Source organism: Blennius ocellaris (genome assembly GCF_963422515.1).
Source record: "Blennius ocellaris genome assembly, chromosome: 21".
NCBI classification, from domain to species: Eukaryota; Metazoa; Chordata; class Actinopteri; order Blenniiformes; family Blenniidae; genus Blennius; species Blennius ocellaris.
The window spans coordinates 5,481,407-5,606,456 of NC_137670.1; the positions used below are offsets into that span (position 1 = coordinate 5,481,407).

At 43.3% G+C, this 125,050-nt stretch overlaps 7 protein-coding genes across 11 annotated transcripts in view; 4 read left to right on the forward strand and 3 right to left on the reverse strand.

Moving 5' to 3' along the window:
• Window positions 1–7,139: 7,139 nt before the first annotated feature.
• Window positions 7,140–43,946, reverse strand: grin2cb (glutamate receptor, ionotropic, N-methyl D-aspartate 2Cb; the record flags this gene model as incomplete). Its single annotated transcript, XM_080517201.1, has 15 exons — window positions 7,140–8,684; window positions 9,768–10,000; window positions 11,113–11,300; window positions 12,510–12,670; window positions 15,359–15,588; window positions 16,618–16,743; window positions 18,038–18,191; window positions 20,475–20,643; window positions 26,188–26,399; window positions 29,852–29,966; window positions 31,620–31,960; window positions 32,679–32,867; window positions 33,957–34,022; window positions 42,628–42,726; window positions 43,593–43,946. The coding sequence occupies 15 exons, from the start codon at window positions 43,944–43,946 to the stop codon at window positions 7,140–7,142; spliced, it is 4,182 nt and encodes a 1,393-aa protein (XP_080373327.1).
• Window positions 43,947–65,436: 21,490 nt separating this feature from the next.
• On the reverse strand, window positions 65,437–77,080 carry rgs9b (regulator of G protein signaling 9b; the record flags this gene model as incomplete). The annotated part of the gene is made up of 19 exons (XM_080517427.1): window positions 65,437–65,596; window positions 66,371–66,762; window positions 68,611–68,734; window positions 69,304–69,386; window positions 69,474–69,612; window positions 69,804–69,891; window positions 70,166–70,281; window positions 70,368–70,481; window positions 70,625–70,686; window positions 70,782–70,811; window positions 71,617–71,679; window positions 72,938–73,019; window positions 73,142–73,218; window positions 73,301–73,359; window positions 73,437–73,488; window positions 73,999–74,105; window positions 74,271–74,321; window positions 75,349–75,445; window positions 77,012–77,080. The coding sequence occupies 19 exons, from the start codon at window positions 77,078–77,080 to the stop codon at window positions 65,437–65,439; spliced, it is 1,965 nt and encodes a 654-aa protein (XP_080373553.1).
• An 824-nt stretch (window positions 77,081–77,904) lies between these two features.
• On the forward strand, window positions 77,905–88,306 carry LOC308145979 (guanine nucleotide-binding protein subunit alpha-13-like). The gene is made up of 5 exons (XM_080517595.1): window positions 77,905–78,216; window positions 79,730–79,956; window positions 82,813–82,863; window positions 83,564–83,764; window positions 86,422–88,306. The coding sequence occupies exons 1-5, from the start codon at window positions 77,934–77,936 to the stop codon at window positions 86,791–86,793; spliced, it is 1,134 nt and encodes a 377-aa protein (XP_080373721.1). The 5' UTR covers window positions 77,905–77,933; the 3' UTR covers window positions 86,794–88,306.
• A 5,736-nt stretch (window positions 88,307–94,042) lies between these two features.
• bicral (BICRA like chromatin remodeling complex associated protein) lies at window positions 94,043–103,524 on the reverse strand. 2 transcript variants are annotated; one of them, XM_080517339.1, is made up of 12 exons: window positions 103,503–103,524; window positions 101,474–101,538; window positions 101,253–101,298; window positions 100,969–101,017; window positions 100,746–100,811; window positions 99,176–100,466; window positions 99,030–99,067; window positions 98,881–98,918; window positions 98,631–98,776; window positions 98,454–98,548; window positions 98,267–98,369; window positions 94,043–98,180 (listed from the first exon to the last, which is right to left on the reverse strand). In XM_080517339.1, exons 3-12 carry the CDS (start codon window positions 101,291–101,293, stop codon window positions 97,732–97,734), a joined length of 2,316 nt encoding a protein of 771 aa, XP_080373465.1. In that variant the 5' UTR covers window positions 101,294–101,298; window positions 101,474–101,538; window positions 103,503–103,524; the 3' UTR covers window positions 94,043–97,731. The 2 variants fall into 2 exon arrangements, with proteins under 2 accessions (XP_080373465.1, XP_080373466.1); XM_080517340.1 differs by lacking the exon at window positions 103,503–103,524 and adding an exon at window positions 102,966–103,243.
• A 2,224-nt stretch (window positions 103,525–105,748) lies between these two features.
• Window positions 105,749–106,861, forward strand: tbcc (tubulin folding cofactor C). The gene has a single exon (XM_080517626.1). It carries the CDS (start codon window positions 105,757–105,759, stop codon window positions 106,756–106,758), a length of 1,002 nt encoding a protein of 333 aa, XP_080373752.1. The 5' UTR covers window positions 105,749–105,756; the 3' UTR covers window positions 106,759–106,861.
• A 2,378-nt stretch (window positions 106,862–109,239) lies between these two features.
• Window positions 109,240–113,751, forward strand: prph2a (peripherin 2a (retinal degeneration, slow); the record flags this gene model as incomplete). Its single annotated transcript, XM_080516681.1, has 3 exons — window positions 109,240–109,820; window positions 111,097–111,343; window positions 113,548–113,751. The coding sequence occupies 3 exons, from the start codon at window positions 109,240–109,242 to the stop codon at window positions 113,749–113,751; spliced, it is 1,032 nt and encodes a 343-aa protein (XP_080372807.1).
• Window positions 113,752–123,040: 9,289 nt separating this feature from the next.
• The window catches only part of qki2 (QKI, KH domain containing, RNA binding 2), a 17,387-nt gene continuing 15,377 nt past the window's right edge, over window positions 123,041–125,050 (forward strand). For all 4 annotated transcript variants that reach the window (XM_080517335.1, XM_080517336.1, XM_080517338.1 and 1 more), the window contains exon 1: window positions 123,041–123,696. In XM_080517335.1, the coding sequence (XP_080373461.1) occupies window positions 123,555–123,696 (142 nt within the window). In that variant the 5' untranslated portion in view covers window positions 123,041–123,554. The remainder of the gene's footprint in view (window positions 123,697–125,050) is intronic.

The following is a 125,050-nucleotide window of genomic DNA, read 5'->3' on the forward strand; positions in this document are numbered from 1 at the left end:
GTCCAAAAATAAATATATTTTTTAAAAATTACAGTGCATTACAGTACATCAGAAGCTTTAAATAGTGGTCGTCGCTGCACATCTGACCTTCCAGTTTGGGGTGAAAGTCCATTCATCTCTGCCTCACCGTGAGTCTGAAAATGCAAACTGACTGGGGCCAAAGTGACCCGACACGTCACAGTCCTGAGGCAGAACTGGAGGACGCGAAAGTGTCACAAATCGTGTTGTCACACACACACACACACACACACACACACACACACACACACACACACACACACACACACACACACACACACACACACACACACACACACACACACACACACACACACACACACACACACACACACACAGTCATCCACTTTAAATTTTCTCCGGGCCTTCCCTGCAGTGGTCTCACGCCGGGCGATGGAGTATCAGTCCTGTTGGGCGGCTATGAACGGGGAACAGGTGCAGCAGTCAACAGATGAGGCCGACCGGCTCCCCTACCTTCTGAATAAAACACCGTCCATCTCAAACTTTCCCTGCACCCGCTCTCTCTCTCTCTCTCTGCCAGCTAAAGGAAAAAAAACACAAAAAAAACCAACTCTCAGGCTCTCCTTCTGCCTGAAGAATCTCTTGGTCATTGTTTTCAGTTCAAATTTACTGTGTGTTATCAGTTTTATAGCGTGGGATCTGACTTTACTGGAAAAAATACAAAAATGTTGAGTGGTGGTAATGTGAAAAGCAACTTTATAGTTTTCTTCAGAACTTGGCACGACAAAGAACCATTAAGGTTCATACTGATAGATTGATGTACAATGTGGATTGATGACAAGCTGCTGCTCGTCACTCCTCAACTTTGTCTTCTCATTTCTTTTCTTTCTATCTCTTAACCTCCAACCACAACAGCAGAAAGTCTCACACTAACTTGAATATCAACATCAAATGGTGGTAATGGGGCCTATTTCTTCTTCATCTCTGCTTGCTGAGTCATAATTTGAGTATGAATATAGTTGCACTTGTGGCTGTATGTGAGAGATTACTTGAAGGTGAGCGTGTTTTTGTGACCGCAGCCGTTAACGTGTCGATCTCGGTGCGGCCTGTCCCAGGTGCTCCACTGATGCTCTCACATCTCGCATCCCTCATCATTTACCGCCACGCGTTCTTCATCGGTCCTGACGTCGTCGCTGCACACAGAACGGAGATGCAGGAACACGCAACGTCACATCCTGAAGAGATGGATCTGAACCACTGTGAAGAACAACACTGAAATCATGCTGTATTTCATGTGACCGTGTCCGTTTTTGTTTTTTTTAGGTAATTTTGTCCCACTTTTCCTATTGTAAATGCCACACATAGCTGTTTGTAAAATGCTTGCAATGTCATTAATGTGTACTCATGGAAAAGGGAGCCTTTTACCGCCACTTAGTTATTCAGGATAGGATAGTTTTAAATATAGCTTTAGTACAGAAAACTGTACATTTGTGGGCGCATTGCCTGAATTGTCATTGTTAGCACTCTCGCCTCACACCAGTGAGGCTCACTTCCAGGCTAATCGCTTTCAGTATTGAAGGCAGCGTCAATTTATTTATAGAGCAATTTTCACACATTAAGATGCAGCACAAAGTGTTCGACATGATAACAGAGACGTGTCCTTCACCTGGACTTATGAGCCTGTACTCAAACCTAGGCTAAAGATGAGGGTTAACTCGGAACCTGGGGTTAAAGTGTTCAAGTTAACCCTCAACCTCACAACAGTGAAAGTCGATGCCACGTCTCAGGCGCGGCATGCATAAGTTAAAGAGCATGGGGCCCAACACTGAGCCTTGGGGAGCTGAACCAGTTGAAGTTGCAAGTCAGAAAGGCCTCAGTCTGTTTGAAAGAAGGTGGTGATCTACTGTATCGAGGGCATGTTCTCGATGTTTTCTATTGCTTCATACTCCAGCTACCTCTCTCTGTCAACGCTGCAATGGATTTCCCCAAAGTGGGCCCTTCTCACCACTTCAGACGTCTTTTTCATACGATGCGTCAGCCATTCGCACAAACGATCCCACGCCTTCTCACGTCGACGTTGACAGCTGCCGTGCAAGGTGCTGCGCCTCCACTGAGAGCGCCGTCAGGTTCAGTGTCTCCACAATTTGACTTGTGTGAGATGAGTTGGATTGGAACACGAACTGCCCGAAAGTCACACACACACAGAAACCAAACTGATTTGCTACCATAACTACAACAAAACATATTATCGAACTGCAAGTCATTTTGATTACGATCATAACCCGAGAAAGCAAATGTGGCTCCGATGGAAAACCGCAAGCAGAAACCGAAGAAACGATGTGTGGAGCCTCAGCTGGCCTGGAGGGATAGTGGAGAGTGTTTTCCAGTCTGATGGCTGTTGAAATGAAAGACTTCCTCTCCTCCAACAGGGGACGGAGATGATCACAGCGCAATGAAGAGGTGAAATGACCACTTCATGAAAGTCGGTCCTCTGCTATGTGCCATTTAGCACATATACTCATGGGAATAATACTGAAATATTCAGGATGAACATTTCAAATGTGGATGGCTGCTTTAAGTTAAAACAAAATCAAACTTCAATCCTCTCCAGTTGTGTTATCAGCCAATTAGCTACTCTGTCACAATGGATGTTGTTCTAATTATTTGACAAATATGCATGAAAAGTACTCAATATAGCCAACACTTAAAAAAAAACAAAAAAAAACTTCTATGAACTGATTTTTGCTGAAAGCCTTTGAATATGTTCTACAAACCAGATTGTGACACATGAGTGTGAGAGTGCAGTTATTTTGGAGAATATCTAGATCTAAAAATACAACGAGTGAATTTATTGTCAGGTTCATTTACACAACTTGGACTTTCGTCCTATTTGATTCTGTGATAAAAACGCAAGATTGAAAACATTTTAAAAGTTTCACTTCAGCCTGGATCGGTCGTTTGTTCCCTTCTCCTGGCAACTAAAAGAATCGATGACCCATTTACCTCCATAAAGAAACTGCTTTATAATTTCGGTGGCTTTATTCAAAAAATAAGATTAAATTCTCTTTAGCGGTGTAAATCCAGGCTTTGTGAGAGACCAACAATCAAATCTTAATAACACAATTACCAACGCACACCGAGCTCCTTCCTGCTCTTCAGAGATCAAAAGAAGTCAAATTACCTTGAACTTTAAAAAAATAAGGGATCAGTAGCTGAGCAGAGGATTAAATCAATATTCCGGTCCGATCTGCTGTAACAAAGCAGAGAGTAATGGAAAAATCAAAGTGCTCCACGTTTGGACTCTCCAGTATTACTCATCCAGCCTCCTGAATGGAAACTCGTCTCGTCATGTGGCGGCAGGCAACAGGTCACCTTGAGCTGGAAATATTTCCCAAGTGGGTGCAAATTTATTGAATAGAGAATGGCTCTGTAGACATAAAATTGAATTGAACTGAATTTCATGTTCTGCTGAGACTACAGTGGGCCAGAAGGGTCATCACGAAGGGGAAAAAAACAAATAAAAAAAGGAGGAATGGTACATTTAGTTTCATGCAAGTCGTCAGTACAAAGTTCCTGTGGCGGTTCTTGTACTGCAGCTGGAAGCAGTAAGCGAACGATTCACTGTTTCTCTGGACCACAATGGGTGTTAAAACTTTCTGGGGTTTAATTTGTACCTATGAATTGTGACCTACATGGATGTGAACATGTCAAATCAGCAGGTTCCTGTTCTGGGGCCGGGGTAATGCGAGGTTATGGTAATATATAGAAATATTTGTTTGCAGGAACTCTCAAAAATGAACGATTTGATTTGATAAAAGTTGACTTGTTGCTCTTCCTCTCACTTTCTAAGCTGCTGCCTGCAATCATTTTGGGTCCGATAAAAGATATTTATTTACAGCTATCTTGATCACCTCATATATTCCCTCTGCCACGTCCTCCAAAGTTTTGGTTTTGAGACGTCAACACTGCTCTTCTTCGTCTTTCGGCTGCTCCCTGGAGGTGAAGCCACGTTGGCTCATCTGCCTCCTCTTCTGTTACTCCAACCATCTCCATGAACCTTCCCTGAGGTCCTCTTCTCCTCCTTCAGCCTCAGTCATGAAATGTTTTTATCTGCTTCTAAAATTAAAAACAGTAACAGAAATCCATCTGCTGAATATCTCTTTTGGGTGGTGAAGTGCAGTTGTGAGGAGCTTCGTCCCCGCCTGGATTCTCCGCTTGGATCTTTATTGGTTTTAAATTGTTTTGCAGCATCATGTGTTGTATTGTTGCATGTTGTGATAAAATATGGAAAGAATCGATGGTTCAGGACGTAGACTGGCAACTTGCTTCATATGTCCATGTGGATTCAAATAAACCTTGAAAGCTTCTTTCCCTGCAGACAAAACAAAACAAACCAAATCAATTTTTGTTTTTTGTATGAGTGTTTTTCTTTATATATATATATAGTTAAGCGTGGCTGCCAACTGATGCATGAAGAGTGAAATTCACATGATTAACTCTGTCTCGCACCAAGTCTTACATTTTAATGACACAGCAAACTTTCTTATGACTTTAACATTATTGTAGTTTAGGAATTTATTCCTCTTAATCATTTTTTAAAGAAACATACTGGCCTGCAGTGAGATGATGCTCGATTCAAATCCAGGTTGAGCTAGCGGAGCGTTTGTTTGGATATTTCATGTTCTGTCTCTGTATGTGAAGGTACTCAAGTATTTTGGGAATATGCGGCCTGAGTTTACACGACAACGTTTCAAGTGAAAAATACAACGTTTTTGAGTTCAAAATATGTTTGGCATTCGCACTGTTACTTTTTGAAAACGATGTCTGTTCACAAGTAAACGGCAGCAAGGTTGAAAACGATGTCCATTAGCATGCCAGGCCATGATGTGGAGCTGTTGGGTTTTGTTTATAATGATATAATGCATACATGCACATAGAGAACAATTTGACAATAGAAATTAACAGTGGGAGTACACGGGCATTCGTATGGACATATGATCAAGGTGGACTGTTATTATGGTGACTGTCAAATATAAAACTACAAAGTCCCAGGAGAATATAAACTGGGAGTCATGACACTGGAGGCAAACATTGTTGTTATTGTCCATCAACTAGCATATGTGAAGAACTATTTAGTACATGCACAATAACAGCATTTCAGAAAAGTTGCATTCCCCTCCCCCCCATTTACACAAAGATGGAGTCAAAGTCTTTTCGAAAAGTTCCACCTTTGGACACGTTTCCAAAAAATTGCATTTCCAGTGGCTCCAAGCACTGTTGTCATGTAAGCAGACCCTCAGAACGCAACAGAGGTTTTCCGTTATCACCTGAAAACATTGTGTACACGAATGACTAACTCCTGACTATAATCATCATAAATGAGTAATTAACACATTTCAGCAGCTTAGATTATCTGAATCAAAATTCAAATGTCGAAAAACAGAGTTGGCGCATTTTTAAAAAAGTTGCGTTTTCAGTAACTTTGAGCTTCGCAATGAAGGTTTTGTGATTTCATTTGATAATGTCGCGTAAACGGGTGTTTGCCTGTGATGGACTGGTGACCTGCAAAAGGTTCAACTTGCCACTGACCATAGTCAGCTGAAATCATCTCATGCGCCCCAAACTTAAAATAATTCAGTATTTTTCAAAGGATGTATCATGTTCCTGCCGGATCGGGCTTCAAGAGTCGCATTTTAAAACCTCCAAACAGCTGCTCTTCTCTGAAGTGGTCCCACCCCCACTAACAGACCACCTCCCCTCAGCATTTATCACAAATCTACAAAGTCTGCACAGGAAAATCAATAATGACTACACAGAAGAGGCCCACATGCGCGTTCATTCAAAAAGGCTCTTTAATTGGTCTAAGTGATTAAGTACAGGGTGAGGGAGACAGGTAATATAGATACTAGAATAGCTTTCAATTACCCCATTTAAATTTGATCATTACACAGAGAAGATGTGTGGAAAAAGAGGGATGATGAGGGGAATATAAAAGACTGGAAAAAAAAAAGGAGCGATGAAAATCTTTATATAGGCCAACTGATAGTTAATACAGTAATAATGAATATTTCAGTAAATCAATGACGGTGTAACAAAAGCAAAAACTCTGACTGTGCCAGATGTGTGTTTAGAAAAAGAGTGACTATAAATTCCTATTATATGTAGAATACATGAATATGACACGAACCAACCTCAAATAACACATTTTTCTCTATATTGATATAGTACTTAGAATACAGAATTTATTGAACGTGAGGCCCTGTGTGATGTTGTGCTGTACTGTGGCCTCACAGCGAGGCCCATTGAGGAACAAGAGTCCACGATTTAAGACACCTAGTGCTGGTCAGTGCTGTCCCAAAACTCTAGTCATCCTGCAGTTTGTGTTCATATGGACTGCTTTCACAAAACCTCCGCTGACTCGTCACTAAATGAAGACATGAGCTCCAAAACATTATAAATATTTAAAGAAGATACCTGAAGTTCATTAACAGATGTCTAGAAATTATTGTTTCAATATAGAAAATTCCGGTCAAAATGTCTTTAATGTTGAACGTCTCTTGTTGGAGTTAAAGTCTCCGCATCTACAGGTGTCTTCGAATGTCTTGCTACAGTGGCTACTTGTTTTTGGTGGCTGTATTTAAAGAGGCAATCCGTTATTCTTCCATCGTTTCTTCCCAGTAAAATCTACTAGACGACGGCCAAAGACTTTTATCCCGGCCAGCCCATGATAAAATATACACAACATACACACACACTCACTCACACACACACACACATACACACTCACACACACACAGCATGAAAACTGGTTATAGTTTAACCATGTGCCAACACCAGGGACTTTTGTAGATCTTAGTGCACATTAAAGCACGGAGAACAGACGAGTATTGTTCGGGGGAGAGCGGCGAGTTTAACCGGCCAGCTCTCACGTCCCACAGTTTCCTCAACGGTGGAGTCCTCTCACTGTGGTCTGCGTCAAAATCGGTCACAAGCATCTGTCAAATTTGAAAACCCAAATCTTCACTCTGTCCTACACAAAACCTGCAGTTTCCTCAAACCGTAGCCTTAACCCTTTACATAATCCTACTTATTGAACTCTCTCCACAGTGGTAGATTTTAAGTGTCCAGATTCAACCATCTGGGGTCGTCACTGCCTCCCATCAGACTTCGGACTCCAGACTTGAGACCCGCCGCCAAGGCCGAAGTACACAGGGGCTCCCGATAGGCTGGCCCCCGGGTCCCTGACTAGCCTGAGGGTCAGATCCAGTCTGGGAGCCCTGATAGACCCCGTAGGCCCCGTACACGCTGTCCTGGTACAGCAGGGCCCGTTGTCCCCCGCACTGCACGCCACTGCACGCGAGCAGCTGGCACACGGGGCTCGGGTGCGTGCTGGAGGCCTGGCTGTGGTGCTGCAGGTCCAGCGGCCCGTGGTAGAGGGGCAGTCCGGGGTATGAATTCAGGTAGTGTGCGTATTGTCTGCTGAGCAGGCTGGTGGCTCTCCGCACCATGCCCCGACCCAGCCCGGTTCCGTGTCGCACTGCTTCTCCGTACGTGGGGAGGTGAGCGGAGTGAGAGTAGCGCAGCCTCTGGCCCTTCCGCCCGTTGGGCTTCCTCTGATCCTCCCTGATGTGGAGGTAGGACTGGTTCCTTGGGAGGCACAAGTTGTTTCGGAGGTGAGCGGGATTGTAGGGCTTGCCTGGTGTGGCGGGAGTTAGTAAGCAGGGGAAGAGGTCGGGCAAGGTGGAAGGTGACTGACTGGACAGGGAAGACTGGGACTCGTCCGCTTGCCTGATCTGGTCGCTGCCCCAAGTCGCTTTGAGAAAAGAGGGGCGGCGGTGCCGGCGTCTCCCTCGCAGCACAAGATCCTCCGGGGGCCAGGACCCGTAGTTTTCCACGCGGGGACACATCCCCTCCTCAGAGTAAATATTTTCGACGCTCGGGGCAGAAATGTGGTTGTTCTGGAGGTGGTTGGCTTTCAGCTCGCTCAGGCAGACTGGACTTATCTCGCTCTTTTCCACGTCCCCATGCTTTCTTCTTTCCACGTCTCCATCCTCACACTGGAAACTCTTAGACCTCCTTTTCCGCCGTGAGAACCCGGCCTGGACGTGCTGGCTCTGGGGCGAGGAGACCGGGTGTGAGGCGTAGACGTCCGGGAGCTGGAGGTCGGTGTAGGGGATGAAGGGCGAGTGAGGATGCGTGTCTACGTAGAGCCTCCCGGTGGTCTGGTAATGGTGCGGGTGCTGGTAAGGCAGTGGCTCTCCGATGGCCAGATGGGGGCTGCTGAGGCTGGACACAGGAAGAGGTCGGTCGTAAAGACATGGCGTGGAGCGAGTCGGGAGCGTGTAGCGGAGTGGCGTGGGCCTTGTCACGCTCCGCTGTTGTTTCAGGGAGGTCAGAGGCGGGGTGATGGAGCGCTGAGGAAGAGAGCAGTGATTCTCTGTAACGTAGGCAAACCCCCCCGGTATGGCCTCCGTGGCCACTTGTGGAACCCGGACAGGCAAGCTGCCGCCGTGTCGACTCAGGTGCTCGATAGTCTTGGTGGCATTATCCAGGGAGCTCTCAACATTGGCAGTGGAGACCAAGTCCTTGGCAGTGCGGAGCATTTTAAGCATGTTAGCTTGAGCGTAATTGGACGTCAGGTCAGGTTTGGCCAAACCAGAAGAGCGACCAGGATCTTCTACTCCATTGAAACAGCTATAAATACCCTGAGAGAGCAAAGACAAACAAGAAAAGGAGGAAATCATTAAAGAAGCACAGAGAAGCGAGTAAGCCAGCAGGTCATTTTCTTATTAAATCAATAGGTAGCCACAAACAGTTTAACCTCAAATTGCCCTAAAGGTCCTAAGGGGACAATTTTACAGACTTGATATCAGCCAATATGTGCTTCTCAAAGTTATGACCTTTCTTTTAACCATTAAAACCCCACTGATGGTCAAATAATAAACCTGCTTTCATTATTATACCGTTTTATCACCCAGGCAAGACTTAGTCACAAATTCATTATGCATTCTCCCAGGAGTCACAGAAAAACTGCTTAAGCTGAGAGATTTGCCCCCAAAAATGCACACACATGCACGCACACACACACTCACAGAGTCCTGTACAGAACAAACCGTCTCCGACTGCACGGACAAACAAAGAGCCAAATCCCATGACTGCTCTCTGCTCAGAGTTCGCTGAGAGATCCTGAAAGAGCCCAATTTAATTTGGTCCTTGGGGCCGCCCCGTACGGATTAATGATCAGATAGTCAGTTAGCCGTTAATCTGATAAAACCCAGATCTGGCCACAATGGTATAATTACACAGTAGAGGAGGCAGGAGTCCATAGACATTTCCCTGGCTGTAACTTCAGCCTGAGTGGGTTTTGTTTTTCCTTTTGTCTCAATAACCACATTCTCAAACAACAGCATCAACAAATCAGGTGCTGATTTAGTATAATTGCAAAGGAACATCAGGCAATCAGACGTAAATACTGAGTAAACACCAGAATTAGATCTGCCTGGCAGTCTTTGTCTCGCTCCACTTTGCCCCTTCCCCCTCGTTCTTAATGTGAATGCACTGCCATTTTAGCTAATATCACAGCAAGGTCCTCCAATAATGCCGCGTGATACACATCCATTTGCATTAATTAATCAATTCTTAAAAGCCACTTCATGTACTGCAGTCACTTAACTGGAAAATCAATGTAAAAACCAGTGAAGCAGCTTCACAATAAACCAATCAAAGATACTTAAACAGCCCAGCGTTTTCATAGAAACTGTGTAACGACCATCTGGTGCCAATCTCACCCTGCTGATGGCCAACAGGAAGTCCAGTTTGTTCGACTTGTGGATGGAGTGTCGCAGTTTCCAGTAGAGCAGGTGCTCCCAGGCAAAGACCAGCAGGCTGAGGCCCATCGCCACCAGGAGCATGTAGAAGACGCCCGCCATGTTGTCGATGTCCAGTTTGCTGCTCATCACCTCGTTCTTCTCGTTCTGGCAGATACCCGATAACCAGACCGTCTCCAGGCGCTGCGTGTCTCCTGACGGGACGGAGGTTTTAAGAAAGAGCGTAAGAGGACTTTCCAGGAGCAAGACAAGAAAACTATTAATCTTTGAGAACATGGATTTTATTTACCCATCTGAACGTCCGTGAACTCGCCATTGTTGACGTTCACAGCGTATTTCTGTCCACACAAATGTGTGTGTGGTTTCATTGCGAAAACATACAAAAGTACCAACTTGTGCTAACTACGTCATTTACAGCATTTCTTCCATTGTTGTGTAACCATGAATCGTAAAAAACGATGCTTTTTCTCTTGAAATGTGTCATGGAACCGGGGCCCCAGATCAATTAAGACATTTTAGAGGGAAAAAAAATTTAAGAAAGAAAATGTCAAACTTTTCATAGTAAAGCTTCCAAAGATAAACAATATCTGAAGCACCTGAAATTATTTTAATTTGAATCCACAATCCTAAATGCACTTCAGCCATGAGAAGTGGTATTTCTTTCCTGGTTGAGCTCAAGGGGAGTAAGTGGAATTAAAAAAGAAGACTCTCAAGTCAGGAAATTCTAATCGTTCACCATCCATCTTGTTCTTTAGCGCAATCTCCATCATCGTGACAGTTATGTCGTCTTGATTCTTCAAGCTTATTCTCTCTGCCAGTCAAGCACCGTTTGTACGAGGGGAATTTAGTGCTTAAGCAAATCCATTAGTGATCATCGCCACTCAAACTGCTCCTCCAGGCCTCCGAACAGGTGGCCACCTCATGAGCTGAACTCTCCCCGGCGGCCTCCAGAGAGCAGCGGCCATTTTTTATCCTTCGGTTTCCGTATGCTGACCAGAAACACACTATTTATAAAGTCATCAAGGAAAACTCAGCATGGGGCGTGAGTGTCAGCGAGGGGTAGTCTTAAGCTCTCATGGGGGGGGGGGGGGTCTGAACTCGGCACTGATGGGCCATCAAGGCGAGTGTGTTTATGTGTGTTTAGGTGAGTGTGTGTAACAGAGATAATCATATCCCTAACACTCCCTGCTGTTGTGCCGGATATTAACTCCTCCCCGTAAGCCCACTTCCCTGCTGATGCGGCACACGTTGAACTGGACTGACGCCAGGAACGCGGTTCGCGGAAATCCGATGGTTCTGTGCTCACCGTCTCCGAGGAACTGCAGTAGAGCCAGGTCGATGGGCCGCTTCCAGCGGGAGTCTTTCTCCAGAGCGATGCCGTACCCCGTGGTGGCGAAGACCTTACCGCTGCCGATGGTCACCAGCTTGCAGCCCTCGTCCTTCCCGGCCATGTAGTTCAGCACGGCGGCGTCGTAGATGAAAGCGTCCAGCTTTCTGTGAGCAACCAAAAGCGAATCTTAGTCAGAGTGAGATCCAATTATCCACTGTTTGCTCAGGAGGAGTGTACTTAAACAGTCGTTCTGCGCATTTCTTCTCATTGAATACAAATGTTTTGTGCTGCACATCAATGCTGATTACAACTCGACAGAATTCAGCTATTTTCTATTTCAATTTGCCAGCATTGTGACTTTCACTACTTACAGATATTCGCTAAAACAATTAGCCTGCAGAACCTTACGGCTGCATTGAGATTGATAATCTATTAAAAAGAATATTTACCCAGCTCTTTGTTTGGAAACTTTTTAATTGAGCACAGTGATCTGAATACACAATGACAATAATTATTTTTACGAATAATTTAAAAATAATATTGTTCACAAATATGAGCATTGTAAAAGTGAAGAAGACATGAAATATATTTTCCAAAAGAAAGACTGAAAGACTGAAATAAAACACACTGATATATATACGGATCATTTATTGGAAGATATTGCTGACATAACTCAGACAGAAAAAAAGAAATCTGCAGCTTAAGGCTCAGTAAGTCTCGATCAGATTAGATTTATGTACAATGATGATGAAGAACTAATGTCATCACTGTGGCTAAGAAAAGGATGCGAATAGTTGTGGGAATAGTATTTCAGTTATGTTAAATAAAAATGGGAGTCGGATAAGAGGAGGAAAAAAAGAATAAAACAAGTTTGAATAAAACAATTATGTCTCATTCAGACATGTCTCAAAAGAACCAAAACCTCAAACCTAATCCAGCTGGAATCATAAACTCATGATCCTAAATGTTAATATGGCTGAAATCAAAGGTGACAAAATGTTCACACTAATAGATTTAATCTCTAAACGTGTCAAGAGTCTGCAAGATCCTTTTCATTCCCCACTGACATCACAAAATCAATAAGAAATCTGAAGTGGATACACTCTCCCGGGACCTGTGTGAAGTGTGAGCTGGCTTCTGTGAGAACGCGACTTGTTTGACAGCACATTTTTTATTAGAGAGCAACTTGCACTCGACGTGATTTTGAATCTAAAAATACACACATCGCACTGGCCTAATTCCCAAATAGATGTAAAACACAAAGAGGCGTCAAATCTCTGCTGTATCATGGCTTCTAATACGGCAGTGACAGAAGAAGATGTAACTTCTTGTCAAAACCGAGCTGCATTGAGGGAATGAGTGAGAAACCGTACCCGGTTTTGAGGCTTTCTAGAGCTTCTTCCACCCCCTTCTGGTTGTACTTCATCATGTGTGTGTGCATGTCGGGGTAGTTGCTGCGGATGTTCCTCTCCGTGCTCCCGTTCGGGACCGTCCCGAAGCGGAACGGAGGATAATGCTCCTGAGGTTTCTGGAACTGGAGAGGAGGAGGAGGAGGAGGAGGAATGTGAGACGATCAAGGAAAAAATAAAGGGAGTCGGGTGAGAAAGGGACAAAGAGAGAGAGAGAAAGAATGAAGGAAGAGACTGAAGGAAGAGGGAGGAAGAGGGGGTGAGTAAGAGAGCATAAGCGGTATGAGGAATAGGAGGAAAAGCGATGACGGTAGCAGGAAGAGATTGAGGATAAGATGAGAGGAGCGATGAAGTAAAAGAAGTGAAAGGATGGATATAGAAATGATAGAAATAAAAAAAAGAAGAAATACAGTAAGTACAGAGAGCCATCGGCAAAGAAATGCAATAAAAACAGGCAAAGTAAAACAAAGTATGTTCAGGGATGAACAGAGGAAAAGTAAAGCCAGAGAAGAAATGAGAGCAGGGGAAGACATCAGAGGGAAAGAGAAGAGGCAGGAAGATATAGTGAACAAGAAACAAATGGCAAATGAGAAGAACGGGCCTCCGAGTGAAGGAACGGGGTAGAAAGGAGTAAAGAAAACCGTCGACTTTCTCAATTAAATGAAATCCATTTTCTTTTAAACCGAACTGATTCAATCAGCCGCCAAACCGAAATGCCCCATAAACGGACTGAAAGCCACTCGCTCCCTTCTTCATTCGATTAAATCTGACATCAGCCAACATGCATCTGCTTGAATCCTCTCGCTGGCAACACAGATGATCCCGATCCAGTCCCATCTGCGCACGATCGAAGTTCACATTTCACGAGGTGACGCAGAAATACGTCCGTTAAAGCTCAATTAGACCGCGAGCGGGGAGGATCTATTCATCTCGGCTGTAGCATTAACCTTTAGAGCTGAGCGCAAATGAATGGGCCAGTCGTGCGTGTGTGCGTTTTAATACAATCGCTCTTCGGCTGCAGCAGCTATGGTTGTAATTAGCACAATGCGATAATCACCCATTTTACAGACAGAAGATTTGAGATGATACCTCGAGTTTCTCTTCATGTATACCCAATAATAGAATTAGTATCCAGAGGGGCTGCTGAAACATTTTTACTGAAAGACGTTTCAAAACCTGTTCACATGGAAACAATTTCAAGTGAAAACGCAAAAACCTTTGTTGCGCTTTGTGTGTCCATTTATACGACAACGGTGCTCGGAGCCACTGAAAACAACTTTTTGAAAACAGCTCCTGAAGGTGGAAATTTTTGAAAACCTTCCAACTCGTGTAAACCAGATAGAACGCACATTTCTCCTTGTTGCCCATGCCCAATCACTGCCGTGGTAAGTAGTTCAGAAAAGTTTCATGTTGACACTTTTTTGAAAACAATGTCTGTTTACAGCAAAAACGCTGAAAATTCTGTTGGTACCATGTTGGAGAGTGAAGTCAATTAACTTCATATATCAAACTGAGTAGTTCATATGAAAGCATCGGAAAAACCATAGAACGTTCAAACACAAAAAAGTATTAAAAAGCATAAATCAGATAATAAATATCATTAATACCGATGTAGTTTGCTCTGTGGTGCGCTTATGTAGTAGCAGCATTTCCCCCATTGACACTTTCCGAAAAGCTGCTTTCCTCCGGTTTCCATGGAGATGAAGTTGGGCTGTTTTTAAAAGTTCCACTTTGGCAGGTGTTTTCAAAAAGTTCCATTTTCAGTGACTCCGCGCACCATTGTCGTTTAACAAACACCCAAAAACACTTTGAAAGTTTTCCTGTTTTCACTTAGACGTGAGGCCTGAGTAAACCACTAGAATTCCAATAGTTGCTTTTATAAAGTCCCTCAGAAATTATGTTGCGCGAATAGATTTTTTTCACTTCGCATTTATCTTCGTCTGCACTCAACCTTCAGATTCATCTTTCATCCCACAGTCCTCATTGTGGCTCTTTGTAGGTTGAATTTGAAGATGATGGACCTGAGAGAAGTGAACCAGCTTGCTCAACTAATCCTTTGTCGTGGGAGATTTCGTAATAAAAGGGCAGCCGGTGCGTCGTTGTCAATTCCTATCGAGGGTTAATGAAATCATAGATCAGCGAGGTGGATCTGCTGATCCCTGCCTGGGAGTCCCTGCGCCGCTCTGTGTGACGAATGAAAAGCTTTTCTGCAAAGCTCCTCTGAGGCTCCGTTTTCAGGATGAGCGACACACACACACACACCACACACACGCACGCACGCACGCACGCACGCACGCACGCACGCACGCACGCACGCACACACACACACACACACACACTTAAGTGATAAGGGAAGAGCGTGGGTGTTGTTTTGCTCTGTGGCTTTTTTCTTCTTTCACGTCCCTCAATCATTTGACATTTTGCGATCTCGTTTTAACGGTACGAGGGCGATGAGAGACGGACGCAGGGCGAGGGGGGGGGGGGGGTATTGATGGACAGAGCCAAACAGTGACGGGACAGGTTGAGCGTCAGACACCATCTGTATTGACAGAAGGCAGTAATTGATTTGTCATTCATGCCGCTAGGCTCCCCGATGATCGGAAAAGGACAGAGACATTCACCACCAAATCCTTTTACTTGACTTCCTGAGAGTCTTTCTTCCGTCCGCGATTTATCAGTCAATGCTGAGCGGTGAATAGAGGGAAGAGTGGACGGTGGGACACAAAGATGTGGATGGTCACGTATCTCACACAAAAAGACTCTCCGTCTGTTTAAACGCTCAATAACCAAGCAGGGGGCTTCGCGTCTCTTACCTTCTTGTCGGAGAGGCCCGACACCGTGTCGATATATTGTTCCTGGATCATGAAAGCAGCCAGGTTGGCAGTGTAGGAAGCCAGGAAGATGACGGCGAAGAAGGCCCACACCAGGACCATGATCTTACTCGTGGTTCCTTTGGGGTTCTCAATGGGGACCGAGTTGTTGAAGACGATGCCCCACAGCAGCCACACAGACTTCCCGATTGTGAACGTTGGACCACCAGGAGCTGAAAACAGAGGATTTAAGGTGGACATGTTACATTATGTTTGTAATTAGCTTGCCTTTACTTGCCCGCAAACTTGTATAGTTCACAGCTACGTCTTTCTATATTGTGACGTGTTCACGTTGCATATTGAGCTATGTTGTACAAGTCAAGTTAGGCAGAATCGTTTGTCTTTTTTCTCGGGTGGCAGTGTTTTATCAAACTTTCTGAAATGTTTAAAAGCTCAAACTCCGGTTTTGACAAACCTCATTTTAGAGCAGAATATTGTTCTACTGTTTCCAATATTTCTGTTTATGCATTTTAATAAACAGTTAACTCTCTTCCCGGCCAGTTGTTGCAGTCGTATCATCACTCTTCCACACACTTCCAATAAGCGGTAAAATGACGTTGTAGTTATTCGACTACTGACATTTGCATTGACATTTCTTGTTCATTGTTGGGCAAATTGCTGATGAAAAAAAACTAACATTTATTTATGCATTTATTTCCTCAAAAGACACATATCAATTTATTCAAGATAAAACTTTATGTAAAAAATTATGCAAATGAGTGACAAAGCTTTGGGTTCTATTGGTGAAGCGTCAACCGACAACATGTTGCTGTGGAAATACTGACTGTAAAGCAAAACGATTCAATCATTCTTCTTCAATCAAGAAAAAATCTATTATTCACTTCTCACGGCCGTCTGCCTCGGTGCGTTAACCCCCCCACCCCACCCCCCCGCACAGTCGTTGCTCATGAGCGGCCATGCAGGGTTCCACCGCCATCAATCACACTTCGATTAGCACGGCGATGACTGTTAATTAAAACGGGAAAATGACCTTTCGGACCCGGAGACGAGGCACGCCCCGTCAGCGCCGCATACTGGGATTGATTAGCCCTCGACCCAAAGTCTGGCTGAGAAACTGTAACCTGGCGGGACGGAGATGTAGTGGCACGTATTGCCCTCAAATGCACGCTGGGATTCAAAGCCAATGGCTTTTAAGCTGTTTTGTGGAAATAGCAACGACAGAAGGAAAGTGTGAAACTCACCTTTGGCGCTCACCAGACTGCGGTTGTATCCGACCGGGCTGAAGTATTCAAACACAAAGACGGTCACTGCCACCACGGTCAGGCACATCACAAACATCATGACCCAGACGGCCGGACTATAGGGCTCTGGAGCGAGAAGAGAAGTGGAAGGACAAACGGGAATTCAAGTGAGTCTCTTTTGTCCGCTCAACCTCAGCCGGTGATGGAGGTCACCGTGTGCGGTGCGGGGATAGCGGGAGAGAGAATGAAACAGTGACTGATGTGACAATGAAGGAGAGGGAAGCGCACTGTTGGGGATTTTGTGCTGAAATTTGTTGCTTGGAAAAGGGATTTAGGTGTGTGTGTGTGTGTGTGTGTGTGTGTGTGTGTGTGTGTGTGTGTGTGTGTGTGTGTGTGTGTGTGTGTGTGTGTGTGTGTGTGTGTGTGTGTGTGTGTGTGTGTGTGTGTGTGTGTGTGTGTGTGTGTGTGTGTGTGTGTGTGTGTGTGTGGTGGGTAAGGGGATTTAGTTGTAGGCTACAGTTATTGGCGGGATAAAAGCTTAATGGGAAGTTTCCTGAAGCGTCTGCAGAGACAGAACTCGTTTAACTAGGCCATCCTGGAAGAAAGTGAAGGGAAAAAATGGTGCAAACATGTTCTTCACACTGCTGGATAACAGATGCTGCTACCAAGTTTGAGCTAGAAAATCTAAATTGATATGAAGAGGCTCCTAATGGCTGTGACTTTAACAGCTTAGGGGATCCATTACAGTGAGAACTGTAACATGGATGGATAGATGGATGGATGGATGGCTGGAGGGATGGATGGATGGACCAAGAATCAGACCATGGCTCTACAAATAGTGTAATGGAGTCAAACATAATGCACCAGCGGTCGAAATTTCTGGGACATGTCATTGTATTTCACAACAGACGTTTTCATTCAAATTGGCTTCATGTAGGGATTGTAGTCATTTTCAGGCTTAGTTATTTTGTCTTTGGCAAAAATCTATACATTTTTCATCACCTCTACTCTGCCGCATCAAAGGAAATCTTTAAAGTATGAATTTAAAGGTTATTTTGGCACTATTTTACCGATCTGATTCACTCGAGATGAAAGTAGTCTGCATGTGGCCCCTGAACTAATGGAGTTTGACCCCCCTGGTCTAATTGCAAGTAAAAAATACAAAAAAAGCTTGTGAACCACCACCACCAGGAGAAGGACCGTTTTGAAGATGTTGTTTTGATTGCCATCAATATTGGTTGTTATCAGCAGTCACACTTTGTGGTGTTGTGAAATCTCTGAGAGCATAATCTCGATTGCAAAACAACCTGTGAGTCGTTTTCATGATTCTCTTAAGCCACGATCCCAGACATCGTCTTTCAAACCAAGTTCAAACAGCGTATACCGTACATACTGTAGCGTCTTCAATTGCGCTCCTTACCAAGAAAGGCCGACGGGGAAACCGTGCCGTTGCTGCGTGCCACCATCACACTGATGCCCGTCTCGACAAACGGCACGGAGAAGTCGATGATTTCGGAACGTTCTTCATTGATCGTGAGCGAGCCGATCGCCATGTCGGCTCGTTTGTACACCACCTGAAAAAGAGGAAGAAGAAAGAAACCCGTGAGGAAGTAAGAGTGAAGATTTGCTGCATTTGCTTTTTGCGCTTCGTGTAGAACCGAACACTTTAATCACAAAACCAACCATTTATTTATTTATTTTTAGCTTGAAAGAGAGAAAATGGAGAGTTTTAGGTTTTTAAGTAAAAAAGGCAAAACTTTTGTTTTGGGACCGTTTGAACGGTGGTTCACTGACAACGGAACTTTTTGAAAACACTCCATCTCCATGGAAACGGGGGGGGGGGGGGGGTACTGCTACTAAACATGAAAACGACATAGTTTTCAAAACTTTTCTGGGATATTGTGGTGTAAATGGGACCTTTGTTAGCAATGCCTTTTCAACAGAGAAGCAGAAAACATTTTGTGCACGGAGACTCCAGTCATCTGTGTCTGCAGATATAATCGAAAAGTATGTGTCACATCGTTTGAGAATGTCGGAAGAGAAAACGTTGCATCTTGAAGAGAACCATCACTGAGGTTTTTTTTTTTTTTTGTTGCAGAAGATTGTCTTTTTTTTTTTTTTTTATACAAATGCACACTAACACACACACGCACACACTTTTATACACCTCCAGATGTAAAGCAGAGTGCCTGCAGGCATGGAAACACAAGCGAGAAGGCTCTCCTGAGGAACACCTGTTTGGGCGTTTCACTTTCTGGTTGCAGCCGCGTGTTTGATGTGACTGTGGGTGGGGAAGCGTGTGTTCGCTCCCCATGCGAATGCATGACCTCACGCCACTGACCTACATTAAAATTTCAAGGAGAGCTGTCTGCTGCCGTCTCCGCTCACGTCGTGCGCCATTCGCGTTAAACTGTACGGAGCGCAGACGTGGAAATTCACTGTGTGGGAGTTCTCAAATACTTCAAGATGCGTTTTGACAAACTTTTGACAAGTAAGCTGCTGCGACGACTGAAAAGTTTAAGGTTTTAGTGTAAACTTAGAGCAAATATATGACTTTTAAAGCAATTTGTGTGTATATGTGTGTGTGTGTGTGTGTGTGTGTGTGTGTGTGTGTGTGTGTGTGTGTGTGTGTGTGTGTGTGTGTGTGTGTGTGTGTGTGTGTGTGTGTGTGTGTGTGTGTGTGTGTGTGTGTGTGTGTGTGTGTGTGTGTGTGTGTCAAGATTATCATCTTTTACTCCATTACACCAGAAAAATTTGACATATATTTTGTGACGGTTCAACCCTGATTTGAAACAACTCAAGGCGTATTTTAAGCATGTGAGCGCGCAGGTTTGTGTTATTAGCACAGTTCACAATTGCAGCAGACTGCCGCAGAGCATCAAAGTTATTTGATAATTCCCACTGTGTACCCACCGAACGCTGGATGTATTTATAGTTTCTCACAAACGCACGGCTGATGCACTTAACAAGGAAAAACAAGTTGTATTGAAGAGTATCAAACAAGGTTTGTACACATGGCGAAAGCCAGGAAATCAAAGAGAAAATAAAAAATAGAGAAGTTTGAATACTTTCTTTTTTTTTTTACCCAAATATTACCAATCACAAGTTTTAAAACAACCCAATTATTCCAGCTATTCAGTTAAATATCTGAAAAATCAATTTATAGACTGTTCTAATTTTGGGATTCATCAAAGTTTTGGCAAATGGTTTTAAGTTACAGTGAACAAATAAAGCAGTTGATGTTTCAATACTGAAATTTTGACAAAGTTGAAGGTGCAGAAATGGACAATTTTAAGAAGGATCACGTTTCAACACTAATTTACATGCTGACACTTCCTGTTCCGATTTTTAAAAAGAAAAAGTTCCTCTATAATGTCCAGTTTTGTTCTTATTACCTGTTTTTTTTTCTATTGAGAAAATAATTTCTGTTCAAAACTAACCGAAATTGAACTAAATTCCAAATATTAGGGTGACATACAGTATCTGCACTGACATCAGGCAACATCCCAACTAAAGAAGTTGAATATCACTTTTACTAAAGTCTTTTTTCACCAAAGCATCTCCACATGAAATATTGTGAGTATTTTTAGACACATATTCCAAAAATAAACATTGCTACATGGAGCACTGTTGACCCTCTTAGATTCCTGTCATTCTATGTTCTTTTTTTGCAATTTCCAACTAATGTATGGCGCAATAAATGTCGTAAGGACACAGTGTAGCCCAGCGTTTTGTTGATTGTCGTTAGATGAACACCCAGTTTGGATAATTGTCAGTAGGTAATGCAGCGCAGCATCACAGTGCGCCGCATTTAGGGATTTGTTGGGTCTTTAAATAACTCGGGACTTAAGTATTACCTCCCCAATCATGCCGTTCCAAATCCCGCGCACCAGCTTGCCGTGTTTCCCGTTAGTGACCAGGTAAAGGTCATAGGAGAATTTGATGGTTTTGGACAGCTTCTTGAGGATGTCTATGCAGAAGCCCTTACAGCACAGTTTGGTGTAGGACTCTGTGTGGCCGATGATGCTGCAAGAAAGAAAGCAAGACAAACGCACAGTCACAAGTACAGCAAATGCTCTTCAACATCTTGTCATCAAGCACTCGTCTCTGCCGGCTAGGAGCGCTGCTATCTTTAGTGTTGGACACCAAAGCTGTTGTTTTACAGCAGGCTCGCATGCTGGCAGTGGCCGTCGCGAAGTGAAGGGCAGGCGACGGCTGGTTCATTAGCGGGAATCGATGCTGGTTAACAAGGTGTCTCTCTGGGAGACGGACGAGACGCCAGAAAAAGAAGCAAAACGCGTACAAATACACTTTTGCGCCGTGTGACAGCGCCCAGGGTGAATGGCTGAGTGACTGTGATGGCCTCTAATCAAAGCCCATTAAGGTGTGCAGCGTTTTCAGGACATAAACACAGACACACACACACACACACACACACTTCCTGGCTGTGGCCTCGCTACTTAATGGGGTGTAGAAGAAGAGAACAGAAGAAATAATGGAATAAAAAAATATAATAATGACGAACCTTGAAAAGTGACAGCAGACAGTTGGAGGTAAAAGATGGAGGTTTAAAATCTACGAGGGCCGAGTCATGCCGTGTCGGTGCAGCTGATTGATAACCTCGGAATGTCAACAAAAGGCTAAATGAGGAAAGTCAAGCAGTTGGCTGTTTTCAAAATTGAACAACGTCGCGTTAGAAACATCTTCGGTGTATTTCGCCTCTTTCACCGTCGTCCACCGCCGGTAAACGGCACGTTAATTAACTGCTGCAGGAGCAGGCCACCTGTCGTCATTACACACTAATTCCACTAACAATTCATTAACGCGCACAAAAACACACCTAAACTGGGCCATCGCTCGCTGTCTCAAATCGCAAACAAGACACACACACAAATACTGTACAGTGTCCTCGGAGGATTGGCAGCAGTTGTGTTCGGCCATGTGGTTACCAGAAAATGTCCAGAAACTGGTGCAGCACGAAGGGGAGGATGAGGCCATTAGACCAGAGAAAGAGAGAGAGAGAGAGAGAGAGATTTTAAGCTGCACAGCAGACAGAAAAACGACATGAACGAGATGAGCAACTTCAGCTTTGAGGGAAAGAAGGGCGAGAGCAAACGAGGACAGATGGAAGAGGAGAGAGGAGAGGAAGGGGAAGGTAATATGAGAATTTACCGCCATTATGACATTAGGCTTCTGTAGTAATTGACGAGGAAAAGCCACTGTGCTTCATTGACTAACGGCGGACCGTGCAACCTGACCACTGCACAAAACTTATGTCCTTTAGAAATTTTCCCAAATCCTCTCGTTTGGCATCCATTTTTGGTCAAAGCCTGTATCTTAAAGAATTCAGCACTGCTGACCTGTGTGGAAGCACAGACCATTTAGAATGTTAAAAAAACAAACAAAAAAAACCAACTACTTCTTCTGTTCTGTTTAATTCTATCTCTATTCTGTCTGAATGGAATTCTACAGGTCCCCCCATACCTCGACAAATTGGGACCAAACGAGACCTAATATCACGCTGTCCCTCCCACCCCTCATCTGAGACCACCTCCAGATTGATCATAACATCCTACTACTAAACTGGTTTCAGTCATTGTATCTATCAAACAAGTTATTGATGACTCTTCAGCTCAACAGTTGACCATGGCGTTCCACAGGGTTCTGTGTTGGGACCTCTGCTCTTTTTTTCGCATTATACATGCTTCCTGGGAAGATTATTAGGAATTATTAGGAAGCACTCCATTAACTTCCTTATCAATTACTATGCAAATTACACACAAATCGAGTAATCTATAAAAGCAGATGAAAACGATGCAGTACTACATGTTTGACCCAGAGCCGAACTGGAAGAGGCGATGATAAACGACCGTACACAAAGTGGTGTGGAGGAAAATGTAAACATGAAGAAGCTGTTTCACCAGGCATAGCAGGCTGAAGCACAACATGCCGAGTGACAACACAGCTGCTTCGCCCCGAGCGAAACACTGAACCGCTTCTCTCACTCAGGTAAGAACAATTCAGGACATGCATGAGGACTTGGCAAGGATAAAAGCTGAAATCTGAAGTTACTTTTCTGGACATACGGTGGCTGAAGACAGTTTGTCAGTTTGTTCAGGTGGAACCAAACAACAGCCAATGGTTGTGTTTAGTTATTTTTGTCTAAATGGCCGAGGTTTACACACTATAACGCCCTCAAAAACCATTTTGCGACTCTGTACTTGATTGTATTTTCCTCCTCCGGTTTGGTTTGGTCTCCAAGCCAGACCGTGACACATGATTCCGTCCAAGAGCTCATCAAATGATCAACTACCGCTAAACTGTTTAACATCTGCAGCTGCACGTTGAATGCTGTGCTAAATCATACAATATCAGAGAGCCACATGTTTTTTTTTTTTGTTGTTGTTGTTTTTTTTTTGTAAAAAAAAAGCTGGATTTCAGTGTGTTACTTCTGCCCTAAATCAGTGCAGAGGCAGGCTCAGCCTTCTGGCAAAAGAAGTGCTCATCTGTCCAAAGAAAGCGTTTTTAATGAGCAAGACAAAAAAAAAGTTTTAATCACACTAAACATCTGCTCCACGGGGAAGCTGCTCAGACCACACAGAAAGATTAACTGATTTATATAGCAGTCGCCCTCGCTCGCTCGCTCGCTCTCTCGCTCCTGCTCCCTGGCTGTTGGTCACCTTCCAAATGGGACATGGCAGCCAAAGAGAAATGGAGAATGAAAACCAGAAAGAGGGTAGGGCGGGATAACAATGTCCCATGTTATGACAGATGTCTCCATGTTGGACAGATAAATCTTCTTTACTGGCAATCAATGCGCCATTGCACCCAACAACAGCCGCTACATATCTCTTTCCATAATTAATGTGCCGGCTACGGTCAGCTCTGCAATCTGCATAACCGATACACACCCACAGACACACACGCAACGCCAACATGTGGAGTCACCCGGCACGAACTGCATTTAGAGGCTCCATTGTTTGGTTTGTGTTCTGTACAGGCTGAGAAGTGTATTTCATGTTTACACTGCAATTTCTTTTTTTTAAGCGATGTCTGTTTACATGGCAGAATCGCTGAAAATGGTGCAGCTATAATGTTGGGCCACAAGTTGGCGCTGGAAAACAATATTTTTATTGTCCAGCTACTGAGCATGTGCAGAACAACTATTTACGGCAGCTGTGGTCCACATGCAGAGTAGCATTTCAGAAAAGTTGCGTTTAGTGATTTCTATGGAGAGGTACTGGAAACATTTTCCAAATGCTGTGTTTGTTGTGTTTTCCCTCCGTTTCCACAGAGACTGAGCTTTTTCAAAAAGTTCAGTTTCACGTCCGAGCGTTTACAAAAAAGCTCCACTTTTCAAAAAGTTCCCCAAAACACAGCAAATTTTCTGTTTCAAATATTTGAGGTGCTTCGACTGGAACACAAGCTGGAGCTTCTCTCTCATGAGCTCACGGTTAAAGATTTCACTTATTAGATTTCCTGCAGTGCACGGCAGATCCAGGGGAGCTTCAACACTCCGTGTTTTACTTCAATTTTAAGTTCACATTTTATAATCAAACATGCATCATCAATTTTTAAGAGGATGTCATCATGAGTCTTACTAATAGACTCCTAAAATTGAGGTGAATTATGCGATGATTTACCAATGAAAGTGTGATTTCAGGCCAGCCAGACGGATTTTAAATATTCGGTTTCCCAGCAGTGGCTGTAAAATAATTATGGATTTGTCAGAGCGCTTATGTTGTCAAACTGACTGTAAACCAGGATGACAAAGCGGGTGATCCTGTTTGAGATCGGCAATTAGATTTACGTCTGACTCGTATTGTTCTTGGTTGCTTGATCATAATGAAGACGTTGTGTATTTTTGATGAGCGCCAGTTGTTGGTAGTCGGAGGTAATAGCTGTTTTAATGGCACGCTGCGATCCGTGTTTGACACCGGAGGTGTGTTTTTAAAGTGCTTAGACACTCTGCACACATAATTACTCCGTGCTTAATGAAGTGTGGAGGTTTGCGGCGTCGAGTCAGAGCTAAACTAGGGCAGACGAACAGGCCGGGGGGGGTTGGGAGGGGCGCAGATGTGTTTGTGTGGGGCCGGGTGTTATTGGAAAAGTTTTGATACTCGTTCCAGACCGATCGTTACGTTTGGGTAAACATATCAAGACATTAATTTTTAGAACTTTCCAAGGTTTTTTTTTCTTTTCTTTTCTATTTCATAAAAGAGGTTAAAGCTCATAAATATTTTTCGGGTTATTCTTTTTTCGGAGGGAGTCGTAACAAAGCAGCAAAATGGTCAAACACATTTTGGTTCAGGGGACACAAACAACACAATTTCATTTTGAGAAGGCCGGAGTGAATAGACAACATTTAAATTGAATCTTTAAAGTTTTTTGTTGTTGTGGCGCAGAGTATACGTGATGAAAATGTCGATATCATCGCAAAAGCAAACAATTACTATGGAAAACGACTACGATCTCGGCATGAAGCCAGTTTTAATGCTGCAAAGTACAGTGAAATGTCAGAAAATAACTTTTACACCCAGCTTTGAAGTCAACAACAATGAGAAGCCCCTAAAGTGCTCGGCTATCCGTGCACAAAAACACAGTTCAAAGGAAACTTAAGATGACCAAATCTGCTGATGAAGAGAGTGTGATATCGTTAAACGCTACGGGATAAGTGAGTAAAAGCCCTTTGTGCAGTTTTAGGGTCTGCAAGCTGAAAACTGCTGGGCTGTGCAAATTGGGAGCTGCATTTTGGAGCTGGATCAAAACTCCTATAATATATCAATGTATCTGCTCCTGAGACACAATTGCTTGTTTTGTCTTTTTTTTTCACAAAGAAAACAGCACAGAGTGTCAAACATAAGGTTAACACAATGGTTCTATACAACAAGATCTGGTGTGCGACACCCTTTTCCAAATCTAATAGTGCCTCTTCACTGGCATGCATTGGATATCAGCTCAAATAAAAAAAATCTTTGTGTTTTTGTATATTTATTAATAATATTACAAAATATGAATAGTTACAATTGGGCTTCACTCTCCAGTGCTTCTATTTAACAGGTGCCCCTGTTAACTGATGACTGCTGCCACCAGCTGTTAACAGCAGCTGATGTTAAATTAAGACAAACAAGCGGTACTAAACTTTAATGTAAATGCAGTTGCTCGATGAGGCCGGTCACTAGTGAACTGGGAAACCAGTAAATCCAAAACACCGGTGGTATCCGTGGCTCGGAGGCCTCCAGATACTCGTAGTGGGTCGCTCAGGCAAACTCCCACCAAATCCTCTGGTCGGCCACCAGACCAAAAACAAATGTCTGCTGCTTCACAGGGTTTATTTCTGTGCATCTTTCTCTCTGAGCATCTTTGTTGTGATCTAGTTTTAAAAAAATGATGGGTTGAATGACCCGAACTGACTCATCCGTGTTGTGACACACCGGCCAATCAGCAGCCTGCCGTTTAAAGACGTCACAGCTGGTACCAACACGCGATGGAAAAGCATCAAAAGCGAGTAGCGTCACGTCGGGTAAGGCTGAGGGGGAACTAGTCGAAAAGCGCCATGCGTGCCCGTACCTCTCCGTGGTGTTGGACTGCCGCCTGCAGGGCACCGTGTTGCGGACGCAGGTTCCAGTTCCCGGGTCCACGTTCTCCACCATGACGAAGGGATGCTCCTCCAGCGTGGCCACGGTCAGGTGGCGGTCGTCGGACACCTGCTCCAGGAAGCTGCCGTATCGGGGCCATATGGGGTAGCGGACCTGGAGAATTCCCCGAGCGTAGGTGCCCACCTGCAGGGGGAGCAGTGGAGTCGGGAAGCGTATTGGAAGCATCGTCATCAAAATAAAACCTTTGAATTTGGGCCTCGACCTTCATGTCAACCTTTTTTTTTTTTTTTTACCTGTCTCATCAGCTCTTACTTCAGATTGTTCTAAAAAATTAGCATGTGCTGACCTGGAGAAAAGTGATTAGAAGATGAAAGAAGAGCAGAGTTCGTTCAGGCATACCGAGGAGACTTGAAGGTCTGTGCAAGACATTTTTGGGGTAAAAAAAAAAAAAAAAAACAGCTGCAGAAACTAAAACAAAGAGCGAAGTGACTGCATTACATTAATAATGCACCGCAGCATGTGTTGCCCCCAATCTGCGTTCATTTTGTTGACTGATGATTCAATTATTAATTTGCTTTTTTCAACTAATGAACAAATTGAAATGTCAGTATTTATAAATTGAAACAGTTGAAGTGGTTACAAATAGTTATTATGGAGTTTCGCTGACTTTTATATTCTAAATATCCTTTGTGAAGTTCATCAAACTGGAAAAGACAAGCTGAGATTTTGATTAACGCTGCAACAGACCGCCACTTGAAAAAGCAACAGATAGAGTTTTATAGTGCGAACCAGGACTGTTTGTCACATCAGCCGACCTAATGAGCCGCAGCGAAGGAGACCAGCGCTGGCTTAGTGCATGTGAAGCTCCACTCCGTCATAGGTTTAATGAGAGCTCTTCTTCAAACCAACTCGCTCTCCGGCTCACTCGTGCTTTCTCATCGTCATACAAGGACGACTTCAAGCATCATGCGAGAGGCCGACGTTTGTATCTCTGCAGCATCTTGAGTAACGGTGAATAAATTCACTTCATCCTTCACTGCTTTGTCAACTTGTGTCACGAAAATACGCAGATACTTCTTAGATGAGGGTGTCACACATATTTTAGTGCTGCGTGACAAACCACGAGTAATGGAATTTTATTTTATGTATGTATAATTACAAGTGAATTTTGAAAATCATCTAAATTTAAAAAAAAAATAATGTCCCGTTAACAGGATTAGACTCCTTAAGTTAGCCGCTAACAGAACAGACTCTGTATGACTAGAGAGGACGATAAATCCTCGGTATATAAGCACTTTCCCTGGTCCTGCAACAGGTTGCCGCAAGCAGAGAGAAGAGGATGTTTTTCAGCAGGTATCCCACATGATTCCTTCTTTCTCAGTCGACAGCAGTCACGTGACTTTGTGCATTGCTCCTATTGGTCATTGAGCTTTAAATCCATCCTGACTAGTCCTGGACCACCACAAACCCACACGATGAATACATTTTAGTCCGAGTCCACCCTGAAATCTACTTTTTTTTTTTTTTTTTATATGGCCAGGATCACTAAGGACTTGAGCCAATCTACTGATACTGCAAACAGAGCGGATCGGGAAAGATTTCTTGTTTGGTTGCTTGATTTCAGAGCAAATTCACTTATTTAAGAAAACGACTTGGAATCAGCAAAAGTGATGCTCAAACAAAAAAATCTTCATCGAGCTGAGAGGAACCACAAAATGACACAATGGGCAATATAAAAAAAAATAAAATCTTTCATGTAAAAATATTCATTGTTTCTGCTCTTGTTTTAATGCGAAGAAAACCTGGCAGAGAATCACAGTCGTATCCAGCCGATTGTAGTGAGGAACGGCGCCATGTTAAGATCGAAAGAGCCAGTACACTGTGTCGCGTTTTCATAATGGATGAAATACATGACACGACCAGGAGAGGAGGATCCAGCTGGGAGAGGTCGGGGTGTAATGAGATGGGACCGAGGAGGAGATACGCCGCTTGTCTGGCGTCTCGGTTTAATGCGACTCGTTATCTGTAACTTCTGCTAATATCAACGCCACGGTGGAGCACGAGCACGGAATGCTGGATCGAACGTGTGTGAGACTTTGAGCTCCGCGCACAAAACAAAGTCCACTTTAGTGCAATTACATGTCCGAGTTCATGCTCAGCCACATACACACACACACACACAAACACGCAAACACACACACACACACTCCAGCCCTGAGGTGACATTGATAAAGTAGGCTGGTCTTTCCAGGACAGAAATAAATGAGTTTAAGTGCAGCTGTGAGATTACGTTCAGGACTCTGTTTAGTTGCACTTTTTCAATATGCCCTCAGGCTTTGAACGTGCGTGTGCGCCCTTGTGTGTGCGTGCAAACGGGATGGGAAACAATTTGGTTCGGAAGCGTTGTTATGATGAAACTGAGACGAGGAGAATGTGAAAACAGGGTCTGATTATGAGTGGCTATATTTTACCTTTAAGTACTGCGTAGTGGAGATTCTGTAGGCAAATTGTGTAAATGTGAAGTTTTTACTCTGAATAACACCCTTCTTAAGAGCATTCAACATGACTGAAATCTGGACATGAGTCATGTTTTTAGGTTCAATCTTCATCGTTCTGTCAATCTTTACTTTTATTTCGTTCACCCAAGCACATAGCGTACACAAAGTGCATTCATTAAATAACTCCTTTCAAGAACAAATCTAAGGAGAGTGCTCTTCTGTTGCATTTATGGACAAATCATTGTGATCAACTGAGGCCATGTTTGCACGTACCCGGGTTTTTACAAAATATTTCCCCTCTAGGTTTACAAATAAAACCTGCATTGACACGGACCTGCATTTACACCTTCAGAACCTGTAGGGGGCAGTGTAATGAGAAGCATGAAGCCATGAAAGCCAATCAGAATTTTGGAACAAAAACACAACTTCATGAATTGTGGCGTAAATATCCACCTGCATTTTCCCTCATGGTTCATGTTTGTGCGCTGAGCTTTTTATGAAGTTCTAAAATCCCTGCATACTCCCATAAGAATCCATAAGAACAAGAAGAAAAGTTCGGCTGTTTGTATAAAATGGTAAATTACATTCCAATACTCTGCAGGTTTTGAAACCCCAAATTAGATTCTTGAATATTAAGTCCAGTTTCTTAAAGAAATGTCTTTGTGAGGAACATCGGAGGATTTATACAGCGATACAAGAATCTGGTCATGGCTTCGTAAAGCGATCGTCCCAGGAAGGAGGCGAGGTTTAATAACTAGTGTACCAAAGTGTGTTTGACTTCACAATATCACTCTAAACCAAGCAAACCAAGGACGGCATCTTTCTCTTTGTGGTGTTTATAGGCGGGGAGAACCTCCGAATGGAGGCAGATGGAGAATGTGGACGTGGTCCAGCATTTTACCTCTCTTGGAAACGGCTCACTGTTGCTGTGATGTGATCACCACATTGATTTCTCCTGCATTCATTGGTCGTAAGTGGAAGCAGATCGTGGTCAGGGGAACACGTGTGTCGACGGAAGTTATGAAATGTCTCACTCTGTCAGAAAATAATGTCCGGCTCTCTGTGGCCACGCAACCACATCAACACTTGCTGTGCCTGTTCTAATATGTCGTTCGACTCGGGCTTAATTCTTCATACCTTGTCCCAGAGTCGCTCCCGGTCCAAAGCAATGACGACCATGGAAGGGTTGGAGAGGAAGCCTTGGTTGTTGAAGGACAGGTCTCTTCTTTCCCACGTCACATTCAGCATGCTCCTGCAAGAAACGTTTATTATTGATTACGTACAAATACAAATCTCACAATCAAGAAGCTTTGACTCAAACGTTCTACACATAATTTGCATATTCATTTACACGGATAAACGCGCGCCCGGCGATCACCTCCTAATTAAATGTAAAGCTCCCCCAGGAAGCTTTAATCTAATGTGGGAGACTGGAAGTAGCTCATTAGGTGATGATAGCAGCAGGTGATTGGCCGGACAGCGTCGAGTTCCTGCACAGTGATTTTGCTGTCTCCTAAATCCATGATAGACTCGACTATGAATAATGAATCCACAGCGATTTGCATTTCAGACCACCACACTTTCAGTGCTGGTGAGATTAAAAGATAAAGTTCTCTCCTTGCACCAGTAACGATCACTGTGCGTGCTACAGGCAGTAAACCTAGAAGTTGACTCTATTTTAACACAACGTTAATGATCTTTAGATAAATCCTTCAATCTGGGGTGCGAATAACAAACAAAAGCAAAAGTTTGTAAGAATTTAAAAAAAAAAAGAAGCGTGTTATGAAATATTTTCAAATAATGAGAAAAGTTGCGAGAGACCTGAAAAAAGTGATTTTCTTAGTTTTCAGGGGGATAAAAAGAAGAAGCTTGGCCAGCAAAACTGAGTTTTTAACTCAGAGTAGGACATGAAGGAGAAGTTTGATTCTGAAAACCAACTGAAATGAGCAAATCGTTCATATATGGTCAATATATTCAGGAGGTAGTCAACTATGCCCCGTTTACCAATGTTTTGAAGTGGAAAGGAAGTTTTGGGTGTACGTTTACACGACAACGGTGCCAATGAAAACACAACCTTTTTGAAAAACACCCCCAAGGCGGAACCATTTGAAAATACTCCAACTCTGTCTCCATGGAAACGGAGGAAGACACATTTGTCAGATGCTGCGACATGTTCAGTAGATGGACAGTAACAAATAATCAACGGTAAAATAATTTGACTCATGACTGTGCTTTTCTACCACTGCAACAGTGGGACCAGAATAACAATCCGACTTTGTCGTCTGTCCCCACGAATGTTGGCGTGCTGCCATTGTTACTGTTTAAAGTGTGTCGTCCTCTGTGCCTGTGTGTGTGGTTTCACGACAAAAACAGCATCCTTTTCTGCTTCGCGTTCAAAACGTTGCCACGTACACACAAAGCTTTTCTGACATGAAAACGCCAAAAACAATGTTGTTTGTTCACTTGTCCTGTTTGTTCACAACCAACCTTTCATTGTCTAAGTGAAGCTTCTCGCCTCGTCTGTTGCCAGTTCATGTTATTTCGTCCTTGTGTGCACCTTGGTCACCGACTTGTCTCTAGTTCCAGCTTTCCTTGACATGTCATGTCTTTTCTCATTAAAAGTTTGACCCTTGCTCTTGTTATTCTGCTATGGTCTTTGTCTGATCCCTCTGTGTCTTTGCTCTATGGACGGCTTCATGCGGAGCCACCTCTGCATGCACAATGAGCCTCCGCAAACATCCTTCAAACCAAAATCCAAGGGGAAAAGTTTCATTACTGAAAGTAAACAAATAGAGGCTAATGTAACCAAATACATCAGTAGATGGGTTCGGCTGATCGTGGATTCAAAAGCAGGCGATTTTATATTTTGTTCGGTTCAAAACAATCCATGAAAAAGCTGGAATACCTGAACAGAGTGTTGTTGTCTGAGGGTTTGGGCAGTTTGTTGCAGTCTCCGTGTCCCTCGGGTATAAAGCCGTACTGCTTCTTGAAACTCTCCGCGCCTTTGGATACGATGGCGACGCCCTCCCTCACCCTCTGCCGCAAGCTTTTCCTCCACTGGTCGGTGATCACGCCAATCACGCCGATGGGGAAGCTGTCGGGCGGAGGGCTGTCGGGGTTGCCCACGGCCAGGCTGGGGATGATCCAGATGTAGCCCGGCCCCAGCAGGCCCACCTCGGCTGCCTGGCGAAACAGGTACTGGGCCTCCTCGTGGGAGCAGTACGCCAGCAGGACCTGGGAGTCCAGCTGCCGTGGGGGGAGAAAGAAACAGAAGCAGGGGAAGTTTGACTGCCAACTTCTTCTCTTTGGGAGGAAAACATCGGGTTTGTTAATCATGAATCATTTCCTGAAATTCATATTTAATAACTCTTTAAGATTTTGACTCGTTTATGTAAAGGAGGGCCCTCGTTTTTTTGTGTGTTTCTGTTTTTTAATAGATGCCACATTCGGGTGTATTTGACATTAGTAATGGAAATGTTGCAGTCTCAATTCCCCGAAGTGTCCTCGAGCAAGACACTGAGACCCAAACTGCTCCCAATGGATGATTGAGCACCTTGCATGGCAGCCATTGGTGTGTGGGTCAATGTGAGTAACAGTGTAAAAGAGCATTGAGGACTGCTCAAGCAGTAGAAAAGCATCATATAAGTGAAATTCTGGCTTAAATAAATAACTATAAATGTCTCCTACAATTCAATGTTATTTGCAGAAAATGAAATAGACCCAAAAGAACTTTGATGCTTCAATTAAACCTACTGCATGGGTTATAACATACAACATATAACAGGCTACAACTTCATAATACCGAAGGCTTTGTGTTGGGATAATCCAAATTGAACATTATGATAATTTCTGAAGGCAAAGCTTTGTACATTTGGAAAAAATGTGACAACGATGTGCCGCTTATGGCGTCTTCAAGTGAAAACCGAAAACTTTTGTGGCGTTTTATGCGTCTGTTTACACCTACCTGCTGTAGCACACGCTTGGTCTTGGCGTCGCTCGCCCCGACAGACATTTCCAGAGACAAGATATCTTGCAGGTTCCACAGGAAGTAGGACGTGTCTGTGTAGGTCTCAATTATATCCACAAAGGTGTCATAGCCTGGCAGCAAGCTGGTGATCACTGCAAAATCACCCCAGTCATACTCCTCCATCATCTGAAATCAAGAATTTGAGTTAAATATTACTCAATGTACTCCAGTTTCCTCCCAAGATGTCAATGTGTCTCTCTTAGTCATATAGAATCACTGCACTCATGACATAATGAAGGATTTCAACACACTAATTTGTTAAAAGATTGTGGTTATTCCTGATAATTAAGGCCCCGCTTAGGCAACATTTAGTAGAAAACGCGTGGCATTGCAAGCGTGATGTTTGTTTTGTTTTGGGGCTTTAACAGCAAACAATTTTTTCCCCAAAGGGAACTTAAAGTCCTTCTGCTGCACTCAAATAATGCTGACTAATGATGTTTGGACTGTCTATCTTTCACTAATAAACCAGCAGATCAAATAAAATAAAAAGTTAAAATGCTTTTCTACAAAAGTTACACAGTAAAACTGTTTTATAGACATAACAACAGAGACTACTCTCAAGGATGTGATTATTTAGGCCCAGTTTACATGACAACTTTTAAATTGAAATTGTATAGGGGGAATTTTAGTTAGCATGCCAGGCCAAGACGATACGATACAAACATTAACAATTTTCCCCCCCGTTTCCATGGAGACGGTGTTGGATCATTTTCAAAATGCTGCATTTTTGAAAGTTGCATTTTCAGCATTTTGCGTACTGTTGTCATGCAAACAGACCCCTCAAAGCAAAATTTCAGTTGTCAAGTTTTCACCTGAAAGCGTTTGTTGCGCAAACGGAGCGATAAAGAAGTAAATCAGGAGGATTAATAACTGTATGTTAAACATGTCGCTGGAGTTCAACACTCGCAACTTGACTACATTTATTTATATGATACATTTATACCAATTCTGATTAAAAAAACTTACCAAAAACTGAATTAGCATTTATTGTCCTTCAAATTCATCCCATCAAATTTAGTTAATCTGTAGTTCTGACTTGTTGAACAAGTTTAACACCATCAAGGTTTTCCTACAAATTTTTTTCCAAGGCTGCAACTTGGGTTGAAATGAAAGACTTGGCCTTGCAGATTTGCAGTTATTACCGACAGCCTGATTTGCATAAACAGCACCGGAGTTTAAGTGAGGTACCTTTGTTAACAAAGTCTATTTCTGTACCTTGAACATGCAGAGGACCTGCTGCTCTAAAGAAGCACCCATCTGCAAGAAGGACGATCCCTCCGCCTGCAAATCAAGAGAAAGGTCTGGTGAAATGATTCAGCTTGTCATGGGTGGAAAGGCAAATGGTGCAGAAGCAGCTCCAGAGCTCGATCCATCAGCAGGGTAGATGTTTGCCATCAAGACAAGGTTATGAAAAGGCTGTTAAACATGTACTTTCTGGAGATGAAGTGTAAGAGTTCTGAATGAGTTTCGCGGGCCCTCGGGTCATGACTTATTCTTCACCTGGGAAGACGAGAGCTCAGTAAGCCGGCAGAGGGAACTTGTAGACGCACAGCTTGTCACAACACAAGCAGATTAACTCGTCTGCTTCTTCTCTTTTCAGCGCCGTTACAGCGGCACAAATTTGGAGAAAACCTCAAGCTCTGTGAATAATTAGTCTTTTTTTTTTCCCCCCAAAAGTAAGCATATCATTGGTTGTAAAACCATCAGTGTTAAAAGTCTAGTGTCCAGCACAGTGGAACGGACTTACCAAACCAATTAAATAAATGTGACAAATTGAGGAAATAGTGTTTGATTTAGATAAGGGCACGCAGATTAACACATTGGAAAAAAATAAAATAAAGTCCTTTAAGGATGGCAAGTCGACAAAGATGCGAATCATAAGGTCAGGTGTGGTTATTTAGGCAAGGCAAACGTATTTATAGAGCACCATTCAAGCACAGGCCAAATCCCAAGGATTTACAAATAAATTAAAGAAATTTTATCCAACTTTGCCGTCTGTCTATACAAACGTTCTCTCCCTGCTTGTGTGTGTGGTGTCATTACAAATACAAACAGCAGCTCCCACTAGTGGTCAACAATGAAAATTACATCATTCCCTGCATTTCTGTCGTTTCCATGGACGCGGACCTCATATTAAAAACCCTACTGTGTGAACGCAAAACTTTTCTCAAACAAAAGCGCAAAAATGGCGCATTTTCACTTCAAACGTCATCTAATTGGAGCCCGAGCCTCCGAGCAGCTCCCGGGCCTGCTGTTCTCTTTCCGTCAAGACACGGTGATCCTATGTTGTTTGTGCTTGTCGGCGTTAGCATACATTTGCATACCTACGAACTGGAAAAAATTGAGGTTGCTTGATTGAAATGCATCAAACAGAATTCAAACAGTCTCCGAAGGAGAGGTGGATGGATATCAGAAAATGTAAGAAAAAAAATCAGAATACATACAAAGATCAACATCGGGAGACCCCCAAACGGCTTTTGTAGCGTATAAGAGGAACGTTTTTCCCACCTCGGGTGCGCGAGTTTATTTTCGGGGACGCTCTGCTTCACGCGGTCACATCTCACAGCTGTTGTCACACGTGTGTCTCTCATCAATTCCGAGCAGGAAACCTATCACTCAGTTTAATAGAATGTCAAACAACAAAGCAAATCTGCAACAACGACACCGGGTATGTGACGTAGCAATGGCAGACGGTGATTTGTAGATGAAATAAATAACAATATCAAAAAATAAATTAAAGGGGGTCAGATTTGGGCGTGGAAATGAATATTTGTCCATAAATGTAGGTCATGTGTAATTGTCCCCGAAACCTTTTCGGGTTGCTGGTGGCGACTGCAATTGAAATGATGAACTGAAAACCGAAATGAGTGTCAAAAATGTTCAACTATGACAGTAGACATGTATGAGCAGTCAGAGAGAGAGAGAGCGAGAGAGAGAGAGCGAGAGAGAGAGAGGCGATAGTGTTAAACTGTCAAAGTGCCATTTGGGAACAGGTCTCAGATCTTCTTCGTCTGTTCTCGTCTCAGAGGTGACTAACTGTCATCCCTCCTTCCTGTTGCTCTTCTCTCTCCCACAGCCCAGAGGCTCTGCGATGCCCCAGAGAGCGCCGCCGCCCGAGGAATACCGCAGGAATATCACAGCGAGACTCTCCTTCACTCAATTTTACCAGTTTTATCGCCGCCTGAGCTCGTTTGAAACTCACCTCCGGAGCTGAAATGTCACCAGACCACTGACTGGGCGACACACCAAAATAGCAATAAAAATAGCGGCAAACAAGCGCTTCGGGCTGTCGCTGAATAAATAAAGAAGTAGCTCGGGATTGGCAGGCCTGGTTAAGTATAGGGCCCCACTTCAGCTGACATGCCGGAGTGAGGTGAAGTGCATCATTTCGGAGAAGCGCCATTAAAATCCAATTAGCCGCGTCTAAGCTATTAAATAAACTATTAATGCAGCGACTCCTCTGGTCCAGTGAGTGTTTAATCACTATCCAATTAGCAGTATCAAATTACATATCAAACACAATGAGAAAACGCACACGTCTGTCCTCCTATGGTGGAATCAAACAGGAATTACAATAAAACTATCATGTGTTCCATGTACGACTCTCACAGTAACGCACACACATGAGGAGATGGAGTTGCCCCCCACCACCCCCCACCACCACCACCCCCCACCACCACCATTTCCCCCAGCCGTCTTGTTCTCGCCACCTTGGCGGTGCAGCTGTCACACACACGGGCGTAATTAGCAGTCCTACTGCAGGAGCGTATGGTAATGTGACAGGAAGATGGTGGACATGGTGGCTGCTCACACGCTTCTCTCCTCCCACGAGGAGAACTTTGTGCCGCGCCTCCTCTCGGCGGAGCGACTGATGTCGGTCAGATGCTCACATAAATGTGGACACAAGCACTTTGTACACACGAATGTCTTCTTTTTTCTTTTATTCTTTTTTTTTTTTTGCAGCTTATATAAAGTTTGGACACCAGCGAGTGACCCTCAGCACACTCTGAAATAAAATAGTCAAGGTCACCTAATTAACTGAGCGTCGGATATGAAGAGAACACAGAGCAAAGCAGCTGTATTTTACTGTATGGGTGAAAGAATCCCCACGCTCTAAAGTGGGATTTTGAAGGGACTGTTTCTTTGCTCCCAACACAGATGCCAGGAGACGGAGCTCAGACAAGCAAGGAAGACCATTAACTCCAATACCGGTTACAAAGGCTTATAATTCAAGCAACAGACTGATAACGTGGATGTTGGCCATTATGGAAAGAACAGGTTTATCAGACGACAAAGTAGCAGAAGCTCTTAGAAAGGTACACTGTGGTAAGTTCTGCTATGCATCACAAGCTGTGATTTCATTATGTGGAGCAAAAATCTGATTCAATGCTGATCATGTAAACACTTCAAACTGATTACATTTGCACCATCCGATTGAAATCACAATCAGGTCGTAGGAGGTGGTGCCGTCCAGTTTTTTTGCTTGCTGACATGAATTGAAATCAGGAAAGGATTTCTATCAGATTGACAATAAAGTGAGCATATAAAGTGTTTGTGGTCACATCTTCAATCTGATAAAAAACCTTTTCTACCGTCCCTGTCGTCTCAGCCCCGGTATTACTGAGTTCATTCACCGCCTCCTTGAAATCAGTGGGGCCTGCTGTCATAACTTAATGTACTTTTACTCCCAGTGATGAAGAAAGGGAAAAAAAAAAAAAGGCATCCAAAGGGAAACGCAGCGGCTCTGGGCTCGTCATGACCTGCTTATGGAGTTTTCTGGTTTCTGGATCACGAGGCCAAGAGAGAGCCAGAAGCGAGCTGAGAGGAGACGGGGGGACAGAAGGACGAACACGGGAACCGGGTCACGCTGGCGACAGAAACACTCACATCCCCAAAAAAAGAAATGTACACTGTGATCCAATAAGACTGGTCACATGACTTCAGTCCACTATCTCACCGCCTCAGACCACAGCAGCCGTCAGACTGGAACATAATCAACAGCTCCAAATCGGAATGAATGATCTTGTAGTCGAAGCTCAATCTCTTACGAGCTTCATCCAGACTTTGATGTCTCCTTGTTCACTGCCGTACACGAAAACCGGTCGGCTTCGTTCATCGTCGCCTCCAACCACGACCATCCGCTACCTGATGCCGGTAACTGTAACGAACAAACGCCAGTGTGTGGAAAGGATCAAATGCTCACGGGTGCAGTTCCTCAAAAACAGACGCCTCGTAGTCGTCTTTGATATCAGATGACTGCAGTCAATTAAGCTTTTTCCCCACATCAACCAGGGAAAGCAATATTCACTTTATCCTTGTTACGTGAGCCCGCCGGTGTTACATCAGCAGCAGTGCTTTTCAAAAAGCCTTCTTTCTGGGGAAACCTGGTGAAAATGTGGTATTGAGATTGATCCAGGAAACGAGTTTCATTTTTGAAACTCAGTTTCTGGTATATGATAAAGCAGAAAGCTCAAGATATATATATATATATATATATATAAAAAAAATATTTTTACTACTTGGATTTCTTCCTCTTCATCAGTTCAAATGGTTCAACAATCCCTAAAGTGTTTTACATTATTTGTCGTATTAACCCGTACTAATGGCACAGCTCGTAGATGAGAACTGATTAAAACACATTTAATGGGGTGTTATCTTTAAATAAGTGTTTTTCCAATGAGAGTAAATCCATATATCCACTTTCTGCACCACAAAGAGAGTAAACAGTTATGTGCACTCACATTCTTAGTCACAATTTACCAGACTTTCTACACTCTTAGAAATGTCCGTTTCGTACTTTAAAAACCTAAACATTTAATTTGGGTTTATTATGAATTGGTGTTTGACCTTTGTCACATTTTTGCAACAGAGGTGGAGAATGTTTCACTCTATTCATGTACTACAACCTTGAAAGGAACAGATCATGTAAAAGAGGTTCTGGTTCTGCAGAAAGTCTCCACCTCTGAGTCTGGTTCTGCAAGTTTCTTCTTGTTAAAAAATTGGATTTTCCTTTTCACCATCTCCTCTGCTTGCTCGTGTGAAATTGTTTTGAAATGGGTTTTTTTTTCTCTCTGTAAAAACAAACACAGCACTTCACTTTTTCCACATATTACATAAATTACAGTCACATTTCTCAATGGATTAAATTAATTTTCCCCTCAAAAGTCTACATACAATACCCAATACAATGATGACAGTCCTTACTGTAGCAATATTATTAATTATGTAAAAACCAATGAAAGCTTTGCTAAAGTTCCTTGCTGTGTTCACCCTCCCATTTAATCCCCTCACCCCCTTCTGTCAGTCGCCTCCTGCTCTTCTTCTCTCCTGACGCAGCATCTGGGAGCAGCACCCCCTATTGACCACCCGGCGCACTGCACCGACTCACCAAAAAGCCAAGAGCAGAGAAAGAGAAAACACACTCAACCTCTGATTTCCAACTCCTCAGAGAGAGTCGCAATGTTTTCCCCCTCCCCTCGCGGGCCTTATTGAACAGTCTTTATGCCATTTTTTTCCCCCAGCCATTCCTTACGCTTTCTCATTTCCTCCTCTTCGCTTTTTGCTTGATGTATGTGGCGTCTGACAAAAGACGCACTTCCTCTCCTCCCTTCAATCTTTTCATCTTTGTCTCCTTCCCTCCTTCCTCGTTTGCCATAGAAGGATCACTGAGACAGAAAACCATAAATAGGCGGCCCGGGCGGCTGCTGCTTCTTTTTAAATCCGCCATCAAAGATATTCATCATCATCATCAGGCGATTGATAATCAAGCACTATTGATGCTCTTTTATCCCATAAGAGAATTGTGCACTCTCACATATGTCTTTCTCTGTCCAATCCACCTGCCCCATTATGCCAGACACCTCTGACAAGCTTTTCTTTCTCCATGACGACAAAGGAGAGCAAAAAATAAAAGGAGCGATAAGAATTGTTAACAATGGTGGTTTTTATTGAACAATCCGCTATTTTTACAAATGAAAAGTTTAAAATTCATGGACCTCGTGGAGTTTAAAACTATTCAAATAATGTATAATGAATAACTTATTGCTGGGTTTTTCTGGGAATTTGTTCTGCAAAAGACAGAAAGGTCACGATTTAAGGGGAAAGTCACAGTTAAAGAAAGAAGTTTAAAAAAGAGCAATAAAGAGGTGATTCCTGCAAGGTGCAGGGTTCAGTGATGACAATGACGGTTCGTTTGTTTATGACATTGATGTTGAATTAGGAAAACCTCATTGTTTGACTTAAAAAATGAAGTTTATGACAAAGATGCACAGATGTACGATTAAATAAGTTTGCACTTCTTCCTACACCCTTTCAAACACGTCAACAACAGGTTGTTGTCTGTTCTACATTTGCTTAATTTTGGTCTTTGTGCTATGGAGACATAGAGAACTCAACATTGTGGGTCCTTTATCGCACAAAGAGGTTAAATAAGTGAAAGAACAAGGACTTTAATTCAATCCAAAGTTGCCCATCACTGCCTGAAACACTTTGGAGCATTGGAAAAACTGCTGGAGAAACTGAGCCGTTTGGCCAGTTGTTGAAACGTGTTGGAGTCTGTGGCACATTAAACAGTCGACCTGGGTTCAAATCGCAAGAGACAAGCTGCAGCCTTTCCCTCCTCCCTCTGCCTTTATGCTGGTGGCTTCATCATGAGAGTAACAAAACAAGTCTTTGTCCCGTCTTTTGGCAGCTCAACAGAAGCTTCCTGATGAGTTTTCAACACAGGTAACAGATTCCTTTGCAATGGCCGCGGTAGTATTGGCGTTTGCACATTTCAGTGATTGAAGCATCAAAAATACTTTTCACACAACTGCCGCTCAGATTCCAACTGACCCTGGAAGGGCGGTTCAGCTGTCCAGGGTTCTCCATGTCAACTAAACATCTCCGCTCTATCTGACAATTGAAGGTCAAAATCAGTCTCCCATTTACATGGCAACATTTTCAAGTGAAAATAAGAAAACTCTCATAACATTTTGAGTGTCCGTTTACACAACAACCGAGCTCTGAGCCACTGACAATACAACTTTTTGAAAACACTTGGATTCTACTACTGTGCATGTGCACCACTGCCATAGTAAATAGTTCTTCTGCACATGCTCAGTAGCCAGACAATAACAACAGTGTTTCCTCCAGAGTGTCATGACTCCCAGTCCATATTCTCCTGGGAGTTGCGAGTTTTATAGTTGACAGTTACCGTCACAACAATCTAAATTTGTCGTCTGTCCATACAAATGTCCGTCTTCTCCCATTGTTAATGTTTATAGTGTTTTGTTCTCTGCAGCCTGTGTGGGTGGTTTCATTCCAAAAACAGACAACAGCAGCTACTAGTGGCCCCACATGATATTTACATAGTTTTCAGAGTTTCTGCTGGCTCCATGTAAACAGACACTGTTTTCAAAACGTTGCTGTATAAAGGCGAAACTTTTCTGAAAGGAGAACACAAAAACGATGCGTTTCCATTGAAACATTGTGTAAATGGGATGCTAATCAGCATTTTAATGGTTTTCCTGGAGCGCCACAGGGCTCGGAGGAACACAGGACGAAAAAACACGAAAACAGAAACTGGACTCGTGGCCAGGACAGAAAAGTTATTGATGAAAACAAGTTGATTAGAGGGACGAGGACTGGAATATAAAACGTAAAACAGTGGAAGGAATGTTAAAGAATGAAACTGGCAAGAACAAGATCGACTATTCCACTGGTGGGAAAAAGAGAAGGGAGACTTATCTGTGAGACAGTAAAACACTGCCTTCAGGCAGCTGTCAGCAGAGCTTCATCGAAGCATCTTTCTCCTCTCCCTGCCTCTTACTCACTCGCTCCGCCATCAAAATACAGCAAATCAATCACCCTCCCGCAGCTACAGCTCCTCCTGTTTAATTCCCGTCTATGACGTGACATCTGCAGATACCTTTTGATTAACAGGAAGCTGATAAATACAACATGCTCTGGTTTACAAAATGTCGCCCGGGGGGGGTGGGGGGCTTGAGCTCTCCCAATCACAGCCGTGCTTTTTGGTTTTTGTCTTCTGGTGGATGAGTGAAGGAATGTATTTGTCTGTGTCGGTGTGTGTTAGTGTGTGTTCGTGGGCACGCCCGCTCTCATATGTGACCGTGCTCATTTGCATGTGTGTTTCTATGTGTGACAGTTGGTTCTATAAATACAAGGTGTTGAAGATAGCACTTAGGCAATTAAAGGACGGGAGGGGAGACGAGCAGAAAGCGTGCAGCACGGGAGGGAGGAAGGAAGGAAGGAAGGAAGGAGGGATGGAGCCATTTTAACAACTCAAAAGTGGAGGGAAAAATATAAGCTTAAGAATCCATCTGGCGTCATCAATCTCTTCTTTACAACTAACTACACAGCTCGCTGCTCTTCGTCTCAATTCATCAGTGAGATACACGCTAAATCATAGCAGGAAAAACCTGCTGCTCTTCAAGTGCACCGGGATGATTGATTGAGGCGCAGATCGCCTGTAGCACTCGTCTCCCCATCGCAAACTTTCTCTTCGCACAACTGCGACTTTTTCCCAGCCGGGGATTAACCGGGGCTGACGAGGGTCGAAGGCTGCAGTCGTTGCTGATAATTCACCCATCTGTATGCTCATATCCAAATATTTGCATGCAGGGAGAGTTGCTCGCCAAAGTAGGTTTCACCACTCTGACCTACTTAAGTTGTTTTAAGCTGAATGATGCCAGTGCAAAAGTATTCTGCCGAAGACGGGAGGCTGTGACGGGCGGCTGAATCTGCAGCGTTTATGTTATATTACACATTGTTCGTCGTTACGCCAGGAAGCATGTTGGTGAAATGCGTTCGTCGGATTTGCAAAAAAAAAAAAAAGCTAACCCATTCACTTTTTATGACAGCGATCCGCTCGTTACTTTGAGGGTACCTTGTAGGGAATGACAACGGCAGAGCCGCCGCTGATTCCCACGATGGGCAGAGACGTCTGAGTGGAGAGGAAGTCCAGGATCTGTGCCACTTCTGCCACCTGAAAACAACAACCAGCAACACAGGTAGTTTTTGTAAATAGAGGAAAACGCACATTCTGTGCCAAATTACAAGTGAACCTTGTCAGACTCATTCACGCTCTGCGAATGAATGAAAACAGATAAAAGTCGGCCTTTTATACTTGTATGTGTCAATTTATCAATAACTCATCAAGAAGGAGAGTTCTTGTACAAAGAGAAGAAAGGAGCAGTCGATGATAACTTTCTTTTTGTCCATAAACTTCCTGGAGATGAACAGAAATACAGAGTCACTTAAAACACAACTTTTTGTTGAATTCAGTGAATTGGAGTGTTTTGTCTCACTGCGGTGAACGGGCAAACTGTCTACGTCGTATAGAAAAGGGATGGATGGATTTTTGGCCACTGAAAGAAAAACGTTTTGTCCAGGTTTAAAGTTTCAAACTCTATCTTGTAACACGTGCAACTGAATTATTATACTTGTGAACACAATTTAGTTTCATGTTACTGAAATGATTGCATGAGAAAATAATACACTCAAATGAACGGTATTTTATATATCCGTTCCTAAAGAAGGCCTGTTTAGACAACTATCTACCATTTCCTTTGGTAATTTGATGTCCTTTGTCTTTTAGCGGTGTAAACCATACTGACGCCACAATTTAATTTCAGCAAAGAAAGCACATGCTTGGCGTCTCAATTAGTTCCTCTTTGTGATTCAAGCAGGCAGGACAGATGCTTTTTTTTTTTTTTTTTTTTTTACATAAGTGTTTCCTTGGGCAGCTTTAGGAGAAGGATGTGGGTGAATGAACACCGTGACACTCGAGGGGATGTGTTGGCACAAAAAGAGTAAAAGAAGAAAAAAAAATGCCTTAATTATTTTTTTCACCTGAGCGCCATCACCCGAGCCCACATCGTCCTCAAACACCACGCCGTGCAGCTTCTCGGTCGCCATGGTGTCGCATAGGCGTGTCAGCAGGTCGCGGGGGTTTGTGTCGTTGACCAGCACGGTGACGGGACTGACCACCACCGGCATGTCCACAAAGTTCTCCCCGCTCAGGCGACCTCTGACCTCGTTCTGGTAGCTGGAGCCACTGAACACGACCGCTACGTTGATGGAGGACTGGAGGAGGAGCGGCCGGGCCTGCAGGGGCAGCGGGGAGGAGATGAGGAGGAGGAGTAGGAGGAGGAGGAGGAGCGGGGGCCAAGGATAAGGAGGAGGGTGTCCTCTGGGGTTGGCCATGTTGGCAGCCTACTGCCTGGAAGGGATGGGAGGAAAGGAGAGAAGGGAGGGAGAATGAAAGGAAAAGAGCAGCAGTCAAATATACGCCGCTTCACTTTTATGATGTTTTTGACGTAATGCCTCATAATCCATCAGCACATATCATCCCGTAATTTCCCTCTCCTGGTTTGTCCCCCTCTCTCTCTCTCGTTCTGGCCCTTTTGTATGACAGTATTAGCCCTGCGTTTAGACTCCTGTGTCATCGACTGTCTGTGTGTGTGTGTGTGTGTGTGTGTGTGTGTGTGTGTGTGTGTGTGTGTGTGTGTGTGTGTGTGTGTGTGTGTGTGTGTGTGTGTGTGTGTGTGTGTGTGTGTGTGTGTGTGTGTGTGTGTGTGTGTGTGTGTGTGTGTGTGTGTGTGTGTGTGTGTGTACCAGGAGTGTGCGTGCATGTAATCCCCCATAATCCAACCCCCAGTGTCATGACTGTAATCACCTCTCCATCTCTACACATCTCTGAATCGGCGCACACACACACACACAGAGCGCAGAATGCCAAAAAACTGTCACACTCAGGTCTTGCCCCTCATCAGTGGGATCAGATTACATTACTTCATCCCGTCTCTCTCTGCTGTGACGTCATCAGTCCATCGCCAAAAATGTAGGAACTCACACTTGCGTGACAGAAACTGCTGAGTACTCCGAACCGAGAGAAACCAAAAGACGGCGGTTTACGATGATGTCAAAGCCCACTGGGTGACAGCAGAGAATCTGAGTCACTAAAATCCAGATTGGACAGAAGGGATAAACAATAATACACACAAACCATTATTAAAAGCTATTAAAAGAGCATCAAATATAAAAGTAATTGCAGATGTATAGATAAGAATATCCAAACAACTATAAAATCATTTTGTTTAGTATATTTTGGGTCTTCATCACATCGCGACAATTTAATTGAATGTTCTTAGCACATTTTTCCATATAAACTGTACTGATATAGTAACTTATGAGTCCATTTTTTTCTGTTTATGTTGTTGTTATCTACAAATGTCCGAAATAAACTTTTAAATAAAATTCCCAAAGGCTTCCAGGCATGAGACACATCTTTATCCTATTTGGTAAAATGTTAAAAATGAAACCTTCTCTGAGGTGATAGAACCTTCCAGGGTTTCCTGCTTTCTGCTTTGTGTTGTCTGTGTTTGATCCAGCTCTTCAATTAAGGCAGGATGGATCCAAAATGATAATGATGTGATTCACTGTCGCCTATAAATGTGGTCAGAAACAAAAACTATTGGACATTTTCCAATAGTTTTTCCAATAGTGGCATTTCCAACTCCTGAAACTTCTTTTTCTTCTTCTTCTTCTTCTTCTTCTTCTTCTTTCACTCATTACTTGTATTCCATGTTTCCTTCAACAACTGTAGGAAACGGTCCATAGAATGTCTTGACTTGACGTTTGTCTCATATAAAAAGTTTCCATTGTAAATCATAAAACACCTACAGACAACAACGACTAATCTAACAAGCCTTCCCTTGTCTTGGGTGGGAAGGTCCAACGTAAACACATTCAGTTTTTGTCTTTGGATTCAGCCCTTAAAAACATTGAGGTACACTGCTGACTTCAAATTGCCCCGAGTTCTGAATATCATAGTTTCTCTCCATTGGCGTTCTGGTCTATGTTTGTCCTTGGGATCAAACCTCCATCGATTTCTTGCATGTTGCACTTCACTCCAAACCACATGTATAAATACAGTATCATAGTACCGCCTGAGCAACTGAATCCCTCGACAAATAATTCAGTGGTGTGAAAAGCTCAAAGTGCATTGCTTATTTATCTTTTTTTTTTTTTTTATCAATTATCCTGCACAAAATAGAGACCCATAAATCAGTCTCAAAGAATTTCTCCCAATTGTGGCAATTTTAAAATAATCTAATATTGAAAAATTAAAAAATATTTAAAGAAAAAACTCCTTGAAATCCTGATAAAAAAAATGTCTGGGTGCTTCATGTTGCATTATTCCACCACGGGTCGCCGACATAATCATCACCTAATTTTTGAAGCCCATTCACTGAGCCAATCGCAGCATTGATAGTTTCAACATCTGCATATGGATTAATACGCTTTAATGAAGCATCCTCTGTTTGAAGATCTTCTCTTATTGAATCAATAACCTTGAACTTCTAATAAAAGCAGGTGGGCTTTCATATAGCAAATAAAGCTCTCCATACACACACACACACACACACACACACACACACACACACACACACACACACACACACACACACACACACACACACACACACACACACACACACACATACTGGATAGATAGTGTGTCGGTTTCATATGCGGCCATCAGAGACACTCTGATAATTAACAGCACCTCTCAGCTTTGATTCAAAGCAACACTGAGTGAAAAGTGTCCCACCCTTCCAACACTCCTCGCGCTCCTGGCATATCAATCATTCATTTTAATAAGGTTTTAAGCTCCTGGGCTTAAGATGTTCTTGGCAATATATATATATATATATATATATATATATATATATATATATATATATATATATATATATATATATATACAGTATATACAGTTTGAACCCCTGTAGGGCAATACGTCGTTTTCATTAGATACAGTGAAATTATAAACCAATCTCTAACTATAGGTTTTTTATTTTAAAGGTTTTTCTCTCATGTGAGAACGCGCTTAAACCTTTTCTGAGATTAGATATACAGTTCCATCATCTGCGTATCGTGATGTACTTGAAGATGTGGACGTTTAAACGGTCATTAAATCCATACACACAAGTTTATCTGAGGGTAAATACGTGCAAGACCACATTTCAGAACCTAAAATTGGATTGGACTCAAAAGACTAGCAGCTTTTCTCTTGTAAATCCCAGGATTGCTTGCTCACTGAGATCACTTCACTTGTCTCCAATGAATCATTATATCTTGATGTAAGCATACAGCATCTGTTAAATCGCCACCCACTTGGCTTCGGTGGAGATTAAAACACACACACACACACACACACACACACACACACACACACACCCGCACAGTAGGTAATTGACATCGAACAAACCGCACTTTATATTTTCGATAATCTGTCAAATCACAAAGTGCATTGGACTAATTCTACCAGATCAATATTGTGGAAAGAGTTAACACCCAGAAGGATGAAAGATCACTAAAAGATGTTTCCATTCTTAGATATGTATGCAGTTTACGCAGAGAAATCACCAAACGAGTCTTGTATCTCAGAACATTTCTGAAAGTTTCACATCTGTGTGTGTCTTAATTTAGCAGTTTGTCCACTAATGTGGGAAGGAAAGGGCTTTTTTTCACAGAAAACTGAACCTTAACTAAATATTTTACATATTCTTTTGTCATTTACAAGATAGTTTGTTTTTCTGTCACAAGAGTAAAGGAAGACCAGCTCACTGGGTTTTTTTTTTATTGAGTTTTAGCTGGAACTTGAAAAACAGTGACAGACATGACAGCAGATTTTAAATTATGGCATAAGAGAGGGAAAAAATGTGAAAAGCATGAGTATGAGACTCAAAAGGACACAGTTGAGACACAGTTGTGTGGCGCTGATGAAAAGCTTGAAACAACAAGAGGACTTAACAGTGACTGTTTGCGTCATGTGACTGGAGAGTGGGTCAAGTGTTCATTTAATAGTGTAATCTCTGCTGAAATGAATCATAATGGGGCCTCAGAGTAGCAGTGTGTGTGTGTGTGTGTGTCTGTGTGTTTTAGTAGTGGTCTGTGGTGGGAGGTGATAGCTATTAGGAAATTAAAGGAGCGACTCTGTCTGCTCCAGATTGGGGCGAGAGTGCAATTACAACATAGAAAGGATTACGTAGAAACGTAGCACGCTGAACTCTCCACACAACTAGTATTCTAAAAATACAATGAAGGTTACTTGAGATCATATATGAGTACCGGGGGTTTGGTCGGCGTGCAGATCTTCTGTGCAGAAATTCATCTTGTAATCTGTTGTCAATATAAATGTGACGATGCTGCCAGTTTGCATGTTCTCTGGGTTTTCTCTACTTTCATCCATTCGTCCAAGAACTTGTATTTGACATTAACTCGCCTCTCAAAGTTGAACGTGTGAGGCAGTGATATTGAGGCCTGAGAATTTGCTACTGTTAATGTTTGTAGTGTATTTTTTTCTCATGCGTGTGTGGTTTTCGTGGAAATGGACGTTGTTTTCAAAACGTTGCCATGTAAACACGAAACATTTCTGAACCAAAAATGCAAAAACGACGTGTTTTCACTCGAAATCTAATGAGGCCAAAATGAGAATGAATATCTTCAACCCCTTAACCTCTGATCAAGTGATCAAATTAATCATTTTGAAATAGGTAAATATCTTTTTTCATAAATTGCTAACCTCTCAGCTCTTAAAGTTAAAGCAGGTTTCATCCCACAAATATAAATGTCTTTTCACTTTTACTTAATCTGTAGGACTGATTCATTGTCTAAAATATTTGCCTTATTAATTCATGACATCTTTACTATTATTGTTATTGCAGTTTTTTGTTTATTTTATCATTGCTGTTTTTTGTTAAAGTAACATCATCATGTAGTTTTTCACCTGACCATCGAAATATTTAAAAAAATGCTCCAATGACAGCCCATAAAATAATTCACATATGATACTGTACACACTGTACAGTAGGGAAACGTTCAGTTATTTAACTACTTAGCTGGGATATGATGGAGTCCCTGTACTCAGTCCCTGGGGGGTGGAGAGGAAACGAGTACAGAGGATCTACTTGATGGGATGAGCATCATCACCAGAGAATTATCAACACGACTGCCTCAAACTTTGTCGTTTTCCTCCACAACCTTTGAAACTGACTCGAGTGCATTAATTGGGGGGGGGATAAAAGTGGGCTAGTGAGAACGTGGTACACTGCCAGCCTCTCATCAACATATACTTGTAGCAGGCGAGGCGCTCTGACAGCTGCAGGAAACATCAGGAATCTCTGGAGCTCATTTATGCAGACTGGAGGTCTGAATCCCTGTGTGGGCCTTTATGCTGCATTTCATTTCCTGAACTGAACCGAGAAATTCCTCATTAGTAACCTATTTTGAAGCCCAATATTGTGATTAAAACAATGATATTAAGCCAAAGTACATAGAAAAATAAAAACAACAAAACCAACAACAAAAACAAAACCTGACGGGATCTAGATTATTGCAAACCTTTGGGGCTGCTTCGCCTGAACAAGAAGAAACTCATCAACATCAGGGATGAGTTTGCATGTTCTCCAAGTGCTTGTCCAAACTCCACACAAATCACTTTCTCACTGTTCAGTCTTGTTCCCGTTGTTTACATATAAGTTTTATTTTGCATGACGATGCCACTTCACCTCATTTCGATTACATTTTAATTAGATTCCTCGACATAAACTAACAGTTTGTTTCCTCATTAGCTTTCCTGATGAGAGAATATTACCCCGTCCACTTTTCACACGTTCACGTTTTCTTACATGTCGCATGTCTAATTTTACACCTTCATCTTCGTCAGGTAGCATTTTCAGACCCTGTTTCCACGACAACATTTCAATTGAAAGCACATCTTTTTGCAATCATTTCACAAAGGTTTTCCATTTACAAGGCAATGTATTGAAATCGATTTCCATTTACACGGAAAAAGCGAGCTGATGCCGTGGGTTGTTTTTGGAATGAAACCACACACGCACACGAGCACAGAGAAGAACACTCAATAAACATCAACAATGGGAGAACACAGGCATTGTTATGGACAGACGACCAACTTAGATTGTTATTATAGTGACTGTCACCAATAAAACCACTAAGTCGCAGGAGAATATGGACTGGGAGTTATGACACACTGGAGGAAACATTGTTGTTTAAGTTAATCTACTGAGCATGCGCAGAAGAACTATTTACTATGGCTCAGGTGTTCATGCGCAGTAGCAACATTTTAGAAAAGTTGCATTCCCTTCGATTCCGCTGAAACAGTGTCAAAAAGTTGTTTTCACACTCCGTGTTCTTGCATTATTTCATAAATACCTTCAAAGATTGTCACATCTCAACAACTAAGTCCTAATTTTAGTCGACGAAGCATTTTTCCCAAAGTGAACCAACTGAATGTGTTTGACAGTAAAACCAGAAGAGGGAACAGCCACTCTGTCAACGCCCCAACAGCTCAACCAATCCGTCATTTCTCCTGATTTACATCCCTTCATTCATCCTTTGGAAGACTTGAGAGCGTTGCCATGTTAACCTCACAATGTGAGCACATGAGTGTGTCATACTAAACCCTGGGGCTTATTATGAAACATTTCACATAGCGTCTGCCGCGTAGATTTATCATAATTAGGATTTTAAGTGCTAACATCGCCACCCCGTCTCCCCGTGGGTTCCTGCTCTCGACACACGGAGATCTGACAGCTTTACAGGAAATCGTTGCGGGCCGGACGCATCGGCCGCGGTGACTGATGCTGACATGACGGGGGCACTCCGAAAGCGGCTTGGCCGCCTGCCACCGAAACGTGTGGCAATCACAAGTCCCACTCACGACACACCGAAACACCAACACCCTACTTAAAATCTACAGCTATTTGAGGAAAATCACAACATTAAAACAAAATGCTTTCATTTCTATAGCACTCTGGGATCCCCTTTGGTTTATTTTGTGCCTAAACTATCCAAATAGTCAAACTAAATGGCAATATATCCATCTATTCATACATTTTCTACACCAATTCATGGTTGTGGGGAGAGGCAGACAGTCACAGCCACTCACATACACCTACGGGACATTTACAATCACCACTTAACCCGTTGATGCATGTTTTGGACATGCAAGGTTCCCCATCCAAATGGATTAATTTAATTCTGAAATTAATTGGGAGTGACTTACTTAAGTGAGTTATTTTTACGATGGTTTTATTATCTTGGGAGGCCTTAACCCTATCAGTGGCTCTCAAGGTTCGTAGACACCCACATACAGTATTTATCCTGACGGTCCTGCAATTTGCCCGCAAACCACTGCTTGGAAACCAATTGCCCTACGTCACAATGAGGTGTACCTATAAAGAAGAAAAATGAGAGCAGCTGCGTGCAATTTCACAGGACCAATCCATGATCTATAGGTAAATGAGTTATTCTCAGACGGGGGGGGGGGGGGGGCATTTCACACGCTCCGAATGAGCCACTGAAACTCAGAGTGTGAAATGCTAATATGTCCTATTACAGTTGTTCCACTTATAGAAACAACTGGCTGCTCTGTTTCTGTCAGCGGCAGATGGAGGCTTTCTCTTGAGGAAACTCTTCACGTATGAAAACTAAAAGTCTGAGTGCGCTCGTACTGTGAGACGACACTCCCCCGAGCTGCTGTCTCTTTTCTATCTATTGCTCCATATCTGTCCACGCTGCTTATGTATAAACTATGAATTTCTGGCAGAGGATCAAATTAAGTGGCAGAGTCGGGGGTGTCGGGGAGTGTGTGTGTGTGTAACCTATATAGACACGCACACACGCATACATGTGTGACAGTCTTACCTGTGCTTTCTGCTGTCATCCAACTTTAACTCTTTCAGTTCCATCGCTGCTTCCCTCCAAACGTGTCTTTATTTCTGTCCTTTTCCACCTGGTTCCCACCTGCCTCCCTCTCGCCTCTCAGCACCTGTAGGAGTACGTATTTAGAGTCTCGGCGTGATGCGCGTGTGTGTGTGTGTGTGTGTGTGTGTGTGTGTGTGTGTGTGTGTGTGTGTGTGTGTGTGTGTGTGTGTGTGTGTGTGTGTGTGTGTGTGTGTGTGTGTGTGTGTGTGTGTGTGTGTGTTTGGCAGCTCCCCTTGGAGGACTTTACAACATGACAGCAAGTGTATGTGATCTCCCTTCCCCCCCCCCCCAAAAAAAAACAAGCCGTCTCTCTGTGACTCTATCACTTCTCTCTATTCCTCCTGTTCTCTGTGTGTCACGTCAAACGCTTTCACAAGTGGTCATGAAGGTGAAGACAGGATAGCGAAAAGGGGACAGGAGGGAAAGTGAGGGAGAGCGAAGGTGAAAGAAGAGGAGAGGTGTTGGGAGCCCTGTGTGTGTGCGTGTGTGTGTGTGTGTGTGTGTGTGTGTGTGTGTGCGTGTGCGTGCACGCGAGCGGACCCACTGTGTTTAGCGCTCTGTCTGTATCCCTCCGGCTTCCCGCCGTTCGGATGAGACGAGGCGGCGAGAGGGGGAAGAAGGCTTAGTGCTCGGACGCCGGTGACACTTCAGTGACGCTTCCCCGCCGTCTTTTCCTCTCTCCCCCTCTCCGTCCCCTCTTTCTCTTTTTCCCTCTCCCTGGTTGGGGGTGAGACACACAACAGATCCATTGGTGAAGTTAGAAAATCTCACGGACGCATGGGGAAGGGTCCTGTGCGCGCCTCTGCATCTTCGAAAAGCAAAAGTTTTCCCCTCTTGTTTGGGTCCAGTTACCAGCAAATGTACTCCAGCAGTTGGGGGATCCCCCTCGGTGATGAAGGTGATGATGATATGCCTCCTCCGGTCCTGCGCGATCAAATGGGAAAAGATTTGGGTCTGCTGCCGACACCCCCCACCCCCCCCGGCCCCGCTCCCATATGGAAGTGAGGTGATCCAGATGTTGGTTGCCGGTGGGAGAGCAGAGGCGGGACAGATGGCAGGACTGTAGGGTCGGGCCGGCTGCGCAACTAGCAGGTCCTCATCCTGTTGCTCTGATTTGGGTTTATTTTGCCAGCAGAGTTTCTCTCCCCCTCTCCCTCTCCCTCTCTCGCTCTCTCACCGTGGCGCTGCCGCTCATCTGCCTGTGCTGCTCCACCAGTAATCCCGCGTTCCATTTCCTCTAGAACTCCATCTCTTCTGTATCTCTCTCTATCGGCTCTCACTCCATCACAGGAGGGGCTGCATGTGAGTCCTGATAATAATGGTGTGAGGATTTAGCCTGCCTCCCTTCCTCTCCTCCCTCTCGCTCACTTCAACCCAACCCCTCCTCCTCTCCCAGCCCACTTTTGCTCCTGTCTCCTCAGAATTATTCACCTTCTCTCTGTCACCTAGCCTCTCCCGAATTCACCTCGCTGGAGTCAGCTTACGGGCGACGGGCGTGATCTGGCACGAAAAACGGACCCGTAATCTGAACCCTGACCCTTGGAACTTTGTTATCCCCTCCCCTTGTGCCCTAACCCCAACCCTTAGTGCTGCGCGATCTACAGGTAGCACAAATAACGTATCTGCTATTTGCAAAAAGATGTGTTGATCGTGCTGTGTAATCCCAACCTCAACTCAGACCCTTTGCCCTGCGAGATTCACCAATGTTTGCGTGCTCTCGCGATCGTGATACGCGAATAATGGATCCCTTATTCGCTCTGCCTAATCCCAACCCTAACTGTTACCCTTACTCTACCCCTAACCTTTGCCCGATCAATCACGACCTGCTCTAATTAAGGATCCATTATTTTTGCAGTGCCATTGCCCAATCACCCAAAAGTATTGGACTCTTCTATTCCTCCTCTCTGCCTCTTTCCTCTCTCCCATCAACAGGTCCAAAGTTAATATCATTGTCCCAGTCTGGACCTGAAACGCTGAAGATTTCGTAAGGCAACAGACCAGCACGTCTATTTGCATGCAAACATTTTCACCAATCTTGTTTCCTTTGACGTCCTATTTTACTGCTGGCATTCTCTGTGGACAGCAAAGAAAGAATTTCGACGCACAGGGGAAACACGTTTACGTCAGATGTGCACCTGATGATAAACTTTGAATTGAATTGAACATGAGCAGGATTTCAGACGGACAACTCAAACACCAGAGTCAAGTGAGGCCTTTAATCGATAAAGTGGATGCAGACCCATTTCACTCTCAATTATCAATAATGATATGTAAATCTATGCTGTTGCACGCTGGGGCAGCAGCCAACACCAACAGGATCAACAGACTGATCGGAAAGGTCGGTGACATGGTGGAGATGGACTCTGTACAGGCGGCCTCAGGTTCTGCTAACCCTTACCCGTGTGTGTGAGCCTCACCATCTTTCCTCTTGACCAAATAAGTTCCTGATGCATATTCACAGAATTTTCCCGAGGATACTAATTCACTCTGTGAATTGGCTGAATGGTTTTCATTGTTAAAAAGATCAATTAATAGCCACTCCCGGCATCGTCATGACAACAAGAAATGGCCAACAAGTTCAAATAAATCCTCAAATATACAGTAAACAATGTCGCCTTGTGAATCAGAATCACTTTATTAATCCCTGCGGGATTCTTTGATTGTCCATATATTAAAGCAAAAAGATGAAACAATGCATGTAAAGCCAATATTGATTATAAACTTATTTAAAAGATGTTAGAAACACAGAAAAATTTGCTGTTGCGAGCAAACCAATGAAAATTAGGCTACTTCACATTAACGGTGACGACGTATCTTCATTGACAAAAAAATGCCCCACGTATTCATGAACAAATATATTTTTTTTCTGTCATTTCCTCTTTTCCATGTGGAAAATTCTAAATTCCAGAACCAATTTTTTATTAATGTTATTAATTATTAATGTTCCCCATTCAGAAAAAGTTATTATTATTGTTGTTGTTGTTGTTGTTGTTGTTGTTAATTTAGTTGTTGTTGTTGTTGTTGAAAAGAAACTTCCAAAAACTCTTTACAACAGAATTGAAAATTGCCATTATTTTTCAAGCTAAAATTGACAAAAAGCATAACAAATGTGATGTGTGGCATAATGTATTTATGAATATTTTAGAATTTCTTGTTTTTTTTCTTGCCCACCCTCACAAATAGATGCACAAAAGTTATTAAAAGCACAATTGCTGATTTAGAGGCAGTAAAAGTATGAAGAAAGGCTCTACAAATACAGCAACCTTGGATGTAATAGGCTACACATATATGCAAATAAGCAAGTTAAAAGCCCAAAAAGGATGTAAAGTAAACTCAAGAGTTCAGAATATTTAGTTGTAAGGTAATTTTGATTAAGAATGATGATCACAAATGATGTGCCTTTCTTCATTCTTTATCTTTCACTTCATTCTTTGTGATTAATTTCAAGTAGTCTTTGCTTTCAAGCCCTCACACAATTCATAATTTTCAGCTATTTCAGAGACGTAATGATTAAATAGATAAAGAGTGTTCCAACTGTAAAAAAAAAAAAAAAAAAAAAAAATCAAGCCCACAGACAACACATTTTTTTCAGGGAGTATCAGCAGGATAAACACACAAAGCCTATAAAACCAACGGGATGCAACAAATACAACAGTGGGCCTGGAAGTGCTACAGCCAAACAAATGCGTCTCTCGGTGTTGTGTGCTGTCTGTCTCATTCACAGATCAAAGAGCTCCTGGTGAAGGCAATCATCCGCCAGCAAGTAAACTGAAAGCTGGAGCGAAAAGAGACAAGAGAAAGGGAAAAAAAAAGGAAAATAGGAAAAAAAAATAAAATCAATCCATTAGGATTCTCACACCTTTCGCTCTGCAAAGAGGAAACACTGAGTTTTTCAGTGACGTGGAGTGGGATCGTGGTGAAAGTAGTGAGTAATGCTGAGTGCGACAGAGAAAACAGTCTGACTGCCCCCCCCATACACCCCCCCCCCCTCCGCCCCCCACACCTTCTCCTCATGGCTTATACTTTTGACATTAATTTAGCAGGAGAGAGACAAACAGTTTGGCTTTGCTCTCCTCCCTCACTCACGCCAACCGACAAGCATTTCAGCGTTTTAAAGAGTCCTGTCTTGTGCAGGTTACCATCACTCTTAATAAAAAGCTGTTTTCTTCTCTTCCCTCGCTCGGCAGCTCGGTCAGGTGACAAGCCTTTTAACACAGCTCTATAAATACAGCGGAGTGTTAAAATAGAGTGTTTTTAGATGTGAGATGTGTGACTGAGGTGTTTATATCTGCATGGGAAGTGTGTGTGTGTGTAGTAGATACAGTCATACCTCTGATGAATGGGAGCAGACAATGGTGGACAGATGTTTGTCGGGATTGTCAGCAGCTGGACAGTGGGTAAACCCATCCAGCCGGGAACATATGTTCTCTGGACAGCAGCCCGATCATGTCCACAGATTAACTCAGATTGATTCGGCGCGTAACAAAATTATGCTTACAGCGAAAGGCTTGCAGCGCTGACAGGCAAACAATTAACTCCACAATTTTGTGAGTTGTCAAAGAGGATTTATGCTATGTACTGTATGCGCCATGAGATGTGGATTTGTTGAGGCAATGCAGCAATGCGGCTGTCCACACATGACATTGCACACTGTAGTGTATTGGGAATTAACATCTCCAGCAAGCGTTTTTAATTCAGTGTCTGGCGAATGACGCAGGGCCCTGCTTCTCATTGTGGCCATCTCAAAAGACCTCAGGCCAGGTAATGTTCCTCGGGCTCCGTGAATCATCCTCGTGGCTCACAATTGTGGTATTACGCCTGAGGTTGGGCTATTTTTAAGGTGAGTTGTGCAACCTGTATTTCATTGGTTGTCTGTACAATAGCAGCAAGGATACCTCACTAATGGAACCAAGGTTTTGAGCCAAAAGAAGCCTCTCCAACACTGTTTAGCATTCGAGTCGCAGGGTAAAGCTGCATATTGAAAAATGAAAAAAATTCTTTATTTGGGTTCCGAGAGAGATGCAAATATCGTAGAAAGTCTTTCTGTGAGGAAATATTCAGTTTGTTCCCACAGTCTTTAAACATCCATCCATCCATCCATCTATCCACCCACACATTCAGACAGTGGACAGGTCACCAATGTGGGTCCATGAAAGGGTTGCCAGATCTGACACACAGTTTCCAACTTAAATGCAACTTAAAACCTGCCAACCTCAATAAGAACCAGCCCAAATCTCAACCTTTGAAGAAATTTGTGTTTAAAACTGCAGAACTGTGACAAGCCTAATAAGGAACATGTGATGTGCACACAGCTGCACTCAATAAAACAGAAAAATATATACATATAACTCAAAAAGGCTCCCCAAGAAGCTAATTTGGTGGAAACCTACCCAGTCTGGCAACACTAGTCCAGGACCATTGACCCCTAGGGTGAGTTGAATATAGAAAAAGAACTTGAGTATTGAGTATCAATTGAGTATCCAAAATTTATAAACAAAGAAAACCATTGAGGTGGTTAAGTGATTGCCCTTATTTCTACTCACCTTTACAAATCCGTAACTGATCACACATTGTTTTTATTCTAAGGTAAACCTTGATAATTCAATATTTCCCATTTTGACTTCCCATGATAAGTTGAATGAAGCTCTCCTCTTTCTCGAAAACACACTCACAATACTCCCTATACGGATCATTTGGGGTCACCAAATAACCTCGAATGCTTCTTTTAGCACTGATGCATGTACAGGGACAACATGCAAACTCTGTGAGGAAAAGGAATCATGAAACACACTGACATAAAGAAATGAAATAAAAAGAGGTTTTTCATCCTGCAGAGCCACTGCTGCGCACAGTGTGTATATCTCTGCTGTCTGCTTAGCATTTAATCAGCTCCACCTCCACCTCAGCCTCCACCCGCCAGCTCCGGCTCTTGTCTTCTGGAGGAAGATGTCTCCTATCATCACTCCCCAATCTCTCTCTGTGTGGAGGATTACACCCGCGCTTCGGGGAGCGATCGGGTCGGCGTCTCGACACTCAACTCGAACTGTGCCGCTGTGCCGTGTGTCAATAAGCTGAGGAATAATTTTACAGATTGAGAACAACCTCGGAGAGGGGAGCTAAAATAGAATGTAAGTGACATCTTGTGAGAAGAACAGAGGGAAACCTATTACATTTACTTGTGGGGGGGGATGAGGGGGGGGCGCTGAATAAAAGGCTCGTCGTGTTAAAGTATGATTTTTGAATATCAGTGATAATAAGTGACTCTTGGTTTGGAAAGATTGAATAGAAAATACTGTCATTGTCTTGACAGCTAAAGCCTGGTCCCTCCTCGGGCCTTCAACCTAAGCTGCTCTGAAACTGACAGGAAACTAGTGCAGACAGACAATGTTACGGATAATATGATCCATCTATAAGTTAGATAAAAGCCTGGTGGGGATGAAGTGGCCATGATGGCATGAAGTGCAAGAAGTTAGAACAGATTCTGATTAAAGATAAAAGTATAGATAACCTTCTGTAGTGCAAGGAGAGACAAAAAAAAAAAATCAACTTATTTCTGAAGCCTGAACAAAGCGACTGATAAACGACACCTCGGGGCCTAAATAAAGAATCTGACCAGATGAGACTGCTGCGTCGACTTGTTACTGATAATGCTGCTGAGAGTGATCTCAATCTCCAATTTAGTGGGGAGGCCTGAAGGAGGCTCGGAGACATCCAACACTTATTATCCAGGTCACAGTGTCGTCAGCATGACTGCCTTTCACCGAGACACAACACGGTATCATCCGCATAGCAATTAGACACAATTTTATGCTTACAAATGATCACGCTTACAAACTACGTACCCTGCAGGAAGAATGCAAATTTAAAACAATTCAAGCAAAAAATTGAGCCCTGCGGGACCGAAAACAAGCGTGCAGAGCCTGGGATGAACCGAACCCTCTGTATTTGAGGAAACACATGCAGTATGTGTGCACAGAGAGAGTTTGGAAAATGTTGTGAAGTCAGAGTCTGTGTCAGCCCACGTTTCCAGACAGGCAGACTATCAGGTGTGCCGTCTTGAAGGAGCCGCTTCTGTCTGGGAGCATTCCAAGTGAAAATCAAACGGAGGTGTCAAACTCTTTCCAGTTCAGGGGGCACGTAAAGTCCCACTGGATCCCAGCTGGGCCAGAGCACAAAAAACTGACGATCACCCCAAAATGTTCATATCTAGGCTCCCGTTTACGTGTTGTTTCAAATGTAACCGCAGTGTTTTTGCATTTTCTTTTTCGGAAAAGTTGTGCGTTTGTACGTCAACATTTGTGTCATATATATATATTTTGGGTAAAATAAAACACCTCACTATGTTCAACAGATACATGTTGATTGGGAAGGAAGGACGGAAGGAAGGAAGGAAGGAAGGAAGAGAAAACAAGCCAATTTTTTCTAAACTAATCCCATCGCCGAAATTCCTTTTTCTGCATTGACTCAATAAGATGGGAGCTTATTGAGGTCAAGGGTCATACAGTGGAGACCTGTCAGCTGTGGGATTCGAACCTGCGAACATCCAATCCAAATTCTCTAACTTCTGGCGATTACTAGTATCACTGATCTCCTTCTGGTTAATAAATAACTCATATTTGTTAATAAAAAAAAACTTTTTAAACTGATATCAATGAGAAATAACATTCAGTTAAAGGCGGTGGAGAAAGAAAGCCAGTTCATATTTGCAGGTGCAACAACAACAACAACAAAGTAAATACGCTCATCGATCATGTTTATCATTCTACTCTGTTTGCATGAGGAGGTTCTTTCTGCAGCTGAAATCCAGATAGCGGCTCGTGGCGCGGGGCATCTGAGGTGTGTGTGTATTTGTGTTTGTATGTAGCTGTGTACACTGGTGAGGACAGATGTTTAAACAGCCAATCATCACTCAACGAGCAAACACAGCGTGTGTGTGCGTGCGTGCCTGCGTGTGTGCAAGACAGTGAGACTGAAGAGACAGAGGAAGTTGACAGGATGAGGAAAAAGTAAATAAAGCCCATCAGCTCATGTTAGAGAGCAGCCATCAGGGCTGAATGCAGATTTGTGATTAGCCCACATTCGTGGTATTTTTATCGCTCAATGCGACTCTTTGATCACAGCTACGTGTCAGAAGTGGAAGAATCATCTTAAGGGACGTTTTCTCCCCGAGTGCGGGCTAAAATAAGAACTCCTCCGGGCTCCACTGGCTGATCTCTCTCTGGCCGCTGGCTCACACACCTTTCTAAGCGCTCAACCACTCTGTCTGTCCATATCTTCATCTCACCGCTACTCCTCCTCATCCTCATCCTCCCCCCCTGATAAGGAGACATCTGAAAGCAAAAAATAGCTGGAGATCAGAAAGACACGAGAAGTGTCAGTTCTGTAAATAAATTGGGTCTTTGTTCACATTGTTTGAGGTTGGCTGGCATTTTTAAAGCCTGCCAGGTATTAATACCATTTCTCCTGAGACAAAGAGTGTATGCGCGGGTGTGCATAAGTCAATGTGTGTGTCTGCGTGTGCATATTTGTGCCCTGCACAGCAATACAGACAGAGAAGCATTCTTCTGATACGTTTCCCCCCAGAGGCAGAGCTGGCAGATATTTTACACTTCTTTTTTGTTTTCTGAATGAAACTCCCCGGACAGCCGGACGCCGTCGCGACCGAAGGGGTTCACGTCGCTGCGGAGCGGAGCAGGGTGTTGGGTTGTTGGGCCGAGGGGCACTTGTTTCACAAAACCTTTGCGTTCACACAGCAATAGCAGGAAAAAAAATAAAACTGAAAACAAAGTCGTTTTCATGTTGAGCCATTGCTGCGCGCTGGTGGTTGTTTTTCTAATGAAATCTCACACACATGCAGTAGAGAACAATAACGTATAATTAATGACAGGAAAACACATTCATATAGACAAATATGGAAACAGTGTTTTCAGTGGCTCAGAGCACGGTGGGCGTGAAACAGACACCAGAAACCTCGTTTTCTGTTTTCACTTTAATCTTTTTTTTAAAAAGTGCAAAAAGTCTTGATTTTCCTTTGCTTTTATTCATTCGTCTGTCTGTCTGTTTGGATCCGTTCATGAAAGTGGAAGAACAACTTGTGCAATAAAGCACTTTACATTTTATAATGACCACCGCCATGATTGAAAATGATTAGCAAGAAGAAAACATTTGTTGTATTTATCGGGCCTTTATTTGAAAATAAAAAAGAAGGTCTGATATCACCTATGGTTGATGAGACGAGACGAAACGCATTGTTGCAGCAGCTTCTAAAGTTGTTGTTTTTTTCAGGCATTTAGATTTGTTTTGGTGAAGGTGGGCAGGGTCGAGCACGTACGTTATCTTTTTTTGTCCTGGTTTATGTTGGGCTATAGAAAGAATCCCCTATGAACAGGCTCCCCAGATAAAAGAAGTGCTGAACTGGAGGCTGCATTAGCGGCAGAACAAAACCCAGATGTGACGTCATGTGGGACTTCAGATCTCTGGAACTGCCTGCGGGGAAACATCAAAGACTGAGTCAAGATCGGGTTTTTGGGGTGGATGATGTTTCTGTGACTGATGCGAGGAGAAATTATCTTTTTTCTTTAATGATATATTTCATCGACTGAGATTCAAAGACGGATCGATAATGTGAAACATTTTGTAGTTGTTTCCCATTGAACCTGCTGCAGCAGGTTTCAGTCACAGATTAAACATGTTTTTTTTTTATTATTGACATTCTGAAGCAGAAAATAATCCTTTTTTTTTAAATAGAAGTTGGTGTGACTACAACATAGCAGATTAGAATATGTGATAATAAAGATTCCCATTCTGTACACAGGAGTGCATAGAGGTTTTCACAGGAACATAAATCACTCTATCCTTCATGTTGATGTCCTCTGTTGTTTAAACATATGTCTACCCTCCTTCCTGTTTATGTCTCCTGCACAAAGCGCCGTCCTCACTTTAGTTGTGTCCCTCTTATCTCTCGTTGTACCACCAAGGAAACTGAGAGTCTTTCTGTAGACACTTGATCAATCGATGTTTCGGATTGTTGACAATGTATTTTTTTCTTTGTCACGTAAGCGTTTTCATTAGACTCGGGTGAAGACTGCCAGGAGACAGAGGGCACATTAAACAAAACTGTTTATCTGCTTCGTGGGTTAGAAAATGTAAAATGTGTGAATAAATGTGTGTGTGTGTTTGAGAAACATGGTGTGCCGACGGGTTTAAGGCTGAATTTATGAAGCTCTCAGATGATGCTGAAAGTCCCAAAGGGAAAGAGAAAGAAATCAAACGTTGGAGGACGTTTCGATGGGTGTGGATGGAGAGATAAAGGCTAAAAGGGGGTAAGAGGTGAAAAGAAAGAGCTGTAAAAAAAAAAAGACCTGAATATAAGTTGAAGTTTCAAGGTCATTTCTCATTTTTTTTCTCTCCGCACACTTTTTTCTCCTTGGTTGATTGTACGAGGTGGGAGGTCAGTGGTAATTATCTGCTCTGGTCAAACCCTGGAGGCTCAGTGAGACACAGAGAGAGCGAGAGAGAGAGAGAGAGAGAGAGAGAGAGAGAGAGAGAGAGAGAGAGAGAGAGAGAGAGAGAGAGCGAGAGAGAGAGAGAATAACAAACACACACAGGCAGGCACACACAAATACACACACACACACAGAATAACAGACACAAACTAACACACACACACACACACACGCGCGCACACACGCACACACACACACACCACAGTGTTTCATTAAGTCTCTGATGGGGTCGTTCATCATGTTACCGTGAGGTCACACACAGCGGCCGACACACTGCGGAGACGATGTGCGCCTGTAGATGTGTGTGAAGCGCATGTGTGTGCATCTCCCTGTTAAATTACAATCATTTACATGATTGTCATTCACAGTACAGATATTATATATATATATATATATATATATATATATATATATATATATATATATATATATATATATATATATATATATATATATATATATATATATAATAGCAAAGCTTAAACTGACACATTTTGTATAAGTAGAAATTAAACAAAAGTGTATGTTTACATACATTTTTCCCTTACAGCATTAAATTGAATATTTGCATCCAGCTCTACATTTTTGGGTTCTGAATGCACTTTCATGCTTAAAATAGGGTTTTTGGGTTGTTGGCCTTTTTTTTCTTTTTTTTTTGTGCACATGCAGCCAAATAAATTAAAGCGACAGAGGCAGCAAACACATCATGAAGAGATTAGACAAGTCCCATCAAACTGAGGCTCTGTGACCCTAAGCCACGCACGATGCTCAATAGCATAAAGATTAGAGCCCGGATGATGTATGGTTTCTGGTCAAAAAATTTAAAAAAAAAACTCATTCAGGTGTGGCATCGAACTCCAAGGGCTTCATTAAAAAGATGATTCCTCACAAATGTATTTTAATATATGCACACCTCAGATGAATGTTAAGCGCCTTGAATAAATTTCCTCCCTAATGCTAGGCTAATGTATGAATGGACTGCTTGTGAATGTCCCACTGTGGATATTGTGAGACAGCGATGGGACGGTTGTGTTCAGAGACACTGGAAACACACACAGATCAAAGCTCGGCCCCGGCCTCAGATCATGAACCTCGGCCATGCTGCTTCCCTCCAGCTCGGTGGCAGAGAGGAGGGACGGCAGAAAGGATGTTTACAAGGAGAGCACTCGTAATTGGAGCGTCTGCAGCAATAAGTGTGTTGATATTAGACCCGAATAACATCCACATCATAGTTTTGAGTCGAGTTTTGGTTATGCAATAATAGCAAAGGGCTTTGATATTAGGATGTGCATTGATTGGTTTTGACTTTTTCCAAAATATAAAACTGAAAAATAATAACAAAATAAATATTAATAAATGAACACAAGCTGTTCTGAAGACTTCTGGATGGTTTATATAAATCTGCATTCCTCTTACTGTGTTATATCGCTGCCTAGTGTCTGAACTCTGTCATCACAGTGGCTGTATCTCCAGCATTTACGTGAAACTAACAGCTCTTTAAGATTGGATGGAGTTTTATAGATTTAAAGAGGAACGTTGAATTCTATTCTAGATTTAACAAGAAGCCAATGAAGAGAAGCTAATATTGGAGTGATGGGATCCCTCCTGTTTGTTTGTTCCTGTCACCATAACAAGGAATTACAATAGTCTACTCTAATGAATGGATTCATTTCTGTGTCACTCTGAGTCAACATGTTCCTGATTTTAGAGACAATCCAGGTGAAAGAAAGAAGCCCTGCAGAGTTGTTCAATGTGGAGTTGAAGGATCAGTCCTGGTCAAGAATAACTCCTCGGTTTCTCACATTGCTACTGGAGGTCAAAGTAACACCATCATGTGTCACAATATCTTGAGATAATCATTTCTCATTAGATGTTTTGGGCCAAATGTAAAAGCTTCTGTTTAATCTGAGTTCAGATTGGACCTTTAACCCTGAATTGTTCCCGTCTCTGTAGCATGGTGCTGTACAGATCACTGACTTAAAAAGTCAATCTATTGAAACAAGAGGAAACCTTTTTTTGTTATGACAATCATTTATTGAGGCACTTGACACAAGCCATGGAATGTACCAATCAAACACACAAATTAAAGGTATTTTTTTTTCACATTCTTGCATCTGTAAACGTGGTCAAGATAATACATTCTGACACTTAGTCCATGTCGTAGTGTCTCTCCCGCCTGTCCTCGCTCAGGAGAGACGGCTCAGGGCAGTGTGCAGTACACAACAGCTACACAAGAGTGTACAAAACAGCATCAGACCCAAATACAAAACTCCGTTTTCGTCCTGCAAAAAGAGGCCGAGCAGCAGAAACGTGGACAAACTGCACATGTCCCTGAAGGTTTCCAGTCTCTTGATGTGATGTGTCAAAGAGGTATGAGGCATCTAAGTCTATATTGCGGCACAATAACATTTTCCAACTTCGGTTAATATACAAATAATACCGTATAGACACATTATATACGTGTGTGTGTGTGTAGTATCTGTGCTTTGGCTGATCCGTCTCCAGGATGTAAACACGGTATTTGTTCCTAACGTGTGTGAATAAAGTTGCTGCTGCTGCTGGGCTACACTTCATTAACACATACAGAATGAGGTTTGACTGTGAAAGCTACAGCTCAAGCTTCAAAAGCACCTGAACTTTTCGTCCACCCTGTTGGCCTCCCGTAACTCAGCTCGTGCTCATGTCAGTCAGGGTCTGTGATGATAATGTTGCACTTAAAAAAAAAGAAGAAAAATCACTGTGAAAGATGTGCACTTGTTCCAAATACGGTTTTATGGGTGAAATAAGGCCAACCACACATCGTCTGTTTTTATGATAATACTTGGTAAATTAATTGTAGGACAGATTCTCTTGAGTTTTAGCAACCCGGGGAGATATTTGCGTAAAATTATTCATAAAATTAGTCATGATGGGAGTTTTATTCAAACACTATAAGTGGGAAGTGGAAATAAGGCTTCAAAAGAAGCTTTACACTTGGGGACTGTGGGATTCCCTGCAGCGCATAAGGTTCATTTTGTACTAGAATATCTTTGGCAGGTGAAAATTATTTTTAAAAAGAAATACTGATCACGAGAAGTTGATTTGAATCTTTCTTAATCCCAGTCTCGGTGTGTGTGACAAAGGTAAACAGCGCTGGATAAACAGAGACATTTTGAAGAATTGATTAGTAAATCCAGACCGTGCACGGGCCTGTGGAGTAGAGGATTACAGCAGCTGTGACACCGCCACCTTTCAATCCAACAGACACTCAAAACTTTTTCTTTAAGGAGACTGGCAAGTGATGCTTTGTCCACGGTCGGCCAACAGACGTCTTCATACAATCCCACAGCGAGTGCTTGTCCTCATCTGTGTCACACGTTGCAGTTCGGTCCTTGAGTTTTCTACCTGCCTGGTTAGCCGGTGCCGTTCTCTGGACTGAGACTCTCCCAGGGACAGATGATCTCTTTGGCTCTGACCCCTCGAGACGCAGCCCTGTGCTCCTCCTCCTCGTCCTCGGACTCGATGGGGTAGATGCGGCATTCTGGAGGAATGTCCACTTTAATCTGAAAAAAACTATAAAAACAGCGTTGAGATAGTTTGATTGTCTTTGGATGCTTCCGGACAGCCACATAAAGACCCACGCTTGCATGTATGCAGCTCTTCCTTTTATCCTTGTATTTGTATGATGCCCTGGAGTTCATGAGATGCTATTGATTAGATCAGGGGTGTCAAAAAAAACATATTTGTCATCAGCCAATGGATCAGACCAGTAAAACGGTACCAATTTAAACTTTAAAGTTTTGTATTGTTGTGGCGCAAAGTACACGTGATGAAAACGTCTTTATTTTTTGCAAAACCAAACAATTATTACCGAGAATGACTACAATCTCAACAAAAAAAGCCAATTTAAATTAAACCTTCTGTTGTAAAATACTGTTAAATGTCCAGAAAATAATCCTATATCTCTTGTATTATGCCGGTTTTCTTTTAGTTATGTTTTCTTTGAGACATTTACAATTCTCTTGGTGGTGTGGTGTGTAGCACCCCTGATTTAGATAGAAAACCAGGATACATTCATGGACCATGCTTTGGTTGAGTGGATCGGCCTCTCAATTCAAAGCAAGAATATGTAGTGTTGTAGAACTCGAGACTGGTCAAAAAACTACATTTTCGAGGTCTTGGTCTTGACTCGATCCCAGTTTTGGTCTTGTCTTGGCTATTTACCATCAAACGCATGGTTTCGATGTTTTAAAGAAGCCGTAATACCTGCGGAAAACCCACAGGGAGAACATGCAGTCTCCACCCTGGGCACTTTGCCAGATGGCGTCTGACCGTCATGGAGCTTACTTGCCAATCCTCCTGGGTGGAGCCTGACTGGGTTCGTCTGGGCTGATGGGCTGGATGCGGCTGCCCGTCCCGCCAGCCGAGTGGCACTTTGGCGAGAAGCTGGCGAACATGGCGGCGGGGGTGCAGCCGCGCTTCAGCAGGCGGCGGAGGGACACGGGCATGCGCGACTTGGACGCGTTCCCTCCCGCAGACGTCCGGGCCCCGGCGTTTCCCTCGGCTGCCCGCTCGCCGGCCTCCGAGCGGCAGGTGCTGTCCAGGGCCACGCTGATGGGGGACGGACAGGCCGGGGTGTGGGCCAGGAAGGGCAGGGGTGGGGTGGCATCGTCCGTGGGGGAGTCGGTGATGCCGGAGTAGACGGCGAGGTGGGGGACGGGGGTTGTGAAGCGGCACAGCTGTGAGGTCAAAGGGCAAAAGACACAGGTCAGAGGCAGAGGGGTTTCCAGACGCACCATGATCCAGACTGCAATGAGCCGCTTCTTTTAGTTCAGAAAGCCTCCTTATATCCAGATTAGAGCTGTATGGTATTAGTTACATGCAATAATGTTGACAGTGGGACTTATGACACATCAATAAAGGCTCACATATACGCTCTGTAAATCAGACACGACTGCAACAGTTGTTTTTTGCCAATCACGTCACGTGTCTGCTTGATTCTCATTTTTGTGCTTCTGACTGCTGGCCTGTTGCCACCAGGTATGATGAAATGTTGATATAATGAAGTGAAGTCTGTTGTCATTAGGGCTTCATCTATTGACCTACGAGTTGAAATGTGCAGCACATGCATGCACAGTGCGTGGAAACAGTTCAGTTAGTCTATGCAGTGTCCAAATGTTATCGTTGGGACGATGAGTTTGCAACATGTTGTGTTGCTCTAATGCAGATCATGTTAAAAGAGGCTAGATTAAAATCTAAATAAAGCTGTCACCTCTCACTCCTCGAATGCGAAACCCACTGGATTAATTGTGAACTGACACTAGAAAAGTTTTCACTGTAATGACTACTTCCTGGAGTTTCAGAACAAATTACATTGTTGTCAACAGCTGAGCTGCAGTCAAGATTACACAGTCTGCAAATGTCACACACGTTATACCAACAGTCTGGCCTTTTAAGTAATTTTTTAGTTAATAATATGCTTTTTTTAGTAAATATTTGCATTTTAATAAATTTACGTCGTCCCGAGACCCTCTGTACACACCATGAAAATAATTTGTTTAGTCTCGGCTCGAGTTAATAAAGCAACTCAAGGTGAAAACAGCAATCATACAGGTCAGTTAATTCCCAAAGATGAAGAAGCAAATGAAAAAGAAAGGCTGAGTGAACACAAAGAAGTGAAGACAAACAGAAAAAACATGAGATGGTTCTGTGGATGTTTTTATTTGCTTGTGACGGACAACAAAGACACAGAAAACAGTGAGCGAACAGAAATGTTGAGGAAAAATAAAAGAAATATGGCAAACAAAAGCTTGAACAGGTGGAAACACGCTGCATGTCGTTATGAGGCTTTTGCACCTGAAATACCTGAAAGATCTGCTTCAATAAGAGTAACAGTTAAGATATTTCCCTCCTTGAAACCTCTTGAATAGTGAGTGATTTCCACCCGAAGGTTTATTTAAAAAGATCCCAAAATGTGTATGCATGAGTAAGAAAACTGCAAAGACAGATTATATATTACTTACACTTACTAACACAATCCGCGCAAACGAAGTATTGTTCACAATTTAACTGTTGCTCAATAACTTCGCTTTCTTCTTCGAACGATCCTCACAGGATTTCTAACATTATGACACTGTAAGTAACAAACAGCAAAAGATGTTTTCATTCTCTATCTAAAAAATAATACTTTTCTCAGCTTTGGACCTGAACTAAAGCCCAGGTTTGTTTTTTTTTACAAACAACACTAAAAGTTTAAATGTATAATTAATTCAGAATATGATTGAAAAGTCTTGCTGTAAGGGAATTCAACACCGATATCAACTGAAAAATGTTACGCATTCATAAGAAATAGTGATATTTATCAAATATTAGAACATTATAAAAAAATACTGCATGTTATTTGAGGATCATCAGTGAAAATGTCATTGGATGAAATCGTTTTGTCAGAAGCTTCTAAATCTTTCTTGACGCAAACTAAAGTGAATTAATCAGCGGCGGGTTTGTTCGTGTGTTCAGCTTTTAGAGGTTCGACGAGAAGGCGGCAGCTCCTTGCCGTCCTTGCCCTGCTTGCTCAGCTTGCTCATGACCTGTGTGATGTCGACGGGCGCGTTGGCCGCCATCTTGGCCCTCTGCTCCTGCTCCAGCTGGCGGAGGATGATGGGGCTGAGGCTCGGACGCCGGTTCTTCGCGTTCTGCTCTAACTGGGCGTCGCTGCGAAAACAGAAAGGAAAGAAAGAGAGGAGTTACGGATGGATGGATGGATGGATGGATGGATGGATGGATGGATGGGAGGGAGCAAGAGAGGGAGGAATGGATGGACGGATACAAATTTGATGGATGGATGGATAATAGTTGGTTGGAAGGAGGGAGGGATAAAAGTTGAATGGATGAATGGATAAAACAATGGTTGGGAGGGAGGGAGCGAGAGAGGGAGGGACAGATGGACAGATGGATAAAAGTTTGATGAATGGATGGACGGAAGAGGGGAGGGAGGGAGGGATAAAAAAATGAATGGATGAACGAATGAACGGACGGATGGAAGGACAGGAGGTGTAAATAAGATTGAAGTGCTTTGGCCAGAAGAAAAAAAAAAAACAGTAAAATCTTTCACTTCCCTCACTCTCGCTAACTCTTTCTTTCTATTCCCCATCAAGCGTGAAGGTTTAAACCCTCTTTCTAGTTTTGGTGAAACAAAGGCCAACTTCTTTTTAAGGACTTTCCCAAATTTGACCGGTGAACGTTGGTACCCGAAGAAGTGCCGGAGACGAGAGCCGACTTACCTGAACTTGTGCTCGTCGGGACAAGCGGCTTTCTTCTGCGTGTCCTTAAACACTGGAGATTTCAGGTAGCGGCCGTACGAATCCTGCGAAAACATTCAGAAACCTCAACAGGTCAGCAGCGTTCCGAGTGAGCGAGCGGCGGTTGAGGTCACCCGGGGCTGTTCGCCGACCTTCTTCATGAGCATGTAGATGTGGGTTTGCGCCGGGTCCAGGACGTATCTGTGTGGGTGTCTGAGGCCGCTCACTGTGACCTCCATCGTCTTCCCATCGATGTTGATCCATCGAGGGGCTCCTCGGGCCAGGAAAGTCCTGATTTGTAAAAGATGGAGGGGATTTTCTTTTTTTTTTTTTTTTTTTATCACATTTCACCAAGAAGATCAAAAGTTTGAATGTAAAGAAAACAAAGTTTCATGTTCCTGATGATTGTTCCCAACCATAAAAAAAAAAAATCCCTTAGAAAAGACTAATGTTTTCTATAAAGTGAGGAAAATACACTTTACTTGTAGATCTGCTCCGCTTTCTCCTTCATCTGTGTGGCAGTGCCCCACTTAAGATCCTCACAACCTTCCCAGAAAGCCAAGTTCTCACCTGAGAATGAACAGAAATCAGTAAATCTGTCTCTTCATACTTTATATTTTTTGGAAAGATCGAGATATGAAAAGCTGGAAAACTTTGTTAGCGAACCAGAAATGCATCATAATACATTCCCTTTCATGTCAGCTTGGTCTTTTTATTTTTGCACTGAAACAGAGGATAGGTTCATATGGTTTTTGTTTTTTTTTACACTGCTCTGCCTAATCGGAGCTACATCTAACCTAAACATGCGTGATATCAAACATCCCTATGACCACAGTCAACATACCGCTGAACTCTTTCTTCAAGAACAGTCTGAAGTCGTCTCGTCCTCGCGGGTCGGACAGCAGCTCCCTGAAGCTGAACGTCCACCTCTCCACGCGCATCTTCGTCGGGATCTCCACGCTGCCGGCGAATAAGCACTTCATCAACAGCCCGTTGTGAGCGACGCGGGTAAGTTTGTTGGGTTGGAAAAGCTGAGCTCAACCCACTTGTGCATGTTCAGAGACCAGTAGGTCACGTCGTCAGTTTGCCAGGGGTTGCTGGGAAGACACTTGGAGAGGAACGGGTCGTGACCGTGGTAGGTGGCGCAGTACTTCACCAATCTGCATGACAAAAATATGGAAACCTTTTAATACTGTAACAGACGTTTATGTTCCCACTGCAGACAAAAGTGGAATGAATCAGATTTGTTTGTCTTTGGACGCCTATTTAAAAATGGTCACATTAACAAGAGACAATATCTTACGCTCCGATGGAGACTGATGACTTCACTCTGGGCCTCATGATGGCCTGCTGGGTGAAGATCATCTACAGGATAGCAAAGGGAGACACGGCATTATACGAAAAAACAGTGTTTGACTGTCGGTCGAATAAAGAAACGGCCAGATATAAAAGTTACTTACGACTCTCTCATAGAAGTCGGGTGTTTTTGTCTGGGGAGGAGAAACAAAGAATCAAATATCAAACAGTTACTGTTCTTCAGATTTTAAACCTTCCATATTCAGTCCTCCACGCTACCAAAACCTGTTGCCTGCATTTCCCACAATGCAGTCTGGCTAACAAACTGAAGATGCAAAAAGCAGCCTGTGTAGTTTACGCTGGCTGCAGATGTGAATTCCAGTCTTTTTTTTCTTCTTTTTTTTTTTTTTAACTCGACACGACCAGATGTTTCACATTCCCTAACTTGTGCTTGTAGGCGTCGGCCGACGCCGAAGCCCTTTCTCACACATGACAAAACTCCGGAGACACAAACAGACCTCTGCGCAGATGTGGCATGCGGTCTACAACATCTGTGAACGGGCAAATGTCGTACAATCAGTGGAGGTTATGGAGGTTAATCATGGATGAGGAAGAAAGCAGAATGCACTTCACCAAGCACAAACATGAGTTGGTGTGTGTGTGTGTGTGTGTGTGTGTGTGTGTGTGTGTGTGTGTGTGTGTGTGTGTGTGTGTGTGTGTGTGTGTGTGTGTGTGTGTGTGTGTGTGTGTGTGTGTGTGTGTGTGTGTGTGTGTGTGTGTGTGTGTGTGTGTGTGTGTAGGTGTTAGAGAAAGAAGGCCATGGGAAATGCCTGCAGGAGAGGAGAGAAGAGGAGACAGGGAGAAGGGATTAATTTTACCATGAGAAACAGCAGAACATCTTTTACAGCCCTGACATCGATGCATCAAAGCCTCTTACTGGATAAAAGCTGATTGACAGGAACTAAGCCCTAAAAGGTCACCGCGACACTCACCTGTTACCTCGTCGGCGTTCGCGTCCACTCGTCGATCCAGGCCGTAGTCCATCGCGCTCACCGTCCCCGGCTGCGTCAGAAAAAAATAGAACAAAGAAATCCACTAATTACACAGAGTGTGTTTAACCAATGACAAATTCATTTGCAATGCTAATCACACTTTTCCAGCCGCCTCGAGTCCCATTCGGGTCGATTCCACGACGGGACATAACAAATACATCCTGAAATCCCATCTCCAAACAAAATGTTTTTTCTGTGGTATTTTATAACTAGTCATACACAGTATATTTCATTTAATTATGTTATATCGGTGGGATTTAAGTGGCCTTTAAAAGTAAAAACATGAACAATGCTTGAGTATCTGCATTGAATTGAAATTGACTCGTCATTCCTTCCACCGGTCTTGTACTCGGTCCATTTTTTTTCCATTTCCTGTCCATTTGTCCTTCTTGTAGTCACAGTTTATGGGTTCGTTTTTCCATTGTGTAGATTTATTCAATAGTCATCAACCATTGGCCCTTTGTGGGTGGATCTATCTTGCCCCAGTTCCTCATAATAGCTTTTTTACATGCCACTAGTAGTATTTAATCAATTATCTATCGTTTGCCATCACATTCCTTTCAGTGAAATTGCACATAAACAGAACATTGCAGCACATCAGAATCTCATAACGCTGTATTTATTGCAGCTTTTCGGAAACGACTGCAATTTTCCGACATTCATAAAAGATTTGTGAATGAGCTGCATTAAATTTTATAGCGTATTTTGACTGATGTGGTTCATTTATTTTTACTGTTGAGTGTGTTGTGAGGCCAAGATGAAAAGCATTTTGTTTGATTCGGCTGTCTTTAACCACAAAATGGGATTCAACCAGATCCTTGGAGCCGTGTAAACGCGAGACTTTTCGGAAAACAATGCGATTTCTCTTGAAACATCGTCACCTCGACACCCTCCCCTACAAAACGTGTAATAAAATGACCACAGTATAATACCCACATGCAGACCTGCATTGTTTGCCCCCCTGACGGTCTGGGAAAATGTCGCCTTGTGGTGCGTGAATCATCTTCTTGACACGAGACCCATGATGCGCACAAGGTGCAAACCACAGCGCCACATTCTCCCATGCAGCGTGAAATATTAATCGGGTGTGCCCTTTTCCTCCGACTGGACATGTAACGATAATGAGGCATCATGGGTGGAGATAATGAGATACCCTGGGAAGCTGACGAGCGATTTATTTTCACACGGTCCTGACAAGCTACTTGTATCTCCATGAGACTGCATCCAGTCTTCATATGTGTGTGTGTGTGTGTGTGTGTGTTTCTTACCGGAGGTCTGTGAACCACCCAGTAGGCTCTCTCCTGGCAGTCAAACACCACACGGTCGGGTTTCTTCCTCTCCTTTGCTGCCCTGGAAATCCCACAGACACACAGGGATGTAACACACAGTTCACCTTGTAACACGAGTCCACCTCTCCCACACACACACACACACACACACACACACACACACACACACACACACACACCTACCTGTACTGTTCTTTAGCCTGCATCACAATGAAGTCCCATTTATGATTCATCCACTTGTGCAGACGGTTGTACTGCTCCTGAGGGGATCAAACAGCCACTTTGGTCAATGCCAGCTGTGACAAAATGAGTTCTTCTCGCGTGTCTCGGCCTCTTTCTGACCTGTTCGTGGATCTCCAGGATTCCTTTCTTCCGGATGTTTCTCTTGGCCAGGTAGATGGCTGCAGCAGTGAAACAGAAGTGTCAACTCGGTGTCTGTGACAGGGTGCGACGTGCGACGACTGCAAGTCAATCTCACCGTAATCTGTGTCTTCAACGGGCCACTGCTGTGTGGGCCAGAAATACGGAGTCTGAAGACAAAAGGGCAGAGTTTATACTGAATCGCACAATCGGATGTTGACTCGATGCACCCAAATCAAAGGTGGTTGACAAAATAAGAGAGCTCAGATCCTAGTGGGACAAACAGCTGCTGGGTAACCAACACGAACATTGTGGTGGTCGACCAACAACAGCGATAGACACTGCTGCAGCAACATCGGAAGAGAAAGAACAGGAAAAGAAGTTGAGAAGTACCAAGAGTTGAAGGAACAGCTGTAACAGATGTGCAGGGTTAATTGTGTCAAAGTTTTTGAATATTAATAACTTGATTCAATTTTTGCACATGACAGATCATCAGGCATCAGATGGTGCAGCAGCATGCGCCTCCAGTTTTCTGTGCATCCCCAACATGAGGATCATTACTCACAACAGAAACACAAACCTCTACAATATACCTTTAAATGAGCTCTAGAAAGTGATACTTCATATTCTCTGTATGCAAAAGTTTGAACTCTTGCTCTCTCCCTCTCTCTCTCTCTTACCTGGAAGCGATACAGGGATGCGTCGGATTTGATGACGAGACGTTTGTGGTCCTGTAGAGGATAGATGTATCCCAGCGCCACGAGCATGGAGCCAAAACTTCTTGCTTCTGAAGACAGAAGACAGAAATGAGCTGTTGAGACTTTTTCTCCTCACGCAGGTCTGAGTTGTGCTGCTTACCCAACGTGATGAAATATTTAACGACAAGGGATTTGTTTTATAGGCGAAAAGTCAACTTCTCTGCGATTTTCATTAGGGAAGGTACGGTCCTCACCTTGTGTGTCTACCTGGAGCCGGTCTGCTAACCATGCGATGATGTCCTCGCCTGCGGAGGAAACAAACAGAAACATGAGCTCCAACAGCAAACTGTGTGTGTGTGTGTGCGTGTGTGTGTGTGTGTGTGTGTGTGTGTGTGTGTGTGTGTGTGTGTGTGTGTGTGTGTGTGTGTGTGTGTGTGTGTGTGTGTGTGTGTGTGTGTGTGTGTGTGTGTGTGTGTGTGTGTGTGTGTGTGTGTGTGTGTGTGTGTGTGTGTGTGTGTGTGTGTGTGTGTGTGTGTGTGTAAACGCCAGAGAGGAGGGCGACTGGAGGTTTTTGTAAAACTGGGGCGTCAAACGTCAGTGATCAGATGTCGGCCATGAAAGTGAGCGACCTTGTTCCTATCAAACTGGACTTAAAGTCATGCGGCCAGGCGGAGTTTGTAAAAACATACATAATGCAACAGCTATAGGAGACTTTCTCTGGACATCTCATTGTATTCTGCATTGTACATTTACTTTATGTTGCGATTTTGGGGGGTTTTTTTGGTAGTAATTGTTTGTCGGGGAGTAAAAATGTCGATATTTTCATTCTGAGGAGAGGAGAGGAGAGGAGAGGAGAGGAGAGGAGAGGAGGGGAGAGGAAAGGAAAGGAAAGGAAAGCAAAGGAAAGGAAAGGAAAGGAAAGAAAAGGAAGCATATAATAAAACCAAAAAGACATGAAGGAAAAAAGGGAACAGAATATTATCTGCAGCTGGCATATCTGCTTATTTTCATTCATTCAGCCGCCCACATTCAAAGCTTGCGGATGACGTAGAAGTCTAAGTTCCCTCTCCTCTCCTCGTCCTCCACCTACACTCAGTTTATTTCTCTCCTTTCCAGCCCCCGTCTCTGCTCGCTCACTTCCTCCTGCCCCTTCGATCCTCCTCCTCCTACTTTTTTCCCTCTCCCAGACTCTGAGACGGAGGGGGTTGTCATGGAGATGAAATCAGTGGCGCTCCAGTTTGAGCCCGGAGCTCTGGTATCCTCCAGTGAGACTATGCGGGCCGCCAAATAACACCGAGTGTGCGTACGGGTGTGGGAGTGTGTCCTCCTCACCGGTGATGGCATGCGGTATTGTTGTGATAACCAGTCGCTGAGGCTGCGACTTCACTCCCGTGTTGGGGTCCTGCATCTCCAGCAGCATCTTCTCTGCCTGCAGGGTGATATAAGAGGGGAGGAGGTGTCATTACAGCGGCTGATTGCTCGGGGCGCCGAGGTCACATGATAACAAATTGGCGAAGGTTCGCGAGGGAAAGCCGGCAAGAAGAAAAACTCTAGAATATGGCTGGAAAGCTTGGGGTATTTTAAGATAAAATGTCATTATTTACATGACAAGAATCATGATGATGATGATGATCGCCAGCATGCACAGCACCAGATTTTACTCTTATTCTGCATGCAGTTGTGCCTCTGGGTCACAATCAAAGCTTGTAATTAACACTGTCTACCATAAAGACATTTTTTTTTTTTTTTTTTAAAGCAGAAGATTCAGGTTCCGTGATACGGACCACATCACTATTCGGATCAGAAAATGATCAGAGGTGAGATGATGAGTTTGTTTCATGTCCTGATGTCACAGCCTCCGTTTGCCCCTTGTGGGTGGATTGCGATGAGTCACTGCCCTCCAAACTGTTTTGTTTTTTTTGTTTTTTTGTTATCCCATCATCTGACTCCCCAGCTCCCACAGAGCCTCCAACCCAGGTGTGTGCAGGAAAAATCATTTGTTCAATTGGCATGCAGAACGGGAGGGAGCGATGCAGTGAGAGGGTATTTGCAGCTGACTCTTGGGGCTGTTTGAAGTGGCTTTGTGCTTTGATGTCATCCTGGAGAGGCTATGAGCTCCAGGCTGAGCCGGACCAAAGTGGGCTTTCATGGACCGAAACACAAACTTCTCCTGGAAATGACTTCTTCAAACATTCCCCTGGAGAGTGTGGCGTTGTGTGTTCGACATTTTTGATCAATGGCCTCTCATAATGATCATTTCCCTTGCAATTTTCTTGGGCCAAATGTTATTTCACAGTAATAAATATCCAGAGAATTTCATATGCAAGATAATGATTCAGTCCCAGCACAGGCTTCTGGATCATTCTGCTGTTATCAATACAGTGTGTGTGTGGATTAACTTCTTTCCAGCAGCTGATAGGTGTAGATGAAGCACTGATACTGATCCAGGCTTAATACTTATTAAACTGAATGACCTTATCACTGTGAAGAGGTTGGAAGGAAAAAACGACCTCACATTTAGTGTGAAATGCATAGAAAGAAGTGCATAGAAATGAAGATGACACCTGATTGTTTTGTTTTTTTTCAATGGCATGACTAGTTGTTTGAGAACATTTAACTAATTAAATCAAATGTATAGTTACAATCTATCAATTTAGACCAATTTGGTTCCGTTTTAGTTTCATTTAAAGCAATTAATAGATCAAATGGCACCTTTGGGCTTATTTGTTTTGCAAAGAAAATTATAAGAAGAAAAATGAATCTTTTGACTTGAAGCATCCGCGAACCACCTGTGGAAAATCTCAAGTGAGACAGTAATGTTGTAGTAAGAAAACATAAATAAAAAAAGCTAATGTTTAAAGTATCAGAGCAAAACCCTGTAAAATAATTGTATAAGTGAGAGATCCAGTGATCCACTGACCGCTTTCAGGTACATATAAGCTCTATAAGCCTGAAGACAGGTGTGATCTGATTTCTGATGAGAATAATAACCTACCTTTTTGATACTAGCCATCCGTGGTCGGTACCTTTGCCCATGGTCCCGAAGAGTGTTTCTGATGGTCATGTTGTCTGATGCTTACAGTCAGTGCTGCTGTACTGTCGTCTGAGCCCGTGTCGTGTGGAGAGATGGTTGAGTACAATCGTCCAGGTTTGATGCTGCCTTCACGTGGCCCGCAGGAGCTTCCACGGGGAGCTCGGAGATTGTAGTTTCAGTTAAAGCGACTTTCTCGTTTTCTCATTTATCGTGATCATACATTCAAATTAATCAAATGAAATCGATGGGAGGTGGTGCACGAGTAAAACCAACTGATCCCAAATTGAAAATTATAAAAGTCTTCCATATAAAAAGAGCAGAAAATACAAAACAGAAAAAAATGACAATTTACTTCAAAAAGATAAAGTCCAGGCACACATTTTTTTCAAATTTTATTACACTGAAATATTTTAGTGAAAAATACAGAATCTTACCACCAATAATTTATATTGTGCTTTTACAACGCTATTCCTTCTTTATAAGAGCGTTCCGTTCCATTGGTTTTCAATTGTCCTGCTGCTCCTGAAGGCAGCATTCTTCGAGCCGGATGGGAATGGACCAATCAGAGCAGGTCTTTTTCTCACGTAGTTACAAAGATTGGCCAGCAGATGGCGACATACCACTTGCAGTCAATTTCCCTTCAATTTTCTTTTTTTTTTTTTATCATTTCAAGATACTTTTACTGTATTGTCCACTTGAATGACACAAAGGGGAAAGTGGCACCCAAACGAATCGATCAAACGAGTTGCTTAAGCGGACGTGGTGGCGAAAAACGTGCAAAGCCTCGCGCGGCGGCACTTCCTGAGTTTAGGGAAGGGGCTTGGTCCCGTGGCCGCGCCGCGCGAACGCGCATCAAATTAGCATCGATGAAGTTTGTGCGAACATGGCGGACTTCCTGCCGACCAGGTCCGTGCTAAAAGTTTGCCTCCCCGTCTGCCTGCTGAACAGCGGCGAGGTGGAGCAGCTGCGAAAGTCCAAGGAGATCGACCGATGCCTCTCCCGGGAGAAAACGTACGTGAAGCGGCTGGTGAAGATCCTGCTGCTCGGCGCGGGCGAGAGCGGCAAGTCGACTTTCCTCAAACAAATGCGGATCATCCACGGCCAGGACTTCGACCAGCAAGCCCGGGAGGACTTCAGAGCCACGATATACAGCAACGTTATCAAAGGTAAAAAATACAAATAATTATAAAAAATTAAAATTAAAAAATCTGGGGCGAAGCGAACTCAACTCGGTGTCCCCGGAGGGGGAAGCCGCTTTGAAACAGAAAGTTCCTCCACATGTTGGGCGAGAGGACCTCCAGAGAGAGTCGGCACACCCAGAACAACCGCGTTTGTGCTCAAATCTTCCTCTTTAGCTCTTCTGCACCTCCGATCCTCAACTCGCATCGTCAACTTCCACGTATTTCTCGTTTAAAAAAAAAAAAAGAAAATCCTCTTGTTCTGCCGTGAGGTGTTTCTTTGTTTGTCCGAGGACCAAATCACCAATAATGACTAAAACTAAACAAAAGCTGCCTTTTTTAATTTGCTCCTTCAACTCTTTCATTTCGAGCTAAAACTTGACAAAAAAGGTCTGATTCGCTCATTAAAGTCTCACATTTGGACCATTTTACAAGCACTGTTCAGCCCATTTTTAGTCTTCCTACAATCTACATATAAATTCAGATTAATGGAAAATAGCGGCTATTATTTGATTTATAACATGATTATATATGTAAATGTCAAACTTTTTCCTTGAATCAAGTGCTTTGCCAATTCTTTTACACCTCCACCTGTGTCATTCCCTATTTTTAGGTTATATAATGATTGCTTTCTGATGTGAACTGTGGATTAGGGAAACGTTACACATTTGGGGCAACATCTTAACATTTTAATGCCCAAATATTTATTTTCTGAAGTGAAAATTGAGTCCCAAGCTTCCCAACTGTCAATTTGTCCACATATCTTTGGTATTTAACCATTTCAGCCTTATTTTTTCCACAAGATTTCATTTCAAATCCAGCTTTATTTTTTTACCTACAAGATCATAAACTGTAATGATAAATATTCTGCAGACTCGATCGTGCCGAATTCAAATAGTTTCTGTTTCTCATCAACCTCGAAAACATTTGTCATTGTATTTCCTAACAACTTGTGAATTAATTAAGAAACTTTGTTTTCCAGATAGTTTAAACATAGTGTGTAGTTTCAAATATGTGGAGCGGCAAGAAAAAAGTATGATGAGGAAACTGCAATAGTTGCAACATTTACACATTCATCAAGCGAAATATGCAAATAATTACTACAGTTTCCTATCATTATTTGGTTTTATTCATTTAGAAGAAGAGCTTAGAGGAAGTTCACATGCTTTTATAGTAGTGCTTATTTAAGGATTACGAGTTTTGTGTCTATTTGTTAAAAATAATTACATAAAAATGAGTTGCACTTCTCTATCGTTGTATTCGTAGCTTTTGGCTGTGGCGATACTTATTGATGTTTTGGTTTTGTCAACTCCTGAGCTGTCTCGGCAGGACTTCTTCGCAGCGAAATGGGTTGTTTACTGTCCCCCTGCCGGGGTGACATAAATAAGAGCGTGCAAATTACAACTGTCGTCCCACAGCCTCAGTAAGAAGCTGGCGGAAGTAGCGCCGCCGAACGTAGGGCAGCCTTTTTCTGAACGCCGTCTCTCCGCGCCCTCCACAGGTGTGCGCGTGCTGGTGGACGCCCGGGAGAAGCTGCACATCCCGTGGGGCGACCCGGGCAACCAGAAGCACGGCGACAGCCTGATGGCGTTCAACACCCGGTCCGCCAAGATGGCCAGCGGGCAGCTGGAGACGCCGGTGTTCCTGCGCTACCTCTCCGCCATCAACGCCCTGTGGGCCGACTCGGGCATCCAGAACGCCTACGACCGTCGCAGGGAGTTTCAGCTGGTGGGTCGACCTGCAGGCTAGCACGGCGGGGCTTTACGTAACGGGCGGCGGCGCCGCGTCAGAGAGGGGGTTTCGAATTGTGCTTCTGAAAGTAGAAAGTGAAAGTCCCTTTTTTAAAAAAAAATTGTACACCCTTTCCTCTGTCCTTGAATCTTTAGATCAGATTCTGGTGTGGCGCTCTCGTCTTCTCTCTCTCTCGCTCTCTCTCTCTCGCTCTGTAAAGCGGTCAGACATGTGATTGAGTCAGCTTCCTGTTTATACGTCTCCCCGGTCCTGCGTCTTCGGGCTGTCAGCGTCGCGCGGCTCGGTGACGTCCGTCCCGGAGGAGCAGCCGGAGTCCAGAGGAGCTTCGCCCGTTCGCTCCGGGTTCTTCCCCGACTCTCGTTTGCTCCGACGCCACTTTGAAAACCCGCTTCTCAGAGAAACACCGACTCATCAGAACAGCACTCTAGAGATATTGCGCAACCACCGTGGGGAGGGGTAACGTCATGTTATTGTACGTTGGGTGATAAACTTGTGGGGACACACTTCAGAAAATCCCCCCCCCCCCCCCCCCCCCCCCCTCCTCCTCCTCTGTGGAAGTGGTTGTCGATGGCGTGTTGCGGGTCTCGCCGGTGTTCAGACAGAAAAATAAAAGGGGGGAATACGTGTGATCAGAGCAGGAATGTTGATCTGTAGTTAAACAGCTTTATGCTTACAAACAGAGCCCCCGGCTCTCCCTCTCGCCGCTGTTTGCACACAAAACACAAAAGAGTGTCGCACACCTCAAGTTACACAAGGACACACGCTCTTTGCGTATAACCAGTTTCAAGTCTTCAGTTGTATGTTAACACCCGTTACTGTATAAGTGGCGCAAATAGGAACGGCAGGAAAGTCGTTGCCAATGGCGGGTTTTCTTAGAATCTTGTTGAATTCAAGGTTTTTTCGGAGGGAAATTCATGCTTTTTTGTTTCAGTAACGTTCATTTCAGTTTCATTTGCTCTTTGTAGTTGGTTTCAATTCATCGTTTATCAAATTTGAAATCTCCGGTGACGACAATCCAGCTGCTTTCAGCAAAAATAACAGGTTCAAATGATTGAGAGACAATAATAATGTGCTGGATGTGTGTAATTGGAGGTGTGTGCGTTATAATACATTGAGGAGAGCAGATGGTGGCAGTAACATCAGTTACGCTCAATCTTCATGTACAATACCTTTTCGTTATGAACGCAAAGAAAACCCCCAAAACATTTCTGAAACTTTTTCGAACCACAAAATGTGCAGAAGCTGCCGTCGGTCTAAAACAATGAAAAATAGAAAAAAAAAGTTCCATCTCTAAAGTTAGAATCTGCTAGTTTTCATGCTTTTCTCTGTTTTTATATTGTTGCATTTATTAGATTTTAAAGAGAATCTAATATTATCGAGCAGAATTGGCCTTTTCATTATATTTTCAGAAGAACATTAAAGGACTCTGGAATAGATAAATGACACCTTTTTGGGCGATATCCATAAGTTTTCTATTACATCTCTTTTAAAAGACAAATGTTTTGTGGTTCCAACTGGAAGTTTTAGTCAAGATTTTGAAAGATTTGTACAAAAAAAAAAAGAAATGTATTGGGATTTGTTTGACAATAATGAGTTGTTGTTTTTTTTTATTTAAATTCTCGTCTGAAGCCTTTTAACTGGAGTGTTCCGTCTTCCCGTCCCCTCTGCTGTTGCCGGTGACCACTTTGTTTCCCAACATCACAAATCGACGGTGCCTTCAGGCTCCCTTGTAATCGTCATTGAAAACACATGTACAAGAGCGAGAAGTCGGCTTTTTCCGTGGCGGAGTTCACCGAAGGTCAGCGTGTTTTTATACGTCGGAGGAGATTGAACCTCTTCTCGAATGCTGCCGGTTTTCGAGCCGCAGACGTCTGGCTTCAGCAGAGCAGAGCAGGCGTCGACTCGTAAACAGGAAAAACTTGGAGTGTTTGCTCTTCTTGTTTCTCTTCTCCTTTTTTTTTTTTTTCTTTTTTTTTTAAAAAATATTTCTGATTCCTCACAAAGTCAAAAGCGCCTCTCCGGAGTTGAAATAGCTTCACTTCTTTCTTGTGTTGTCCTTTCAGCCCCATGCTCTGCTCCTCCCCAGTGTAATCTTACACACACACACACACACACACACACACGCACACAATCTCACACACACACACACACACACGCACACAATCTCACACAGGTTTTTCAGGTCAGGTTAGTTTTTTGTTTTTGTTTTGTTTTGTTTTTTTAAGATCAAAAGGTGAGAACAGAAGCTCCCAGTTGGGCAAATGGCCGGTTCGTCACGCTGCCCCGCACACAATTCCACCCGGCCGGGTGGATTTTCTACGTTTGTTTTTATCAATGCAAATGACTCGCCAACCGATCCGCTGCAGAGGGCGTGGCATGCAAAGGTCGACGCGCAGAGGGAGACAATGTACGGCCGAGGTTTTATTTAGCTTTTTCTGCCCTCGGTTTTGTGGGGGGGGGGGGGGGGGGTTGGTTTTTTTTGCTTGATTTCTGTGCACATCACCCCGTCACACAGATAAAGGAATGCACCTGGGTTATGGCCGCCCCGTGTCTGGACTTGTACAAACTTCACAAGGCAGCGTCAGAACAGTGCAAGGGGGGGGGGGGGGGGGTGCTCCTGCACACATGCAAAGCCACCGGGCCACACTTGTGCATACATCAAAGACACACTTGCACTTGTCTGCTGCTAGATTTCCATTGGGTGTGTGTGTGTGTGTCAGGTTCACGCCTTCACACACACACGCACGCACGTTGATTGTATCACACTGTGTAGTAAATGTGCAAAACGCAGCCGTGAAATTAACCCGAACTCCTTCCTCTGTCCTGTCGCAGGGTGAGTCAGTGAAGTATTTCTTGGATAATCTGGATAAGCTCGGCGAGCCGGTAAGTTGTTTCTGCGGCGTTTATAACGCAACCTGTACGTGTTCCGGCTCCGATTGCAGCCGGGCTCTCGCTTCGCACCTCTGAGCGTTTCCGCCAGAGACCATGAGGCTTGAAGTCGACGTCGTTTATACCGAAGCGACAGTAGAATCTGAGCCTCAGACAAATGTCGACCGCATGTTTAAAGTTCTATAGCTCTGCACATTAACGGCGTTATCGTTCTGAGATTAATGCTAAATATGATTGTTTTCACTTTAAATCCTTCATTTATCACGTGACTGTATGAGTAAAGGTCTGATAAATTATACATTTAGACAAAACTGAGGAGGAGGAGGTTAAAATGTGTTTAATTAGGTTTTATTATTAACATGTTATCAGATAATCTCATTTCAACTTGTTTTCCACCCGACAACCATCAGCAGTTAATCTGATTCTCCACTATTTCTCTCAATGAAATGGAAAAAAAACAACAACTTTGTTTATCTGTAACTCTTATTTTTCTCTTATTTTACTCAAGATCTTGCTCACTGTTGGATTAGTTTTAGTGGTTGTCATTTCACAGAAGTCTTTTCACGGCTTTTATGACCCTGAATTCAACTTATTCCACGGGAGACGACGCGTCGGGTCTCTGGGAACGTCGCTCGCGTGGTTTGCCGCCGCCAGTCGGACCGATTGCCAGAGACGTGTGCTCGTGTGTCTGCAGGAGTACCTCCCCAGCCAGCAGGACATCCTGCTGGCCCGCAAGCCCACCAAGGGGATCCACGAGTACGACTTCGAGGTGAAGAACGTCCCCTTCAAGATGGTGGACGTGGGGGGGCAGCGGTCGGAGCGGCGGCGCTGGTTCGAGTGCTTCGACTCCGTCACCTCCATCCTCTTCCTCGTGTCCTCGTCCGAGTACGACCAGGTGAGAGCCCAGACACACACACACACACACACACACACACACACACACACACACACACACACACACGATAAGTGGCACATTAATGGGTTTGTTCTAGAAAATATTGGAGTTTGAAAAGTTTTCCATCAATAGTGATTTGCAGCACATGAACTGTCGTGTGCATCTGTGGAGGTTAAATTCATTTATTCTATTATATATTATCAGTGTAGCAGTTACTATTTCTTTCTTAGCCACGGAAAGATCCAGGGGAGTAAAATATTCCTATATAAATATACATTCTTTTGTGAAATGAAGATTTATTATGATATATAAACAGATAAAAATATAATGTAAAATATATTTTTTTTAAGATTTTTAGTTTTACTTATTTAATTTTCTTAAATAGTTTTTAAACTATTTGGTTTTTAGAATCTTTTCTTTCTTTTTTTTTTTTTAAATCTACATTTATTGTATTTCATGTATTTTTCTATTGCTATTTATGTTTTTAGAACATTTTAGTATTGCTGACACTGTAAACTTATTTTATGTACCTCTACCAGGACACACTTGCAAAAGACCTTATTAATCTCAATGTTTGTCATTAAATAAAGGCAAATTAATTGAGAAAGAGGTATACGAAAAGTGTGTGGGGGCGGTATTTGGGAAACCGCAGCAGGTTGACTCAGATTTTCAATTAGATACAAAACTCTCAAGTAATGAGATTACTTTCAGTTCATCATAGATCGCGTGTGTAAGATTAAGTTAAGAGCGTTGACGTCCTGAGAAAATACTTAAATTGTGTCGTCGTTTGCAGTGAATGTGGACTTAAGTCGCCGCACAGCAACAAAATTATTCAACCAGAGTTTTTCTTCCTGAATAAACCTGCTTCACGTGTCATTTAGTCGTAAAGTGCCAACACGTCCAGCCTGGAAACGCTTTATTGCTCATCTTAATTCAAACTGTTTCCGCTGCAATTTTTACAGATAAGTGTAATAGTTCACAAAGCATTTGAAGAATTAAATAAAAAAAATTTATTTCTACACCTTTTATTAAAGGGACAGCTCATGGCTCTGCTGTAATGTTTGTACTGTCGCGCTTGCGCTTCACTTTCTTGTGCACTTCTTAAGGAGTTGTTGTTGTTTTTTTTGAGTGGCTTTGTAGGAAATGCAGCATTTTTCCATTCTTTCTGCACAATAGGAACTTCCCTGTAGGGACAACGTGGTTCATTGTTCTATATGTTCTTTTACACAATATGCCCACGTGTTTAAACAAAGTTTTGTGTTTGTTTTGTTTGTTTTTTTTTAGTATATTATTTTTATTTCAGAATTCAGACTTTCTGACGTTATTTTTACTCCGAGAAAACGTATAAACATTATTGTTCTGCTTCCATTAATCACATTGGCGTTTGAACATAATGTTATATCTATTGTCTCTGGTTAGTTTTGCTTGTGTACGTGAAAGAAATGCTCATACAAATAATTAATGTATTAATTTATTCATTCCGCAGCTTAGCGTTGAGCACTTGACTAAAAAAAAAAAATGACGTTATTGAGAAACGACTATCTAGATATTTCTTTCTTTTTGTTCTGGGCAGGAAACGTTGAATTGTTTAGCTTCTAGTGACACAAGTTAAAGCAAATCCTAAATTCTTCTCTGTTTTACGTACATAATTACAATAATAATTGTGCACTGGACTCCGAGGAAAGCGTGAACGAGCTCCTCTTGGGTCGATAAACAGAAGTATCCTCACATAATGGAAAACATCAAATATCTGTTTCTGGACGTTCAGAAACCATTAGTCACAGAGCTCAAACTTTTTTTTTTTTTCATATATTTCGTATTAGTCATTTTACTGCTTCGTCACTGATCTCGGGTTTCATTTATGTAGCAGCGCTTCAGAAAAGTTATGTTTTTTTGCTATCGGTGGCTCCGATCACTGGGGTTTTTTCCATCTTGTCTTTGTGGTTCATCTCTTCAGTCACTGATATACACATTTGTTTTTGTCGCTGTTGTTCTCCACATGTGGATCGTTGCTCCTCCTTCAGTAATTGGCTGCTCTAAAGACCAGCTGTCTCGAATCTTTGGGTTTCAAGTTGGATGCACCAGAGCATTTATTTTATTTTATTTAATTAACAAGTATGAATACCTGCACATGAACGTCAACATGATCTCATAAAAGAAGGACTAAATAGTCATCAGTAGCGACGTCCTGACCACACTTTTTGACTTGCGACACAGATCTGATTTTTCAGATTTGAATATCGGCCAATAACCACATTTTCCTATTCTTGCATTGCTATTTTGCGAATATACTGATAGTTTATTATAGCAGCGACTAAGATGTCTGAAGTTAAAAGCTTCAAGTTTGCTAGAATTCTCGTAAAACCGGCTTATAGAATCAGAATTCTTCTCAGGATCATGTAAAAACTGATTTTAACTTTTATTCAGTCGTGACAAAAATAACAATTCCGCTTTGTGCTGTGTTATACAGAAGAAAATGTATATTTTGGAATCTCTGATCCACTTAAACTGGTGACGACAATTTCATCTGAATTGTGACAAGAGATTAAACTTCAAAAAGATAAATCCCACTTAAGAGTGAAAGTTGAGTGGATGTGGATTGCGGTTGAACATCTGGTACATCTGCAGCGGTCGTGACTCCGCCTCGTCTCTTCCAGGTGCTGATGGAGGACCGGCAGACCAACCGGCTCCGCGAATCGCTCAACATCTTCGAGACCATCGTCAACAACCGCGTCTTCGTCAACGTCTCCATCATCCTCTTCCTCAACAAGACGGACCTGCTGGAGGAGAAGGTGAAGAGCGTTCCGCTCAAGGACTACTTTCCCGACTACAGCGGGCCGGAGCACAGCCTGCCGGACATCCAGGCGTTCATGGTGGAGTGCTTCCGGGCCAAGCGGCGCGACGCCACCCAGAAGCCGCTGTACCACCACTTCACCACCGCCATCAACACGGAGAACATCAAGCTGGTGTTCCGGGACGTCAAGGACACCATCCTGCACGACAACCTCAAACAGCTCATGCTCCAATGACCCCTGGCGGACCTGTGAACAACGGAGGACCTGATTGGGGACAGACCGCCCCCTAGAGAGCCGCCTCGGAAGAATCGCCTTCAGATGTTTTTATATTAGTTTTTAAAACTCTCCGCTTTGAAGAGTTGGCCCTCTCGCGTTAGTTCAGGATTTCAACGGGGAAAGAGTCGGGTCGGGAAGACTGTGGTTTTTTTGGGAATCTTTGGCGAACGTCCGACCGCCACTTCTGCGACGACGCGCTCGCCCGGGCTCTTCGGTCGCAAGGTGCCGGTGCCGGCGCCAGTGGAAGTCGGTTTGACAAGCCGTCGGCGTATACTTAGTAAAATAACAGTCAAAATCATGTACGCTGGGCTTAAATTACCAGTTTTGTGTCAAAGCACTGAATAATTGTAATCCAAATTGACTCCTTGAACGCAGATTCGACCGGAACGAGGGCTTGCTGACGTTTTGATTAATCTCGTGGCGCCACCCGTTTTGAGTTTAGCTGCTTCGGCTCGTCAAGCCGACGGACCGACAGAAACCAGGAGAACTGTTTCCGACCGGCTCCCGCACGGCCACCTTGTCGGCACGGCGACGGCCCGACGAGGGCACAACCGTGAGACTGAACCTGCGACGCCTTTCTGCATCATTTCCTAGGACGTAATCACTGTCAAGTCTTCTTTAATCGTTAAAAGTCTCCTCTCGCTTCTGATCGCTCGGAGGGCGAACCGACGACCTCTGTTGGCGCTCGGTTGCAGGCGTGCCAGTACGTGAACATACAGTCCACTGTTTTCTCAGGGTTGAATCAAAACTGGTGGTAATGCTGATGTGATTGTTGAACTAACTGAATAATCTAACCTTTAATCCGGGCGGCACAACCTCCTTGATGCTGACCCGGAACCCCTCCCCCCTCCCCCCCACCCTCTGTCTTTCATTTTCAAATAGATGCCTTGTCTGAATGACTGTTAATAAATGTACAGAGAGTGTATGAATATACTGTAACCAGCATTGCTGTGGTGAGATGTAACCCATCATGTGAGAAAATCTGTATCGGCACTGACTTGTGGCTTCAGGCATCTTTGAATTAAATTTAAAAAAAACAAAACTCCGTTTTATTTTCTAAATTACACGACAATGTGATATCTATATATACGCAACTCGTGTGTGGACGATTTGTAGGCACTGTTAAAATCTACCAAATTAAAGCAGTGCCTTTATTAAAGTTGGAAAAAGAAAAAAAAAAGCTCACCAGAGCTCAGGTTTGTGTCCTGTAAATACTGTAATCTGTTGTCTTGTAAATAATATTCAGGTTTATCTCCTTATATGTAAATGGTTGTAGAAATGGCTTCTCCCCCCCCAATTCTGAATGTTTTGTTTTTTTCAAATCACAGCTTTTCCAATGAAGATGATCGTTTTGATGTAGATGTATTTTTTTTTTTTGTAATTTTTCTTCCTTCACTTTTTTGTTTGAAATTTATTCTCGTGTCAAGTCTCATACCACTCTAACCCTCAATAAAATACTTTTCTAATGACATTTGTCCATTTTTTGTTCACGAAGGTGAGACCAACATCTCTGGGTGTTTGACTGGAGTGACTTCAGCTTGCACAGATTCAAACTTTTCACTTGTCTGCAGCAAAAGATGCATTCAGCTGAAATTCAAATACATTTTATGTAACTTTCTTTGTAAACTCTTATTTTCGGTGGATTCATCTTTCTCTTCACCTTCATGGGCTACAATTCCCTTTCTCCTGCTGCATGCAGACTCGCGTTGAAGAGATGAAGTTATAAAGTTTCCATGTCCCTGTGCCAGCAAGTAATTTCTTCCAGAAACTAAAGACATTTGTATGATGACTCCAGGACAAGCCTTCATTTTGTCTGTTTTGTCCATCTCCTATATACATGTGGAACTTTTCATGCAAGTTAGTACCGTTCAAAGCGCTTCAAACATGATTTTAACTGAAGTATCTTGCATGAAAGTTGCATTTTATTGTAGTTGAGGGTTTACTATGCTCTTGATTGGTCATATACTCTTTTTGATGCAAACGTCAACTCATCCACAAAGCCAACAAATGAAGACCGAACAGCATGAAAAAGGCAGGAATATAGGGAAATGGATCCAGGGTCCAAACTTTATGCTGTGGAAAGATTAAAACCTAACTTTGTGTGTTTTTTTTAAACAAATGGCTAAAACCTAGCATGGCTTCTCATATTGAGAGGACCATAGATATAAAACACAGTGTTTATCTCTATGGAGAGAACAAGCAACAGGTTATGAGTTGAATTGCTTTGAAAAATAATAGAAGAAATGATAAAATGTGATTACAAAAAGAAACTGAAACAAATATCTGTATTGTTGTGTTTCTAATGGGTTAAAATAAATAAATAAATAATAGAACCGGTATGTTTGGGGATTTAGAGCTAAACCGGAAGTACGTGGGGTGAATACTCTCAAAACCATTTGACGGACGTACCACACCTACTAAACGGAACTTTTTCACGTTGATTCAGAACTATTGAGTGTAACTCAACCAGGCAGCAGTTTTATACACACTAAAGAATTGTAGTTTGTAAAATTAAAAAATTATTTGACAGAAACAATAAGTAAAGCGATTATTTAATGATTTCTACTCAGGCTCCAAAAGCGCCACCTAAAAGAAGGGGGCCTTTCTGCTCCTACTGCACCACGACCCTTTAAGTAATATTTAGAGCACAAAAAGTGTTTTAAAGAGACAAGCGGAGGATTAATGTTGCAACTAAGGACGATTAACTAACTTTTCTGCTCCGATTTTCCTCCACATTATTGTTTTGAGTGGTGAAATAAGACCGAATGAAGCGGAATGAGCTCCGGTAAGTGTCACAGAAATAATCTAATTCAGGAAAACCACGTGGTACATCAATAACAAACAATACTCTTTATAAGTTCACTCCTTTTAATTGTTAAGTGAGCACGGCTGCATTTTGAATAATATTGCTTAAAATGTCAAGGTCACGCCTACAAGTTAATGTGTGCATAAATGTATTTATTTTGATGATAAATAATTGTATTGCTTATGTCTGTTTGTATGGAGGCACTGCTTTGCAGCAGCTCTGTCAAAGTACACAAAAAGAAAATAAAAGTGTGCGTGGGGGGTGAGTTATTGTAATTTTAATGTCATTTGAATCCTAAAAAGACTTTCAAGTTACCACTACTTGTCCATTACACAATGAAATCGAAACAAAATTACACATATTGGAACGTTTCTGGTAAAACACAGTGACTCGATTGGTTTTAGCCCAATTTAAAACACTCCAGAGATGTTATTTATTACTAATGTCCAAAACATACACTCGTCATCTCTGAAAAGTGCATTTATTACACTCATGTATGTTTGATAATAGAAACTGTCGGTTTTTGTGGATTTGCTATGCACAGTGCTGATGAAAAAGCAGTATTTTCTTTGTATTATGAATTTTTAAATTCAAAAAGCTGTATTTGAGCATATTTTGAGTTACCGTGGTGACAGTTGACTGTACTGGGTGTCTTTGTGGAACACGTGGTGAAGAACTTTTCAGTGGAACACATCGTATATTTACAATTGTACAATCTGCCTATCTTTATTTGACGCTGGTGTATCTGTTCCTCTGCGCAGAGGCATGTCCCTTCTGTGGGAAATCCTTCAAGCGGCTGAAGACTCACCTGCCGCACTGCAAAGCAGCTCCGAACTCCAAAACACCTCCGAGCAAACGCAACGTCGGAGCGTCCGACTCGTCGGTGACTGCGGGCGTACTGACAGAGAAGGTAAAGAAGGTGCCGGCGTCGTCATCAGAATCACTGCGACCACCTTCATCCCTGCTTCCCAGTTCTCCAGCAACGAAAAAGAAGAAGAAGAAACTGAAGTCAGCTGATCAGCTGGACGCCACCGCGCCTCTCCTGCCCCCGTCTCCACCTTCAAATCCCACCGTCGCCAAGCCCAAGAAGAAAAGTCTGCGAGCCTCGATAGAAGCTGCAAAGTCTGACCGGCTCACAGGAGGGGGACCAGAAGACCCTCGTTCATTTTCACCCCAAAGCCCCAGAGCCAAAGCAGACAAAGAGAGCCTGCGGTTTATTTCTGCAGATAATGAACACACAGATGCGTCGAAGAAGAAGGTCAAATCAAAGAAAGCCGCTCAGTTTCTGGAGTCTAAAGTGGATGAATGTAACACAAGAACAGGCACGAGAGACAATTTCTGGGTGAACGACAAGGAGGAGGCGCAGGATTTGACTGTCAAATTGAACCCGCGAGTGAGCATTTCCCTCCCGAATGTACCGGCCACGTCGGGCCGTGCTGACGGCGCCGGCGGCCCGAGGAGCAGGATGGGACCAGATGCAGGGGAACAAGACGACGCAGTGACAGCAGCAGCTCTGTGGGAGCAGCTGCAGCCGCTCAGGAACAAAGACCCAAAGTCTCAACAGCCACACTCCATCCAGCTGCAGAGAGACGCTCCTCCTCCTCCTCTTCCTCCTCCTCCTGCACCTCGGCCACACGCTCTCCGTCACGTGGCGGGACTCCTCGCCACGTCCCCGGCCCTCGGTCAGCTCTCCATCCCGCTCCGGTTCCCTCCGCAGGGTCCGCCTGCCCGAGCGGCGGCACCGCCGCAGCTGCAGGCCGGCAAACAAAACACAGCTGAGAAGCCGACGGAAGGTCAGGATTCAAATCACAAACACGGGGTTTCCACAAGCGTCGTCTCGGCGACTCTCATAACGACCTCATTTCCATTTCCAGTGGTTCCGCGTTTGTACCGAACATTTGTGGGATGAAGCAGCAGAGCTGAGTGACAGACCGTCTGTCAAAGTCCAGACCGGTGTTCTTTGTTGTTCACTCTCATATAGTGTTGTTTTGTGGGTTTTATGATTGAAATGTATTAATATTGACAACAGAAGCCTCAGTACTGTGAGGACGAAACACACACACACACACACACACCAGTGCAGCAGCCCGGTATCCTCCTCCTCATGGAGCTCACGCTGTCGGACAGATTCATGTCAGGACCACCAGATCCAAACATTTTGCTGCGGCGTGTAAAGACATTTTGGAAAAATTTTCAAGGATGCTGCTCATCCCACAAATGCATGTTTCTTACAAACGTGGCACCAAAGCGAAAAGAATTCAAATTAAATGTCCCGTTTGACATGTAAGAACAAACTGAAGACAAAGAAGAAAATAAACATGGGTTTTTCATTCATGTTTCTACATATAATACGCACTGAATTTTACATTGATATGAAATGTTGCCTGGAAGCATCGTTGGAACAAAGAAATAACACATTGGAAGATTCTCGAGATTGTAAATTGTATTTTTTTTTAAATATATATATAAGTTGGAAACATCAGTTTGGCACAGATGCACAGTACAGATACTTTAGTTTAGTCATTTCAGGCAGTTTTGTAGACTTAGGCTTCTTCATTTAAAGGTAATTATAGTTTATCATAGCGTAGCGGCCTTGGAAATATCAGTGTATTTATTGATATAACATTCCAACAGTTGATGCCTATCATTTTTGTTCTACTCGGCCCAATACGGAGTTCCTATAATTCCTGCATGTGAACCTGACAGCTCCCCTGACCTGCACATCTGGCCTCATCAGCTTTAACGTTGGCTTCCCACATTGCCCAAACTCCCCCTAGTGGATGAACGCAAGTCCTGCAGATAAGGTCAGCCTCCAGGGGAGCACAGAAAACACGCAGAAACAATGAAAACGAATCCAACGTCTCTCCTACACAAAGATTTCTGTTTTCTATAAAATAAGTTTCTGACCAAATTTACAAGTTAATACAGACTCTGTGTGGACGTGGCGGTGCAGTGGTTAGCGCCCTGGTCTCGCGGCGAGAACGTCGTGGATTCAAATACTGACCTGACGTTTCTGTGTGTGGTTTGCAGGTCCTCCCCATGCGTGTGTGTACGTATGCACGTATTGATTGTCTGCCGTGTGTTGCAGCCGCACCGACGCAGCGCAGTCGCAGTCTGGGACAGGTGACGCTGAGAGAGTTGCCCGAGTGGCTCGCCTGCAGGACGCCCAGTCGCCCCGGGGAGGTGGCGGAGCTGCTCCACGGAGGTCGGTCAGGAGGGAACGCTTACTAACCACCAGGAGGTGCCTCTCCTTCATGTTCTCCTCTCCGTGCTTCCAGGCTGGCAGTGGTACTACAGGAGGTACATCGACGTGAAGAAAGGAGGCGTGGCCGGCGTGGGAATGCTGTTGGCGGGATACTGCGTGCTGAGCTACATCTGGAAGTACCCTCACACAAGTGAGTGCGTGGATCACAATTCGTGCTTCAGGAGAATCTACACCATGTTGGTTCAAATCATCTTGTTACAGGAAATCGTTCCTTCCCACGGCAATAAGACTTTTTAACTCTTCTACCTCCGTCAATCATCACACACCTGGACTAAATTACACTGATACTTATATTATCTATTTATTTATCTTGCTTTTATCTCGTGGTTATTTCTAAGTGCCCAAGTTCCGTTCTGTGCTTTACTTTATGTCTTATACCCAGATATTTTTTTTTATTACTATTCTATTGTATTTTATAATATTCGTATGGACCAGATTGCTGCAACAAAACTATTTCCTTTCGTGGATGAATAAAGTAATTATCTATCTATCTATCTATCTATCTTGTCTGACTATTGAACTATTGAGTTGAATTTTTTTTATAATCCTTAATATAGATATTAAATCTAATGGCTGCTATTGATCATGCAAAAAAAAAGATATGACTGAAATGTAACTGATATTTCATTAGTTTAACTTTCCTTGTTCTTTCCACTCAATATTTTGTCATAACTTGACTGTTTTGGCTTTTTTTATTTATTTTTTTCCCCCAGAGCTTGATCGCTGGAGGAAGTACCACTGAGGCCAGGAGGCATGAAGCTTCATGCTGCGACACAAAGAAGATTCAGGAGTGTTTTTAGGTATCAATCATCCTCACGTTGAATTTGCACAGGATTTACAAGACGAAAGACTGTGAGCTTTTTTTTTTCCTTTTCAGCACTTTTTTTATAAGACTGAACAAATATTTCAAGTATTTTTGAAAAGTGGACATTCAGGATTTACTATTTTTAGTCCCAACATGCGTCTGACCTCAAGGAGATTTTGTCGTGTGGTTGTTTGGGACCCGTTTGAATATTTTTGGAGATTCGTTTGTAAAATGGCATGACGGTAATGTGAGCGCTGTTTTGTTTGGAGCTCATTTATCCTCGCCGCCATGGCTCTCATGATTAGTCTGACGTGTGCGTCACTGTATTTTAACTTATTTCGTTTTGTACTGTTTTTGGAGGAGCTTTCGTTCTCTTTTGTATAACATAGTGAAGCCAATTCCATGTAACGCAGGTCAAAACTGGTCCTCCAGAGGCTCCAGTCCAGCCAAACCACAGAGCAAATTGTAAAAATAGTTTTTCTTTAACAGATTTTATTAAGAGTCGTGGACAGAACACAACTCTGAGACCCGTTTTTACATTTCAAAATTGGATTTATATTGAGACTGTAGGTATTTTCTGTAGTCGTTTGCGGTTTTGCAGAAAACAGACATTTCCGTCACATATCCTCTGCATCACAACAATGAAAAAAGTGTAAGATTTAAATTGAAAGGTTATTATGGCACTATTTTACTGGGATGAGATGGGTGTGTGCGTGGCCCCTCAAGTGAAATGTGTTGACACTCGCGCTCTCGTGACAGATGCCTCTCAACCATGTTTTTGGTTTTGTGATCTTGGAACTTTTATTAACTGCCACACATTTAAATCTCGTCACAGCGAGTATATCAGTTTTGGATTCAGTGTGGAGTTTGCATGTTTTTTCTGTCCCGCAGGGAAATCAGCTCAGTTTGTTGGGGTTTTTTTCACTTTGTGTTTATTTATACAAATAACTAAATGTGCATTTGAAGTAAGACTTCATGGCACTGATTCCAAGCTAAATGTTGGTAGTTAAAAACCAGTTTGATTCAAGGATTCAGGCCCACGTCGAGTCCCTCGGTGTCCACCAGGTGTCGCTGCTGTGCTGTGCAGCCGCCCCTCTGGGGGTTGTGCAGTCTAAAACTCTGCTATGCAGGGTTTTCTTAGCTCTTTTGTGCACAAGCAGGCAGGATTAAAGGGAACCAGTAGATTTTGAACGCGATAAAGTGTCGCCCTGGCAGCCGCGACGAAGAGAAACATGAAATCCGAATGTCCCGACGTCAGGATCCGTGAAAAAAAGATGCTATCTGTGGATAGCGGAGGCTGACAAATCTGTTTTTCTTTTGCAAATGCTTCCTCTGTCACATGATGAGATTATGCATGCTTCGTCCGCCAGCGCCAGTGTGTGAACCCTCTCAGAATTGTAATGGAGGGACGGAAGGAGGCTCTTGAGCCGAACCGCACCACTCTTGACTGTAATCAAAATCAGTTTATTGTCTCCGCCGCTGCTGTAGTGAACACACATTTTAGCTACAAATGAAGAAATGACTTTTTTTTTTTCTAACATAACACAATAAAAAATAATTTCAATTTTCTCGAGTTTTTTTTCAACCCCACCCCCCACATTCGTTTTTTTTTTGTTTTCTTTTTCTTTTTTTACTCCATACAAAAATTATAAATATTTTGCATTTAACTTTTCAGTTTTATACAAAAAAACAACAAACTGTACAAGTCAAATGGGACGTGAAACAATAGTGAAAATGCAGGCAGAAACAACAAATTTCTGCATGAGTAACAAGGACAGAGAGAGAGAGAGAGAGAGAGAGAGAGCAGGATATGCATCCAGAGAACACAATGTGGATCAACCATTGCCCGATATGTCCTAAAATGTCCTTGTGGATGGAGGCACAGAATCCTGCAGCAATCACTTGAAAAATCTCACTTGACCCTCGTTTTGTCATTGGAAATGTGCCAGTTTCTTCCTCGGTGTGGGAGACCGAGGAGGGCCGAGGCAGAGAGAAAGGCAGGCTGCGATGGCCACTGGCACTCGAACAAAAGAAACGTGGGTTCTCTATCCCCGTTTAAAAGAAAAAAGAAAAAAAAAAAAAGGCCTTCAGTCGACTACAGTACCCTATTTAACAAGCACATTTCACAGACGGTGTTGGTAGGAGAAAGGTAGTGCGATCCAGAATGGACCCTGCCAGCTTTTTCAGAAGTTCCACCTCAGCTTTGGTCCCGTGTTTTGGCGGAAGATCCTTTTTGTTCTCACACTGCAACATTTGTTCCCCCCCCCCCCAAAAAAAAAAAGCAATTTGGACTAAATTCTTCATTGAAATGATTTATCACAGTAAAAAGTTTATCTCTGACAATGAACTAAAAACAAAAGGAAAAAAAAAAGTGGACATATTCAGTCGTCGTAAAGAGCCGCTGTTCCCCCGGCCGATAGCAAACGAGATCTCAAGGTGGATTCTGGACGAGACTAGTCTCTCTTGTTAATTTTGGTTGTGCTGATGAGAGCGTGAAACAAAGGAAACGTGAGAAAAAAGTCCAACAATCCAATTTCATTTTAGTCGTTGGTCTGTGTGTGCGTGTGTGTGTGTGTGTGAATGCAGAGCAACACACAAACACACTCACCAACTTATACAGATATGCTCAAAATATAATTATATGCAGAAGGCAGACGAACAACAATCAATGTGGCATTTTTTTTAACACCTCACAACACAAGCAGTCTTTTTGTATTCAAAAGCTATTCCTTAAATATCAAAAAAAAAAAAAAAATCTAAATTAAAATATTCTAACATATCGTCCTCAATCTGAGGATTTTTAGCTCAACTGACACAAACTCACTGTAAAACTATTAAAGTGGTTTGGATCAAGATTTGTCCTGTGTGTCGGGACTTGCATACCTTTAAGGTATAAAAAAAAAAAGAAAGAAAGAAAGAAAATGTGAGAAAAGTGTGTTTATGTGACTACGGTAGTATGAAGATTTTTCTAGTGTCATAGAAAGAGGTTGTCCTTGTTGCAGGCAGCCGAGAGCAGGCAAGTAGGTTTTGGTTCTGTTCCAAACATTCAAATTCATTTTCGCCCTCGAACAATCTTTAGTGCAACTTGTCCGTGAGAATGTGTTTCTACAGAAAATCTACACCAAGGAACCACAGGTCGTCTTAAAGGAGACCCGTTATGCTCTAACTTGCAAATGTTCACGTGAAATAATGAGGTTAACTGCTTGTTAAAGTAACTTCTCATTCTTCTGACAGCTGGTCCGGACAAGCTGAAGTTTGACTTCACCCTACAAAAAGGCACAGCTTAAATGGATGACGAGGCTGGTGTCAAATTACCAAGGACTAAGTTTATGTCCATCAGCGGGCCAGGTAAGAATATTTATGACTACTTAAAGACACTGTAATCGTAAAAACCCTCGAAACTGGATACAACAGGTCGCCTTCGACATGTTGTACTAAAGTCTGTGAGCGCATTGCCCGTATTTGTGATGGAAAAAGAAAATGAGTGAAATAATATATTTGAATAGAACTTCTTCATGTAAACACTTCCATATAAAAACCTAGAATCAGGCACAGAGTCATCACTTTGTCCCTCCTCCTCCTCCTTTTTCTCCTCCTCCCCCCATACGGCGAGCGGGAGATCAAACTGGCACAAATCATACACTGGTGCAAAAAGAGAGGAGAACTCTTTTCTTTCAAAGCCCGACTGCAGTTTTTAAAAAGAACGCTAAAAGACATCAAACAACATTTTTGAATCTGTTAGTCCGTGGGCATTGCACACATTCCCGGTTATTTATAGGTAACGGTAAGTGCTTCTGTTCACCCCCCCCCAACACAACAACCCCCAAAGAAAAACAAACAAAAAAAAAAAACTACACACATGCTACATAACTGCGTATCACAAACAGGATAGACCTGAAAGAAGAGTTAACCTCTCTCCACACAGGAGAAGTTTAGGATTCAAAACAGAAAAAAAAAAAAAGAGAGAAGTTGAGCGAACGTACAAAAACCATTGGTTTGGGTTGAACCGAAGCGTCAGTCTTAACATTCGAGGATGCTGTTGACTGCGGCCTCGAGGGCAGAATCTGTGTCGGAGTGAGGAGGCGAGCTGAGCTGAGGTGTGTGCGGGGGCTTGGGGGACAAGTCGTGCGACGCTTGGTAGTGCGCCTGCCCCCCCGACGCCGCCGCGAAACTCGACGGTTTACCTTGCGGGAGGCCGCCGGCGCCGTAGTGCTGATGAGGTCTCTTCAGTTCCAGCGCACTCTTGTTTTCTAAATACGTTAGGAGGGGTCTCTCTGTCGAACCCGTTCCTCCAGCCCCGCCCCCCCCTCCGGGGTCGCCGTACCCGGGCTGGGGGTCTGTCCTGTATGGCGGCTCTGTGGAGTCTTGTTCTGATCGATTCCAATTACAAATAGATGCCGACTGAGGAGGGGGAGGGTCCTGGAAGAGCTTGGACTTCATCCCACAGCAGAAGTCCTCCAGGAAGCTGTCTGCAAAACGGAATAAAGAAATAATTGCAACAAAAACTAAACTCCTCGGCTCAAAGGAGACCTTACGTCGGCTCATTTCTTAGTACCTGGATCCACGAGTACCATGCGCTTGTCTTGTGTCAGGTTGCCGCGCTCCTCCTGGTTGAAGGTCCGGTCGATCATCACTATTTCTGACGACGGACTGGAACGCTGCGGGGAAAGGAGAGGAAACCTGTTAATCCGGCGCGTGTCGTTGCACGACACTGGTGAATGTGCACGGACGCATGCACCCACCTCGGCCTCCACCATGAGGAGCCGCCTGTATTTGTTCACCATGGCGTGAGTCCGATTCAGTACCTGCGATGCGACTGCCTCAAACTCGTCATCCACTGGAAATGAGCAAAAACACGATGACACAAAGCTACTTTTCCGCGTCGCCACCGTGAATGTGCGTGTATCTCCGGTCCGTACCCTGTGAGAACTCGTCCTGGCTGGGTGGCGTTCCCTGGAACACGTGGTACGGCAGGAGTCGCTCCAGCGCGTCGTCAATCGTTCTAAACGGACGTCCATCGGGTGTCTGAACTCCAGCGTGATCCCGCCTCACTTGTTGTAAAATCCTTTTAAAACAATACAAGTTATGAGTCGATTCAGTGGCTGAATGACGAACCAACTCGGAGCACTTCACTCAACTTGACAAATGTGTGAAGTCAAACAAACTCACATTTCTGCTCTTGTAAGTGGTTGAGGGACGGGCCTCTTCTGTGCAGGAGAGAGGAAAGTGTGCAAAGTTATATTTCCATTGGGATATTTCCTGTCAGTTTGTGTAGTAATAAAATGTACTTGAACAAGTAACACAAATGCCTTGCGTACCTCAGGATGTAGTGCTGCAGCTGGCATGGTTTTCATTACTTGGACAAATCATCCAAAGACAGCAATTAGATCAAAGTACAGCAGACTGCGTGCAGAAATATAACAGACGAGGAACCGTCATGCAATAGCGTAGAAGCGTTTCTTACCGTGGATGTTGCCGAGATGTTTGTAGTCTTGTTGCTGTTCCTGCATCACATTACCAGGTAAAGGTGACAGAGAAGTGCAGTTTTGAGTTTGAGTCACTAGCAGGCGCTGCACAGGACTACCAGACACTTGGCCTTGGTTACCAATCCCGACTGCAGCCGGCCCGACCAGAGTCAGTCGCCCCGGCGCGCTCGACGTCTGAACGGGGACGGAGCTTGCACACGAAACTCCAGTCCATGTCTGTGTCGCGCCCCCTCCAACCTGACTCCCGCTTACTATTCCCTGATTCAAAATTAACTGACCCCCTGCCGGCGTGGTAAAGTTCTGCCCTGCAACGATCTGCACTGTGTTTTGACTGGCAATTAGGGCGCTGGAGTTGGGGTCTGCGGGGCCGTTGGGAACGGTGCTGGACGGAGTGAGCGCCAATGAGCTGGGGAGTAGGAACTGTCCAGGTTGTATGTTTGGCTGGGCCTGCATTTGTTGCTGCTCTGACGGCGGCTGCACAACGATAGAGCCATTGGCTGCATACTGTCCACCCGGAGGGCCGGTGTTAGCATTCACTACATTGGCCATGGTGGTAGGAGTGGGCTGAAGACCAAGGCTGTAGACGGTCTGGGCTCCAGTTTGAAGGGGCTTGGGCTGGATTGGTCGAACCAGTGTCTGTGTTCCTCCCGGGCCTCGCTGAATGATGATGTTTTGAAGAGGGATGTTTTTGAACGGCAAGCCGACCTGCCCTTGGGTAGGGGCAAACACCTGCCCCCCAGTCACAGTCCCCGTTGGAGCAACAGACACACCCGGCCTCAGCACAATCTGCGGAGTCCTTTCCAAGTTGCTCAGAGTCATCACGCTACCCGTGGCTCCAAACGAGCCCAACACCTGGATGTGCTGGGTGGAGCCATTGGGCAGTGGGGACATTCCTTGCAGGAGCTGGCCTGCAGGGAAAGCAGCTGTCGCTGTGGTGACAACACCCACGCCGCCTCCATAACCCCCAGAAACCAGCTGGGAGGAGAAGGGGACGGGAGCCTGCACTAGTGTGGGAGCAGGCTGGGAGTCCAGCAGGGCCTCCTGGGCCAGCGTCTGCTCCGTGATGTCGGCCTCCATGAGGGACTTCTGCAGGATGTCGAAGGGTTGGTCCTCACCGCCGAGATCCACCCCGCCAGGGGAGCTGCCAGACCCCAAGTCGTCCTCGATAAATGAGAGGCTGCCAGAGAGCTGGAGGCCTGCTTCGGCTGAATCGTCTCCAAATTCGTCCATCGTCGCAGAGCCATCCTTGAGACCGGTGTTGGAGCTGGTCTGGTGGGATACACCACAAAAAGGAAGTGAGCAATATGCTTCACAATAGGAGAAAAAAAATACAAAAACTTTTTGTTACTAAGAATCTATAGGAAATTTTCTGCTTTCAAAACTTTCGTGTGACTGGACACTGACCAATGACACTTCTACTCCTATCCTCTAAAAAGCCTGAGAAAACACTGCGCAAAGACTAAGCCATAGTCAATAACCACATCTCCAATCAAAGACTATAATCTGCTTATGCTCTGATCGGCTCCAGGTAATCATCAGTACACTCACTGTGTCATTTGTGAAAAATGATCCATCTGACCCATAAGCTGCATTTGTTACATCATCCTCTTCAATCTGCACATGGTAAACAAAACAAAACAAAAAAGTCAAACTACTGTAGTCTACAGAGCATCAATACAGTCCATTAATGTACACACAATGTTGATGTGCAGATGGGAGGTTAGTCAAAGAAGCTTTGAATGAATGAAAATGTTCTGCAAGAGTCACTCACAGACTTGCTGTTGTTGCCATGGAGATAATCATTGAGTGCATCCACATCGCTGACGGGGGGGAAAGAATAGACTTTAAAGGAGGTAAACCACTTCAACGTGTCCTAAAGATCGAGTTCACTGACCAAAAATACTTAGTAGCTCATAACTTGTGGAAAACATTGTTTTCTTTTTATTGAATTTAACAACAGTCATGTTTGCAGATATTTTAGGCTTTGAAATATTTCCTAAACTAACTCATATTCCTCTTATTTGTGTTGGGAATCATGCTTTAAAAACTTTTTACCCTAATATATCCAGAAGATGGCGATCGTCCTCATCATCCATGACACCTGTGAAAGTATGAAGGGATAGCAGTTGAGGATATAGAAGGATTTAAATGTGAATGTTTTAATTGATCAGCTGATTTTATAGCTTCTTCTGCTTTCCCTATGTGAAGTTATGTGTGCACTGTAAGCTTTCAAACAAGTCTGAGTTGTATGTTTGCAGTCAGACCATCACACTCACAGATTTCCAGCAGGAAGCATGGATTCAGTCATGTAACACCCTTTCTTTCCTGTTAGAGGGCTGGGCTGCAGGGTGAGAAACTACATTTTAGTGAAACTGCAAAAAAAAATAAAAATGATGCGATGGAGGAGTGAGTGTTTGAGAGTGATGTACAGTATGTGACACAGAAAATAGACGAGCGTGTGAAATAGGGGTGTGGAAGTAAAGTGGAGGGGAGGGCATGTTTGTTATCCAGTGCATAAGGACAGGATGGCCTTCATTCCCTCCTTCGCCAAACTCCCACCCATTTACCCTCCTCTGCTGTCCCACATTGGTTGTCTTTTGTGTCTGCACAGTGAAAATGGGCATTCAAGTGTAAATAACTCCAACAAGAGCTTGTTACATTGAAAGATGTGTTGGCTTTCAGCACTACAGTTGAAATGGGACACAGAACAATCACACCGGTGGACTTATCGTGTGATTTAAAAGGGGATTTGTGAATGTTTAAGAGTGCTATTGAGTTGTTTTGTTCATGCAATTTGGAGCACTTTCAAAAACTGTTACAATACTGCTTAAATCGGGGATGTACACATATTGAACACATCTTGTGCGAGGCTGGGATATATGTTCTGCCAGTGCTGGGAAACTTGTTTGTTGTGTATTCCTGCTACAAAATGGCTGTTCCATGCTGCAGGCTGCCTGAAGAGCTGAACCAGGCTCAGCCTCCATCTTTGATTCAGGGAGAACAAAGACTGTTTGCACCACTGAAGAGATACTGGGGAGTAAAACTAATTAATCCCAACTCTAGATTACATTCCGTCTGACGACAAACTGTGAGCCTGTTGTCGCTTCACGTTCGATAGAAAAGAAGGCATTCTTGAGACAAGTAAACGATCAAATTGCATTTTATTACAAAACACGTGAGATGAGCCACGAGACTGTTAAATTAATCAAAAACGAGAAAAACGTCGCTGTTTTGTTGGAGAAATTGACAGAGACGCGACAACTTCAACGGTTTATTTTGGTAAAGCAATGTTTAAAAACCGTGAGCTATACGTTTTTTGTTTTGTTTTTTTACATAAAAGAACGAAACGTGTCGATTTTCTCGACTGGTTTTAAGGCGAAGCACTCGTCTTGCGTTTGTTTCGATTCAACAAAAGCGACTTATTTCGAAATATCCGAGCGTTTAGAGCAACGAAAACAACAAAAATTCCTCAAATCGTCGAGCTCTGATCTAGCATGTCCGCCTCGGCGGAAGCTAGTCACCGCTGACCCCCACCAGAAAAAGAAAAACATAAAAAAGAACGAAAGAAAAAGGACGAGTAATGTTCAGCCGGCGAGTTTTATTTCCAAAAATAGACCGAATCGACAGAAAAGATAATCGCATTCAAGCAGGAACAGACGACGCAGACGCGCAGCTCGTTCTTCCTCCGTGGTCGAGGAGGGGGTGGAAGGCTTCGTTTTGTCCTCGACGCGGAGGAGGAGATAAACGGCCACTTTCGCGCGGATGTACCCGGGGCGACGCGCTCGACCGTCGGGCGTTCGTCTCCGTGTCCGACTTGCGGTCCTCGGGGCGGCCGTGTCGCCATGTCGCCGCATTTCGTGCGTTCCACCAGCCGGCCTGCGCTGGGTTTAAGCTAGCCCCGGTGTCGGCGACGCGGGTATGGCTGGAAAAAAAACGTCGACGAGAAGCCGCTGGAAAGGGCGAGAAGGAGCGAACCGCGGCCGAGCCATAAATATTTATCCCGATTAGCATAACATAAAGACGACTCGACGAGGCAAACCCTTTTTTTTACTCCTGTCTCACTCCTCTTGAAACCCAATATCTCCATTTGGCAACTTTTAATTTGCTCCCCCTCCTTCTCCTCCTCCTCCTTCTTCTCCCTCTCCCACTCATATATTTTCTCAGTGTCCCTGTTCTGTCTCGAATAGATTTTTCTCTCCGCTCAGACTCTCTTCCCTCCCTGAAGGAAGGGAGGAAGGAGGCTGTGTGTGTTTTTTCCTTGAAATTTTTATCACAAAATTATAATACACTCAAAGGGAAACTCACCGTCATGAAAAAGCAGTGCCTTGTCTACGGGGTTTCCTCGCCATGGCCGCACGGGTTGTTGGGGTAGTGCACACACCGAGTTCAGCAGTCCTCAGGGGCGAACTCGCCACCCCATACATTTCAACGGAAAGTGCACAAACCACATTAAACATTCTTATTCCTACGATATGTATATTTTTTTTAAATTTATTTAAAAATTGTTTTACTATCCCAGTGAATTTCCAGGTAACTGTGGTTAGAATCAATCATTTAACAACAGCAGGGGGCGGGCCTGGGAGGGAGCCACACCTTGATTTGGCTCAGGTATGAGAAAAGTTAAGTTTCTGGTTGAGTTGCATCAAAATATCTTTAAATTAAAAAAATAAAAAATAAAAAAAAAACATGAGCAACCACAGCCAGGTCCTGTTCAAATAAAATGGCCACGTGGTTCTCTGCAGAAGAAATGTCTTAAATGGAACCAAGACAACCGGAAAAAAAAAAAAACTTGTGTAAATTTAAAATTAGGGTGTCAAACACATTTTATACACACAATGTTATCTTGAGTGGCATGAAAATATAATTACATATAAAATACGTTTTTTTTTTTTTGAAAAAGGAGCCCCAGTAGGATCTATAACAAAAAAATTGAACACACAATTAGATTAGGTCAGACTTTAATAATCCACATTGTACAAATAGTGAAAGACAGTTAGGATAGGTGCACACAAGAGAATATGCTGTAGATAGACAGATAGTGGTACAGGAGACCTAGATGGGGGGGGGGGTAGCAGCAGTGTGTTCAACAGTGCCAGAACAGTGACATTTACACACATTCCGTTTTAGCCATGTGGAAGAAATGTCTTAATTGGAACCAAACCAACCACAAATGACCTATATCCAAAACAGGCCAGTTTCATCTTGATTGGCATTGAAAATGTCATTAAATACTAAATACATAAGCAACCAAAGTAAGATTTATACCAAATAAAGTTGTCACATGAATTTCAGCAGAAGAAAATGTCTTGGATGAAACCAAAACAACCAAGAAATCACCAAATGAGGCTCTAAAGTAGGTGTCAAACACATTTTAGTTCAGGGCTCACATACAGCGGAACTTCAAATAGAACATCAAATAGTGCTATGCTAAATTTTTAATTTAAAGTTTTAATTTCTTTTCTTTTTTTTTTCAGATACTTCCTGAACCTTTATTTATAGTTAACCTTAATTATACATACTGGAAGCAGTGGGCATTCACAGTGCCTGCTGGGGGTCAGGGGCCTTGTACAGGGAGCCACAGCGGTAACATGTGGAACATCAAACATGCCAACCAGTGAAAACAAGCCCACTCCTCTAACCTAGGCCACCACTGTACTGGAATGTGAAATTCCAAATATGCGGTTCAGTTGTCTTTCAATTCAAGCATTGTGGGTTTGACACCCTACCACCCCCCACCCCCACCCCACCCCTACTCCACCCTGTCCAGGTTTCTGAAGCTGTTGAGCAAAACACTGAACAAAACAAAGTGCATGTGTACTTCTGAAGCAATGAAAATATCTAGTCGAAATTTTACCATATAAAAGAACACCAAAGAAATATAAAAGTGTGATTTATATGTTACTCAAAATAATAATAAACTCCCTAAAATGTTAAAATAAATCAAATCATTTGTACAAAAATGGGTGGGTGTGACACATAAACAAATACGAATAGGCATTATAGGCAATCACAAATTTGTAAATTAAAACACTATTGTTTTTCAAAATCTTTGTCATTATTAATCTGATGTCTTCCTCCTACAATCTTTAACTGATTAGACCCATTCAAATATCAAAATGTGTAGCTTTTTCAGGACATTCCTGATTTGCTGTATGCTTTTTAATGTCTTTTGAACTTTGAACATGCCTAATGGAGGAGATATAGACATGTATTAGTGTTGTCAATTGACTAAAAAGTAACTAACTGCACAATATTCTGCAATTAAATGCATTGTTTTTCTACTAAAGACTCGGAAGACATCCTATACAAGGACATGTTCAGATTTTTAGAAAAAAAAAAACAATGGTTAGTAAATAGGATTTAGACTGAAAGCCATTTTGGTCCACACTCCCATTCAGAAGGTGGCGGTAATGCACCCAACCATGTATGCCAACCGCCATAAAATAACCGAAGAAGTAGAAGACGGTACGGTTCAATGCTATAAACCTCCCATGCAGCAGGTGGCGCGAAACGGTTTTTTCACGTCCGGTAATCCCACGAAGAACAAACACCTAACAACATGGATGCTCCTGTGGAAACCGGTGCCGGTAAGATACAATTGAGGCTTCAGAAACGGAACCAGGAGAGGATAGATGGTGTCGAGCGGAGAAAAGAGGATAAAGAGAGCTGGACCGTGTCCGAGGAGAAGAGCGAGTATTTTTCGCGCAACTTCCAGAGCGAGCAGGCGTCCATCGAGGAGCTGCTGTCCGGCTGCTCCGGGGCGGACCGGGCCACCGTGACCCAGCGCCTGGAGGAGGCCACGGCCGGACTCACGCAGCTGCAGAAGTTTCTGAACGACAGCGTGTTGTTTTTAACCCAGTACGAGTTGCGGAAAGCCCAGGCGGCTCTGCAGAAACTCCAAGCCTCTCTCGAGGAGTCCAGAGAGGAATTCCTGCCAAAGAAGAAGTTCGCCTTCAGAGCTCGAGCCAAAGCGGCCGATAAGGTCCAAACACAGGCCGAACCAGCGCCACAACTTCCAGACGCTTGCGGCACAGAGGTCGGCGGAGCGGCAGTGGTGCCCGAGCAGTGTGGCTTCTCCAACAAGAGCAATGACTTTATCACCATGACTGCTGAGGAAATCCAAAAACAGGATGTCCTGTTGACTCATCTCACCAACTGCAAGGTGCGTCTGTTTGGCTCCCCCAGCACCCTCCACCTGAAGCACATCGAGGGCTGCGAGATCCTCTGTGGGCCCGTGGCCAGTTCAGTTTTCATAGACCACTGCAGGGACAGCACCCTGGCTTTCCCCTGTCAGCAGCTGCGGACCCACAACACCAGGGACACACAGGTGTACCTGCACGTCACGAGCCGGGCCATCATCGAGGACTGCCACGGCGTGGCCTTCGCCCCCTTCACCTGGTCTTATCCCGCGCTGGAGGAGGACTTTGCCGTGTCTGGACTCAACAGGGAGAGGAATAACTGGACCCAGGTGGATGACTTCAACTGGCTCGCTGCAGGAAAACCGTCGCCGAACTGGACCGTCATTCCAGATGAAGACAGAAGAAACAACTGGGACACTTGACAAGACCCCGGTGGTTGAATTTACAGTGTTGAGATGTCAATCAAAGCATCAGATTAACATTATTTAGTTTGAATGCGCACCGTTTTTGCCATTGTTTATCAAAACCGAACTTGCACTTATGTATTTAATTGTGCTGAAATAAAGATGATGTACCTTAAAAAATTATGCATTCACTGTTTTTGCTTTGAATGAGTTTACATTTTTCAAGGTTTATATTCTATAGAATGGGTTCTGTGTAATTTTGAAGCAGTTGTTTGCTTGAGTTTATTGTGGTTATTGGAGTTTAGACATGGAACGTTCTTATCCAGCTTCATATGTCCTTGTCAGTGGGTGTGTTGACTAATATTCTATCAAATCAGCTGATGGATGTCCACAGCATTTATCAGAGGAAATGACAAAGGTAAAATAAAGGTTTGAGCTGCTGCCCTAAATGAGGCATCTCTATTAATGACTGGTTTGACGAATTCAACAATAACAATATAATAGCAGAACATGGCTCTGTCTGAATTGAATATGTCAATTGATAGACTTGTAAAATAATTTTTTAAAAACCAAATAATACTGTGCCCGTACTAAGCAAAATGACAAAGTACAACGGGACTGTTGTGGTTTTTGTATTTGTCTGGTGTTCAACAATGTCCCAGTCGTGGTGCCTTCAATTACCTGATCAGCCCAATAGGCTTTTAATCCCATTAAGGATCAATGGTGTTGTTGACAAGAAAATAAAAGTAAGGAACGGATTCAAAACACTTGTATTTCAAAGTACTTTTTCACTTTGTATAGCAATAATTCGTTTTGTCTGAGTATTATCACAAATTCAAAGTATAATTTTTAAACCATATAATTCAGGATAACTGATTATATAGATCTATGCAAATTTTGCAGAAAACTGCTAAATATTTAAAACTACCTGCTACCAAAAATGGATAAAGATAAGCTATGGAAGCAGTGTATGCTTTTAATCAGAAGCATTTGTTTTCTGCATTAATATTGATAAAAAATTATATTTTTCTTAAACAAAAGAAAATTAATAAATTTCAAAACATTGACTTTTATGTTTAAATTGAATTTTTATTGCTCTGACAAAATGTACACAGCCTTGTTTATGATTCATAGACAATATATGCTGCATACTATAATGTAGCTTTAAGGAAATACATTAATGTATAATAAAGCAATTAAAAAATGCTAACATTGTAGAATGCAATGAAGAAGTGTCCATTAATTTATGAGTATTTCTGAAAGCTCAATGCAAGGATGAAAGCAACAGATTGAGACAATACAATAGTGAATAATGGCAATAGAGATGAGGCACAGAGCCTCTGAATGACTTTTGGCTTCTTTTTTTTAGCAAAACATACCATTTTGTTGCTTAATGCAGAAAAAAAACCAACTAAATTTTGGCTTTTTCCCAGTTTAAGTTGTTATTGAGAGGCATGCAATAATTGTTCTAATTGCATTTGGCAAACACTGAACTCTGCAGCTCTCGTGTTCATCCGCCAGGACTGGGAATAGAAATCACCCAGGCAAAGAGCCTGGCTTCTGTTTGCGCCACACACTGTCCTGATAATAACTGCCGAGACAACAAGCGCTGTAACGGTTGAAGGGGATTTTCCACAACCATCTCATGTTAATATTTATTTATGTGTGACTTCATGTTCTATTTGTTGTCTTGTCCCCCCCCCCCAGTCGGTTCTTCCGTGTCTTGGAAGGCTTTGTGTTTCTGTCAGTGGGCTACTGGAGCTCCATTAGCGCAAACCCCTTTACTCCAGTGTGAAGACATCCGGTTCGAGTTGAACTTGTAGACCTGTGAATGTGTACGCTCCATTATTAGCTCCACTTTCATGACCATGATCTTTGTCGGCCGAGGCCATCGCAGCTCCCGGCGCGTTCGATCGGGGCGGGCCGTGACCACGTGAGCATTCAAACCAATTATGGCCTCAAGCAGCGGCTTATGATCAGGCTCATCTTGTGTGGAGGGATTTCTGCAAATTGGATCAGGCTGCTTACAGGGGCTTAGCATGACGTACTGCAACTTTGAGTTTAATCATGAGGATCCTCAGCAATCCCGCGGCTCTCCTGGAAAACGGAGCATCTCGATTAGCCTCACCCTTGTGCGCTGAGGTGTGGAAAAACAAACCCGGCAAAAGTTGGGGGAAAACTGAAGGGATATGACTTTTGAAGCGTCTGGCACAATGGGAAAGGAGGAAACTTTGAAGAAATAAGGCTCCAGTGTTGCCCCGGGGTCCTCCTCACGCCTTCGTCTCTGCTTGTTTGACCGTGGGATGGATTACAGGCTGAGCTGACTCCCCTGTCCGATTGGACCAGCCAGAGGACTCCGCGATATCAAAGACACAGGAAAACAGGTTGGTATAATCAGGAGCACTTTTCTAAAATTGAAGGGCAATCTGGGATTTCAATTTTATTTTTTTTTAACCTGCCTCTTCTCTTCCCGCCCAGGAAACGTCCCCGGGTTGAACGATGGCTTTGATGCTGGTCAAGTTTGACCTGAAGAAGCGAGTGAAGCTCGCCCAGACTGTCTGGTTCATGTACTGGTTCGCGGTGATGGCCGGCGTGCTGGTCTTCAGCATGGGCCTGTTTTTCAAGATCGAGCTGCGAAAGCGCTCAGAACTCATGGACAACAACGAGAGCCACTTTTTGCCCAACCTGCTCATACTGATGGGCCTAATAACGTGCGGCATCAACGCCTTCGGGGGCAAAGTCTGCTACGACTCGCTGGACCCGACCAAGTTCGTCAAGTGGAAGCCCATGCTGAAGAACTTCTTGGTGTTCTGCGTGGTCTTCAACGTCCTGCTGCTTTTGACGGCCCTGATGTGCTTCCTGATGAGGATCCCGCTGCAGTTCACCCTGGCCGAGGGACTGAGGAACGGCATGAGGTACTACAAGGACACGGACACGCCGGGACGCTGCTACATGAAGAGGACCCTGGACCTGATGCAGATGGAGTTTCGATGCTGCGGAAACGACAACTTCAGAGATTGGTTTGAGATCCAGTGGGTTAGCAACCGCTACCTGGACTTCAGTGCGAAAGAAGTCAAAGAGTAAGTTGAAAGAAAAAAAAAAAAAAACATCAAAAAATCAAGTGTTTTATGACATTTCCAGTCAGTAGTGATTTAAGGGCAAATAAAGGAGGCGTGGGTCGCCGTTGAGTGCGGGTGCACTCGGAGGCTGTTCAGGTGGGGGGCTTTAGGGGTCAGTATAATTGGATTTGAGGTGTAGGTGGGTCACAACAGGTGAATTATTTACTTTCTCCCACTGGGGATTACCATCGCCGAACTGGTGACAGCTGAAGGTTACAATGGCGAGCTTGGAGGGTGCTGGAGGTTACTGGACAGTTTTATGAGGGAGGGGCTTCAGTAAGTAGGGACAGGAAGGAGCGAGGGTCAAAGAGATGCGGTCAAATTAGCACACGTAAGGTCAAACCCATATTCACAGTCCTGTGGTCATCTTTTCCTTCACTGCATTTGCCGCCACGGAGAGTTTGTGCCGCAAAAACTTTTGAGTAAATAGTTTTAGTCACTGAAACTTTGTTAGTGTTTAATCTGCAGGATTACTGAGCCCTGTCCTTGTCCTTCAAGAATCAGTGTCCAGTTCAATCAGCAGACATCCTGGCGTGACTCCAGGAGTCATTGTATTAGCGAGTGTTTGAAACAATAACAAGACTCTATTAGGCTTTCACATTGGCATATCGTCTGAAATGTCATCATTTTAATTAGTAATGACTTCTTGACTGTACATTTTAGTGTTGTGTGCTGCTTGTTTTATGGATGTCATTGATTCATTTTTGACCCTTTATTTTTTTTGTGATCCAATCAAATTTCTTTCCTGCGACTAGAATCTACTTGTCAGACTGAATGCTGACCCAAAAATGCACATTTGTGTTGCTGTTTTCCCTTTTGTTGCAGTCGTTTTACACCTTGTTGTCTCTAAATATGTGCAGATCATCAAAACTAATTCAGAATCATAATAATAATAATCAGTCTTGTCATGTTGAAGTGATCAGATCAAGAACTTAGACGTGATGAGATAATGAAGTGCTGCTTGTTGGATTATTGTACGCAAGTGGTTGTATTTAGTTTTTAAAAGGATTATTGTTTTCAACCTGTGTCGCAGAGATGCTGACTCAGCACTGTCGATGTAAAATCGTGCCAAGCTCTTCTGCGAAAGTGAAGGTCGACCATGAAGTTGCTATTTACACTTCAAGAGGTCTTTAGCCCACTTATGACACAAATATAGAACAACCGGTTTGTGACCTTTACTCTCATTCCGCCGTCTCCTCCAACCCATCATAACACGCTGTGCCTCGTTCCCGCTCAGCCGCATCGGGAGCAACGTGGACGGCCAGTACCTGATGGACGGCGTCCCGTTCAGCTGCTGCAACCCCAGCTCCCCGAGGCCCTGCATCCAGCTGCAGATGATCAACAACAGCGCCCACTACAGCTACGACCACTACACCGAGGAGCTGAACGTGTGGAAGCGCGGCTGCAGCGACGCCCTGCTGTCCTACTACGGCGGCATGATGAACACCATCGGCGCGCTGGTGGTGCTGGTCGTCATGCTGGAGGTCAGGGTCACGCGGGGTTCAACACAGACACGCCACTTCCTGCTCCACTCACCGTGACATGCTTGTCCCTACTTCCTCTTTCTCAGGACTATTTAGATCAGTCGTATTTGATGTGAGGGAAATACATACATATATATATATATATATATATATATATATATATATATATATATATAAAGTGTGACTCTCACATTCAGCTGGGTGTAGCTTTTAATGTGCATCCAGAGAATTGGTGGGGTTCATCTTTAATCCATCCTAATCATCACAAGAGCCATTTAGAGACAATCTTACTGATTCAGGAGTTTGGATTGCTGATATAAACTTTCCGGATTGCTCCTTAGTTTTTCTGATCAAACAATCTATTGAAATCTCTTCCATTCAAATTCTTTAAATATGCAATTATTAGAATCATTTAAATCCTAATTTAATAGTTGAAATGTAAACTTTATACTTGGATACCAACCGGACCGCCTATCTATCTATGGATCTGCACACTGGACAGTTACCCAGTCCTTCACGGACGTCCACACTCACAATTCAGATGTTCTAATTCGGTTATATTTACACTGCGGAAGGAAAGTTAAATACCCAGAGAAAACCCACAAGCAGTGGGAACGTCCAGAATCAGACCTGGAAAAAAAAAAAAGAAGAACATTCTCACTGTGTTTCCTCCTCCCAGGTCCGACGACTAGAAGTAACTGCAGTGACATAAACAGAGATTTTAAACTCAGTTTCCATTTCGATAGGTTAATATCTGTAATTAGCATAGTGCCGACTCACTAAGCCACAAAGCAGTGTTTCCCCATGGCAGCATGATTGGTGAAACGTTTCAACTGGCCTTGACAGAAGGAACCGCGCAGCCTTTACCCATTTGGCTTCACGTCCAGGCTCTCTTTACTTTCCACTCCCATCCTCCTCCCTCCCAATAGAAGCACTATCCACTTAATGCACCTCTTTCCCAAACAACTCTTATCCTCTTTACCTAAATATCCTTTCGCCCTGCACTACTGTTGGGTTTACCTTGTGCCACCTCTGGCATGGACGGGCGTGCGGCTTATCAACAGCATCTCACCTGCCGCTTAGACCCAAAGGGTAATCCCGTCGCTGCCACATGGCGTCTTTTCCCTCTTCGACTCTCTCCCCCGGCTTCCACCGCCAACATCTGCCGCTGTTATCGAGGCCGACTCACCTGCTATCACGCAGATGAGACTCCAGGCGACAGTGAATGGAGCAAGTTGATCGTCCGCGTTCCGGAAACCCAGCGGACAAATCCTCGTTCTGAAAACGTGGATTTGGGTGACACGTTGGTAGCTGATCAGACTCGCGGTCAGAGGAATCCCAAGATTCACCAGTAGTTACGCAAGCGCAGATGGTGGGCTCAGGGAAGTGGTAACGGGTTAATCTACTGGAAGCAACGACAGACCCACTTCCTGGAGCTCCATCTTCAGTCATCTCTATTCATACAGTTGCTCTTAGACAGTAGATATGTTGTTTTATTTGTTTCCTAAATGTTTGATTATCTTTTAAGTAATATTGACTGTACACTTCAACACACAGAAACATTCCGATATGTGGTATTCACTTGTCTGACGTCACCTCATAGTGTTTCCTACATGACACAATTTAGTGTGCAGTTTATTTTCTCAATGTATTACAGTTCAATATCCCACAACAAGAAGACATTCCCTTCTACTAAGGAGCAAAACTGAACCCATCAAATGTCATTTCCTCCTGAGAAGAGTTTTATTCACAAAGTCGTTGAATTGTCCATGATCTACAGTTAAATGATGGTGTAAAGTGACTCATTTTATTGTTATGTTACCTCATTGCGACGTGAGAAGTTGATGATTTAGCAGCGTGAGTTAGAAACGACAACCCTAAAGCAGGTCTGACCATTGGACGCCCTCTGGGCCACACATGTTCTTTAGATTGACCCGTTAGGAGTGAAATAATATCATCGATGCAGTATTTCCAGGCTATTAATTGCTTTCGCATACCTTTACCCATCTTCAGCGTATTTTAAAGATTACAATTGGCATCGCTATGTCTGCCTCTGTTTGTGTTCTGGCGGACTGTAGATGTGCCAAACCGAAATTTATCAAATCAGTATAAAAGTTGCTCCAAAGGAGAAATGTTCTCAGAACTGAGCCGAGGTCACGGCGTCATTCATCTCTCTTTCTCTCTCCTCCTCTCTCGTCCCGCAGATTGCCGTGACCGTCGGCCTGCAGTATGTGGACAGCTCCCTGTCCAACCTGGCGAACCCGGAGGATCCGGAGAGCGAGAGCGAGGGCTGGATCCTGGAGAAGACCGTGAAGGAGACGTTCACCGACATCATGGCCAAAATGAAGTCCGTGGGCAAGGGCACCAAGGTGGAGGAGGGCGGAGAGGCAGCAGCTGCGGGGAGCTGAGCTGAACCCGCCTGAACAAACTGACACCACTCCCACCCGCCGAGGATACAGAGGGGACGTGTGAGATTACCATTTCATTTTCTTTCTTTTTTTTTTTTTTTTTACCAACATTTGTTTTGTAGGCTCTTACTACCCAACATATTTGCTCCTGAAGTCAATCAAAAGGACTCATCACGAGGACTCCTTGGGTTAAAAAAAAACAACCTGTACGTCCATGCATAGAGTGATAACAAGTAGGACGAGTCGACCAAAGAAATCCATCTCGAGCTCCAAGTTCACTTCACAAAATGTCTTTTTTTTTTTTTTTTTAAAGAGATGTAGGCTGACATTAACCATTGCAAATGAGCCATTTAAGGTTTGAGCCTCCCAGCCCTATAAATTCATACAGCCAGGCCTTTGCAAAGGATTTCAAAATGTCACCACAAAAAAAAAAAGAAAAATGAATCGATTTGGTTGATTTCTCGTGTCTGTGGTTTATTAAGCAAAGCTTCACAGTCACTCAGCTGAGGAAGTCTATTTAATTTGTCAAATCACTAAAAAGCAGAAGTACTTCCATAAAAGTGACTCATAATTTATGGGGTGATCGCTTTGGTTTTTGAAACTTTGAGAATAAATTAAAAGAAATCCCATAAAATCACTACCATCAAGAAATCAGTGGGATATATTTAATAACATCACGTGTTTTCCAGGTACTTTTTATTGTTTTCACGTGCGACCCACCTCTCATGGAAGCCAATTGTTGGTATCGTGTTTTGGCCTGTAGCTGCTTACTGTATATAGACAAAGCCAAATAAGTGAACCACCCCGCACTCAGCTTTCGATGACATCACCGTCCACCTCCGAAGGTCAGGGCGCCCCTGAGATGGAGGGAAAGTGTGAATCAGATTGGATGTTGCAGGACGTGTTGGAGCGTGAGGCGCGGGAACCCGGGAGCTGCGCCCGGCGCAGGCACGAGGGGAGGCTCCAAAACTCACGGAGGGCGACTGAAATTGGCAGCTAAATGTTGGCTCCTGACCCCCCTGTACTGTAATCCCAGGTCAACGTCAATGTTTCCCTCGTGCGTTCTCACACACACACACACACACACACATACGTATGTATATTCAACAACCGGATGGCTGTATTTGTACATAGTGTAGAAATGGCGGAAAATAAAATTTTCTTTCTTTTCTTTTTTTCTAAAAAGAATGTAATTAACATTAACATTTTATTTAAATCCATGTAAAGTTTTTTTTTTTTCCAACATCTTTTATTTTATTTATTTTTTGGCTTTGTGTGTCTGTGTAGAAGAGATTATGGGGATTGTGTACATAAATAAAGGATTTTAGACATATGTTCCAAACCTGAAATATTGGCTCTTGTTGTCTCGACCTTCAGCTGCACAGATCAAGAAGTCCAGTGTGCTGTGAGGGTTCCCGATTAAGTCAATAGGATGAGGACAATTAAGGCATTATAGCTTTCACATGGACATGGGATGACGCTTCACATGTCGAGTGCAAGTGTGTGTGTGTCCACGGGGGCGTACTCGCTGGATGCATTCAGGACTAACATAATGCACGCGTGTGCATTTTGACATTTTCCCTCGGATATATATATATATATATATATATATATATACAGCCTGAAGCTGCAGAATAAATCAACGTGACGCACTCTAAATCCACTCCAGGGTGAGTTTCGCTAAATAACAACGGCAGAGGCACAGTTCATCCAACCCTTTGAAAGACAACCCACTAATAACGCGTGCATTTGAAGTGAAATACACACAAATCCTGCCACGAGGACCGGGAGGGCCTGATATTGAAGCCAAGCGTGGCTTTGTTAGAGCAGATGGGCGGGGGGAGCCTTCGAAGAGTCAGCGGGAACGGTAAAGAGGCCAACTCCACGCGGTATTTTTGTTGGACTAAAGCACATAACCAGCGCTGAGTAGATAAGAGGCGTAATCGGCTTTAGATTAGCATGAGCCCCTCAACCAGGTGAGCAGGTGATGTCCTGCTGCGGGACACACGTCAACGGCAGACGGCGAGGAAAACAAGAGAAAGCACAGAGCAGGAGCGAAGCCAAACGAGGCCACGTGTTTTGCATGAAAAAGTAGCGTTTTTAGTTGTTGTTTTTCTCCAACTCAAAGTGTTCTGCATGAAAGAAAATGATCAAAAAGTAAAAATTATTATTATTATTGTGTGGATAAAGATGTCATTCATTTTAATGCAGTAGCTGAGAATTTTTTTTTATTATATCAGTAATTTGTTTAAAAAAAAACAAAAAGCAGCTTATATGTTTTTAAGTAATGTATTTGACCAAACGCTTTAGCTCCTTGGACAGTTTTTGTTCAAATCACTTTCTATTGACTATGCCGTTTTTGCGTCTGATTTTTTTGGGGAACGTCAACATACTAAAATAAAAAAAAGTCAATACAGCTTTTAAATGTCTTTTTTTTTCCATCCAGATTTATCCTCTTCATTTTGGCAGTAATTGGTACAAAAATATGTTTGTTGCCGCTTTCTTTGTTATTCAAATCTAAATGTTTCTAATAAATCAGTACAAAACTGTGAAGAAATGACATTACTCTCAAACTATTAGGGAAATAAAAAAAAAAAAAAAAAAAAAAGGGTTAAATCTGTTAACTTCCTCAAAACTATCAAATAATATTAGGATTTTAACACTTCACATACCAGTTTGATTATATTATGCTGGTACATTGGGAACATTATGTTCTGTTTTGAATGTTTATTTTGAAAATGTAAATTGTGGTTGTGAAATTGTGCAAGTATTTAAAAGTAAATGCTTGTGAGTGTGTTGCAGGATGTACAAGAGTGATTTGAAATGAGGAAGCAGCTGATCGTGACGGTGAGTAATGAGGAAGTGAAAACGAAACTGCGTGATAACATTTTGTGTTTGTAATGACGGACATTTTTGGTTCTCGAATAACATATTGCGAAATTAGAAACTGCTTCCGATTCAAATGAATATTTCAGCCGTTGAACAGTCTGTCTGTGGGAAATAACACGTTTGTTTTATGTTTTATTTTTAACAAATTGTGATTTGAATTCACAGGAATCAAAGAGTTCACAAAAAAAACAAACAAACATACAAAATAGATTAAAATACATTATGTATATATCAGCTTCTGTCCTCGTTGACTTTGGGCGGTAAATTAACAATTAATTTCGGTAGTAATTGCACAAGTATTCATATCATGTGTAAAGGTAAAAGTACTCCCAAGTCCTGTATATTAAAATCAACTTGTGATCAAATGTGTCATTACTATATTGGGTGCTTGTACCCATTTAGTTTAGCGACACCTAAGTAGAAATTGTAATCTCCTTTGAGAGCTGGTCCCTTCAGGGGTCGCCGCAGCCGAGCAGGTTTACGCCGGAGTGACCTTCCTGGCGCCTGCCGAGCGGTCGAGGGGTTAAGGGGCCTTGCTCAAGGAACCTGAAGACGGAAACTGTTTGGCAGAGGGATTAGAACCAGCAGGCTTTCAAATAACTCGCAGGCCTCCGCTGTCCTCTACCATGTAATCCACTTTTGAAATCAAAAATCTCCGCCGACCACGTCCACAACTTGAGTCAACTTCAAGACCTTCGTATCGACATTTGTGTACTTTTATTTTGTAAATCCGTGGAGACAGCATACACACTCAAGACAGGTTACGACACCATCACAGGACAATCGCCTTCACAAAAAATTCAGGATGACCAATTTGACGTAGGCAACTCTAAAAGTACAACTCTAAAAAATAAACACTACTATTGAGGGCATAGACATACGTTGATTTGAATTTTAAAGAATTATATCTTGGTAAAAAGGCATTTTTCCCCCCATGATTTTTATTAACTATTTCACTTTTTCCTCAGTTTTTGGTTTGGAAATGATGATCACGTACTTTTTTTTTTTTTTTTTTTTTAGCTTCCTTTCCCCCCTCACTGTGAAACACCAGTTTTGTTTGGTAACAAGTGATAGCCCTGCGAGCGACGTAACCATTTTTGATTCTTATTTGATTCCAGATTCACCAGTGAAGTGCCACATGTGGCCTTTTGACCCCTGAGTGACCCTGAGACACATCATCGTGGACAACAACGCAGAGAGAACACGCCATCGCCATAGAAAAGTTTCTGACCGAGGTGAGGAATGCCAACAACAACAACAACAACTGCATTTACCAATCGGCCAACAACAGTCACAGATTAAAACAGGCAACGGGAAGGAGAATGAACTTTGCTCCCTCAACGCTGGGACGTGATGATCTGTGTCTTCTGTATTCTGCTGCCCCCTGTTGGTGACGGCTGGTAACACAAAACTGAGACAGACTGACTCTGGATTCAAACTTCCCTCAAAAAAAACCCTCGTGACGACTTAACGCCTCTTGCGTCAACTGTCCACAAGAGAGCGTCTTTTCATCAACGATCTCGTACGTGAAGCCGCCACGCCGTTGAGAAAACCCGTGGACGAGAAAATACAGTATCACAACCTCAAATTGATGAACGAGCTGTGTAACAATAATTCAACTGTTTGATCAGTTAATGACTTTTGTGGGTTAAAGAATGGGAAATATAATGATATCGTTTTGTCTTTATTTGTCTTTGTGTGGGAAAACTTTGCAAACAAGTTCACATTCAAAGATATTATTGAATGTAGGTACAGCACACTGTAATGCGTAATTACCATTCTATTAATCTGTGAGGAACCTTTGAAAAACATTCAAATACAATTAGTCTGAGTTAAATAATGATAAATTAGTTCCCGTTGCAATAATCTGCATTTGCATTTAATTCAACGAATGAAATAGTGGAATCATGTTCTTTGACAGGTCTGAAAACCTTAACTGATTGAAACATTATTAAACAGCTTCTGTAGTTTGTCAGAGCTCCACATGACGATAATATGAAACAAAACACTATAAAGCTGTGAAACAAAAATTATTAGATATTTATTAGCTTTATCTTAATTAGAACCAACTTCACCAACAAGGTCTTAATTTAACTATCATGTGAAAACGTTGGGATTGATATTTTAGCAGGAAATTGAACATATGCTGCAACTTCTGCTTTCCTTTCTGCAACATACAAACTAAGAACCCTTATATATTAACAAAATCAAAATATAGGAATATCTCGTTGTGATATATTTGCTTTACCTCTGTGTTTCTTTAGGATTTGAAGAAATATGATGCCGCACAAACTTGCTTTACTCTTCCAGTGATACCATCAACACTATTGTTTGGCCATATTTGCTATTTATCGAAATGATAAGTTGGGGTTTTAATTTTTGAGAGTTTAGTTAAATGTTGGTCACATAATGTGGGGAAAACACACCCAGTGCATCTCATAAATCTTTTTTTTTTTTTTTTAACGTTCTGGCACAATATAGTTACAGAAATTCAATTGGAAATGAATCCCATTGAAAGACATTTTTGTTTCGAAATTGTACTCGTATGTATATTTCCCACTCTGTGTAAAAGGTCACTGAGAACAGTCTTGAAATACCAAGAGAATAGTGGTTTTCCACCTCGTCATCTCTCGAGACTTAATGAAGGATTTATTTGCCTTTAAAGAGTTTGTATCTGAGCTGTAGAAGTAAAGTTTCCAAACTGGAGTAAAAACTCTATATTGATTCCATGATAGATATTAGATCCCATTAAAACATTTTTTTTTAATAAAGTTCATATCTTTTTATGAATATGGATGTATACAATATTGATTAAGCATCCATAATGGGATAAAAAAAAAAATTACTGATGCAGAGCATTAATTATGCACAGGGGAGTTGCACTGATGAATAAATGCAACGTTTGAGTCTTTTTTTAAATTATTTAATCCATTAATGAACATGCAAGGTGCAATACGTCCGACATTGGATGCGTGATCTCACGTGAAGACTTTGACCTTGAGGATTCGGGGGGGAAAGGTCGGGGCCCACCGCGATCACCTCTCACTCTACACTCCGTTGCGGGGCCGAATAAATATGGCAGACAGAAAGAAAAGCAGAGACGGCGGCAGCGAGAGGGAGGCCCGTGACTGGTAGATGTGTGGCCTGCTCTCAGAGGGGCATTGTTGGAGCGATGAGAGGACAATGCACTGCCCCCGCCCTGAATACTCGCCATACCAGCTGACCAGCCATTACCAGCACTGCTGCCTCGTTACAATTCAAGCTGCTCCGACACACACACACACACACTTACACACTTACACACTTACACACACACACACACACACTCACACACAGACGGTCTCAATCATAAGTTTAGTCTTACAGTGCAAAAACAGCCTCTGTGTGTAACAGTGGACAGAAGAGAGAAACCAGGTGGGAGGCCAGCGGCTCCTCACAAAAGGCTTAAGCCAAGGCATGCATGGGCACACATATTATCTCGCCCTCGTGTGTGTGTGTGTGTGTGTGTGCATGCGTGTGTGTGATTTACAGCAAGTTAAGTTTAGCCCCTCGCACCTATCTGCAGCAATAACCCCCCCACACACACACACACTCCTCCTCCTGCCCAAGTGGCAGCAGCCACCCAACGAGAGCAAACGTGACCCTCGCACCGTCTTATTATTTCAGGATCCGCAACAAAAGTTCCTTCAAAGCGGAGGGCGTGAGCAGGAGAGGGTGGGTGGGGTGGGGGGAGATTATCACCGTCATGTCTGTGGGAAGTGGGGAAGAATTCGGATCGTCTGCTTGATATTCCACCGTGGGGATTCTCACACTCGGAGAGAAAGACAGAGAGAGAGAAAAGTATGGATCTTTCAAAATTAACATAATTCATTTAAATAACACACGCCAGATTTATCCAACAACATGTCGATACTTACATTCGTCTGACACACGACGAGGAATGTGGAAAAGCGTTGGACTGGTGTAGTCCATCGCATCACAATCACCTTCGCTCACTCGTGGCTTTTCGTATTTAATTTATCATATATTTAAGTCAAATTAAAACAATCTGATGAATTAATGTGAAGAGCAAGTTGGGGGGGGGGGGGGAAACATCCAAGCAGCAGCTCTTAGCTCGTTGTTTTGCACTTTACCTTGGACAGCAATGTACATTTATTCAGTGTTTACTAAATATGATGACCTCTGACTTATACCTCAACTTCACACTCTAATCCCAGCATCTACAATCCAGAGAAGCAATCAATTGGGATAAAAACAATAATCAAGAATCCTTGCAATGAAATATTCATTTAATTTAATCTTCCAAGAGCTGCTTGTGAACAATCATCTGTTCGAGCTGATTTAAGATGATTTATGTCGACCTATTTGGCCTGATCTTCATATTTACTCTGTATATTTCAATATTATTATTATTTTTTTTTTTAATGCATTTTAAACACACTTTTTCAAACTTTGAACAAAGTTTGAGGAGTCACAGTTTCATTTGAACCTAATTTAATAAAAGCTATCCCGGACACAGAAAAACAAATAGATACCTTTTAATCCAGCTTACAAGTAAGATCTCATAATCAACCCACATTTATCTATCAGGTAAAACTTTCTAATCCCATTAATAATCCCATGACACTGAACTCGACTTGGAAGAGGCAGATCATGAACAAAAGTTCTTTTATTCACCCAAAAACTGTTTTTTTTTTTATTTAAATGATCTGTGATTAGATGTATATTTTTGCATTCGTGGGTTTTTTTTTCAGTAGCACACATGGGATCAATTTAAAATCTGCTCGCAGAGATCATATTTAGGTAAATATTGCCCATCCGTGGACCAAATCAATAACCAATCAGCTGTTCACAGTGTGTATATTTGCAGCGTTGGCTACGATCAGTTCTGCTTTGTGCTTCACTCTCATTCACTTTTAATTATAACTTCTCAAATTACCTGCAGTGCACTGGAGTGCAACGTGTTCCTTCACTGTTGTAACACAGCAGAATCTAACCTTTTCAATGTCCTTTACACTTTATTTTGACAATACGATTCTTTTCCTGTATCCCTTTTACATAGTCATAAATAAATGCTTTAATTATGAAGTGGCAGTCAAGTGTCTACAGGTGTGATGTAGATATGTTATGAGTGACTCAAGTTCTTTAAAGGGTGGTCAGTCGCTTTTTCCTATATTAGGTAGCTTGAAGTACAGTTACAACCTGATGGAAAAAATTGAGGAAAAAACAGTCACCCATACCCTAGACAGTACCTTGATTTGTTTTTAGGGGGAATTTTGTACTTTTATTACAATCCTTTGACGAGAAATCGACTTACTCTGAACTGCTTAATGTATCCGTAGTTTTTTCTGAACATCAAATATTCAGCACTCTGCAAGAAACATTTTATTCTGCTGTGGGTTGTTTTAACATTCAAATAAACTATTATTTGTTTGGGTTTTTTTTTGTGATGAGACTGTTTTGGGTCTGAAAGTGTCATAGAATAAAATAGAATAGAATAGAACAGACTTGTTTAATCCCTGAGGGAATTCTTTAAAACCAATAAATAATTAACTTTATCAAGTGTTGCATGCAATAGTTTTAATAAATTTGAGTGTTTAGGGTTCAAGGGGAGAAAAACACTCTTGAGCACTATTATAGTGCAAACACAAACACTATTTATAATACGCTTACTCATATTTGAGTGCAATTTGAGTTTGTCACTGAATGTATGGACAAGGTGTGCAAACTTTCCCATCGAGAGGAGAAGGGAGCTTCATCAAGCCAATGCAGAGGAACTAAAGAGCCACAGGTTGCAGACCCCTGGTTGCATAAGTTAGGTTGGTTTGGTTCATTTATTGTAAATAAAATAAAATAAAATAAAACAATTCAGTACAACACAGAACAAAGGTTTACAATGCAATGCAGACAAACGTTTTCAAAGTCCTAAAAAAATGGTAGCAGAAAGAAGAACTTTATTATCCATTAATAATGATTTAAAAATAATAATTCTCCATATAAAATTTAAAAACAAACAGTAAATTACAAACAAACTTAATAACTATGAAGTCCGAGAGGCCTACATAACATTGCTCATATTATTATATTTATAAATAAAATTAAAAAAAATACAAAAAAAAACCAAGTACAAGGAAAGCAGTAAAAAGTACTTTTAAAATGCACGTGCACGCGCGCCGTGATGGACGGCTGCCGCTGTGGAACAGGTGCGCATACCTGGACTGTTAACATTGTTAAAACCGGGCGTGCGTGTGCGCGCGAGGAAGCGGGCGGGTGGGCGAGGGGGAGGGATGGGTGGTGGTGGTGGGGGTGGGGGGGGGGGGGTTCCTGACGAGAACGAGCCTCCTCCCCTCTGATAACGGTGTCGCGCGGCGCGCTCCCGGCAGCCCACTCGTGCCGCCGCTCGTACTGTAATCATATGATAGCGAGTCGATACCGCGGCTGAATACCGACACACCGGGCGGACGGCAGCGGAGCACCGGGCGGAGGGCACGCAGGGGAGAGGCTGAAACAAGTGCTGAGGACTCGGGTTTGAAAAGTGTCAGCAGAGGAGCCAGAGGCCCCCCCCTTCCTCCCTCAAAGGGAACTTTTTCAAACTCCGGGAGAGAAGAGGAGACAAGCTCACACACCGAGAGCCGAAAGGACAGTCGACCGAACCGGAGAGAGAGAGAGAGCGAGAGAGAGAGAGAGAGAGCGAGAGAGAGAGAGAGGCGGTCGAGGTCGGTGGTGTCCTCCTGGGGTCCTCGCATCGCGTTTCTGGGCGCTTTTCTTTTTCTTTTTCTTTTTTTTTTTTTTTTTTTCCTTTTTTTTTTTTTTTTTAAATCAGAAAAACATACTCCCAGGTTTTTGTTTTTTTTTGTTTTTGTTTTTTCCCCCCCTCTCCTTCTTCAGTTCGGCCTCTTTTAGAATCTAAAGCCATGGTCGGGGAGACAGAGGTGAAGGAGAGACCCAAGTCCAACCCGGACTATCTGATGCAGCTGATGAACGACCGGAAGGTGATGAGCTCGCTGCCCAACTTCAGCGGCATCTTCACGCATCTGGAGCGGCTGCTGGATGAAGGTAACCAGGCTTCCTCTTCCTCCCTCAGACGACCCCCCCCCCCCCCCCCCCCCCCGTTTAAGTTTGATGAGCAGTGTTCATGAAGGTAGAAGTTATTGACTCAAAGTCATTAACTGCAGGAATTCCTCTCTGCCCCCCCACCACCCCCTCTGCTGCCCCTGACAGTAATGCCCCCCCTCTCCCCCACCCCACCCACCTCCATCTCCTCTTCCTCCACTAACTCTCATCATACTTTAGATTCCCACCACCTGTCACCCACAGTCATTCTTGTAAAGTTTTGTTGGGAGCTGTGTCATGCACACACACGCGCACACACACACACACACACACACACACGCACGCACGCACGCACGCACACACACACACACACACCGAGGCGGTTGGTGATGGGAACAAACAGACAGTTGTTAGTCTCTCCCAGTGACCTAATGCTCAGGCTTATGTGAATGCCTGCAGCCCATCCCTGTGCAGGAACGAGAGCGTGTCACTGTGTGAAACATTTCGTTTGAGCGCCCCCCCTCCCACCTACACCCCCCCCCCCACACCCACCCCCCCCCCCCCCCACACACACACACTCCTTGTTGTCCCGCTTCCTCTACAAACTCATCGATTGCAATTTACTCCTCTGACTTTGAAAACGGCAAATTATCAACAGCTCTGCAAAGCCTTCACCCCGTTTTCAAAATGTCACGTGACCCCTGTTTGAATGTCGTCGTACCCCCCCCCCAGCAGTCGCCTCAATGCGCCCCGGGGGCCCGTCGTTGCCTCTGCCTGTCGCACATCAGGATCAGATGGAGCTCCTGACTTGGCACTCTGTGACAAGTCTCATGACGCAGCAAGGTTGCGCTCGTAACCAGACGAACGCCACACATCTCTGCCTCCACAGCCGAGCACATTCATCCCTACGCATGTGATAATGTGCCCCCCCCCCCCCCCACCACCACCACCACCATCACCACCACCACCCGGTTCACAGGAGAGGCATCGTACCGGCTTGTTTTCAACTCGCCGGTATCTCACCTCCCTGAGTGGCACTAGAAGGCCCCCCCCCCCAAAAAAAAAGTTTGTGCAGGGTATTTTCTGGCTGAATGTTTTGTTATTTTCTGCTGAATGTTTTGTCGTGTCCGGTCTATATTTAATCCCATGACAGGTTGAAGTGTTGAGATAAGGAATGCTACCCCCCCCCCCCCCCTCCACCATCACCACCACCACCACCTTCTTCACCGCTTTGCCTCTCACCCTTCACTCTCTTGTTCTTCTTTCGCTTCTCCTTTTTTTTTACCTCCTCTGGCTACTTTTACCGGAGTGTCCACAAAAGTTGTGCCCCGTCTGTGCAGACTTGTTTGTATGTGTG

Bases quoted from the DNA above. Each gene is read 5' to 3' on its own strand.
- LOC308145979 (XM_080517595.1), top strand. From the start codon at position 77,934: ATGGCGGACTTCCTGCCGACCAGGTCCGTGCTAAAAGTTTGCCTCCCC. The intron at 78,217-79,729 runs GTAAAAAATACA...CGCCCTCCACAG, and splicing joins ATACAGCAACGTTATCAAAG to GTGTGCGCGTGCTGGTGGAC. The intron at 79,957-82,812 runs GTGGGTCGACCT...GTCCTGTCGCAG, and splicing joins GTCGCAGGGAGTTTCAGCTG to GGTGAGTCAGTGAAGTATTT.
- bicral (XM_080517339.1), bottom strand. From the start codon at position 101,293: ATGGATGATGAGGACGATCGCCATCTTCTGGATATATTAGG. The intron at 101,018-101,252 runs GTAAAAAGTTTT...CCCCCCCGTCAG, and splicing joins CATCTTCTGGATATATTAGG to CGATGTGGATGCACTCAATG. The intron at 98,181-98,266 runs GTACTAAGAAAT...TCCGTTTTGCAG, and splicing joins CATGGTACTCGTGGATCCAG to ACAGCTTCCTGGAGGACTTC.
- tbcc (XM_080517626.1), top strand. From the start codon at position 105,757: ATGGATGCTCCTGTGGAAACCGGTGCCGGTAAGATACAATTGAGGCTT.